The sequence below is a fragment of the Oncorhynchus kisutch genome, linkage group LG5 (genome assembly GCF_002021735.2).
Source record: "Oncorhynchus kisutch isolate 150728-3 linkage group LG5, Okis_V2, whole genome shotgun sequence".
Lineage (NCBI taxonomy): Eukaryota > Metazoa > Chordata > Actinopteri > Salmoniformes > Salmonidae > Oncorhynchus > Oncorhynchus kisutch.
This window is the reverse complement of record NC_034178.2, coordinates 34,822,279-34,966,457: the sequence shown is the minus strand read 5'-3', so window position 1 is coordinate 34,966,457 and position 144,179 is coordinate 34,822,279. Positions and strand designations below refer to the sequence as shown.

Sequence of the window (144,179 nt, the reverse complement as noted above, 5' to 3'; positions counted from 1 at the left end):
TCATTTAGACAGGTTACCTTAGTGTTCTTGGGCACAGGGTGGTCTGCTTGAAACATGTTGGTATTACAGACTTAGTCAGGGACAGGTTGAAAATGTCAGTGAAGACACTTGCCAGTTGGTCAGGGCATTCTCAGAGTACATGTCCTGGTAATCCGTCTGGCCTTGCGGCCTTGTGAATGTTGACCTGTTTAAAGGTCTTACTCACATTGGCTATGGAGAGCGTGATCAGACAGTCATCCGGAACAGCTGATGCTCTCATGCATGCTTCAGTGTTGCTTGCCTCGAAGCGAGCATAGAAGTAATTTAGGCTTGTGTCACTGGGCAGCTCGTGGCTGTGCTTCCCTTTGTAGTCTGTAATATTTTGCAATCCTGCCACATATGACGAGCGTCGGAGCCGGTGTAGTACGATTCAATTCCCCTCTCTTCCCCTTTTCTGTTGGCGAGGAAATTACAAATTCCAATCCCTTACTTTTCCATTCTAGATAACCCAAACCTAATGGCAGAGACACTGAGGTGGCTGTCCATTTTCTACTGTACATTTCATCGCCTGATCATTTTTCTGTAATCGTCCAGTGATTGCCTACAAACGCTGACAGCAACTGTAGAAGCTCAAGTCTAGCCATCAATTATCAGAGAGGAGACACAATGATACGTCACACAGGCCAAAACCTCAATGATTCCTCTGTGAAAGCTCCCTCCATGCCCCCTCCTAGTCAACAGCTATAGCCCACACAGACAATAATATGAGCTAATCAGTCTTTTAGCAACTCGTTTGGATGAGATTGTTCTGACATTACCCCCTGGCTCCAAACAATGGTATGTCTTTCATTGTGCTAAGTCTCGGTTTCTGTCTGTGCGCCTGCCCCTGCCCGGGGTATGGACGCCCTCAGCTGTCTTTCTATTTCCAGAGCATGGAGGCATACCTCAGCCTCGCCGGGCCATCAGAGACAATGGGCATGCTGCCTTATCTAAACACAGCCCCGCAGACAATCTGACGCACTCCAGGATCCCACTGAGTGCCTGTTCCAGCCTCCAGCGCCCCTCCCTCCCATCAAGCACAGAGACTGACTAGAGGGGTTAACAAGGCAACACAAACACAAAAGCTGTTAAGTTATCTGTGGACACTAAACGGTCCAAAACAAGGAGTAGTCCACTGAGCTCAGTTGTCCACAATGTAGTTATTTTCAACTTTTCTTGTGTATTTTGGGCATAAATATGAAAATATCAAAAGATGCTTTTCCATAATATTGGAGATATCTTGATTTATTATTACGCTCCATTTAGTATGATATGTTACGTTTCATATGGTATGTATTAATTTGTGGATGTCCATCACCCATTTCGTAATATATGTTACAAATTGGCTAAACGTACAATATGTTATGAACTTGCAAAGTGTTTGCTATGTTATAAATTCTAGCTAGGTGGCTAACGTTAGCTAGGCTATGAGTTAGGGTTAAGGTTAGGGTTACGTTTAGGAGTTAGGATAAAGGGTTAAGGTTAGTGTTAGGGGAAGGGTTAGCTAAAAGGGTTAAGGTAAGTGTTAGGGGAAGGGTTAAGGTTAGTGTTAGGGGAAGGGTTAGCTAAAGGGGTTAAGGTAAGTGTTAGGGGAAGGGTTAGCTAAAAGGGTTAAGGTAAGTGTTTAGGGGAAGGGTAAAGGTTAGTGTTAGGGGAAGGGTTAGCTAAAAGGGTTAAGGTTAGTGTTAGGTGAAGGGTTAGCTAAATGGTTATGGTTAGGGGAAGGGTTAGCTAACATGCTGAGTAGTTGCAAAGTTGCTAAAATACTGAAGTTGTCCATGATGACATTCGAACTTGCAACTTTTGGGTTGCTAGAAGTTCGCGTTACACATCCACCCATCCACCCTACTTTTGTTTTTGCAATAAGTAACACCTGTCTTATGTAACCATACCAAACGTAACATTTCATACTACCGTCAGTGTCACGGATTTACATTTGCTATGTTACGTCTAGTCTATGAGACCAGGCTGTAAAGAAATGTTCTATACTGTGAGCCTTGTGTTTAGTTGCTCTGCATGGCCTAAAATAGAATTGGAGGTCATTTGTCTGGCTGCTTGTGAGAGCAGCATTATGTGACCCACGACATCTCATTGTCAACGTAGACATATCTTAACCTAATTTACAAGCAGGCAAGCGTACCTCTGGGGACCTTGGGGGTCCTTTTAAAGATGCCCATACGGTACAGGTGGCGACACAGGCTTGAGACAGTGATTTGGTCCCTGTGACATTTTGATATGAGATATGAAAGCTCCGGTGACAATGAGAGGCATGCCCGTGGGCCAGTGTCAGTCCATACACCAACAGGAATGTGTAACTGATGCACAGGTTCTCTTTCACAGTTTACACTACATGTATCAGACTCATTCCACAGATGTCTGAGTGTCTGAGGGTTTTCACTCCTCCCTTGTACTTGATTGATCAATTTAGGTCACTGATTGTTTAGGTCTTAATTGAAAGGAAACAACAAGAACCAGCAGACAGTAGGCCCTCCATGGAATGAGTTTGACACTGGTTTACACAGTCCTCAAGCCCTGACCTATTTCTGCATACACACACACATACCCCACAAGACAACAGCACCTGTCTCCCATGGCAACTGTTTCACTGCCCAGATCCACCATTTATACCTGGTTCTAACATGCATCCTTTGTCCTGATCTTGTCCACATTCTGATTGTGCCCACGTTTTTAGACAGGTGTAAACGATTAAAAGATGCATGATCATGATCAGATCACATTTCTGGAGGCAGTCAGACACACAATGTGTAGATGGATCTGGGCAGTGAAACTATTGAAATGTTCATTATCCTGCCCTCTACAATCATTGACAGGTGTGGGCACCATTGACTTATGGCATTAATATGTGTCTTGGTAATGTTTTCTAGTTGCGTGATTGGCTCAGTGTTCTGTCACTCATGACGACAGTACGTCACCTCCAAATCTAAGGGTAGAGCTTGAAAATTCAAGTCCCTTGGGTGCTGCTATAGAGTTACATTAGAAGTGCCCATCCAAGAAGGCTCAAGGTCATTGGCCACAGATAAAATTACATCAAATCACATTATATCTACAGCAGCTTTGATTGGACTGATCATGTCAACGTCATACTTTCAAAATCTTAGCTAGCAAGCTAGACAAGCAGTCACCATCATGAATCAAGTTGACAATCTACAGGCAAATCCTCTTTAATCCGTGTCATATGAAGAGAAATAATGAAGAGAAATTATTGATAAAACGTATCGGTACTCATCGGCCATTGGACATAAACATTACACAACAAGTTGGAAATCGCAAATTCAACAATGAGTGGTTTGGAAGGAATTAGTGGCTAACTGCAAGCATTGCAAAGCAATGACTAGCTTGCTATTCAGTGGATTGGGTGTGTGGACCCAAGTCTGGGTTTAAGGGTCTCTTTTCCATGCTTAAAATTATAAACATTCAACATTGGCCATGCTGTCAATCCAGCAGGATTTATGCCACGCGCTCAAAACAACTGGAAACTCAGAACTGGGAAATCTGATTTCCGTGAGTTCAAGACAACTGGGAACTCAATCTAGAGGATGCAAGACTTTGATGACAAATGTTGCCCGCTCGTCGTTCCATAGTTTCTACATCTCAACTGTCAGTAGAAACCACATTTATTTAAGCAAGTTAGGCATATTGGCTATGCTTTATTTTTGTTGCAACATCTCTTATCACAATTATGGAATAGATGGAACAGATGAGCTATTTTGGAAGTTGATTGATATGCTACACTTTACAGTAATTAGAATTTGTAAAATTCCCTGGTTTTCCAGAAATCCTGGTTGGAAGATTCCAGGGTTCCCTACTCACAAAAATTATGGGAAACTTCCAGCCAGAATGACACTAAGTGGCAGTGTTTTTACAACTAATGCCGGTTTGCTTGAGGCTGATGCCGTGTAGGTGTTTGTGCACATGCACACACTCTCATTCAAATTAACACATACAAGAACACACACATTGATGTCCTTGATGTCCTTTGTTTTAAATTAATTATTTTGTTTTATTTTATTTTCATTGTTGTTTGCTGTTTTCTTCTGTCTTTTCCTTCTTTCTCTTTAGTTCATTCTCTTGGTTGTTGGTGCATTGGGGGGTTCCTGTGGGTGGGGAATGGAATTAACTGTATTTTTTTTCATATATATTCTGGGGGGGACTGTGGGAGGGATCTCGAATGGTTGAGGGACAGCTATTGGGGAACTGTGGGGGAGATCTTGGAAGGATTGGGTTTCACAAGATTGTGATCATGAAAAAGGAAACTATGACATATATTTTATATCACTATCATGCACATGCACCCTCACACATAAGGATGGCTCTGTTGCAGAAAGACTGATACATGTTTGATAGTGTCTTGATGCTGTATTGTTTGTCCTTCATGTTCTAATACTTTAATGTTACCTCTTCCTTGTGTTTTTTTGTAATAGATAATAATAAAAAATAAAAATAAACTATTTTATTCTGTCAATGATCACAACAATATTCTGCTTCCATGGTTCTGTGAAAGAAGTGATCTTCTACGCTATACCAAAGCTGTACTCTGTTATATATTCTGGCTGTTCTGTGTGTTGTCCTAGTAGCAGGTGAAGTGAGTCTTGGGGGAATGGGAAAGACCCCACATCCCCCTGATGGAATCCTGAGAAGTGCTACTTCCCGGCAGCAGGCCTGACACTTGAACAGCTGAGACCAGTGTGTCTCAATCCCCCCCCCACCCCACACACACACACACTCAATATAGCAAACAATACCACACTATATTATCCTTTATAAAAAGTTAAGGTAAATTGTTTTCTTGATTGACAGTAAAGATTAGTATCCTGCACAAGGAGAACATTGAATTACTTATTTTACCTGTTGAGGTTGAGAGCATGATGCCTTGAAAGGTGAGAGATCCAAAACGTATTCTTTTAATATGCTTTGTCAAACTTATATTTGAATGAAAACCCATACAGTCTAACAGAAGAGTTCTGAATGCAGCCAGCCACATGACAAGTCAGCAGAAAGAAAAGCAGGAAACTGACTTAATACTAATCCTGAGCAATGCTGCCCTCTACTGCAACAGTGGGCTAACCACATAATTATTTTTATACACACCACCCATCCATCCACCCACCCATCCACCCACCTGCTCATCGAACATGTCATCCCAAAATCTCATCCCGAAATATGGAGTTGGTCCCCCCTTTGCTGCTATAACAGCCTCCACTCTTTTGGGAAGGCTTTCCACTAGATGTTGGAACATTGCTGCGGGGACTTGCTTCCATTCATCCACAAGAGCATCAGTGAGGTCGGGTACTGATGTTGGGCGATTAGGCCTGGTTTATCACCCTCTGTAACCACCAATAACTTCAAAACAAAGTTGACTACAAATACAGTTGCCAATGTCTCTCTGCAATTGGTACAAACAGTCAAGTTTAAAAATATAAAAACAGAGGTGACTGCATTCAAATATAAATACAGTAGGCTATAGGCCTATTTAATCATATTGAAATACATTTAAAGTCAATTCAGCGTCATTTATCTCAATACATTTAAGGATGTGTAGCCTAACGTGTGCAATTATGTTAGGGTAAGCATTATAATAAGCCGCCTCAATATTTGCAGCCATAGGTTATAATGTATTTGTAGGAGCTGATCCATCATCAGTACTGTGCAATAATTTGAATGTTAAGGTAAGATTTTAATGAAGAAAGCTGATCCGAGAGCAGCGCTGCCTTTCTTTCGATCCTATCAGAATCGACACATGCCTCAATGACATGGTGTTTTGGGAAACGTATGTCACATCTTTGGACATTGTAGGAAAGATGCATTGTTAAAACACTCGTAAGCCTAAATTCCATCATTATTGGGAAACGGGGCCCAGGAAGCTAATGGCTTCGTTCCCAGAACCAATGGGAAATCAAAAACGTACATTCCCCTAACTTCCAAGGAACCAAATGTGCTAGCTGGGAACCCTGGCCCTAACTAACACTAGCTTCATGTCCACACCCAGGTTCAACCCTAACCTAAACTCTAGCTTCATGTTCAACCCTAACCCTAGCCATAACCCTAACCCTAATCTTGGCTTAACCCTAGCCTTATGTTCAACCCTGGCCCTAGCCCCTTCAATTTTACATTTACATTTTAGTCATTTAGCTGACGTTCTTATCCAGAGCGACTTACAGGAGCCATTAGGGTTAAGTGCCTTGCTCAAGGGCACACCGACAGATTGTTCACCTAGTCCACATAGTCGGCGCTACATTTTGGTTACTGGCCCAACACACTTTTAACAGCTAGGCTACCTGCTGCCCAATCCAAATAGGGTTCACTTACCACTGAATTCTCTGCCTGTAATGATGAAGGGTTGTGGCAGTATGATTGCTTTTGCCAGCAGAGGGATCCACAGGGTGTGTTGCAAACAGCAGTGTTACCAGGTTTCACGTTAATCTATTGATAAACCATATTTACAAAACCCTGCATCTGCTCCTATTACAGAACTTGTGAAAATTGTGTTGTCAATGTGTTCTTATAAAACTACACACATGAACTATACAAATGTATCTGATAAAACTGACCAATTCTAGATAATGGCCACTCATGGAAATAGTAATTCCACTGGTGTTTTCTTTCAATAGGTTTCTGTTGGGCTGTCATTTGAACAGGAAGGGTTTATCTGATAGGAAGTGGAAGTAGGAGCGTCCCCCCCACCACTGTAGTCCTCTAGCTTCCCCATCCTGTAGCTGGGATTCTCTGAGCCAGGAACACCCCCTGCTCTCTAGGGTATGGCTGCCTGCTTTTATTTTGGTAATCGTCATCCTCAATGACCTGCTGCCCTGATCCTGGCGCCAGGAGTCTCTGTGCCTCCCACCCGTTCCCCGCCACCCCTGACCCCCTGGATAATTCCGACCAGCTGTTGCAAGGTGCCTTGACCACCCCCCACCTCTGTCCACTCGCACTTGCCATTTCCATAGCCCTCGGTTCATCAGGAAAATGCTTGCTGTGCTTTTGGAGGCCCTGACTTTGCATGAGGTCTCAGCACTACATACAGGAAATCAGATTAAACCAAAATCCTTATTTCCCATTTTACTATGCACATTATACTATTCTGTACATTTCCCCTCAAAATACGTTTCAGTTGTCTTTGACCTGCACTGCAACCATTTTACGATCTCTGTTCTTAAATTAGTATTATTGTAAAAAAGAATACAGAGCAGAGTTTCTGTACAGTGTTTTTGGAGTCTTCATTGGAGTCACATGAAGAGCATGTGCACCCTCAATAAACAAGTGACCGTAGGAATACTGTGTGGAGAATTACTGCTGTGGAATGTAAAGAGGCGGGCAAAACTGAAAGAGAAGGCTTCAACGTACCGCAGATAACTTTCCTCCCGTAAGGAATTTGTGAAGGGAAACAGGAAGTGTGTGTACGTACACTTTGGTGTATTATTTTCACTGAGTTTTTGGCATTTAGGGTCTCTGTAATGGAGGTGCCTGTCTGTCTCAGTCCTAACCACAGTGGGACTGTGCTGGGAGACATTGGGGAACCCTGAGCTTTTGATCCCCCACCCTACTGCTGTGTGTGTTGGGGGGGGGGGGGGGGGTCTCACGGTGCTGCAATGTTTCGTGTTGGAAGTTGGTTGAGAGACGGGGGCAGGATGGAGGGGGTGGGGGATCACTACAAAGGCTTTCTCTGGTAGAACTATGTAGAAGAAGTTCAGTTTGCAATGGGATTTCCTGTCTTTTCCCTGCCAGCCCCCCCACCTTTCCCTACCCTCAATATCTCTCTTTCTTTCAGAGATGGAAACTAATCACAGAGTATTTCCCCAAACTGTGATGGATGAGGTGACCTATTTCACGTAATAAAAGGTACATCAGGGATTCTCAGTTGACAGTTGTTGGCTACTTACAAACAAACCAGTCCAATCCAGTTTCCATTTATTTATTCAATTTCCATTGAGGATTTCCACCAAAATGTTGAGACTGATTGGTTTGACTGTGACGGGACTGATGCATTTCTCATTTGTCTGGTGCGTCTCTCGCTGACATATTATCTAGTTGAATTACGTTATCTGAGCTGACTTCACATCCAGATGGGAAATAAATCAATACAATCTGAAGGGGGACTTGTCAAGTTGGATCAGTCGACCTACGCTACATTATTACTCATGTTAAACCTAGCGCCAGAGAGGACAGGTGCTTCCACATTTGGTCCCACAGACAGACATATCGTGTTGGTGTCAAAGAGGGGGTGGGGGGGACACTAGAGTGTAAAACACCCCCCTCCTTCACCTTGCCCCTGCCCCATGCTTTGATCTTAGGTGTAAGTGGCGTAGCTGTGGGGCATGTATCACCCATTAGTGTTCCAGTGAGAGTGGCAGTAGCCCAGCCAGGGAGATCAGCCCAGCCAAGCTCTGGGAATATTGCTTAAGCCATGCGGGGAGGGATGCTGTGAAAGGCCTGCCAACTGTGTTCCTGCAAAAACAACAAAAACACAGAGCCATGAGGTAAGGGGGAAACTGGGCCCTGGGCTGTGGGAGGGAGAGGCGGGGAGAGAGCAACACAACGGGAATACACACTGACTATCTAGTGTTTCCTATTCTAATCAAATCAAATTGTATTTGTCACATGCACCACATACAACAGGTGTAGGTAGACCTTACAGTGAAATGCTTACTTAGAAGCCCTTAACCAACAATGCAGTTTTAGAAAAATAAGTGTTAAATAAATAAGTAAAAAATAAAAATAACAAATAGTTGGAGCAGCAACTAAATAACAGTAGTGAGGCTATATACACGGGGTACTAGTACAGAGTCAATGTGAGGGGGCACCGGTTAGTCAAGGTAATTGAGGTAATATGTACATGTACTGTAAATCAAATCAAATCAAATTTTATTTGTCACATACACATGGTTAGCAGATGTTAATGCGAGTGTGCTTCCAGTTCCGACAATGCAGTAATAACCAACAAGTAATCTAACAATTCCCCCAAAAAACTACTGTCTTATACACAGTGTAAGGGGATAAAGAATATGTACATAAAGATATATGAATGAGTGATGGTACAGAGCAGCATAGGCAAGATACAGTAGCTGATATCGAGTACAGTATATACATATGAGATGAGTATGTAAACAAAGTGGCATAGTTAAAGTGGCTAGTGATACATGTATTACATAAGGATGCAGTCGATGATATAGAGTACAGTATATACGTATGCATATGAGATGAATAATGTAGGGTAAGTAACATTATATAAGGTAGCATTGTTTAAAGTGGCTAGTGATATATTTTACATAATTTCCCATCAACTATGCATAGATAATAACCAGAGTAGCAGCAGCATAAGAGGGAGTGAGGCGGAACAATACAAAATGTCTGGGTAGCCATTTGAATAGCTGTTCAGGAGTCTTATGACTCGGGGGTAAAAACTGTCTTAACCTTTTGGACCTAGACTTGACGCTCCGTTACTGCTTGCTGTGAGGTAGCAGAGAGAACAGTCTATGACTAGGGTGGCTGGAGTCTTTGAACATTTTTAGGGCCTTCCTCTGACACCGCCTGGTATAGAGGTCCTGGATGGCAGGAAGCTTGGCCCCAGTGATGTACTGGGCCGCAAGCACGACCCTCTGTAGTGCCTTGCGGTTGGAGGCCGAGTAGTTGCCATACCAGGCAGTGATGCAACCAGTCAGGATGCTCTCGATGGTTCAGCTGTAGAACCTTTTGATGATCTGAGGACCCATGCCAAATCTTTTCAGTCTCCTGAGGGTTTGTCGTGCCCTCTTCACGACTGTCTTGGTGTCTTTGGACCATTCAAGTTTGTTGGTGATGTGGACACCAAGGAAATTGAAGCTCTCAACCTGCTCTACTACAGCCCCTTCGATGAGAATGAGGGCGTGCTCGGTCCTCCTTTTCCTGTAGGGAGAGATTGTTATCCTGGCACCGCACGGCCAGGTCTCTGACCTCCTCACTATAGACTCTCATCGTTGTTGGTGATCAGGCCTACCACTGTGTCGTTGGCAAACTTAAGGATGGTGTTGGAGTCATGCTTGGCCATGCAGTCATGGGTGAACAGGGAGTTCAGGAGGGGACTGAGCATGCACCCCTGAGGGGCCCCCGTGTTGAGGATCAGTGTGGCAGATGTGTTGTTACCTACCCTTTTTTTTTATACTCATGTAAACTATCAGTGATAATACAGTTCAATACAAGAGACACAACCATTTAAAGGTACAACTGCCACCACTCATTGTTTTGAGTGAGGGGAAAATTAAATGTAGAGGATCCACTGTGAACACGTGTCACGTCCTGACCTTAGTTCCTTTTGTATGTCTCTATTTTAGGTTGGTCGGGGCGTGAGTTGGGGTGGGCATTATACGTTTTGTTCTTGTTTGTATTTCTGTGTTTGGCCTGGTATGGTTCCCAATCAGAGGCAGCTGTCAATCGTTGTCTCTGATTGAAAACCATACTTCGGTAGCCTGTTTTCCCAATTTTGTTTGTGGGTGGTTATTTTCCGTTTCAGTGTTTTCACCATACGGGACTGTTTCGGTTTTCCTTTATTCTCGTGTTAGTTTGTTTTCTGTGTTCAGTGTAATAAATATGACAAACACTTAACACGCTGCATATTGGTCCGATATTTCATACTCCTCCTCAGACGAAGAGGAGAACCGTTACAACACGTCAAAGCTCATGGACCGTGTCAGTTCCTCCAAGTCCCTCTGGCTGAGTAAGGCTGTTCTGCACTGTCATCAGTAGACTGTCTGCACGATTGGGTCTTCCCCATGGTCAGCACAGAGCTTTCCGTGATCTACAGACAGTAATCTCAGAACATTAAAGCCAATTTCCCGGAAAGTACATTTTCTATGTTTTCCTAGTTTTCAGGCTTCGACCACATTCTTGGGATTTCAGTGTAACTTCCCATATCCCAAGGCCCAATCGGGTGGCAAATCTCTCAGCGCTCTCTCTGGATAGATTGCTTTCTCTCGGGTTGAGAAATAACAAGCTTCAGAGTAATGACTTAACAAGCTACAGTGTAATGGCTTCAACATGTGCGAGTGCAAGTGTGTGTGCATGTGTGTATGCGCTCGTGTGCATAATGTGAGTGTCTCCTCATTCCTCTGCGTGTGAATTCTATTTGATCCAATTGTACTTTGTTTGACAGCTGTGCCGACACAACCTGTTGAGCGTTATAGCAAAATGTAGATTTCCGCCTAAATAGACATACCCAAAAGTCATTATTTTTCATTAGATGGCCATAAACAATAACTAGAAATGCTGCATGGTTGTACCTTTTCAGGTATTTAAAAAAAAAAATATATATATATATATATAGGAGTTGTTCTCACTTGTGAGGAAACAAGCTCAAGTGCATAGTGAAGATATTATGAAAATCTAGAAAAATCACAAATGTTTTCCTATTCAACAAAGATGGCACTTGAAATGACTGAAATGCTCTCTATATATAGTAACAAAGAGGGTTGGGGAGAAACTGTTTTTTAACCTTTATTTAACTAGGCAAGTCCGTTAAGAACAAATCCTTATTTTACAATGACAGACGGTAGTCTGTTCAGGCAGCAGAATTACAGATTTTTACCTTGTCAGAGCAGGGATTTGATCCCACAACCTTCTGGTTACTGGCCCAACACTCTAACCACTAGGTTACCTGCCGCCCAGGGATGCATGTAATGGATTACAAGAAAACTATAACTAATCTGATACATTTCCAGAAAGAATGTAATTGGATTACAGATACTTTTGAAAAACTAGATGATCACTTCCAGGATTACTGTTAAATTTAGAAGGGATGTTTGGGAGAAAATAAATCTTTCTGTTTTCCCAATAAAAAAAGGTGAAAGTTTAAGTTTGTTTTACCTGAGTGAGTCTGACCACAAGTCAGAAACCACCCAAAAACTATTTTGGCATTTGTTTCATTAGTCCATTGTTGAAGTAGTAGTGCCAAAATGTTTTGCATGTCAGCAATCAAGTTTTCAAGCTAAATATAACTTTCAAAATACAGAAATACTCCTGGTATCATACAGGCTTTATCTCTGTTTTTTGAAAGTTCTATATCTAGAAAATGGATCGCTGACATCCGCTCTGAATAGAGTGGATCCCAGTAATAAAAGATCGAGAAAGTTAATCCCTTATAAACTCCTCTGTGGTATTATGCTCCACATACTTTTAAGCAAAATTATATTTAAAAAGACCATGAGTAGGGCTTTTATTTGTGATGATAAAAAAATTATCAAGATATCAAAGTGTTACCAACATAAACGTAAACAAACAGGCCTATAGCAAATTCAACATAAGGCATACATTTTTCACATGCAAATAGCAGTTTTTGTTAGTGCTCAAAGCACGCCATTCAGTCCTCCATGACAAAAAAATCATAAACAACAGAGTAGGCTAATAAGCCCTTCGTTTTTAGGTTATGCTCAGGTAAAATCATTTCAGGTAAGCTATATTTCCAAGTCCTGTTCTTGAAGATCAAGGGGTATTAGATGAATTGGTTTGACTGGAAATCTGACATTCAGTTTGGGTAATCCAAAAGGCTCGAGTTTGGGTAGTCCAAAAGTTACTTTACTGATACAAATGTTTGACAGGTAACTAGTAATTGTAACGGATTACGTTTAGAAATTAACCTACAGAACACTGCATTTTCTGCCAAGTCTCCTCTGAGCGACGTAGAGACACCATTCAAATGTCTACTGACTTGTTACAACTTCTGATTCACGCACAAAGTATTTTGATTTCGCCCCTTTGTCATCAAGAGAAAGTGGTCGTGTTTCAATTCACAAAAAAATATTTTATGTTGAGAGCTCTAAATCCGCCTGGGAATATCACAGCTAGATGAGGCCACAATTGCTGAAATCACTAGACTGTCCCCTTTCATATGCCATCTTTCAGGCTGGGCTTCGTTGATCAGAGGGAGAGCAAATCGATTATTTGACTGAATAAGCCAGAAAATGTGACATCTCACTCCCTATGCAATGATGGGGTGTGAAACCTGACACATTCAACCAGACAGATGGGGCTTTCTGGCACTATAAGGCACTGGATCCTGCAACGTTCACAGAGCGTTTTGTGTGTCTTGGGGGGAGTGTTTGATGGCTTGTGATGAAATATGACAGCTGTGGATTGGTCAGCGTTTGTTTGACTATCTGTAAAAAGCGTTTTGAATTGATGCATCTGTTCCAGCCCTTCAGCTGTTGCCAGTCTTAACTCTCTTTGATCTCTTCTGATTCTCCAGTTGGGAGGAGGTGCTCCGGCAACTTACAGTTAAGTGGAACAGTGACAAACTGTGCACATGTTCCCACCGAACTCATCTCTCTATGTGTGTCATACTGGGGTGGGCTCTGGATCTGAGCAAGTGCTTCATGCACCTGTGGGGCTGTTCATGGGACAGAGGCAGTGGTGCAAGATGGACAGCTTCCTATCACTTCCACTCCATCAATAAAATGCTCATTCAGAAAATAACTTTTGGCAAGTTATTACTTCCACCCATGTTTGTCATGAAGTCAAATTCTAGGTCAAATAAGTTTCACGTGGGTCAGTAATAATGTTCCAAAACTGTATATTTCTCAACACACTCTCTGGTTGCTTACGCTCAATCTGACAAGTCCTGACAAGAGGACAAACATTTACATTGTTCTTTCACAATAATCTCCCATTGCCTCCAGCAACTGTTCAACATCCCCTTGCACCTACTCTGGGACAAAGCACTCAGGTGCATTCCTCACATGGATCGAGACCTTGGAATTAGAAGGTTCAATCTGACATTTTGGTCAACATTCAGTTATTTACATAGTTGCTCTTTAGATGGTCTTTCCCATATGAGATATGTCAGATGATTCTCAACATTGCTGGGTTTCCAATCAAAAAATAAATGCATGTGTACTTGAGTCATGAAAGACATTCAAAAATAGTTCTGAGATCTGGGAATTGAATAACCCTCTATCTCAACTATATTTTGCAGTGAGAACATTAAAATGCCAAGTCTTTGATTATGCATATCATAGGATATCTTTTGCAATTATTTCAATTTTTTTTCACCACTTTTGCAGACGCATGCCCATAACCTCTGTTCTTTCTGTCCAAGAAATTTATAAATAAAGGTACCTTGGAGCATCTTTAAGGCCCATTGGAGAGGCATCTCTGTTTTTGTCTTGTTCTATGTCAAAACCGAAAACCTCCGTGGAAGGAGTATTTCACCAAAAATACAGACTTAACACATGGATAACTACCAAGTCGTTGTGCTTACTGTGGGAATCGGAGACCAGAATAATATATCAGTTTACTCCAGTGACAGTCAGTGCCGTTTAAGAGGAGGATTCTTTTTTTGTTCATGTGCATGGCCTTATTTCTATTACAGCATATTGGATGATTCTCATTCATATTCCATTCACCCAGTTCAATGTAACAGCGACAAGTTTAGGCATGATACTTACATTTTCCCTCTACCCATCATCAGGTTCCTACAACCTAGCCTATGAATGAATGTTTACAATGTAGGTGAACACAGGTCAAGAGACAAATCTGAGGGGACAGACAGTGACACATGGACAGACAATGACATTCAGTACTCCCTTGCACGCTCTTGCCTGCATCTAGTTAAGGACTAGGGGAAGAGTTGCAGGGGGAGAAGAAAAGAAGGATGTGCCTATTTGAAAGTTAGAAACAAAATGAGTAGCTCACAACATTTCATTAGCTCTCATGCTAGAGAAGGTTGGTGTAACGTGGGTTAGAACAACAGAAGCGGCACTCCTAGTGGCCGGTGATTTTAATGCATGAAAACTGAAATCCGTTTTAATTCATATCCACCAGCATGTCACCTGTGAAAATTGAGATGAAAAAATGTTAGATCACCTTTACTCCACACATAGAGAAACATACAAAGCTTTCCCTTTCCTCCATTTGGCAAATCTGACCATAACTCTATCTTCCTGATTCCTGCTTACAAGCAAAACCTCAGACAGGAAATGGTCTGATGTAGAGGACGCTGAGCTACAGGACTATTTCGCCATTACAGACTGGAATATGTTCCGGTGCTCATCCAATGGCATTTAGGAGTTCACATCAGTCATCAGCTTCATTAATAAGTGCATTGACGACGCCATCCCCACAGTGAACGTACGTACATATCCCAACCAAAACCCAAAACTATGGATTACAGGCAACATCTGCACTGAGCTAAAGGCTAGAGCTTCTGCATTCAATGGAGCAGGACACTAACCTGAACCCTTTTAAGAAATCCTGCTATGCTCTCCAACGAACCATCAAACAGACAAAACATAGGACTAAGATCGAATCCTACTACACCATCTCTGACACTCATAAGATGTGGCAGGGCTTGCAAACAATCACGGATTACAAAGGGAAACCCAGCCGCGAGCTTCCCAGTGACAGAAGCCTACCAGACAAGCTAAATGCCTTCTATGCTCGCTTCAAGGCAAGCAACACTGAACCATGCATGAAAGCACCAGAGGTTCTGGATGACTGTGTGATCAGGCTCTCTGTAGCCGATGTGAGTAAGACCTTTTAAACAGGTTAACATTCACAAGGTCGCAGGGCCAGACAGATTACCAGGGCGTGGACTCAGAGCATGCGCTGACCAGCCGACAAGTGTCTTCACTGACATTTTCAACCTCTCCCTGACCCAGTCTGTAATACTTACATGTTTCAAGCAGACCACCATAGTTCATGTGCCCAAAAACGCCAAGGTAACCTCACATCTGTAGCCATGAAATGCTTTGAAAGGCTGGTCATGACTCACAACACCATCATCCCCAACCTAGACTCAGAGCATTTTGTATTATTCTGTACATAAATCTGAGACACTCCATTTAGTATGATAGGTTTTATGTTTCGTATCGTATGTATCCATATGTGGATGTCCATCGCCTACTAAGTTTTATATGACACGAATTACAATTTCTACTATACTTTACGAATTTGCAAAATGTACAATATGTTACGTATTTGCAAAATGTACTATATGTTACGAATTTGCTCAATGTATGATATATTACAAATTCTAGCTAGGTGGCTAGCTGGCTAACTTAACTAGGCTATGGGTTAGGGATTAGGGTTAAATTCAGGAGTTAGGTTAAAGGGTTATGGTTAGGGGAAGGGTTAGCTAAAAAGATCAGTGTTAGGTGAAGGGTTAGGTAAAAGGGCTATGGTTAGGGGATATGTTAGCTAACATGCTAAGTAGTTGCAAAGTAGCTAAAAAGTAGTAAGTAGTTGAAAAGTTGCTAAAATACTAAAGTTGTCCATGATGAGATTCAAGCTCGCAACCTTTGGGTTGCTAGACATCGACCAGAGTTGGGTAGGTTGCTTTCTAAATGCAATCCATTACAGTTAGTAGTTAACTGTCCAAAATTGTATTCAGTAACATATCTTTTGGATTACCCAAACTCAGTAAAGTAATCTGATTACATTCAGTTACTTTTAGATGACTTTCCCCTTAAGAAGCATTAGAAGAAGACAATAATGTATGTTACCAATTGAACGACATCTACAGCAGGATAAATCAATGTTAAAGTTTACATAGCTGGCCATATATGGATGTTACATTTTACCATATGGGTTGGTTATGTAGGCTTCTTCTAACCTATCGCTTTCTACTACATATAATAATAACATTCAATTATATCTTTACATTAAAAACCCAAAGTGTATCAGAATTCCAGTCTTTCCAATAAATGTTATCCCCCTTGATCTTCAAGAATAGGACTTGGAAATATGGGAGTATAGATTAACCAACATTTTTTCCTGAGCATATCCCCAAAACTAAGGGTTTATTAGCCAGCCCTACTCTGTTGTTTATGATTTTGTTGTCATGGAGGACTGATTGGGCTCATTGATTGGAGTATAAAATAAATGCTGCGCTCATGGAATGGCAGGCTTTGAGCACTACTGAAAAGGGCTATTTACATGTGAAAAATGAATGCCATATGCTGCATTTGCTATAGGCCTATTGTTGACCTTTTTGTTGTTGACACTGTGATATCTTGATAATATGCAGCTGTTTAAAGGGCAAATCCACAGATGAAACAAAAACAAAATGGACACCCCGCCTCTGTTTTGGTAAAAAGCTGAGGGATGGGCCTGGAAAAATGTAACCACTCTCAGATTAATAGACAGAGCTATGGATGGAAGGACTGACCATCCATGATATCAACATTATTATTTTAACCATGTTATGAGGCTAAACAGCGTTTGTTTACATTTACAATGTTTACACACATTGGAGAAAAACAAGTTTATATTTTGGGATCTCATGGAGTGTGACAGTTGAACTAAGCTCATGAGGCATGTAATAAGTTACATTCTTCAAGAATCAATGGATATACACGATTGTTCAAAAATTTGGGCTCACTTAGAAATGTCCTTGTTTTTTAAAGAAAAACATCAAATTGATCAGAAATACAGTGTAGGCATTGTTAATATTGTAAATGAATATTGTAGCTGGAAACGGCAGATTTGTCATGGAATATCTACATAGGCGTACAAAAGTCCCATTATCAGCAACCATCAAACCTGTGTTCCAACTGCACGTTGTGTTAGCTAATCCAAGTTTATCATTTCAAAAGGCTAATTTATCATTAGAAAACTCTCTAATGTACTTGTCCTCTTGTTCAGTTGTGCACTGGGGTCTCCCACTCCTCTTTCTATTCTGGTTAGACTCTAGCCACCCAAGTCATAGACTGTTCTCTCTGCTACTCTACGGCAAGCGGTACCGATGCACCAAGTCTGAAACCAACAGGACCCTGAACAGCTTCTACCCCCAAGTCATAAGACTGCTAAATAGTTAGTCCAGGTAACTATAATGATTCAGGTGGCTACTATCTTGAACGAAAATATAAACAAGCAACCATTTCAAATATTTTACTGAGTTAAGAGTTCACATAAGGAAATCAGTCAATTTAAATAAATTAATTAGGCCCTAATCTATGGATTTCACAATAATGGGCAGAGGTGTAGCCATAGGTGGGCCTTGGAGGTCATAGGCCCACACACTTGGCAGCCAGGCCCAACCACTGGGGAGCCAGGCCCACTCAATCAGGAGTTTTTCCCCCACAAAAGGGCTTTATTACAGACAGGAATACTCCTCAGCAGCCCCCTCCCCCACTCCCCCTCAGACGATCCCACAGGTGTAGAAGCCGGATGAGGAAGTCCTGACTGGCGTGGTCTGCGGTTGTGAGGCCGGTTGGATGTACTGACAAATTCTCTAAAACGACGTTGGAGGTAGCTTATGGTAGAGAAATTAACTGTAATTCTCTGGCAACAGCTCTGGTGGACGTTCCTGCAGTCAGCATGCCAATTGCACACTTCCTCAGAACTTGAGACATCTGTGGAATTGTGTTGTGTGACAAAAATTCTTCCCAGTACAAGGTACACCTGTGCAATGTTCATGCTATTTAATCGGCTGCTTGGCAAAGAAGAAATGTTCACTAACAGGGAGGTAAACATATTTTTGCACAAAATTTGGGAAAAATATGTTTTATGTGCATATGGAACATTTCTGGGAATTTTATTTCAGCTCATGAAACATGGGACCAACACTGCATGTTTATATTTTTGTTTTGTGTATTGACCCTTTATTCACTAACTTTTTTGACTCATCACATATGCTGCTGATACTGTTTACTATCTGTCACTTTATTCCTAGTTACAGTATATGTACACTTAACAAAAATGAACTGTAACTTAGTCAAATCTTTGAAATTGTTGCATGTTGCGTTTATATTTTTGTTCAGCGTACATATATACCTCAATTACATTGTACCCCTGCACATGGACTCGGTACTGGCACCACATGTACATAGCCAAGTTATCGTTACTCATTGTGTATTTATTATTACTTCTATTATTATGTGTTTTACTTTTTCTATTATTTCTGTATTTTCTTTCCATCTGCATTTTTGGGAAGTGCTTGGTTTGAGTAAAGCGTTTCACTGTTAGTCCACGCCTGTTTACGCCTTAGTCCACGCCTGTTTACGCCTTAGTCCACGCCTGTTTACGAGTTAGTCCACGCCTGTTTACGCCTTAGTCCACGCCTGTTTACGCCTTAGTCCACGCCTGTTTACGCCTTAGTCCACGCCTGTTTACGCCTTAGTCCACGCCTGTTTACGCCTTAGTCCACGCCTGTTTACGAAGCATGTGACAAATAACATTTGATTTCATACGGTCTGTGTAGTAGATGTGAAACTCGCTTGTAGCATGTTGGCTGGAGTACATCAGGGGCATCGCCCTGAGATCTAATGCCAACTGTTGATCAAGGAGTTGAATCATCCGAATCAGGAGACCGAATCATCTCTTCAAATCAAATCAAATCTTGCTCTGTTACCTAAGGCAGTTGGCTTTGAGTTACAAGTGTTGCTATATAGAATGTAACTAGTTCGATCCCTGTTCGAGGCAGAACCAAACGCACGCTGTTACATCTGCACTGTTCAGAGCATAGCCCTTTCTATGACTATGCAGTCAGGATTTCATCATTCTTGATTCTTCATAGAGAGTACAGTCAGAGTATCCTGACCCCTTAGTGAAATCTGACATGAGATGGGTTGTCAATTTCCCCTGTCAAACCAAGCATTTTTCCTGTAACTAAAATCTTAATTTAAAGCTCACATGGGGAGAAGCAAACAGTCAGCGGATGTTACCTTTTTTCTACAGTAGTCATTATTTTGTCCATTTTTCTCAATATCCTTTCTCTTTTCAATCCCCAAAGTCACTTTCTCTCTCACCCGTGGATCACATTTCTTTGGTTGCCTTCCACTGAAATTCTGGAAAAACATATAATTTTTGGAACTGAATAAAGTGACTATTGATATGGGATAATGGGTCCATTTATTGCAAAAGTTAAGGGTTAAGTCTTTGGACATGGAAAAGGGGAGAAATTACAAATGTTATATTTTTTTTACTGGTTCAAGTGAGGCTGAACAGGCAATGAATACTTCCCTTTTGGATATAATTCAGTAATTGTTCGGCAATATTAGTTATGTACACAAACTCTCTCACCCTCAATCTCCCTGAGTGTGTTTGGAGAAGAGGATGGTAAAGGAATTGATGGAGTTAGGTCAAGATGCTCACTGAAGATCTCTTGTTTCCTGTCCTGGCCTAAAAGGCTGGGTTTATTTTTCCCAGAGTGGGACGGGACAACCCTCCTCCCCAATCTCACAAGCATCAGTGTGAGGCAATGCCCAGGAGGGAGAGAAAGAGAGAGGGCTTAGGCGCCATCCGTCCTTCCACCTCTCCCCCTCTCCTTGCTTCTCACTGGCACAGAGTCCACAGCAACACATGTCTCTGATCAAGTGTAGCCTGCGTCATCAGTTAGTAAACTCCAGACTCCAGGAAAACAGAGAGCACATTCATCCACGGCGACCCTGTGACTGAGTGTGTGATTCATTACTCTTTAATATGCAACCCCCCCCCCTCCCCCAACCACTCAACCACCTCTCCAATCCTGGCCTCAGGCAGACTCCAGACCCTGATGAAATCCATCATTAGGCATACTTGTGGTGTTACTGTTGTTGGGTTCTTTATTTACCAGATGCAGTGGTTGTCCTTGGCCTATTTGCAGACAGAGGAGACTTAACAGGCTAGATTTTCACATCTGGGTGAGTTCGTTGGTCTGAGCTTCCTCTCCACAGGCAACAGGCAGAGAGGAGACTATTATGAAGACTTTATATAGGATACGAGGGTGAGGGAGTATACATGGGACGAGAGGTGCTTAGAGAGCTACTCAGGAGGAGATTATAACTTCATTGCAAGTACAACACACCCTAGTTCATTTTAAAAAGACAATCAACAGAAAATATTTCAATTATACTTTACATTTCTCCTGAGAACTACTACTTTTAGTCCGTTCCCTCTGCTGTTGAGTTTATATTTCTCAGCACGGCACCACATTGAGAAAACAGCGTCACGGCCCCCCGAAATCAGCGTACTTCACTGCTGTGTAGGAAAACATGCAGAGAAGATAACCACAGATGGGGACCGGCGCCTGAAGGAAAGCCCCGTAGGAATCCACAAGTCTGGAACTTAGCAGCACACAGTGTAAAACTGTGGGTTGGCAGCGGGGTGGCCGGGGAGCGCTACCCCCAAGCCCTCTGTGTCATCTGCGCAGGATGAGTCGTGTTTATGGGAGGCTGACAGCTCCTTCCTGTATCCCAGGCCCTGAGCCCACTGTGAGCCCTGGCTGCTGCTGCACTGAAGGCCGCTGTCTCTCTCTCCCCCTGACTGGGACTGGGCCTGGGAGCAGGCGTGGGTGGGACCAGTGGAGAACAGTGGGGGGATGGGATATGGTGCAGTGGCAGTAAGCAGTGAGGGTTAGCACTTGAGCTCCTCGGCTCCTAGCCTGTCTTTTTTGGGTGAAGTAGGCCAAAGTAAACTCCCATTTCCTGCCGGCCTGTCTCTGAGGAGGAGAGCTGAGCCTCCTGTGAAGAGAGAGAGCTGCTTCTCTGCAGGGACACTTCACGCTCAACACATATACGTACATAAATAGATATACAGCCAGAGGCAGGGAGAGAGAGAGAAGAATACACAAACCCAGTGGGGCTCTGGAATGTTAAACACTTAATGGCATAAATAGCAGCCCCTTTGGTAAATTACAATGAGTGTTCTGGCACTGGGAAGCGTGCAGCAGGAAAACGTTCTCACATTTCAGAACCAGGCATTCTAATCTCCCAAATGAGTGAGTGAGGGAGCAAGTACTGTTTTAATTTCCAAAAAAAAGATTAATATATACACTAACTTGGAGTGTGGTGAGGATTATGATATGTTGGGGGTTCAACTGGTGGCTGGATTTCAAAATGGTAGGCCTACTATATAAGCTTTGTGGCAAGAAAGAAGTTCAACTGCCGAGACATTATTCATACAGCAGAATGAGTGATTCCAATGTAGTATTAATAAGTTAACTAGAGAGCATAATCTGACTAAAACCGTTACTCACTTCAACTTGCAATGCTGTGTGATTTTATTAGTCGAGCCGCCACCCTCGCCTGAGGACACGCTAACAATTTACATCCTAAAACCACTGAATTAATTCCAAGCAGTTGGAACTTAATAGGCCTGCTGTATAAGAACATCCATGTCAAAGGTGCAATGGTAACAACCAAATGATGGAACTATTAATCCACCTCTCAGACCTCTCACTCCATATCGGACTCGTTGTTAGCTCACAGCAGTATGACCAAATGTCTAGAGCTCGCCACAGAAGTCTTATCTCCTGCTCAGTGAATATTTCCCTGACTGAGAAGAAAATTTTGAGTTTAAGAACCGTGCAACTAGAAGCTCCAGCAGACAGAGAGGCTGAGTGGAACAGCTCATCTCACCCTCGGCAACAGCCCACGCACCCTCGCTGCTCTGTGACCAGACCTGGGATACGTTTCCCAAAAGCATCATAGCACTAAGGTCTTAATTCCATTTAAACTAAAATGGACGAAAGATGATCTTTGTGCTACGATGCTTTTGGGAAACCCACCCCTGAGCACCATGGGAACTTAGACTCTCCTGGCTACACAGACTCTGACTCACTGTCTGGGCTACATAGTAGGATCTTCAACTCCCTCAACTAAGGAAATACAGACCTAGAACAAGTTTAAATCAGATGAATGTTGGCCAACAAATCTACTCTCTCTTTCACACGCACACACACACACACTGTTTGCACAGTGGCTGCAGGAGGCGATGGCAGGTGGAGAGATGGAGACATTGAGCCGGTGTACGCAGTTGTCCTTGTCCATCACTCAGTGTGTTCACCTGCACACCTGCCTCCCACTAAACGTCACAATGGGCAATTCAAACTGCTCATTCACTCCCAACAGACTACATATCCAGTTGTTGAAAGAGAGCCCTATTCCAATTAACAGTCTCCAACCAAACATGCATATACGGTTGTTGTATTAAGTAGTGCTAGACTCTCCTTCAAAAAGAAAGAAGGTAAAACAATACTTTTTAGAAACATAAATTATTTTATTGAATGCAAATCCATCAGCTATGAAATAATTGAAATAGAAGTGAAAAACACAAACACAGTCAAAAATAAGACTACATACAATCTGGACACCGCACTGCAAACCATAAAAGGTTTAAGAAATGTCAAATTCACCTCTTTACAACCAGGGCTGTGAAACCGTGCCTCTATGACGTAAACATTTTAGACAAGGCATTTGGTCCCTTCCTTCCCCACAGTTCTGACTGTTTGATGCATAATGGTAAAACTACCAGCTGAGGCAAGAAGGCACATCTTTGGTTTCGAAAGAATACATTTCACAAAACAAGTTTATATCTTACAAAAATGGCATGGGAAAGACTGTTCTCTCTATCATTGCAGAGAACAATGGCAATAATTAACACTGTGGTAACCTGGAGTGCATGGATTAGATTATCATTCAGGAATTAAAACGACATTGAAAGCTGAGAGCTTCCATAAGGAATAACAACAGAAACAAATGGCTTTATCCTGTCTTTGAAACACATCAGATTACATCTGGGCTTGATGTAGTCAAAGTAAAAGCTTAAGATGCACCCACTAGAGACATGCACACAAAGGGACTAACGGACCCCATCCTCTTTGTGATGATGACATACTTCCTCTTTCTGGGGGAGTTGGAAGTCACCTGTTATCAGCCCAGTGAAGGTCAGGGCCAGAGCACCTGTTAGCACCTTGTCTATCTACACCACTCTACCAGGGACAGCTGTGTGTGTGTGTGTGATGCTGAGAGATGTATCTCACACACGCACCCCTACCTCTCTCAGCAGCTGTGTCTAGGCCACGATGATCCTGAACTTGTCTGGCCAGGACAAAGGCCGGGATAGACAAAAACAATGGCACAACTAACTCTCATGAATCCACTACTGTATATGAGGAAAAAACTAAGTTGGGACTGGGAGAATGGCAGGAGTACAGAGTTACTTACAGTCCAAAACATCTACCAGACATGAAATGGGAGGAGTTCGAAAAATGTTCTTCTTCTTCTTTAAATGAGATTGAAACTGAGATGGCTGTGGAAGTTCCATCCAAAGAGATACGAGTCAGGGTCAACTTCCTCTCCTACCAGTTAACGGTGAGTTCATGGTCTCTGTTGGCAGATTGGTTCAGGCTCCTCTGATCTTGCTGGTGATATGAGTCTGTAGACTCCCCTACCGCCCTGAGGTCTCTGTGGGGAAAACTCCATGGCCCCTTCCTGCTCATGCTGTGGAAGAGGTGGAGCAGCTGACTGCGCTGTGTTTCTGGAGGAGGGACATACGGCTGAAGGTACGGGAACACACGCCACACTGGTACTTCTTCACCTCAGCGTGGGTCTGCAGGTGCGCCCGCAGGTTGGAGCGGTCGGCGAAGGCACGGTTACAGTGTTGGCAGGAGAACGGCCGCTCACCTGAGAAGGAGGAGATGGTTGGAGGAGCATTGGATTGAGATGCATGACACTGTGTGATGTTTCAGGGTGGCAGGTAGCCTAGTGGTTAGAGCGTTGGGCCAGTAACCCGAAAGGTTGCTGGATTGAATCACCAAGCTGACAAGGTAAAAAGCTGTCGTTCTGCCCCCTGAACAAGACAGTTAACACACTGCTCCCCGGTAGGCCGTCATTGTAAATCAAGAATTTGCTCTTAACTGACTTGCCTAGTTAAATAAAGGAACACATTTAAAAATTGTAAGCCTGTGTGTGAGACGGGTTCTGTGACCCTTCGCTTTGATTAGCAATACACACAACTACATCAATTTGGCTGTCTCAGAGCTCACCAGAGGGGTTAATTAACACCTCAGTGAATACAGCTCATTTAAAGGGTAATATGAATCTGGTGTCAGGATCAGGACCACACTTGAATTAACATGATTAAATCAGTGCCAAATTAGATTACTACTTTCAAGTTGCTGCTGGTAGTAAGTGGGCCGTTTGAAAGCTGAAAGATTCCTTATGTTCTTTGTCCCCTTCATCACAATGTTATCATGCATTCTGTTGTCTCACAGAGTAGCCAATGATAAGATCATTCTCAGGGAGTCATTGTTACAGTGTGGTAGAACACAATGAGTGATCAATACAAAGCCCTTTGGGCTTGTTGGTCAAACTGCAGGTGTTGATCTAATTAACTGAATAATTGCCCCTGCCTTCTACCAAAGTAATATCCAATGGAAAGTGTAGGAGTTCTTACCTGTGTGTGTGCGAATGTGGCCGCGCAGCAGCCAGGGCCTGGAGAAGGCTTTCCCGCAGGTGGGGCAGACACAGGGTAGTGTGTGCGAGCGGATATGCATCTTCAGCGCCCCCAGGCTGGTGTACTCTTTAGGGCAGTGCTTGCAGAAGAAGGCTGGCCTTGCTGCAGTGACTGGGGCCACTCTCTCGTCCTCGGTCAGGGCCCCATGGCTCTTGATGCCTGTGCGTTTGGGGCGCTGGGGGGGGTGGTAGGTGTCTGTGGGCTCGGGGCTGGGTGGGTCAGAGGTGCGCCCCTCATCCTCCTCCCCACTGCTACTGGCACTGCTGCTGAGGCTGGATGGGGAGCTGAGGTCCAGGGGACCGGGGGTGGGAGAGGCATCAGTGGGGGATGTGGGGACGTAGAGGGCTGGAAGGAAGCTCACGTCCCATACCAGTCCTGTTGTGTAACAGGTGGCAGCTAAGTTATTGTCCCCTGCTGGAAGCTCAGCTAGTGGGTACCTCTCCAGTGAGGTGGCTGAGGGATGAAGAAGAGGGTTAGGTTATAGAGATACATTTACAGCACAGCTGACAGATACTGAGACGTTTTCATCATGGACATATAATTAATGTAACTGGAACACAACATAATGAATAGAAAACATGAAGTTTGGATAGGCCATATATTTTCAACTTGTAAAGCAACAACTGCCTGTCAGGTTTCTGTGATATCTTTATAAAATTCCAGAGCATTTTACACCAGAAACATTAGAGATTCAACCAAGCTGAGATTTCATGGGCCATTTCCTCCCACGTATTCACATGGGGTAGAAAAAAATGTATTGCAGCTCTGTGCAGTTTAGGGGGAACTACCTTTTTTTTTTTTTTTTTTTTACAACGAGCCTACTTGAAAAAAATCGAATATGATTTGTACAGTTTGCCAACGTGGAGACAGTTTATGTTTGGGCAACACAAGTAAAAGTGGATCAAGTCAAACATATCCCCAGAGGTTTATTGTAAGGAAGAATAATAGAGAAAACAGATGGTTACCTATTCTGTAATGTTTTATGTATTTATGTAATGCATTCTACTTCCTACAATTAATAAAGTAAAGCTACTCACCATTTTGACACTCCAGTTCACTATAGTTGGGTTTTTTATTGGCGAAATACTTTTTGACCAAGAAAGACCGAGGCATTTTTCCACTTTGCGAAATATGTTCGGAAAAATACTGGAAATAGACAGACGTCTACGACCTAGACCCACATGAGAATAGCGGTATATAAAGAATAATATATCGTTGAAACTTATAGTCTACCCGTTTGTCTCAACCTGCTCAACTGTGGACCACTGTGTGACTGTCTAAATAACGGACTGTCTCCAAAATGCTGCTCTGTCCTCTGCTGAAATACTATGACGCCCTGAGGGCACACCCCACCTCCGCATGAGCGCAGGATGAGACCACTCGCTTACCCATTCCTAAACAAAAACATGTCCCCCAAAGCGTTCACCCGGCCTTGATCGCATTGACCTGCAGATAACACACATCACGCAATAGTATTGGCTATTCCAATTATACAAATTAAACACTCGTGCATGAACACGTTGCCCTATTTGCTCCCGAATGGCGCAGTGGTGTAAGGCACTGCATCTCAGTGCTAGAAGGGGCCACTACAGACCCTGGTTCGCTCCCGTGCTGTGTCACACCCGGTCGTGATCGTTCTTAACTGACTTGCCAGGTTAAATAAAATTACATTTTTTTAAATTGAACCATCTATGGAGACTTGCGCAACCTTGTCATATCACTACACAGACAAGCATTATTGTCTTATTCGACTTCAAGACAATAATGCTTGTTCTTTAAGACGTCAGTATGTCTAAAACAAAATAATGATGGTTTGGTGTGTGCCGATTCTATCAATGCTAGCCTACATAGGCGCTATAGGCCAGGTCACATAGGGTGCGACTGGCCTTTTTAATGGTTTTGTTCAGCATTTTCAACATGCAACATTTGGATAACAGACCCCTTATTCAGATACGAAAATTGTTTTAGTATTGTGTGAATACTAACACTTGGCAAGAATGCATTACGTCAAGAAAATACACCCGATTTACAGGTACCAGTGCCTCATTTGCTGCTGGTAGTTTCATGACGCCACCTTTTGGGTGGAAATGGTATCTGAATCAAGTTCAATATCAGCAGGTTTCAGTTCTACAAGTTCACACAAGATGTCCTACCTGTCCCAGACCTGCTGTTTTCAACTCTCTAGAGACAGCAGGAGCGGGAGAGATACTCTGAATGGTCGGCTATGAAAAGCCAACTGACATTTACTCCCGAGGTGCTGACATGTTGCACCCTTGACAACCACTGTGATTATTATTATTTGACCCTGCTGGTCATCTATGAACATTTGAACATCTCGGCCATGTTCTGTTATAATCTCCACCCAGCACAGCCAAAAGTGGACTGGCCACACCTCATAGCCTGGTTCCTCTCTAGGTTCTGTCCTTTCTAGGGAGTTTTTCCTAGCCACCGTGCTTCTACACCTGCATTGCTTGCTGTTTGGGGTTTTAGGCTGGGTTTCTGTTCAGCACTTTGAGATATTAGCTGATGTAAGAAGGTCTTTATAAATTGATTTGATTTGATGTGATGTCCTACATCTGCATTGAGCTTGCAGGTGTTTCAAAAAACAAGTGTTTCAGCCTAGCTCAGTGCTTTCTGTTGGGGCAGCCAGTGTAAATTACAGAGCCTAAGGGTTGGTAATGTTCTCTAGTTGCACCATGATTGGCTCAGTGCTCTGTCACTCATGGGGACAATACGTCACTGCAAAATCTACAGGGAGAGCTCGAAAATGTAAGCCCCTTGGGTGCTGCCATAGACTTACATTAGAAGTACCCATCCAAGAAAGCTCAAGGACATTGGCCACAGATAAAAGGATGTCAAATCACGTTATCTAACGTAGCTTTGATTGAACTGATCCTGACAACATCATACTTTCAATATCTTAGCTACCAAGAGCTAGAGCTCCTACCTGAAGATCCTTGACATCATATTTCAATCTTGTTTTTTTCAGAGTTCGCAGTTGTCTTGAAAGCACCATAAATCCAGAGAATGCCAGACTTCGATGAAAGTTTAATGACAAAATGTGTCCACAAGAAGGACTGCCGCGACATCCAAAAATGTCTTGTATGCTGCTGCATAAATGTAATATGCCAGGGAGATATGTATACTGTAGCTAAAAAAGTAATACTAAGTGTTTGTTGTGTAGTAAGATGTTAGTAGCCCATGTGCCTCACCCTAACAATTTGGTGCCTTTCCCTCTCATAGCTTAGCATACTGTTCTGACTTGGTGGTGCACATGTAGCCTATAGCCTGTTTTAGAGAAATCTAATTGTCAAATATTAGAAGAGCTTTCATTGTCTGCTTATATGCCCCTTTTATTTATCCTATGGTTCTGACTTGGTGTACAGGGAGAATACTGTAAGAATGGCCCATGTTCTGAATTCTGTCGCTATACATTTCAAAAGTGTAAAATTAAACAAAGCCAGAACCCATACAGCCATTTCTTGTGGCTCAGATCAGGGACAAAATGTTGTGTTGTGTACAGATGATCTTAGTTTGAGGTTAGGGTTAGGCATAAGGTTAGCAGTGAGGTTAAGGTTAGGGTTAGGTTTAAAATCAGATTTTAAGAATTGAAATTGTAGAAATAGGCAGGGTTTTGCCATAATTATGACTTTGTGGCTGTGGTTTAAGATACTTAAGTAAAAATACTTTAAAGTACTATTTAAGTAGTTTTGGGGGTTCTGTACTTTACACATTTTTTTTTACCTCACTACATTCCTAAAGAAAATAATTTACTTTTTACTCCATACTTTTTCCCTGACACCAAAAAGTACTCGTTACATTTGGAATGCTTAGCAAGACAGGAAAAGGGTCCAATGGACTCACTAAACACACATGCTTCATTTGTAAATTATGTCTGAGTGTTGGAATGTGCCCCTGGCTTTCTGTAAGTAAATAAAACATACAAGAAAATGGTGCTGTCTTTGAAATTATTTGTACTTTTGATACCTAAGTATATTTAAAACCAAATACTTTTAGACATTTACTCAAGTAGTATTTTACTGGGTGACTCACTTTTACTTGAGTAATCTTCTATTAAGGTGTCTTTACTTTTACTCAAGTTTGACAATTGGGTACTTTTCCCACCACTGGTGGTCAGTAGTGTCAACCCCTTCCACCGCGGATGTGGAATGCCGATTTCAAAAGATACAATTTCCCTAACAGAAGGATTTTGGTGGGGATTTTATTATTACTATTTATTTATTATGCCTTAAGCGGAGCTTGGGGGGAGGGGGGCCTCAAGCGGATATTTTTCATTATTATTATGTCCAACTCACGAGGCCCCTTGATGATGTAAGACCTGAGGCAATTGCCTCTTCTGCTGCCAGTGTGTGTGTGTGTGGAGTATAGAGGCAAATGGAGTATAGAGGAGTGTGTGGGGTATAGAGGCAAGCTGTCATCAAGGAGAACGGTGGCTACTTTGAATATTCTCAAATATAAAATATATTTGTTTAACACTTTTTTGGTTACTACATGATTCCATGTGTTATTTCATAGTTTTGATGTCTTCACTATTATTCTAAAATGTAGAAAATATATATTTTTAATAAAGAGAAACCCTTGAATGAATAGGTGTGTCCAAACTTTTGACTGGTACTGTATGTTTCCGTAAAATTAGATTTTTAGCATTTCTGGCAATGGCTATCAACTGTATTGCAGGGATGGATCGAAAGTCGCAGAAAATTGAGATTGTGATGGCAGCTGCAGAGAGGTATTTGGGTGTGTGAGACTTGATGTCAAAAGAGTTGCAGGGTGTGTTAAGGGGTGGTGTCCCATCCTTTCAGGTTGTTGGCCTGAGGTAGGACTAAATAGTGGAGTGGGGTGGTGTAACTTGTAGTGTTAAATGGTAGGGTATTTGTTTATTTATAATTTTTTTCAAGCAAAGTATAAGGGAGTTATACTCCAGTCTAGTAGATGGCGGTAATGCAACATTTATTGGATGCTAACCGCCGTTAAACTCATCGAATAATTAAGATGGGCGGGGGAAGAGGTGGTGCTACGGTTACTGCGATACATTTCTAAAGAAACCGTTGCAAAGACCAGCCAGGGAATCAAGAACCGATGCAGATCTTTTGGAGAAAAAAAATAGTGCAGGGTTGCAGTTCTAAACCGATGCCTCGTAGGAAAATGCATTGATCAAGGAATCGGTTATAAAACCTCATTCAAAGGACATTTTGGGGTTAACATAAAATTAATGTCCTACCCAAACAGAAATATTCTCCGAATAAAGGTAAACTACGTTTTATTTGCCTCTAGTCTATTTCTATTTAGCTTTAACCTGTCGTATTTGATTCGGCATGTATCCAAATCGGTCCCTTATCAATACAGCTTGCGTAAGTTGTTTACAGGTCTGCTGCAAACTGTTTTGTATTTTTGTATTGTCCGTAAAAATAGCTTATTGAGCCCAGCCCTAACATTCATTCACAAGATGCATCTTTAAAAAAAAAAATCCCGTCTTTTCTATAGCTGACCTACTGCTGGCTGTCATTACAGACGCCTCCATTTCATATCAGACTGAGTTTGTCACCTTCACCACACCAGTACGCTTTCATATCCAGTTATTCATTTCAACGTTATTTCTCTGTTGATATAAAGCTAACGTTCAGGTTTTATTTTGTAGTCATCGTGAAATTGTCTCGTTTAGTCTTGCAGTGGTACCCCAACCTTGTTCTCTGCTCAAGCTGTTTAGGTTTTGAATAGTGACGCCAGTTGCTTACACAAGCGACGCTTTCGGGGATGTCGTTTTGTTTTTGGAAGCCACTCCCATAGACCACATCTTTGCTCAATTGAGTCGATGCCATCATCAAGTTCATAGGTAGAACGCCTGAACATCACATGGGTCGTTCCATTTCATTTCAGCAAGCCATGACACTCACCATCTCGGATAGTTCTGAAATAGTTTTTGTAGTTAGAAACATAAGATACGCATTCAAGCAACATTATTTTGTTGAAAGACAATTTGAACTCCAATCAATTAGCTTAATTTCTTAAACCCAAATTGGCAATTTCAATGTATAGGATTCATATAATATTCAATAAGTATAGTACTCAACATCCGATTTGTACCAAATATCTTAAATGATTAAGAAGTGAGGAATCCAAAGAAATGGTCAAAAGCCACTGGCGTTCCCCCCATAAATGAGTGTGAAAGTACCAGGTTTTGGCCAGTAGATGCCGCTGTTCCTGTTTCTGCCACATACCTTTATCAATTCTGCTGGTCTCTTGTGTTTATCAAATGGATTACACTATTTACTTTGCAACTTTGGGTAGAAAGCCAATAGCTTTTGCTCATGATGAAAATCAATTGTGTTCTTAATCTCACATGTCTAGTGGTCTGAATATTGACGTTGATCTCATCACCCAAAAAATACTCCAAGCCGCAGATTCATACTACTTGTCAAACAGTGAACTGATACCGTATTTTTTTTTTTTTGGGGGGGGGGGGGTCAATGGTTTATGACAATTTATTTTGAATCCAGACAATTTCAGACTAATCACAGATGGTGGGTGTCATTCTTCTTTCTTGTGCTTTTTGCAGTGGAATGCCTTGCTCAAGGGAACATTGACAGATTTTTCACCCTGTTGGCTCTGGAATTAGAACCAACGACCTAACCTCGAGCCTAATACCACACTGGACTCTGCAGCCATGGGCCTCGTGCCACTAGATCTGCTCGCTTATTATCTATCCCAAAACTGTTCTCATAAGCTGAATGTGGGACCTTGTGCATGATAAGCCCCAGTCACATTGATCAAGGTTTACCATAAGAAACCATGCTTTCTCTGCTTGGGGTGGAGGGGGATTCCCTGCGTGCATGAAAAAAATGGCATAAGTGTGACTTTCGGAGACCAACAATTATAGCCGTTTGCCAACAAACAGCAATATCAGAAAAAGAACACCTGAAAAATGTGGCCTATAATTTTATTAAAGCTGAAAGCATCTCCACTATATTTGGAGGATTCTATGGGGATGCTACTATACTGTTGCAGAGTATAGACTGGCCCCTCCCCAATAAGTTTAATAGCAGATGGACTCTGACAATGGAGCTCTGCAGGGGGTGCTGATTATTTAGGCCCTGTATATTCATAAAGGGCTCATTGGCCAATCAATGACCGCCATGGTCAGTTGACCTGAGGTTGCATTAATTACCATGGGCCAGTATGGATGTGTGGGGTCTAGACATCACTCCTAATTCATCACTGGGGGGGTTGTTTTCAAAAGAGGATGCAAAATTATAAGAAGAGAATTTTGTTATAGCAGGTTTGAGTTATAGGAACCACACTTGATTTTTTTCTAATCTCTTGATCAACCAGGTCTTTGTGAGAAGTATTTCCACAACCAAAGTCTCTGCTGCTACGTCTGAGCCTCCTGCCAAATACTGGAAAGGACAAGCGAGAGAGAACACAGCTAACGACCTCACAACACCAAATCACAACCAATTCTGAGACTCAGAATCTAAGGTAACACTTTGAACAGAACCCAGTCATGTTCCGAAAGCTCACCAGTCTGTTTTTTGGACGAGATGAGGACATCCCTACAGACCAGAGGACATCCAAGCCTGCGGAAATGCTTGAGGAAGGGTGGTTTCTGGTCAACCATCAAGGTCTGTTTCTCACAAGAAGTAGTGTTTGGACTATACATAGTAGGGATCGGTTTGCTCTGCTGGACATAATATGGGTAACCCTAGCTCTCTTGTTCCTTTACAGAAGCTATCAATGAAGTGAGCTCAGTGGATGAGCCGGTGGTGGAGTGTGCCAATACGTCTATCTACAGATGTCCCTCCAACCTAACTGTCACTGGGGAGAGTGAACCCATCTCAGAAACTGACGTCAGGTGAGAGAAACAGTCTGTTGTGGGTTTGACACGGGAAGTTGTCAAAAGCATTTTACAATATCAATGTTCTAACACTGATTCCACATTTTGATTGTCCGCTTGTTTGTGAACAATTGTGGGTGTGCATTTGTAGGCTTACAATTGTGTCTTTCTCTGCAGCATGTCAGAACCAGAGCTCCCAGTCCAAAGAAGCGCCACCAGCCCCAGCCGAATCATTCGTGAATCAGTGTCCATGGCTGGACAGCTGGCTAAGGTGACGCAGGTTGCCCGTGTCCAGAGGGCTCAGACCCGGGTGGACCGCCGCCACCTCACACGGAGCTGCATCCAGCGGCAGAACAGTGTCTGCCTGAGAGCTCAGCGCCACTCTTCCCGCACAACCTACCTCCAACAGCCAGGACACCGCAACTTCAGCCACTGAACACCCAACAGCAGTTAACACAAGAACAACAGGAACCTTCAATCTGCTCGCACCACACACACACACATATATATGCTTAGACACACTCACAAATGCACCATAAATTTATTGACAGCATGCTTCAGCACAGCGAAATACAGTCATAACTAGTGTAGATTAAGCTATTCCCCCAAATGAATCCTAATCTACCCCATTTGATACAAAACACTAGGCTTGTTAGTCAGAATTGTAACCTGTTCACTGGCAGCTAAAATGACTTTTGAACCTGCACTATATACTGTATGACAAGAAATACGTTTGTAGGCTTGATAGTGTGTGGCCAGAGAAAACCACTGTCAGTAGCTAGGTTTCCATCCAAATGGCAACAAATGTAAATGCGAATATTCTAAAAACCGCATTTTCCACATTTTCTCACCAGAGATGTTTCCATCAAATTGACTTGTTGCAGATAAGTCTGTGCGTGATGACATAGTGCACATAAAGATACCTTTTGCGGTTCAATTTCCATGTACCAAATAAAAAAATACAAATTAAATGGTTTCCATCGCATTTAACTCTACTGATGGTTTTCTCACAAAAGATATTACGATATATGCGCAGAACTCAGATTGCGGGCTTTTGGCTAGAGCGCATGAGGACAACCGATCGAGATTCTTTTTATTTTTTAAAACGTTAGACAAGCATCGATCATCATGTCACCAGAATAAGATCCTCGATATTTATCGGAAAGGAGCATAAAGCTCATCACCTTGCACTTTCACCAGCCTGTGAAGTTCATCACAATTTATTTCATCTGTAGCCTAATAAACTGTCGTAGTGATATGACGGTTAGGCTTTTATCAATATTTAAGCATAAAAGCATTTCCACTGACATTTCTTGCATACTTAATTTTACCGACACAAAAAGATGCCATCTTGTCTGGCGTATTTTGTTTAGTCAACATTTGGAAAGTTTACCGAACAATGTTTATGCTCCTTTACTGGCAAGTCGTTGGTGTTCAGCTAACCACGGTTTGTGGTCATCGGCTATCCTTTGGCTCGAAAGTCTATCGCCAGTTCTGTACGGCGCAGCGCGGCTCGGAGCGGAGCATACCGGACCAATTTTTCTCTCCATGTCCCTGGATTTCGACTGCTCTCTGGACATTCATGCCCGGATCTCACAGCTAGCTAGCTGCTATCCGTGTGACTATCGGCCTTCGTCGATTCCGGAGCAAACATCAATTGTTCCGGAGCTAGCAAGCTCCGTCAATCACTCCTGAGTTCCATCAATCGCACCTGGGCTGCAGTCGCCTATCCGGACCCGGTTTGCTGCCTTCGCGGAGCCCCACCGGGCCTTCACAACTGGACTGCCGACGTTATCTACCCGAAGGAGTTATTCGGCTGGCTCCTCCGTCGCGACGTTACCTGAACGCCCATCTGCGGCCTGCTAACCGTTAGCTGTCTTACCGGCTGCTATCTGAATAGACAATCGGACATTTTTATTTTTATTATTTTTTTTTTATTATTATTATTATGTTTTCTTCTTGGGCCTCTATAACTATATCTATTGTTTTTATTTTTGTTGTTGTGTGATTTGGATTGATCCCCTCTACCACACGGAACCCCACTAATCTACTGACGGAGCGCAGGAGGTGGCTAACAACAGACCTCCATCCTATGCTAGCTTGCTACCGATGCCCTGGCTAGCTGTCTAAATCACCAACCAACCTCTCCACTCACCGGACCCTTTTGATCACTCGACTAAGCATGCCTCTCCTTAATGTCAATATGTCTTGTCCATTTCTGTTCTGGTTAGTGTTTATTGGCTTATTTCACTGTAGAGCCTCTAGTCCTGCTCACTATACCTTATCCAACCTATTAGTTCCACCACCCACACATGCAATGACATCTCCTGGTTTCAACGATGTTTCTAGAGACAATATCTCTCTCTTCATCACTCAATACCTAGGTTTACCTCCACTGTATTCACATCCTACCATACATTTGTCTGTACATTATACCTTGATGCTATTTTATCGCCCCCAGAAACCTCCTTTTACTCTATGTTCCAGACGTTCTAGACGACCAATTCTCATAGCTTTTAGCCGTACCCTTATTCTACTCCTCCTATGTTCCTCTGGCGATGTAGAGGTGAATCCAGGCCCTGCAGTGCCTAGCTCCACTCCTATTCCCCAGGCGCTCTCTTTTGACGACTTCTGTAACCGTAATAGCCTTGGTTTCATGCATGTTAACATTAGAAGCCTCCTCCCTAAGTTTGTTCTATTCACTGCTTTAGCACACTCTGCCAACCCGGATGTTCTAGCTGTGTCTGAATCCTGGCTTAGGAAGACCACCAAAAATTCAGACATTTTAATTCCAAACTACAACATTTTCAGACAAGATAGAACTGCCAAAGGGGGCGGTGTTGCAATCTACTGCAAAGATAGCCTGCAGAGTTCTGTCCTACTATCCAGGTCTGTACCCAAACAATTTGAACTTCTACTTTTAAAAATCCACCTCTCTAAAAACAAGTCTCTCACCGTTGCGGCCTGCTATAGACCACCCTCTGCCCCCAGCTGTGCTCTGGACACCATATGTGAACTGATTGCCCCCCATCTATCTTCAGAGTTCGTGCTGCTAGGCGACCTAAACTGGAACATGCTTAACACCCCAGCCATCCTACAATCTAAACTTGATGCCCTCAATCTCACACAAATAATCAATGAACCTACCAGGTACCTCCCCAAAACCTTAAACACGGGCACCCTCATAGATATCATCCTAACCAACTTCCCCTCTAAATACACCTCTGCTGTCTTCAACCAAGATCTCAGCGATCACTGCCTCATTGCCTGCATCCGTAATGAGTCAGCGGTCAAACGACCTCCACTCATCACTGTAAAACGCTCCCTGAAACACTTCTGCGAGCAGGCCTTTCTAATCGACCTGGCCGGGGTATCCTGGAAGGATATTGATCTCATCCCGTCAGTAGAGGATGCCTGGATATTTTTTTTAAATGCCTTCCTAACCATCTTAAATAAACATGCCCCATTTAAGAAATTTAGAACCAGGAACAGATATAGCCCTTGGTTCTCCCCAGACCTGACTGTCCTTAACCAACACAAAAACATCCTATGGCGTTCTGCACTAGCATCGAACAGCCCCCGTGATATGCAGCTGTTCAGGGAAGCTAGAAATCATTATACACAGGCAGTTAGAAAAGCCAAGGCTAGCTTTTTCAAGCAGAAATTTGCTTCCTGCAACACTAACTCAAAAAAGTTCTGGGACACTGTAAAGTCCATGGAGAATAAGAACACCTCCTCCCAGCTGCCCACTGCACTGAAGATAGGAAACACTGTCACCACTGATAAATCCACCATAATTGAGAATTTCAATAAGCATTTTTCTACGGCTGGCCATGCTTTCCACCTGGCTACTCCTACCCCGGACAACAGCACTGCACCCCCAACAGCAACTCGCCCAAGCCTTCCCCATTTCTCCTTCTCCCAAATCCATTCAGCTGATGTTCTGAAAGAGCTGCAAAATCTGGACCCCTACAAATCAGCCGGGCTAGACAATCTGGACCCTTTCTTTCTAAAATTATCTGCCGAAATTGTTGCCACCCCTATTACTAGCCTGTTCAACCTCTCTTTCGTGTCGTCTGAGATTCCCAAAGATTGGAAAGCAGCTGCGGTCATCCCCCTCTTCAAAGGGTGGGACACTCTTGACCCAAACTGCTACAGACCTATATCTATCCTACCATGCCTTTCTAAGGTCTTCGAAAGCCAAGTCAACAAACAGATTACCGACCATTTCGAATCTCACCATACCTTCTCTGCTATGCAATCCGGTTTCAGAGCTGGTCATGGGTGCACCTCAGCCACGCTCAAGGTCCTAAACGATATCTTAACCGCCATCAATAAGAAACATTACTGTGCAGCCGTATTCATTGATCTGGCCAAGGCTTTCGACTCTTTCAATCACCATATCCTCATCGGCAGACTCGACAGCCTTGGTTTCTCAAATGATTGCCTCGCCTGGTTCACCAACTACTTCTCTGATAGAGTTCAGTGTGTCAAATCGGAGGGTCTGCTGTCCGGACCTCTGGCAGTCTCTATGGGGGTGCCACAGGGTTCAATTATTGGACCGACTCTCTTCTCTGTATACATCAATGAGGTCGCTCTTGCTGCTGGTGAGTCCCTGATCCACCTCTACGCAGACGACACCATTCTGTATACTTCCGGCCCTTCTTTGGACACTGTGTTAACAACCCTCCAGGCAAGCTTCAATGCCATACAACTCTCCTTCCGTGGCCTCCAATTGCTCTTAAATACAAGTAAAACTAAATGCATGCTCTTCAACCGATCGCTACCTGCACCTACCCGCCTGTCCAACATCACTACTCTGGACGGCTCTGACTTAGAATACGTGGACAACTACAAATACTTAGGTGTCTGGTTAGACCGTAAACTCTCCTTCCAGACCCATATCAAACATCTCCAATCCAAAGTTAAATCTAGAATTGGCTTCCTATTTCGCAACAAAGCATCCTTCACTCATGCTGCCAAACATACCCTTGTAAAACTGACCATCCTACCAATCCTCGACTTTGGCGATGTCATTTACAAAATAGCCTCCAATACCCTACTCAACAAATTGGATGCAGTCTATCACAGTGCAATCCGTTTTATCACCAAAGCCCCATATACTACCCACCATTGCGACCTGTACGCTCTCGTTGGCTGGCCCTCGCTTCATACTCGTCGCCAAACCCACTGGCTCCATGTCATCTACAAGACCCTGCTAGGTAAAGTCCCCCCTTATCTCAGCTCGCTGGTCACCATAGCATCTCCCACCTGTAGCACACGCTCCAGCAGGTATATCTCTCTAGTCACCCCCAAAACCAATTCTTTCTTTGGCCGCCTCTCCTTCCAGTTCTCTGCTGCCAATGACTGGAACGAACTACAAAAATCTCTGAAACTGGAAACACTTATCTCCCTCACTAGCTTTAAGCACCAACTGTCAGAGCAGCTCACAGATTACTGCACCTGTACATAGCCCACCTATAATTTAGCCCAAACAACTACCTCTTTCCCAACTGTATTTAATTTTTATTTATTTATTTATTTTGCTCCTTTGCACCCCATTATTTTTTATTTCTACTTTGCACATTCTTCCATTGCAAAACTACCATTCCAGTATTTTACTTGCTATATTGTATTTACTTTGCCATCATGGCCCTTTTTGCCTTTACCTCCCTTCTCACCTCATTTGCTCACATTGTATATAGACTTGTTTATACTGCATTATTGACTGTATGTTTGTTTTTACTCCATGTGTAACTCTGTGTCGTTTTATCTGTCGAACTGCTTTGCTTTATCTTGGCCAGGTCGCAATTGTAAATGAGAACTTGTTCTCAACTTGCCTACCTGGTTAAATAAAGGTAAAATAAATAAATAAAATAAATAAAAATGTTCTGTTTCCATCGGGCCTGTCATGACATTTTTTAACCGACAAACATTTTACTCGCATAAAAAGTTTGGCTGGAAACCTGGCTAGTGACACGCACATTTCTGTGCAAAGCCTATGCAAAAAAATATCTAACATATGTTGAGGGAAATGAAAAGGTATTGTATCATTACATGTACAGGATGTATTTTGTCAGATTGTCGTGTGGGGGTTAAAACATTTCATATAGCAATAAAAACAATGATGACCTACCTACATGATTGCACCATTGTTCCTTTATTCGATTATAATGCCAAAGCTGAGGTAGAAATGCAAGCTCTGGGCTATTTGGTGACCAAATAGTAATGTTATCCAATTTTTTAAATGTTGTGTGAAAGACGGTTATAAAAACAGCTGGGTATAGTAAAAAAAAAAAGAAGGCTGATCATTTTGGATAATGAATGACCAATCTGATTGGCTGAGTAATTATTAGCCCGTTTGTCATTATTGAGGTGTTGTAAATTCAAGGAAGTGTATGGAACGCCGTTTAGAAGTGCAGGTAAGAGTGATGCTAGTAATGGAGAGCTCATTAAAGGGTTATACTTTCTGTTCCACTAGATTAGTAACATAGTGGAACTGTTTTTGTGCATCTAAATGATCCCTGTCTGAATATAGACAAGATGTATCTGAGTCATAGGAGGCTGGTGGGAGGAGCTATAGGAGGAGAGGCTCGTTGTAATGGAATAAATTGAACAATATCACACACAAACACATGGAAACCATATGTTTGATTTCATTCCATTCCTTCCATTACAATGAGCTCGTCCCACCAACCTCTGATGTGAGTCCTGAGCCTTAAACCTAGCAGTGGTCAATCACAAGAGCTTTGATGGCTTACCTCAGTTGACCATGGATGACACATTGACCAAAGCCTAAAATGGAAACTTGCCGAAAGAGCATAACAAAAACACAGGTAGTTGGTTTGGAAGCAACTCAATGCCACTTACCTGATGTGAAGAAAATCTTGCTTGTGTCAACCACAAATTGCCACATGTACAGTTGCTTTTTATCCCACCTTCACTCTGTTACCTTCACAATAAGGCCAGGGTCTAACACCCCTAGCTGGAATCCAGCTAGCTAACTAGCACTCCGGTAACGTTACACAGGCGGGAGGCATGGGCAGCAGCTAGCAAGCTAGGACACCGGTAGACAGTGTCCTTTGACCCTGCCTGCTGAGCACTGCTTTCCAGCGGTTCTGTTAACGTTACGGCGAGGGCAGGTGTTCGGAGGGCGAAGGATACTGTGTACTAGCTAGCTAGTACGCCAGTAATGTTACACAGGAGGGAGGCATGGGCGACACAGGCTTGTTTTCGAGTTGCTGTGCGTTTTGTTGCCAACCTGTTTTGCTACCTGACAACTTTACGGTTTTCACTTTTTAATTACCGTTCATATATTTATTTATTTTTTCCTCAACTTTTTCACTCCGGGCGCTTTATCTGGACACGATTCGTCAGGACCTCCAACAGCCGAAGCTAAGTAGTAACATTAACATGTTGCCTTCTAATTGCAGCCGCTGTACTCGCCTTACGGCGAGGATAGCTGTGCTGCAAGCCCAGCTTCAGACGCAATCGTTAGGCAAGGGTAATTTCAGTGTAGGAAAGGATGAAACAGCGTCTGTGGCACCAGTAAGTACAGATAGTAGTGTAAATCCCCTGGCACAGTCCCCGCAGCCGGACAACTTTCTCACGGTTTCTGGAAGGAAATGCTGTAGGAACGCTCAACCGGTGTCGCTCATTCAGCCGACAGAAACTTTCAACCGGTTTTCCCCATTAAGCAGCGGGTCGGAGTCAGAGGCCGATTCTTCTCTGGTCTCTACTCCTCCCGTTACGGGGTCTGAGACGCCGAAGCTTCCCACCATTAGCTCTGACAAATTGAAAACTCTAGTCATTGGCGACTCCATTACCCGCAGTATTAGACTTAAAGCGAATCATCCAGCGATCATACACTGTTTACCCGGGGGCAGGGCTACCGACGTTAAGGCTAATCTGAAGATGGTGCTGGCTAAAGCTAAAACTGGCGAGTATAGAGATATTGTTATCCACGTCGGCACCAACGATGTTAGGATAAAACAGTCAGAAATCACCAAGCGCAACATAGCTTCTGCGTGCATATCAGCTAGAAAGATGTGTCGGCATCGAGTAATTGTCTCTGGCCCCCTCCCAGTTAGGGGGAGTGATGAGCTCTACAGCAGAGTCTCACAACTCAATCGCTGGTTGAAAACTGTTTTCTGCCCCTCCCAAAAGTTAGAATTTGTAGATAATTGGCCCTCTTTCTGGGACTCACCCACAAACAGGACCAAGCCTGACCTGCTGAGGAGTGACGGACTCCATCCTAGCTGGAGGGGTGCTCTCATCTTATCTACCAACATAGACAGGGCTCTAACTCCTCTAGCTCCACAATGAAATAGGGTGCAGGCCAGGCAGCAGGCTGTTAGCCAGCCTGACAGCATAGTGGAGTCTGCCATTAGCACAGTCAGTGTAGTCAGCTCAGCTATCACCATTGAGACCGTGTCTGTGCCTCGACCTAGGTTGGGCAAAACTAAACATGGCGGTGTTCGCCTTAGCAATCTCACTAGGATAAAGACCACCTCCATTCCTGTCATTACTGAAAGAGATCATGATACCTCACATCTCAAAATAGGGCTACTTAATGTTAGATCCCTTACTTCAAAGGCAATTATAGTCAATGAACTAATCACTGATCATAATCTTGATGTGATTGGCCTGACTGAAACATGGCTTAAGCCTGATGAATTTACTGTTTTAAATGAGGCCTCACATCCTGGCTACACTAGTGACCATATCCCCCGTGCATCCCGCAAAGGTGGAGGTGTTGCTAACATTTACGATAGCAAATTTCAATTTACAAAAAAAAAAAAGACATTTTTGTCTTTTGAGCTTCTAGTCATGAAATCTATGCAGCCTACTCAATCACTTTTTATAGCTACTGTTTACAGGCCTCCTGGGCCATATACAGCGTTTCTCACTGAGTTCCCTGAATTCCTATCGGACCTTGTAGTCATAGCAGATAATATTCTAATCTTTGGTGTCTTTAATATTCACATGGAAAAGTCCACAGACCCACTCCAAAAGGCTTTCGGAGCCATCATCGACTCAGTGGGTTTTGTCCAACATGTCTCTGGACCCACTCACTGTCACAGTCATACGCTGGACCTAGTTTTGTCCCATGGAATAAATGTGGTGGATCTTAATGTTTTTCCTCATAATCCTGGACTATCGGACCACCATTTTATTACGTTTGCAATTGCAACAAATAATCTGCTTAGACCCCAACCAAGGAACATCAAAAGTCGTGCTATAAATTCACAGACAACACAAAGATTCCTTGATGCCCTTCCAGACTCCCTCTGCCTACCCAAGGACGCCAGAGGACAAAAATCAGTTAACCACCTAACTGAGGATCTCAATTTAACCTTGCGAAATACCCTAGATGCAGTTGCACCCCTAAAAACTAAAAAAATGTCTCATAAGAAACTAGCTCCCTGGTACACAGAAAATACCTGAGCTCTGAAGCAAGCTTCCAGAAAATTGGAACGGAAATGGCGCCACACCAAACTGGAAGTCTTCCGACTAGCTTGGAAGGACGGTACCGTGCAGTACCGTAGAGCCCTTACTGCTGCTCGATCATCCTATTTTTCTAACTTAATTGAGGAAAATAAGAACAATCCGAAATTCCTTTTTAATACTGTCGCAAAGCTAACTAAAAAGCAGCATTCCCCAAGAGAGGATGACTTTCACTTTAGCAGTGATAAATTCATGAACTTCTTTGAGGAAAAGATTATGATTATTAGAAAGCAAATTACGGACTCCTCTTTAAACCTGCGTATTCCTCCAAACCTCAGTTGTCCTGAGTCTGCACAACTCTGCCAGGACCTAGGATCAAGAGAGACGCTCAAGTGTTTTAGTACTATATCTCTTGACACAATGATGAAAATAATCATGGCCTCTAAACCTTCAAGCTGCATACTGGACCCTATTCCAACTAAACTACTGAAAGAGCTGCTTCCTGTGCTTGGCCCTCCTATGTTGAACATAATAAACGGCTCTCTATCCACCGGATGTGTACCAAACTCACTAAAAGTGGCAGTAATAAAGCCTCTCTTGAAAAAGCCAAACCTTGACCCAGAAAATATATAAAACTATCGGCCTATATCGAATCTTCCATTCCTCTCAAAAATTTTAGAGAAGGCTGTTGCGCAGCAACTCACTGCCTTCCTGAAGACAAACAATGTATACGAAATGCTTCAGTCTGGTTTTAGACCCCATCATAGCACTGAGACGGCACTTGTGAAGGTGGTAAATGACATTTTAATGGCATCGGACCGAGGCTCTGCATCTGTCCTCGTGCTCCTAGACCTTAGTGCTGCTTTTGATACCATCGATCACCACATTCTTTTGGAGAGATTGGAAACCCAAATTGGTCTACACGGACATGTTCTGGCCTGGTTTAGATCTTATCTGTCGGAAAGATATCAGTTTGTCTCTGTGAATGGTTTGTCCTCTGACAAATCAACTGTAAATTTCGGTGTTCCTCAAGGTTCCGTTTTAGGACCACTATTGTTTTCACTATATATTTTACCTCTTGGGGATGTTATTCGAAAACATAATGTAAACTTTCACTGCTATGCGGATGACACACAGCTGTACATTTCAATGAAACATGGTGAAGCCCCAAAATTGCCCTCGCTAGAAGCATGTGTTTCAGACATAAGGAAGTGGATGGCTGCAAACTTTCTACTATTAAACTCGGACAAAACAGAGATGCTTGTGAGGTCCTGTGAAGGACCTCGGCATTACTCTGGACCCTGATCTCTCTTTTGAAGAACATATCAAGACCATTTCAAGGACAGCTTTTTTCCATCTACGTAACATTGCAAAAATCAGAAACTTTCTGTCCAAAAATGATGCAGAAAAATTTATCCATGCTTTTGTCACTTCTAGGTTAGACTACTGCAATGCTCTATTTTCCGGCTACCCGGATAAAGCACTAAATAAACTTCAGTTAGTGCTAAATACGGCTGCTAGAATCCTGACTAGAACCAAAAAATGTGATCATATTACTCCAGTGCTAGCCTCTCTACACTGGCTTCCTGTCAAAGCAAGGGCTGATTTCAAGGTTTTACTGCTAACCTACAAAGCATTACATGGGCTTGCTCCTACCTATCTCTCTGATTTGGTCCTGCCGTACATACCTACACGTACGCTGCGGTCACAAGACGCAGGCCTCCTAATTGTCCCTAGAATTTCTAAGCAAACAGCTGGAGGCAGGGCTTTCTCCTATAGAGCTCCATTTTTATGGAACGGTCTGCCTACCCATGTCAGAGACGCAAACTCGGTCTCAACCTTTAAGTCTTTACTGAAGACTCATCTCTTCAGTGGGTCATATGATTGAGTGTAGTCTGGCCCAGGAGTGGGAAGGTGAACGGAAAGGCTCTGGAGCAACGAACCGCCCTTGCTGTCTCTGCCTGGCCGGTTCCCCTCTTTCCACTGGGATTCTCTGCCTCTAACCCTATTACAGGGGCTGAGTCACTGGCTTGCTGGGGCTCTCTCATGCCGTCCCTGGAGGGGGTGCGTCACCTGAGTGGGTTGATTCACTGTTGTGGTCATCCTGTCTGGGTTGGCGCCCCCCCCTTGGGTTGTGCCGTGGCGGAGATCTTTGTGGGCTATACTCAGCCTTGTCTCAGGATGGTAAGTTGGTGGTTGAAGATATCCCTCTAGTGGTGTGGGGGCTGTGCTTTGGCAAAGTGGGTGGGGTTATATCCTTCCTGTTTGGCCCTGTCCGGGGGTGTCCTCGGATGGGGCCACAGTGTCTCCTGACCCCTCCTGTCTCAGCCTCCAGTATTTATGCTGCAGTAGTTTGTGTCGGGGGGCTGGGGTCAGTTTGTTATATCTGGAGTACTTCTCCTGTCCTATTCGGTGTCCTGTGTGAATCTAAGTGTGCGTTCTCTAATTCTCTCCTTCTCTCTTTCTTTCTCTCTCTCGGAGGACCTGAGCCCTAGGACCATGCCCCAGGACTACCTGACATGATGACTCCTTGCTGTCCCCAGTCCACCTGGCCATGCTGCTGCTCCAGTTTCAACTTCCACCTGACTGTGCTGCTGCTCCAGTTTCAACTGTTCTGCCTTATTATTATTCGACCATGCTGGTCATTTATGAACATTTGAACATCTTGGCCATGTTCTGTTATAATCTCCACCCGGCACAGCCAGAAGAGGACTGGCCACCCCACATAGCCTGGTTCCTCTCTAGGTTTCTTCCTAGGTATTGGCCTTTCTAGGGAGTTTTTCCTAGCCACCGTGCTTCTACACCTGCATTGCTTGCTGTTTGGGGTTTTAGGCTGGGTTTCTGTACAGCACTTTGAGATATCAGCTGATGTACGAAGGGCTATATAAATAAATTTGATTTGATTTGATTTGACACCGCTAGCTAGCTAGAACATCAGTAGACAGTGTCCTTCACTCATGCCTACCGAGCACTGCTATCCTGCAGTTCTGTTAACGTTAAAGGCGAGGGCAGGTGCTCGGTAGGCGGGGCCAAAGGACAGTGTACTAGCTAGCTAGGACTCCGGTACACAGGTGGGAGCGACACCGGTAGCTAGCTACCTAGGACAACAGTAGACAGTGTCCTTTGCCCCCGACTGCCGAACGCTGCTTTCCCGCAGTTCTGTTAACGTTACAGCGAGGGAGTCTGTTTATTTATTACATCACTTTCTCACAGCTTTGGTAAAAAGAGGGGTGGGGTGGGAGCATTCCTGCAGATGTAGGAATTCCCACATGCAGAAACGCCCCAAATTGCTGGCCACAATCACACACTATTATCTGTTGGTGCTGCTCTGATCTCAGCCCTCGACATTTGAGGACTTCCAACTCGTTGGGAATAGCACAATATATAGCACCAACCATTGACTGCTGAGGTACTGCATCTCAAGCTCTGAAGTGAGACCCATGTACAGTATGTAGTTTACAGCGTACAGAAAAGGTTCCCCTAAAAAAATGTGGGTAACACTTTATTTGGATAGTCCATCTATAGATGCTCTACAAACTATTAGTAACATTTCAACTAACTATCTACTAACCCTAACCTTTATCCTAACCCTAAACTTAACCCTTACCCCAACCTTAACCCTAACCCTTATTCTAACCCCAATCGTAACCTTGCTTATCAACAGATAGTTTGTTGACGGTATGACCATCTGTAGAGCATCTATAGATGGACTGTCTGGACCATTCACATTCAGTCACTGAAAGCGGCGCTGGCTATGGCCAGTGGGCTAGGATATCCCGCGTATACCCCATCAGTCTCCGAGCTCATCTCCAAGGTCCAGAGGTAAAACTTTAACAAGGGTGCATTCACTTCCTCACTATGTTCTAAGTAAATTAGCCAGGCAATTTAAGTCCTTGTGAAATGCAATGTCATGAATATCTGTGAACAATTGTTGTGTATGTATTCAAATCAAATCAAATGTATTTATATAGCCCTTCGTACATCAGCTGATATCTCAAAGTGCTGTACAGAAACCCAGCCTAAAACCCCAAACGGCAAGCAATGCAGGTGTAACCCAAGGGGGGGTGCCGGAAAGGCCGTCCAGGAAGGAAGAAGCCACTGCTCCAAAACCGCCATAAAAAAGCCAGACTACAGTTTGCAACTACACATGGGGACAAAAATCATACTTTTTGGAGAAATGTCCTCTGGTCTGATGAAACAAAAATAGAACTGTTTGGCCATAATGACCATTGTTATGTTTGGAGGAAAAAGGGGGAGGCTTGCAAGCCGAAGAACACCATCCCAACCATAAAGCACGGGGGTGGCACCATCATGTTGTGGGGGTGCTTTGCTGCAGGAGGGACTGGTACACTTCACAAAATAGATGGCATCATGAGGTAGGAAAAGTATGTAGATATATTGAAGCAACATCTCAAGACATCAGTCAGAAGTTAAAGCTTGGTTGCAAATGGGTCTTCCAAATGGACAATGACCCCAAGCATACTTCCAAAGTTGTGGCAAAATGGCCTAAGGACCACAAAGTCAAGGTATTGGAGTGGCCATCACAAAGCCCTGACCTCAATCCTATAGAAAATTTGTGGGCAGAACTGAAAAAGCGTGTGCGAGCAAAGAGGCCTATAAACCTGACTCAGTTACACCAGCTCTGTCTGGAGGAATGGGCCAGAATTCACCCAACGTATTGTGAGAAGCTTGTGGAAGGCTACACAAATCATTTGACCCAAGTTAAAAATTTAAAGTCAATGCTACCAAATTCTAATTGAGTGTATGTAAACTTCTGACCCACTGGGAATGTGAAGAAATAAAAGCTGAAATAAATAATTATTCTGTCATTTCACATTCTTAAAATAAAGTGGTGATCCTAACTGACCTAATACAGGGAATTTTTACTGGGATTAAATGTCAGGAATTGTGAAAAACTGAGTTTAAATGTATTTTGCTAAGGTGTATGTAAACTTCCGACTTCAACTAATTCATTTGACCGGATCCCACCACGTCGAACAAACAAATAATCTGTTGGCATTTATAAAATTGTTGTGAAACGTCCTGTTTTCATCGCAGCTGTCATTATGTTTTTTTTATATGCTATGACTTTACTCGCATAAAAACTGTCGATGGAAATGTGGTTACTCAACAACAACAACAACAACAACAAAAATCACTGGACAAGAACATATGATGCATCTTGCCATAGACATCCCGCATTTAAAAAATGATACTTATTGGCCCAAGGCAGGAGCTAGAGTAATTAACAAGCCACCAGGGTCTGACAACCTGGATGGAAAATTACTGAAGATAATAGTGGACGATTTTGCGCTCTCTTCAATTTAAGCCTACTATAAAGTGTGTGCCCTCAGGCCTGGAGAGAAGCAAAAGTCATTCTGCTTCCCAATAATAGTAAAGCCCCCTTTACTGGCTCAAATAGCCAACCAATTAGCCTGTTCCCAACCAGTAGTAAAAAATGATGTTTGACCAGATACAATGCTATTTTACAGTAAACAAATTGACAACAGACTTTCAGCACGCTTATAGGGAAGGACATTCAACAAGCACAGCACTTACACCAATGACTGATGATTGGCTGAGAGGAATTGATGATGAAAAGATTGTGGGGGCAGTTTTTTCTTTTACTTCAGTGCTGCTTTTGACATTATCGATCATAGTCTGCTGCTGGAAAAACGTATGTGTTATGGCTTTACACCCCCTGCTATATTGTGGATAATGACTTACCTGTCTAGCAGAACACAGAGGGTGTTCATTAATGGAAGCTACTACAACATAATCCAGGTAGAATCAGGAATTTCCTAGGGCAGCTGTTTAGGCCCCTTACTTTTTTCAATCTTTACTAACAACATGTAACTGGCTTTCAGTTAAGCCGGTGTGTCTATGTATGCAGATGACTCAACACTACACGTCAGCTACTACAGCGAGTGAAATGACTGCAACACTTAACAAAGATCTGCAGTTAGTTTCAGAATGGGTGGCAATAGTTCAAAAACTGAAATCATTGTATTTGGGACAAATCATTCACTAAACCCTAAACATCAACTAAATCTTGTAAAGAATAATGTTGAGGTTACTGTCATGGTCAAAACATATTGACCATGGAGCTAAGATGTGGAGAAGTACTGTATGTCCATAATAAAGCACTGCTCTGCCTTTTTAACAACACTATCATCAAGGCAGGTCCTACAGGCCCTAGTTTTGTCACACCTGGACTACTGTTCAGTAGTGTGGTCAGGTGCCACGAAGAGGGACTTAGGAAAATGACAATTGGCTCAGAACAGGGCAGCACGGCCGGCCCTTGAAAGTACACGGGGAGCTAACAATGTCAATCTCTCATGGCTCAAAGTGGAAGAGAGATTGACTTCACCACTACTTGCTTTTTGTAAGAAGGGTTGACAAGCTGAATGTACCCGAGCTTTCTGTTTAAACTGCTAGCACACAGCTCAGACACCCATTCATACCCCACAAGACATGCCATCAGAGGTCTCTTCACAATCCCCAAGTCCAGAACAGCCTATGGGAGGCGCACAGTACTACATAGAGCCATGACTACATGGAACTCTATTACACATCAGGTAACTGACGCAAGCAATTTTTTATTTGTATTTTTTTAATACACTGTATGGAACAGCAGGGACTGTGAAGGGACACACACATGTACAGACACACGCATACAAGCGCTAGCACACTCACTCTACACACATGTACATTGTAATAGTGTTACATTACATATAAAGCAAAAGATAAAACATACCTTTCTATACCTTTTGTATTGTAAATATGTTGTGGTGTAATAATGTTATATGATGCACTGTTTTATCTTTAGTTTTATATGTAATATAAGTGCCTTAATGTGTTTGGACCAAAGGAAGAGTAGTTGCTGCCTTGGCAGCAGCGAATGTGGATCCCTAATAAATACAAAACACTGTACAAATTGAAATGTGTTAGTCACATGCGATGTCTCAATTGGGCAGAGGGGGGCGCTGAATCATTCATGGTGGACGACAAGTTTACTATTCCCTTTCTCTGTCACAATTCTCTTGAAGAACAATCGCAATCTTCATTCTGAAGTGTCACTTTCAGAGAGGAGAGGACAGTATGAAATGGGCGTGTTCGGTCACAGTGCTACAGTATACCAGTTAGGCTATCTACGTTGGAATACTTCCTTATTCTGAGCTACAGTCACCGAGGATTCAGTTGTACCTTCCAGTCATCTGAAGAATGTGTAGTACTTTGGAGTAACTACTCTTCAGATACTTGTATAAACGGTCGGTAAGATTGACTCAATTTAAATGGAGTAATTTCGTATGCAACTACTGTAGGCGACTCGATATTGGTTTACACTAGACTGTGGACAGTGTAATACTATACAATTGTGAGAGATATTGTTGCCAGTTGCTATGTGATTTTGGTTCCAGACAGATACAAATCTTATTTTTTAAAAAGTTGTATTTGTCACATGCGCCGAATACAACGGGTGTAGACGTTACCGTGAAATGCTTGTCATGAGCCCTTCCCAACGATGCACAGTTAAAATATAATAACACAAAATTAAATAGTAACACGAGTAATAAAATTCACAAAAATATAGCTATGGAGTACCAGTTGGTACGAGGTGATTGAGGCAGGGTCAAGTAACCAGGCATCAGCATAGATAACAATATGAATAAAAATATATAGTGTGTGTGTGTGTCAGTGGAGTCTGTATATTGTGTGTGTATAGAGTCAGTGCAAGATAGGGTCAATGCAGATAGTCAGGGTAACTCTTGAATGAAATGTTTAACGTTAGCAGTCTGACCGAAGTCGGACCTAAAAAAAGACAATTATATTTACAAATACTTTACCGGTTGTACATGAGGTAGGAGGTGGAGATAGGTTATCCACAGAAAAGTGTTTACTTGACTTTTTGCGGCGCCGGTACTGGCAGACCATGGTTGACCAAAATGGTTTACCTTTTATCCCATTATAAGAAGGTCCATTCCAGTATTCTATATCCCAAAACTATGGTGATATCACTGAGCTGGATATTGAATTATCGTTAAAAACTGCATAAAAAATATCCCAACGTTTTTTTTTAATGATTCCATGTTTTAGGGTGGTTTCACAAGACAACACAAACATCCTAAAATGAATTGATTTCAAAATCTGTGTGCACCTCTACCCAGAGATATGCCTCTGCCACTACCTATCTGTCACTTATTTATACATTAGAACCTTTAAAGCCATGCTTTGAGTGTGACAGCACAATGGAATGACTGTGACCTCACATTCTCATAATACAAGTGAATAATCACAAGGATAGAATAATACCTTCTTTACTTCTTTCCCTGACAGGGTGCCTGCTAGTCACACAACAAGGACCATTGTTCACTTTAGAAGAGGAATGGAATTTAAAGGAGATGGGAAGGAAAAGTTCTTCATAGTGACACGGGGGAAGGTGAGAAAAGGCTTCTCCAGAGGATGCATCGGCCGTGTGGAAGCAGTGATGCATAAGGGAGAGCTGATGGGACTGTTGTACGGAGGTGGCAGCAGTGGGAATCCTAAGAGCGGGGACATGGTGAAGAGGGAGGACACGTACCCCCTCACCCGACACCAGGCCCAGCTGCTGCTCTTCGTGTCCCCCTCCAGCAAACGCCTGGAGCTCCTGTGTAACCCCCAGCTCTTTTCAGCCATCTGTGTACTGTCTCAGGATGACTTGGTAGTGGTTAAGCACAAGAAAGGTCACCAGCCAGGCCTGGTTCGGAACCTGATGCTGATCGGTAAGAAGGAGAACCAAGGGGACCTGCTGATGCTGGGCTTTGAGGTTGAGTTTGTGGTAAGTATGCAACTTCTACAAATATGGTAGGGAATGGATTCCAGCATTTTGTCCAAAGTATAAGCATATAATCAGGAATTTCAACTGTCTGTTTGATCCTCTCATCAATAAGAGAAACCTTTTAGCCTATTGATGTCACAGTATGGCAGACACTGTGAGTTGTAACTGTCAAGTACACCTGAACCTCTCATTGATTTACAGTACATGAGTGACAGCAGGAGACAAGAATGTTCCTCTCAGGGGAAGATCCAAAATGTTATCTGATTAGTTACAGCACCTAACTTTTACGTAACATCTGAAACTTGATAACATTATCTGAGCAATTGGCAGTTGCTCGAAAGCAGTTTGTTGTATTTCCAGCTCGCCAGTAAAAATTCTCAGCACAGCTACTGTATGGGATTGAGTGTACTTGATTTACTGATTTAGCGTAATTGTCCTGTTTCCTTTCCATTTCAGCAGGACTCTGATCAAACAGTGTCCCCTAAGAAGCCAGCTCATCTCCCCCTGTTTAGTGCAGCAGACATTGTCCAGGTTGTCCCAGCATACTCTGTAGGCATTGGCCCTCGCTGGAAAGACAGTTATTCAGAGGGTTAGTACTGTATGTTTACCTTCTGGTGTTCAATGCCCATGTATTCTCATGGATTAGTATGCAAGCACATAGGCCTACATGTATTTGTTTACCAAATATGACACATTTACCTGGTTTTTCTAGTTATACAACCCACTAGCCTACATCAGGGATGCAACTGGCAGCCCCCCTCTTGTAGGACCGTCGGCCAATTTATTTTGGGGAGGGGGGGGACTCAGTCAGGTTCTCAACTTACTGTTGAGAGTTAGAATAGTAAAATACACAAGGTACAGTTTTGAAATGTGGTTGTGCATCAGCAGTCACTCAATTAGTCCATGTCAGCTCATTTATTTTAGATTGGTAAATTAGTCTAGCGAACAGCTATCTAAACTTGTAGTAAGCATGGTCGAATTACCAACTGTGGTGGGGCCCATTGATCATCAGTTATCATATTAAAAATGGCAAACATTTGCCTCCACCCTATAGCAAAATGTGTAGAATTCCAGGAAATTTGCTGTAAAACTGCACAGTTTTCTCTCAGCCCCATGGCAAAATGTGTAGAATTGCAGGAAATTAACTTTAAATCTTAAAATGTTTCTCTTTGCTGTCACGAGGGGGGCTGCTAAAATGTTTTGCTCGCAAGGTGGGGGTATGTAGACCCACAAGCCAAAGTTGCCCATCCCTGGCCTACATACTGTAAATATTTTCTTGAAAGAAAGCAGAGCAATGGTACCAGGAAAATAATATCAGCTTTCAGAATCCTGTGGCTTGGTCTCATGTTAAACATGCTTTGCAAAGACCCATGTGGCTCAGTTTGTAAAGCATGGCACTTGAAACTCCAGGGTTGTTGGTTTGATTCCCACCGGGGGCCAGTACAAAGAAGAATGAAAATATAAGTTGCTCTGGATAAGAGCGCCTGCTAAATGACTAAAATGTAAGAAGACAGAATTCTTTGAATGGTTATCATCACTTTCAAAGTTAATCTGTAGGACTTGCTGTGAATTGGTGCCCCTACACGCAAAAGATCCCACCCTCCCTCCCCCTTAGAAATATTGAATGGCAATGAGCAGCACCTGTGGCTAGACAGTGGGGCATAGAGCAGTTCTTATACAGAACTGGTAAAACTGGCCGAGGTGCTCTGGAATGTAGCAGCAGAGCGCCATCACATGCTCTGAGCTCTCTGCATACCTCGTGGAGATAAACAGACATGTTTACCACAGGTCAGTCTCATGACAAGGAGAGAAACCATGTGATGTGTAATTTTTACCCCTCTTCAACTTCTTCTCCCCCAGGTCTAAACAGAAAGGCGGTGCCACCTATCAACTCCATGTCTAATATGGGATCTCGTGGACGACAAGTGAGAGATATAAACCATTTAGACCAGAATGTCACCCAAACCCCAACCCAAAGCCCGTCACACCACCCTTTTGAGGTGGGATCCATGGTGGAGGTAACATCCAACACTGGGATAACTGTATACGGGGTGATCCGTTGGATGGGCGTCCTTTCAGAAAATAAAAATGACTGGGCCGGAATTGAGCTGGTGAGTGTAAGATGTGAACTGTGTAAGCAATGTTCTTGAGCTGGCCTCTTATTCTCCCCTGAGATGTAAATATCTCAATCAGTTTTGATTCCTCAGCAACTCTTTTGTGGTTTTGCCATCAGGATTATGAGGTGAATAATTGCTCAGATGGGACGTATGGAGGCCAGCAGTATTTCACTTGTAAAGGGGGCAGGGCCTTGTTTGTGCCCCTCACAAAGTGCAGTCCAGATGGAAGGTTCTTATGCTGTCCCCCCTCTGAAAAGGAGACCCTCAAAGCAACAGATATCCCCCCAGGTTAGACACCAATTATATAGGTCCTAATCCCACTAACACACACATAAACAGTGTAGATAGGCTATTATTACAATGCCATGACCTAATAAGCATTAGTTTGCAGCTCCCACCCTAACCCAAACACACATTGAATCAAACACCAACCAACAGCAGATATAAAACATGTACCAGTTGTATTTCTATTATAAGTAGTACTTCATGATATTTTTTGTATGGTTTGTATAAGTCATTCCATTGGAGGAAACAGATGAGAATGTCCCTCCTATCCCTGAGTCGGAAGCCCTGTCTTTGCTCGTGGGCAAGATGAAGGGGATCCAGGGGCACTATAACTCCTGCTACCTCGACGCCACTCTCTTCAGGTAAACTTAACTCAATCCCCTCTGGTCAAATGGTTTTTCTGTAGGTCACTGTTCCTAACTCTCATAATTGTATGAAAATGTGACTCTATTTATTGGGCATGTTTTTCATTGAGTCCAGTTTATTGTAGTAAAGGACTACTTCTCTCCACAGTCTGTTCTGCTCATCTATGACCCTGGACAGTGTTTGCCACAAACCAGATGACACAGAAAAGAGCATATCTCGCTCTCTGAAGAAAGACATTGTCAACCGTTTGCGCAGGTATAAACATTGTCTGTGCTTGCAGTTTTCTAGATCCTCTTGATCCTCATGCAGGCCTGTATTATCAGCTGGTCTTCAAATAAGGGCGTTATGACATTGTAATTCAACCTAGACTGAAACACAATAGCCTTTTTGTGGTTGTAATGCATGTCTGATATTACTCTGTCACATTGGTAGTGTATGTTCAGGTATATGCACTTCATATGAATGTGCATCTCTGTGTGTTTGTATTATGTGAAAGTGTGCATTTTTGTGTGTAGCCACCAAGAGTGACAATAGTGTGTGTGTTATCCACAGACAAGGTTTTGTGCCTGCTGAGAGCGTAATGAACTTCCGCAAGCAGCTCGGGTGTGACACCTTTGTAACAGAAGAGAAAGGTACGCACACACACTTCTCAGAGTGCTGATTCTATGGGTCTGAATTAGGATTTTTAAAATGGCTGCAGTGTCTCTAAATTCACCTAATTGGTGTTATCCTGCCTCCATGCAGACCCTGAAGAGTTCATCACAATCCTTCTACAGCGGGTGCTTTGCATGAAGTCATTGCTTAAACTCAGGTTTGAACCAGTTCACCTTTCTCTGGTTGACCTGAACAATATATGTTCTCTTCCTTGCATGTTATGCTGTAGGCCACTTGTTTCTCCTTGCTTCCTCACACTTTTTATCTCCATTCTCTGGGATTCTGAGTGTCTGTTAGACCTTATTTGACACTGCCATGACTGAGTTGCTTAGCTTGATTGTTCTCTGGGCCTCAGGTCGAATGACGACACATCTCAGGATGCCTACACATTCCAGATTATTCTGGATAAGGAGCAGGTGACACAGACTCCCACTGTCCAGCAACTCCTGGATATCTCCTTGCTGTCTTGTGGCCTCAAGTTTGAGGAGGTGGGTGATACTGGGCAAGGTTATCTAAGGAGCAATATTTACAAGGCCTTGTAGTCAGCCTTCTTTGTTTAGAAGGCAATCACTTTGTTTTAATATTTAGGCCTTGTGCTGTCAAAAACATGATTTTCCTGTGTTTTATATATATTTCCACACTATGAAGTTGGAATGATACTGTGAAATTGTCAAAATTATGATAATGCCCTTTCAGTGTAAGAGCTGTTTGAGATGACTGCCTGAAAATTCTGCCTGTTTTGATGGGATGGAGTTTTATCTTAGTAAATTGACTTAATAGACCAATAGGAAATAGAGTTCCAAACCTCTCTACCAATAACAACTCGTTTTCTGTTTTCCCCTCCCCACTCAATCCACCCCCAGATAGTCCTAGCAAAATTATTGCTTGAGGAATTGCTCTTAACAATTTTAATTGAAAACAATCACAGTAAGGCAGAGTACTTATTTGTTACCCAGAAATTATTTGATATTCAGATACAAAAGGCTCCATTGGACCTTTAATGTCTCTAATATGTCCCTCAGATCCCATCCTGCCTCATGGTCCACATGCCAAGGTTTGGGAAGAAGTACAAGATGTTCCCCTACATTATCCCCTCAACAGAATTTGACATCACAGATCTTCTATACAACTGTGAGTTTCAGCACAATCGCATAATCACACATCTGCCACGTATACCTATGAATAAAAGTAAGGCCATGCAGTAACTCGCTAAACTGTCTTCAGGTTGAGTGACACCTTTCCACCTTCTTCTCCCATCAGCCCCCCGAGAATGCTTCCTCTGTGGGCGTTTGGCAGAGTACGAGTGCCCCCAGTGCCTACAAGACCGCAAGCTCCAGCCAGGAAGAATCAAACAGTATTGCACTACCTGCAAGACACAGGTATACAGTAGGGTCAGAAAGTACTGCCACCCCTTGATAAAGATGAGCAAAAATGGCTGTATAATATAAATAAATACTGAGCTATATTGTATGGAGAGAAAAAAATGAAATTATATTATTTTATACAGATACAATTGCTCAGAGAAATGTTGTTTAACAAGTAATACTTTTTTCTCTCAAAAAATGTAGGGGTCAAAATGATTGACACCCCTGTTTTCCATACCTTGCGAGGATAACAGCATTGAGCCTTTTTCTAGAATGTTTTATGAGTTGGAGAACACATTGGGAGGGATCTTAGACCCTTCCTCCATATAAAATCTTTACAGATCCTTGATATCCTTAATCTGCGCTTACGGACTGCCCTAAACAAGGGCCCCAGGACCAGTGGAAACAAAATAGCCCCATAACATCAAAGATCCACCACCATATTTTACAGTATGTACGAGGTTCTTTTCTGCTCATGCATTCTCATTTCGATGCTGAACCCACCACTGGTGTGTGTGGCCTAAGAGCTTTACTTTCATGTCATCCAACAAATGTAAACTCCAGGAGTTTGCTAAACGGCATTGGCACTTGGATTGTAACCGGTGCTATGGTCAGATGACATGAAATTAGAGCTCTTTGGCCACGTACACCAGTGGTGGGTTCAGCATCGAAATGAGAATGCATAATCAGAAAATAACCCCACACCTACTGTAAAATACGGTGGTGGATATTTGACATTATGGGGCTATTTGGCTATTTTTAGCATACAATATAACTCAGTATTTGAAATATTTTTTTAATGCAGTCATTTTTGCTCATCTTTATCAAGGGTGTCAATCATTTCAGACCCCACTCTACACAGATAAGCAGCATGACTGAGCTACAGCTTTTCTACCTGCAAGTATATTGATTTAGTCTCGTTTATCTAACTGAATCTCCCTTTCTACTTTCCCTCTTCCCAATCCTCCATCTCCACTTCTCCCTTTGTGACAGGTGCACATTCATCCCTCTCGGCAGAGCCACTGCCCTAAAGCCCTGGCAGTGCCAGCAGAGGTGCCAGCAGATGCCCCTGTACCCAGGCACAAAATGCAGTTGTTCGCTGTGCTCTGTATCCACACCAGCCACTATGTGTCCTTTGTAAAGTATGGCCCTGGCCCTCGCTCCTGGCTCTTCTTCGACAGCATGGCAGACAGATGTGGTGAGATTAACCTCAAAGAACACAGTTACAATGTATTACCAAAAGTATGTGGACACCTGCTCTTCGAACATCTCATTCCAAAATCATGGGCATCAATATGGAGTTGGTCCCCCCTTTGCTGGTATAACAGCCTCCACTCCTCTGAGAAGGCTTTCCACTAGATGTTGGAACATTGCTGCGGGGACTTGCTTCCATTCAGCCACAGGAGGGCGATTAGGCCTGGCTCACAGTCAACGTTCCAATTCATCACAAAGGTGTTCGATGGAGTTGAGGTCAGGGCTCTGTGCAGGCCAGTCAAGTTCTTCCACACAGATCAACAAATAAGTTATGTATGGACCTCGCTGTCTGCACGGGGGGATTGTTATGCTGAAACAGGAAAAGGCCTTCCCCAAACTGTTGCCACAAAGTTGGAAGCACAGAATCGTCTAGAATGTCATTAAATGCTGTAGCGTTAAGATTTCCCTTCACGGTAACTAAGGGGGCCAGCCCGAACCATGAAAAACAGCCCCAGACCATTATTCCTCCTCCACCAAACTTTACAGTTGGCACTATGCATTTGGGCAGGTAGCGTTCTCCTGGCATCTGCCAAATACATATTTGTCTGTCAGACTGCCAGATGGCGAAGCGTGATTCATCAATTCAGAGAACGCATTTCCACTGCTCCAGAGTCTAATGGCAGAGAGCTTTACACCACTCCAGCCGATGCTTGGCATCAAGCGTGGGGATGTTAGGCTTGTGTGCGGCTGCTCGGCCATGGAAATCCATTTCATGAAGCACCCGATGAGCAGTTCCTATGACGGTCCCACGTTGAAAGTCCCTTAGCTCTTCAGTACAGCCATTCTACTGAAAATATTTGTCTATGGAGATTGCATGGCTGTGTGCTCGATTTTATACACCTGTCAACAACGGGTGTAGCTGAAATAGTCGAATCCACTCATTTGAAGGGGTGTCCACATACTTTTGTATCTTTGTCTAAGAATCTTGTCTGTTGCCATCAAAAGTTTATTTCAAAACCTATTGAGTGGATGTCGGGTTGGTACAACATTATTCTAAAAGGAAGAACAGACCGCTAAATCTATTTCTTCTGAGGTGCGGAACAAATAATACTTCTGTTCAATTGCAGACTGTTCCTTGCCTTGTAAAGTTATTTATTTGTCTTACTTGTCACTAGATACCCAGTGACTTACTTTGTCTTTGAACCTGATGTAGAGAACACTGCAACCTGACGTAAATGTCTAGTCTTATCTGTCTTTCACTTGTCAGATCCCTAATCTTCAGTCCCCTCAGGTGATGACCAGAGTGGCTACAACATTCCAGAGATCAGGGCTTGTCCTGAGGTGGGTGACTTCCTGTCTCAGTCAGAGGAGGAGCTAGCGCGGGCTGACCCCTCCCAGGCTGGAGAGCCTGTCCGCAGGCTGCTGAGTGACTCCTACATGTGTTTGTATCAGAGTGCCTCCATGGCACTCTACAGATAAAGTCAGCACAAGGCTGAGATGTACTGGGGAGAACACAGCATTCTCACAACAATGCTACAATAACCCTGGTTTCAGAGTCGCCATGGCGTCAATTCATTTTCACAGAAATAAAACTGATGATTAGCTGAAGACCTTGAACTTTATAGGCTTTTATGAAAACAGAAATATTCACCAAGGTCTTCTCAAATCTTTTTCTTTGTCAATGTAGAGGTACTTCACCTTTGTTTCAATAAAGATTGATTGATGAGGTTGGGGTTAGGAAGGGCAAGTTAACTATATTATTTTTTTCCCCCCTCATTGCCTACACCAACCATTTCCCACTCACTGCTTGTATTTTGGCAATGTTTTATTGCTGCCAATGTTATGTAAACATACAGTATTGTATACTCTAGATCAGTGGTTCCCAAACTTTTTATATTCCATACCCCTTCAAACATTCAACCTCTAACTGCGTACCCCCTCTAGCACCAGGGTCAGCACACTCTCAAATGTTTTTTTTTTGTTGCCATCATTGTAAGCCTGCCACACACACTATACAATACATTATTTAAACATAAGAATGAGTGTGAGTTTGTGACACAACCCGGCTCATGGGAAGTGACAAAGAGCTCTTATAGGACCAGGGCACAAATAATAATAAATCATTTTGCACTTTATTTATCCATCTTAAATATAAAACTTGATTTGTTCATCGAAAATTGTGAATAACTTACCACAGGTTAATGAGAAGGGTGTGCTTGAAAGGATGCACATAACAATGCAATGGTGGGTTGTATTGGAGAGAGTCTCAAGTCTTAAATAACTTTCCATACACAGTCTGTGTCTGTATTTCTTTTTCATGCTAGTGAGGGCCGAGAATCCACTCTCACATAGGTACGTGGTTGCAAAGAGCATCAGTGTCTTAACAGTGCGATTTGCTAAGGCAGGATACTCAGCGCAGCCCAATCCAGAAATCTGGCAGTGGCTTCTGATTAAATTAAATTTTCACATAACCGCTTGTTGCAATTTCGATGAGACCCTCTTGTTCAGATATCGGTAAGTGGACTGGAGGCATGAAAGGGATGACGAATCCAGTTGCTTGTGTCATCCGTTTTGGGAAAGTACCTGCATAATTGCGCACCCAACTCCGGTGCTTTGCTATATCACATTTTACTTTGTCCGTAAGCTTGAGTTCATTTCCACACAACAAAAATCATACGATGAAGGAAAGACCTGTGTGTTGTCCTTGTTAATGCAGACATAGAAGAGCTCCAACTTCTTAATCATAGCCTCAATTTTGTCCCGCAAATTGAATATAGTTGAGGAGAGTCCCTGTAATCCTAGATTCAGATCATTCAGGCGAGATGGGCCAGTCGTGAGAGAAACTCGACATCATGCAAGCGGTCAGACAAGTGAAAATTATGGTCAGTAAAGAAAACTTTAAGCTCATCTCTCAATTCCAAAAAACATGTTAATACTTTGCCCCTTGATAACCACAGCATTTCTGTATGTTGTAAAAGCGTTACATGGTCGCTGTCCATATCATTGCATAGTGCAGAAAATACACGAGAGTTCAGGGGCCTTGCTTTAACAAAGTTAACCATTTTCACTGTAGTGTCCAAAACGTCTTTCAAGCTGCCAGGCATTCCTTTGGCTCGGTGATTGCTGCAGTGTACCCAAGTGGCGTCGGGAGCAACTGCTTGCATGCGCGTTACCACTCCACTATGTCTCCCTGTCATGGCTTTTGCGCCATCAGTACAAAATACCAACACATCTTGACCCCCAAAGTCCATTTGATGTCACAAAGCTGTCCAGTACTTTACAAATATAACCTCCTGTTGTCCTGGTTTCCAGTGGTTTGCAGAAGAGGATGTCTTCTGTAATTGACCCCCCATAAATGTCACGGACAAATACCAGGAGCTGTGCCAGGCCCGCCATGTCTGTTGACTCATTCAGCTGTAATGCATAGAATTCACTGGCTTGTATGCAAAGTAGTAATTGTTTGAAAACATCTCCTGCCATGTCCATGATGTGTCGTGAAACAATGTTGATTGATGAAGTAATTGTCTGTATAGCTTTTTTGGCCTTTTCCCCCAGCATTGTCCCAGCCATATCTGCGGCAGCTGTCCTAGCCACTCGGTAGCTCACCATATAAGACGCTTCTAGCGCCTTCTTCTTAACCTCTCTAGGGTATGCTTCCCACCTGGCCAACATCCAGTGAGATTGCAGAGCGCCAAATTCAAATACAGAAATAAAAATTCAGAAAAGATACAACTATTTTACATAGGTTTAAAGATGAACTTCTTGTGAATCCAACCACGGTGTCAGATTTAAAAAATGCTTTAAGGCAAAAGCATACCTTACGATTATTTGAGAACATCGCCCAGCAGACAAATCATTACAAACAGTAACCAGCCAAGTAGAAGAGTTACACAAGTCAGAAATAGAGATAAAATGAATCACTTACCTTTGATGATCTTCATATGGTTGCACTCAGAAGACATTCATTTATTCAGTGAATGTTCCTTTTGTTCGATAAAGTCTCTCTTTATTTCCAAAAACCTCTGTTTTGTTCACGCGTTTTCTTCAGTAATCCACAGGCTCAAACGCAGTCACAACAGGCAGATGAAAAATCCAAATTGTATCTGTAAAGTTCATAAAAACATGTCAAACGATGTTTATATTCAAGCCTCAGGTTGTTTTTAGTGGGTGGGTTGTATTGGAGAGTCTCAAGTCTTAAATAACTTTCCACACACAGTCTGTGTCTGTATTTCTAAATAATCGTTAATATTTCAACCGGACAATAAAGTTGTCAATATAAAAGGCAAACAAGAAAAGCACTCTCTCGGTTGTGCACTTGAAAAAGCTCTGTGACACGGCAGGGTAAACTCATTCAGACTGCTCTTACTCCCTCATTTTTCAGAATACAAGCCTGAAACAATTTCTAAAGACTATTGACATCTAGTGGAAGGCATAGGAACTGCAATTTGAGTCCTAAGTCAAAGGATACTGTAATGGCATTGAATAGAAAAAAGGGGGAAAATCCTACTTCCTGAATGGATTTTTCTCAGGTTTTCACCTGCCAAATCAGTTCTGTTATACTCACAGACACTATTGTAACAGTTTTGGAATCTTTAGAGTGTTTTCTATTCAAATCTACCAATTATATGCAAATCCTATCTTCTGGGCCTGAGTATAAGGCAGTTTTAATTTGGGCACGCTTTTCATCCAAAATTCCAAATGCTGCCCCCTACCCTAGAGAGGTTAATGGTATCTGTTGCTGTTATACATGTCTTACTACTCGAAAGTCTGCTTAATTCTCGTTCCAAAAACTCCCGTGGCTTATTTTTTAAATTGGCATGTTTTGTTTCTAATTGTCTGCACAAGAGTGAAGGTTTCATCGAGTTGTGAGATATAACTTTTGCACATATAACACACTGTGGCTGAGGAAAAGCACTACTCCCAATATACGTGAACCCCAAATCAATGTTGTGCTCATGGAAGCAGAACAACTTGTGTCGTCGACAGCTGCAGGTGTAGTACTGCTGGTAGTAGTAGTACTACCAGTAGAGCTGGTATGTGTCTCTATGGACGCGAGCCTTACTTTTTTAACCATTTGTCAATTTTCGAGCAAACGGAATGAGCAGCAGCTACATTTGGCTGCATACGGACCGTTAGTGGAATTCCCGTGAGAGAGTAACGGTGAATGTGATTGGATGTTAATTATTTAACTAGGCTACTTGTATTTGACATTGTGTTGTTATTTCGCTGAACACGAGATGGTTTAGTTTTATTTTTGGCAGTGAAACGTGGCTACTCAGGCGAGGGAAAAAAAACTCACCCAAATGTATAGCCCCGTTGGAAAATATAAATGGACTGTTTGAAAATGTGAATAAAATACATTTTTATTATAAAAAAATGTAAAAAGTTAATCACATTTTCATTTGGCGTACCCCGGATGGCATTCCCAGTTAGGGAATACCTTCTCTAGATTTATGGAATTGGATCTATGATTAGGACTTGTGGAATTCTATTGAATGTCAGTGTTTTTCAGCTTTTTTACATTGAAGGAATTAAATAATTAATTATATACTCTGGTACCTTAGTCTAAGACAGTGACATAGATTCCAAAAACAATTTAGTCCAATCAATGTAAGCTAAATATAATTTGGCTGTCCATGCTACTGATTTCTCTGTCTGTCTCTATGTGTGTATGTGTGTGTCTCTGTGTGTGTGTTAGTAGAAAAAGCATGTTGACTCACCCTAATTGTAGAGAAACGCCAATGTCAACCTCCAATATTTCCTGTTGCCAAAATGGTCTATGACTATTATACAGCACACGCTTTTAGTTGTTGTTGTCCTATACTACCTAGCTAAAATGCTTGCTCGCTAGCCAAACTTCCTTTCATAGGCAACAATTAGCCAGTTTGGTAACATTAGCCTACTGTCACTAACAAATTTTAAAAAATCTTCAACATAGAAATGCTACCAAAAGGGGCCTCCCGAGTGGCGCAGTGGTCTAAAGTACTGCATCGCAGTGCTAGCTGTGCCACTAAAGATTCTGAGTTTGAGTCCAAGCTCTGTGGCAGCGGGCCGTGAACTGGAGACTCAAGGGGTGGCGCACAATTGACCCAGCGTCGTCCGTTTTAGGGGAGGGTTTGGCCGGAGGGGTGTCTGCGCGCACTACTGACTCCTGTGGCAGGCCGGGCGCAGTGCACGCTGACACGATTGGCAGGTGTACGGTGTTTCCTCCGAAACATTGGTGCTGGTGGCTTCCGGGTTTAAGTGGGCATTGTGTCAACAAGCAGTGCGGCTTGGTTGGGTTGTGTTTCGGAGGACGCACGGCTCTCGACCTTTGCCTCTTCCGAGTCCGTACAGGAGTTGCAGCGATGAGACAAGACTGTAACATTGAGGAGAAAAAGTTTTTTTTTTAAATCAATAAATAGAAATGCTACCAAAAATAATTTACTGAAACTTGTTGCAGATGAGGTGAACCATTATTCACCAAACAATATTTTGAAAGAGGAAGCAAAGTACTTTAAGCATATGTTTTCGTTTCAGTCTCCTCCATCTCCACTAACCGAAGATAATTGTAAGGATTTTTCCCCCTATTAATAATGTAAAATGAACAAATGTACATAAAGACTCATGTGAAGGCCAAATTACAGAGGAGGAACTTCTTGATCCAATTAAAGCCTTTAAGTCTGGGATAACTCTAGGGCTTGATGGCATACCTGTTTAGGTATATCAAACCTTTTTTAATGTACTCAAGAGGACCGTTATTAGCATGTTTTAACCATTTCTATAAAAATGGTAGATACTCAACAAGGTCTGATTTCATTATTACTGAAACAGGACCCAAGTGGTAAATATAAAGATCCAGTCCAATGAAAAAATTGGAGGCCCCTTACACTTCAGTGTTGTGATGAAAAATTGAAATCAAAGTGCATAGCATATAGAATTTAAAAGGGATTGTCGGATATTATTCATCCTATTCAGACAGGTTTTTTATATGGACAAAACATTGAAGATAATATCATATAGATAATATAAGACAAGTACTGGAAACAATAGAACACTGAAAAATCTGGGGTAGAATCTGTTAGACTTGGCGCTGCAGTACCACTTCCCTTGCGGTAGCAGAGAGAACAGTCTATGACTAGGGTGGCTGGAGTCTTTAGAAATGTTTTGGGCCTTCCTCTGACACTGCCTGGTATAGAGGTCCTGGATGGCAGGAAGCTTGGCCCCAGTGATGTACTGGGCCATACGCATTACCCTCTGTAGTGCCTTGCGGTTGGAGGCTGAGCAGTTGCCATATCAGGTGGTGATGCAACCAGTCAGGGTGCTCTCGATGGTGTAGCTGTAGAACTTTGGGGATGTGAGGACCCATGCCAAATCTATTCAGTCTCCTGAGGGGGATTAGGTGTTATCGTGCCCTCTTCACGACTGTCTTGATGTGTTTGGACCATGATAGTTTGTTGGTGATGTGGACACCAAGGAACTTGAAGCTCTCAACCTGTTCCACTACAGCCCTGTCGATGACAATGGGGGCGTGCTCGGCCCTCCTTTTCCTGTTGTTCACAATCATCTCCTTTGTCTTGGTTACGTTGAGGGAGAGATTTAAATCCTGGTACCACACTGCCAGGTCTCTGACCTCCTCCCTATAGGCTGTCTCATCGTAGTTGGTGATCAGGCCTACCACTGTCGTGTCGTCGGCAAACTTAATGATGGTGTTGGAGTCATGCTTGGCCATGCAGTCATGGGTGAACAGGGAGTACAGGAGGGGACTGAGCACGCACCCCGGAGGGGCCCATGTGTTGAGGATCAGCGAGGCAGATGTGTTGTTACCTACCCTTACCACAAGCGGATGGCCCATCAGAAAGTCCAGGATCCAATTGCCGAGGGAGGTGTTTAGTCCCAGGGTCCTTAGCTTAGTTAAGCGCTTTGAAGGCACGATGGTCATGAACGCTGAGCTGTAGTCAGTTAATAGCATTCTCACGTAGGTGTTCCTTTTGTCCAGGTGGAAAAGGGCAGTGTGGAGTGCAATAGAGATTGCATCATCTGTGGATTTGTTGGGGCGGTATGCAAATTGGAGTGGATCTAGGGTTTCTAGGATAATGGTATTGATGTGAGAGATGACCAGCCTTTCAAAGTAAATAATGGCTACTTTTAAAATAGTAAATAATGGCTACTTTTAAAATAGTAAATAATGGCTACTTTTAAAATAGTAAATAATGGCTACTTCTCAGAAAGTATTACACTGTCAAGAGGAGTAAAACAAGGTAGTCCACTATTGGCATATCTATTTATTATGGCCATCGAAATGTTAGCTATTAAAATCAGATCCAACAATAATATCAAGGGCCTAGAAAACCAGGGCTTAAAAACAAACGTCTTCGTACACTGATGATTCATGTTTTCTTTTATTAATCCACAACTTGGTTCCCTCCACAGCCTCAGGTGATCTAGATACTTTTTCTAACCTCTCTGGACTTCAACCAAATTATGATAAGTGAACTATATTACGCATTGGCTCACAAAAAAATATTTTTACATTACCGTGTAGTTTACCAATAAACTGATCTGATGGTGAAGTGGACATACTCAGTATTCATATCCCGAAAGAAAGAAATCATCTCACTACAATACATTTTAATAGAAAGTTGGCAAAAATAGACAAGATCTTGCTACCGTGGAAAGGAAAATACCTGTCTATTTGTGGGAAAAAATCACCCTGATTAACTTTTTAGTCATATCCCAGTTTACCTTTGCTTATGGCCTAGCCTAGATGTAGCGACTTATTTTTTTAATTATATAAGCAAAAAATAATACAATATTTTATTTGGAATGGCAAGCCAGAAAATTAAACGGGCCAATCTATATAATGAATATGAATTCGGAGTGCAGAAATGACTAAATATTAAAGTATTAGACCTCTCACTAAAGGCTTTAGTTATACAAAAGTTATTCTTAAATCCGAACTGGTTCTCTAGCAGATTAGTAAGAATGTCTGCTATGGGCGGTAGCAATACCATGCTCTTTTTGACCAGACAGCATCAGATAGATGGGCTACACCTACAGAGAAAGAGGGGCGCTGTTTCGCTCGCTCTATGCTTTCTCCGGTGAGATACATTCAGGCTCTTGTGAATTGAAGTAAATTTATGAAACACAGAGAAACAAAAGACATTATTTTGTCTGTTTTATTTTTTTCTAGGTAAAGTTTTTGAGGAAGCCTGGCTTCCCTTGGCATCCATGAATACACGCCACTGTTAGGACATGAATGTTACCTGGGCTAGTTGAAATCGTGGTATGCTGGCCATTGCCCAAAATCCTTATGTTCCATCCCTTCATGTCAGTGCCTTTCAGACAATTAGAATCAGATGTACAGTTGTATAGCTCATGGCTGCTTTGAGCAAAACATGTACAGTACCAGTCAAAACTCATTCAAGGGTTTTCATTTATTTGTACTATTTTCTACATTGTAGAATAATAGAGAAGACATCACACCTATGAAATAACACATATGGAATCATGTAGGAACCTAAAAAGTGTTAAACAAATCAAAATATATTTTAGATTTTCCAAAGTAAAGTTTTGATTGCCTTCAGTACAGCTTTGCACACCCTTGACATTCTCTCAACCAGCTTCACCTGGAATGCATTTCTAACAGTCTTGAAGGAGTTCCCACGTATGCTGAGCACTTGTTGGCTACTTTTCCTTCACTCTGCGGTCCAACTCATCCTAAACCATCTCAATTGGGTTGAGGTTGGGTGATTGTGGAGGCCAGGTCATCTGATGCAGTACTCCATCACTCTCCTTCTTGGTAAAATAGCCCTTACACTGCCTGAGGTGTGTTGGGTCATTGCCCTGTTGAAAAACAAATGATAGTCCCACTAAGCGCAAACCAGATGGGATGGTGTATCACTGCAGAATGCTGTGGTAGCCATGCTGGTTAAGTGTGCCTTGAATCACTGACAGTGTCACCAGCAAAGCAACATCACACCTTCTCCATGCTTCACGGTGGGAACCACAGATGTGGATATCATCCGTTCAACTACTCTGCGTCTCACAAAGACACGGAAGTTGGAACCAATAATCTCGCATTTGGACAGATTTCCCCCAGTCTAATATCCATTGCTCGTGTTTCTTGGCCCAGGCAAGTCTCTTCTTCTTATTGGTGTCCTTTAGTAGTGGTTTCTTTGCAGCAATTCGACCAAGAATGCCTGATTCATGCATTCTCCTCTGAACAGTTGATGTTGAGATGTGTCTGTTCTTTGAACTCTATGAAGCATTTATTTGGGCTGCAATTTAGGCTAGTGGCTAGTGATTCTAATGAACTTATCCTCTGCAGCAGAGGTAACTCTGAGTCCTCCTTTCTTGTGGTGGTACACATGAGAGCCAGTTTCATCATAGCGCTTGATGGTTTTTGTGACTGCACTTGAAGAAACTTTCAAAGTTCTTGAAATTTTATAGATTGACTGACCCATAATATGGACTTGGTCTTTTACCAAATAGGGCTGTCTTCTGCATACTACCCCTACCTTGTCACAACACAACTGATTGGCTCAAATGCATTAAGAAGGAAAGAAATTCCTCAAATTAACTTTTAACATGGCACACCTGTTTATTAAAACGCTTTCCAGGTAACTACCTCATGAAGCTTGTTTTGAGAATGCCTTGATGACAGCTTTGCACACTCTTGGCAAAGGGTGGCTACTTTGAAGAATCTCATATATAAAATATATTTGGATTTGTTTAACACTTGTTTGATGACTACATGATTCCCATATGTGTTATTTCATAGTTTTGATGTCTTCACTATTATTCTACAATGTAGAAAATAGTAAAAATAATGAACAACCCTCGAATGAGTAGGTGCGTAGGTACTGTATGTAATATAACATATTCTGGGAGCCTAGTGTGTGTATGAACTATATATTTTGGACCATTGGCTTCCCTGAAAACAGGTACTGGCAGGAGGAGCAATATGGGTCTGTCAGAGGTCGTCACGCTGGATGGAGATGGTGATGGAGGCTTTTGTGGTCCACACAATGAAGAAGCAGGTGTCCATTCCAGTGATGTGAAGCTGGCCTTGGACCTGGTGCCAGTAAGGATGGTCTTCACAGAGGCGGTAAGACCATCCCTCCTTGATATAGATATCCTTCAACTTCAATGCCTCTTCAATGGTAAAGTCCCTTGCACCATAGGGACATTTGGCCTCCCCCACTGCTGTGGTTCACACCAGACCATCTGGTGAGGCACCCAGGATCCCAGACACCGTGACCCAAAGCACTGACTCTTGTACATAAATCAAATCAAATTGATTTATATAGCCCTTCGTACATCAGCTGATATTTCAAAGTGCTGTACAGAACCCAGCCTAAAACCCCAAACAGCAAGCAATGCAGGTGTAGAAGCACGTTGGCTAGGAAAAACTCCCTAGAAAGGCCAAAACCTAGGAAGAAACCTAGAGAGGAACCAGGCTATGTGGGGTGGCCAGTCCTCTTCTGGCTGTGCCGTGTGGAGATTATAACAGAACACGGCCAAGATGTTCAAATGTTCATAAATGACCAGCATGGTCCAATAATAATAAGGCAGAACAGTTGAAACTGGAGCAGCAGCACGGCCAGGTGGACTGGGGACAGCAAGGAGTCATCATGTCAGGTAGTCCTGAGGCATGGTCCTAGGGCTCAGGTCCTCCGAGAGAGAGAAAGAAAGAGAGAAAGAGAGAATTAGAGAGAGCACACTTAAATTCACACAGGACACCGAATAGGACAGGAGAGGTACTCCAGATATAACAAACTGACCCTAGCCCCCCGACATAAACTACTGCAGCATAAATACTGGAGGCTGAGACAGGAGGGGTCAGGAGACACTGTGGCCCCATCCGAGGACACCCCCGGACAGGGCCAAACAGGAAGGATATAACCCCACCCACTTTGCAAAAGCACAGCCCCCACACCACTAGAGGGATATCTTCAATCACCAACTTACCATCCTGAGACAAGGCCGAGTATAGCCCACAAAGATCTCCGCCAAGGCACAACCCAAGGGGGGGCGCCAACCCAGACAGGAAGATCACATCAGTGACTCAACCCACTCAAGTGACGCACCCCTCCTAGGGACGGTATGAAAGAGCCCTAATAGGCCAGTGACTCAGCCCCTGTAATAGGGTTAGAGGCAGAGAATCCCAGTGGAAAGAGGGGAACCAGCCAGTCAGAGACAGCAAGGGCGGTTAGTTGCTCCAGAGCCTTTCCGTTCACCTTCACACTCCTGGGCCAGACTACACTCAATCATATGACCCACTGAAGAGATTAGTCTTCAGTAAAGACTTAAAGGTTGAGACCGAGTCTGCGTCTCTCACATGGGTAGGCAGACCATTCCATAAAAATGGAGCTCTATAGGAGAAAGCCCTGCCTCCAGCTGTTTGCTTAGGAATTCTAGGGACAATTAGGAGGCCTGCGTCTTGTGACCGTAGCGTACGTGTAGGTGGGATCACACCATGGGATCACGCAGCTGTCATACCGCTCAGGAAGGAGACGCGTTCTGTCTCCTAGAGATGAATGTACTTTGGTGCGAAAAGTGCAAATCAATCCCAGAACAACATCAAAGGACCTTGTGAAGATGCTGGAGGAAATAGGTACAAAAGTATCTATATCCACAGTAAAACGAGTCCTATATCGACATAACCGGAAAGGCCGTCCAGCAAGGAAGAAGCCACTGCGTCTTGTGACCGTAGCGTACGTGTAGGTATGTACAGCAGGACCAAATCAGAGAGATAGGTAGGAGCAAGCCCATGTAATGCTTTGTAGGTTAGTAGTAAAACCTTGAAATCAGCCCTTGCCTTGACAGGAAGCCAGTGTAGGAAGGCTAGCACTGGAGTAATATTATCAAATATTTGGGTGCTAGTCAGGATTCTAGCAGCTGTATTTAGCACTAACAGAAGTTTATTTAGTGCTTTATCCGGGTAGCCGGAAAGTAGAGCATTGCAGTAGTCTAACCTAGAAGTGACAAAACATGGATTAATTTTTCTGCATCATTTTTGGACAGAAAGTTTCAGATTTTTGCAATGTTACGTAAATGGAAAAAAGCTGTCCTTGAAACAGTCTTGATATGTTCTTCAAAAGAGAGGTCCTTCACAGTTTTATTTGACACGACTGTAAAACCATTAAGATGAATTGTCAGATTCAACAGAAGATCTCTTTGTTTCTTGGGACCTAGAACAAGCATCTCTGTTTAGTCCGAGTTTAAAAGTAGAAAGTTTGCTGCCATCCACTTCTTTATGTCTGAAACACATGCTTCTAGCGAGGGCAATTTTGGGGCTTCACCATGTTTCATTGAAATGTACAGCTGTGTGTCATCTGTGTGTACAGCTGTGTGTCAACTCCCCACCAACTACCGGCTCTCACCCTATTTTTATGTTTCCCTCCTCAGGCCGGTGGTTCCTGGTGTCCTTGCTGATGCCTTCCCTCACGACACCCCTCCGCCTCCCCTGGACATTGATGGGACCCCTGCCTATGCCGTCAGGAGTGGAGGAGTGCTGTTGGGTTCCAGCGGCCGACATCCTGGACCCCAACATTGACCCGGGATTTCCATCTCCGCCATCCAGACCGGCCCGCTCCTCGCCCTCGACGCCGTCCTCCTGGCCGGTGTCATCCTGCGGCTGGAGCCGTGCATCGTGGTGGGGTAGTGTCACGCCTACTCCAGTTCCCTCTCTCCAGTGCTCGACATCACAGGTCTACTAACCACCGGTCTACAGTCCTGGCAACCCACATTATGCACAGCTGGCAACAATCATTACGCACACTTGCTCCCCATCATTATGCACACCAGGACTTCATCATTTCCTTGATTACCTCCCCTTAATTTAGCCCTCGGTAGCCTCAGTCTTCAGGCAGTATTGGTTTAATTTACGCTCAGTACGCTACTCCTGTTTTGTTTATCTTCCTACTATTAAACTCTACCTGCTTCCTGACTCCCTGCATATACGTCACAAATGCGTTGCCATCCCTACTGCTTCTGATCTGGCGGACTCACTAAACACAAATACTGTGTTTGTAAATGATGTCCGTGTGTTGGAGTGTGCCCCTGTCTGTCTATAAAAATAAAAGGAAATCGTGCAGTCTGGTTTGCTTAATATAAGGAATTTGATGTATAGCATTTTAGAAATGTATTTAGTCACATGCACAGGGTTGCAGGTGTAGTTGCAGTGTACATTTAAATATGTGAGCTCCAACAGTGAAGGTGTTAACTTTTAATTACAGTGGTGGAAAACATACTCAATTGTCAAACTTGAGTAAAAGCTAAGTACATTTAAAACCAGATACTTTTAATCAAGTAGCGTTTTACTGCGACTTTAACTGGTCATTTTCTATTAAGGTATTGATACTTTTACTCAAGTATGACAATTGAGTACTTTTTCCACCACTGTTCATTTCTATCAATCAGGTGGGCTTTTGTTTTGCAAACTCTGTCATGATATATGCAGCTGCCAAAACATTACCAGACCATCACATTCCTCTCTCGCAAAATGCTCTATTAAAGGGGTATTACACTCATAAATGTGTTTAGTTTTTTTGCCCTAAAAAAAAGTATTCTGCTGTGATTTAAGCATTGAAATGTGTTTATCTATGAATAATTGTAATTTTGAAAGTGACATTCTTTTTGAAGTGCCTGTACTCAGCTCCTTGGTTATGCTTGAATTCTGGCATGGGCATAGCTAGTGATGAGGCCAGGGAAGTTGAAAGGGCTGAGGCCCTCTTGTGGAGAAAATGTATATCAAGAGAATTCAACTTCTCACACAGTAAAAAAAGTAGTTATATATGGAAGTGATTGTTCTTTCAAATGTACAATGACCTATGGACAGGTAACTTCCAATCTTGATCTTAATGTTTGTGTGTGTGTTACTTTTTAAATAATTACATACCACTGAAACTGAATTAATTAAAACATGAGAGTAAGACATTCAGCATTTTAATTTTCACCTTGGTACAGCATGTCTGAAGATTTGAACAAGAATGTCCTCTCTAATGAGAGGAAGAGTTGCTGGTACCTCATGTTCCTCCATCAACCAACATAAGCCCCCACCTCATAATTGTTATTATTATCAACCTTGATAATCCTCTTAATGACATTTAGCCACACTGAACTGAGTGTAAAATGATCCACACACAGAGCAGAATGCTCTACTGGTCACTCTGAGAACAGGGGAAATATAGAGGACAAGTACATTAGAGTGTCTAGATTGAGAAACAGAATCGCGGATGTCGCTTCTTCACTATTGACGTTGAGACGGGTGTTTTGCGGGTATGATTTAATGAAGCTGCCAGTTGAGGACTTGTGAGGCGTCTGTTTCTCAAACTAGACACTCTAATGTACTTGTCCTCTTGCTCACTTGTGCACCGATGCCTCCCATTCCTCTTTCTATTCTGGTTAGTGCCAGTTTGCTCTGTTCTGTGAAGGGAGAAGTACACAGCGTTGTACGTGAACTTCAGTTTCTTGGCAATTTATCGCATGGAATAGCCTTCATTTCTCATAACAAGAATAGACTGACGAGTTTCAGAAGAAAGGTCTTTGTTTCTGGCCATTTTGAGCCTGTAATCGAACCCACAAATGCTGACACTCCAGATACTCAGCTAGTCTCAAGAAGATCAGTTTTATTGCTTCTTTAATAAGGACAACAGTTTTCAGCTGTGCTAACATAATTGCAAAAGGGTTTTATAATTGTCAATTAGCCTTTTAAAATGATCAACTTGGATTAGCTAACACAATGTGCTATTGGAACACAGGAGTGATGGTTGCTGATAATGGGCCTCTGTATGTCTATGTAGATATTCCATTTAAAAAATCTGCCGTTTCCAGCTACAATAGTCATTTACAAAATTAACAATGTCTACACTGTATTTCTGAACAAAAAAAAAAGAGCTTTCTTTCAAAAACAATGACATTTCTAAGTGACCCCAAACTTTTGAACGGTAGTGTAGGTAATGCATTGATCTACCATGAAACTTCAATTAACTCTCAAATAGGCACCTGTCCCTTTTAATAGCCGGGCAAAGGCATGTATTTCAGCAAATAAACACTTGTTTCAAATAAATGGATAGTTTACAAGGTTAACATGGACACAGCTCTGATATTCCCAAAGTCATGTGCATGCAAAATATATTTTTTATTCTGTCATCGTTGCTATCCATGGCACCACCAAAAAGAAAACCGGACATCACCGACCGGTACCGCTCTCCATGGTGCTTAAGTGCAAAAATCGGAGGTATTTGATTGACAGCCTATTCTTTGCAAGTCTGGTCTGCAATGGATGTGTTATTCTAATGTTTATACTGATCACAAACAGCATGGTAGTCTTTTCAACATTTTATTAAGAAATAGCTGAATGTGCGGGGGTACAGGTTAGTCGAGGTAATTTGTACATGTAGGTAGAGGTAAAGTGGGGGTACAGTGACTATACATAGATAATAAACAGCGAGTAGTAGCAGTGTCAAAACAAAGGGAGGGGATGGTCAATGAAAATAGTCCGGGTGGCCATTGATTCATTGTTCAGCAGTCTTATGGCTTGGGGATAGAAGCTGTTAAGGAGCCTTTTGGATGAAGACTTGGCGCTCCGGGTACCGCTTGTCGTATGGTAGGAAGGAGAACAGTCTATGGCTTGGGTGATTGGAGTCTTTGACCATTTTTTGTGCCTTCCTCTGACACCGCCTAGTATATAGGTCCTGGATGGCAGGAAGCTTGGCCCCAGTGATGTACTGGGCCGTACACATTACCCTCTGTAGCGCCTTACGGTCAGATGCCGAGCAATAGCCATACCAGGTGGTGATGCAACCGGTCATGCTCTCAATGATGCAACTGTAGAACTTTTTGAAGATCTGGGGACCCATGACAAGTCTTTTTATTCTCCTGAGTGGGATAAGGTGTTGTTGTGCTCTCTTCACGACTGTCTTGGTGTTTTTGGACCATGATAGTTTGTTGGTGATGTGGACACCAAGGAACTTGAAACTCTTGACCCGCTCCACTACAGCCCCGTCGATGTGAATGGGGGCGTGTTCGGGCCTCCTTTTCCTGTAGTCCACAATCAGCTGTTTTGTCTTGCTCACGTTGAGGGAGAGGTTGTTGTCCTGGCACCACACTGCCAGGTCTCTGACCTCCCCCCAATTGGCTGTATCATTGTTGTCAGTGATCAGGCTACCACTGTTGTGTCTTCAGCAAACTTAATGATGGTGTTGGAGTTGTGCCTGGCCATGCAGTTGTGGGTGAACAGGGAGTACAGGAGGGGACTAAGCACGCACCCCTAAGGGGCCCCCGTGTTGAGAATCAGTGTGGCAGATGTGTTGTTACCTACCCTTACCACCTGGGGGCGTCCCTTAAGAAAGTCCAGGATCCAGTTGCAGAGGGAGGTGTTTAGTCCCAGTGCCCATCGCTTAGTGATGAGCTTTGTGGGCACTTTGGTGTTAAACGCTGAGCTGTAGTCAATGAACAGCATTCTCACATAGGTGTTCCGTACAGGTGGGAAGGGCAGTGTGGAGTGCAGTAGAGATTGCATCATCTGTTGAGGCGGTATGCGAATTGCAGTGGGTCTAGGCTTTCAGGGATGATGGTGTTGATGTGAGCCATGACCTAATGATAGTGGCATCTAGTGGCTAAAAGGCCAGAGCTTTCAAAATGTAACATGTACTTTTGGTGTCAGGGAAAATGTATGGGAGTAAAAAGTACATACTTTCTTTAGAAATGCAGTGGAGTAAAAGTAAAAGTTGTCAAAAATATAAAATTGTAAGTTAATGTACAGATACCCCCAAAAATGACTTTAGTAGTTTACACCACTGGATATTCTGTTTTAATGCACAAAGGAACCTGTATCTGATAACATGGCCCTTTGGTGTGTGCAGTGGGAATTTTAGCATGTAAATCTTGGTGAGGCAAACTCAACAACAACAAAAATGTAGATGCATTCTATTAAAGACTGGGCTCCTGAGTGGCGCAGCTGTCTAAGGCACTGCATCTCAGTGCTAGGGGCATCATTACAGACCCTGGTTCAATTCCAGGCTGTATCACAACTGGCTGTGATTGGGAGTCCCATAGGGTGGTGCACAATTGGCCCAGCATAATCTGGGTTAGAGTTTGGCTGGGGTAAGCCAACATTGTAATGTGCTCACTTAAACATGAAGGTGGCGCGGCGGTTTTGTCATCGAAGTCTGGCATTCTATGGATTTATGGTGGGAACTCGGAAAAGAAACACACAGCCACTCCATTGAATAGCAGTCTACTGATACTGATTGCTTTGCACTGCTTGCAGTTAGCCACTGATTCCTTCCAAACGACTCATTGTTGAATTTGCCATTTCCAACTTGTTGTGTAATCTTTATGTCCAATGGCCGATGAGCACCGATACGTTTCATCTATAAATTTTCTTCATTATTTCTCTTCATATGACAAGGATTAAAAAGGATTTGACAGTAGATTGTCGACTTGTTTTATTATGATGACTGCTAGCTAAGACTTTGAAAGTAAGATGTTGACATGATCAGTCCAATCAAAGCTACTGTAGATATAACATGATTTGATGTCATTCTATCTGTGGCCAATGACATTGAGCCTTCTTGGATGGGCACTTCAAATATAACTCTATGGCAGAAAACAAGGGGCTAAAATGTTCGAGCTCTAACCTTAGACTTGGGGGTGACATACTGTCCCATGAATGACAGAAAACTGAGCTAATCATGTGCAAAGCTCTGCATTTTCTGCTGGCTTGCCCCACCACCACAGAAAGCACTGAGCTAGGCTGAAACACCTGCATTTTGGAGCTGCTTTACTCAAGAAAGCAAAACAGAGACCATGTTTTATTAACTCAATCCATTTTTTCTTGTTATATTGTTTGCAAACTGATATGTGACACGTATTAATGCCAAAATAACAAGCAAAACAGGCAAGCCCCCCAAAAATATAATTATTACTTTGTTAATTTACCTAAAAATGTGAGGTTCAAAACACCTTCCCTGAATGACGGCTCGCCACTGGGTGTGTGCTGTGTGGCACCTTACTTCTAGCTGGTTTACAGTAGTATGCATGTTCTGTGGAAACCAGAGGAAACGACATGGACCGAAGAACACTGTTAGAGGGAGGGGCTACAATTGGCCAACGCGTTTCCCCGCCCATTTAAAAGACATGAGCATGCGCAATTTCATAGAACTCGGACTTAAATCTTTTGCACAACTGTTCCTTTCTTCATACTGTCCGTGTCAATTCGCCGGCGTTTTCTTCCCGTAGGTTTCACACATTGTTTTTAACAGATCAAGAATTGGAAATGAGTGGAGATCATTCTCACAACGATAGCCAGGTAATATTTGGAATATTTTGCGGTGTCAGTTGTGTAGGATATTAAAACCGCTTGCTGTTTTATTTGCCTCAGCTACACTAACTTAGCTAGCTAACGTTAGCAAGTGACCTAGCTAGATAACTTGGCTAGCTAATCGCTGTGAACTGTATATAATTGGCTGCTACAAACGTGACAGTAATATTTACGTGTTGTCGTACTTTTTAATCCTGTTATGTGATTTTCACAATGTCGTTAACGTTATGTCCACACAATTGTAAACTAACTTTAGCTAACTAAGCTAATGCAGCTAATTGCTGTTGAAAGCCATATAAGACCAGTCACTGGCCAGCCATCACATCAGGGTTGCTAGATAGCTGACGGTAGGCTAGCTAGCTGTTAGACAAAGTTCAAAGTTAAATATCTAGCTAGAAAGCCATCAACTAAGATGCCTAATCAATCTTTGTTTTAAAATTTGCAGATCGACTCCGGCTCTCGGGTCAATGGTAAGTGTGATGTGTCAACCTGAAATGTCAATGATTTTTCTCCTTCGAATTCTGACCTGTCCGCAGTCTCCGCACAGTTAGCTAGCGATCTATTTTGCATTTTAATATGTGATCTTGCCTGTATGTACTTTGACTATTGCTAAATGAATGGCATCTTGAGGACATTTTTAAAGTTGTCTGAATCTATTTACTAGCTAGCTAGCATGTGCTAGTTCGCTAGCCAGACAGATAGTTTAGCAAAGGACAGAAATGGCGTCCAGAGACTAAGTCCTCTGCCTCACTCACAAGCGCCTATTGTTCAAATGGGTGGCTCTTTAATAGTTTTTAGACATTTTATAATCTCGATCTGAACATAGATTCCTAAAGACCTGGATGTGTTTTATTGGTTTGTCAAATTAGATTTTGTTGTTGGCCTTCGTAAAATGCCACATTCCGGGTCTGAAAGTAAGTGTTTGGGGGTTGAGGACTTAGTCTCTGCGCCATTTTCTTTTTTCTGACTGTAGAAAACATAGCTGAAGTGCAGATGGCGGTGATATGGAGGCGAAACACGCAGGAGCGTTTGGATCAGACATGATTCACAGTGCTGAAAGTAGTACAATCATCTGATAGCCCAATTTAGCTTAAACAGCATTCTGGTACAGTCTTACCTGAATTTATTATGGATAGCTACTGTTTCTTCATAAAAAGGCACTTTACTTTAGCTAGTTGTAAACCTATGAAGTATTTAACACCCTTGCCAGACTTCTTGTACAACATATTATAGCAGTACATATGTTACTACCATATGTCTGTTATATATTTTTTTTTCCGGACTGAATTCATTGATAGCTTTGTTGCCATGCCCTGACCCACATGGCTACTGAGATCTACCTAAAACAAGTAAAAACCCGGCAGTGGTATTTAACAAGTATGAATGACCTTTCGGGGGTTTTCACAAGCTACATGCTTCCCCTTGCCACTAAGTAAAAACCTTTTCTGAAAGGTTCTCTACCTGAACAATGTCAAACAAGTCATGTCAATACAAGCAAATGTATTTCCTATGAACAAGGGTTCCACTACTAGGCCTTGGGACATCATGGTTGGCTGCCACAACATCCTACAGCTTTTGACCGACCAAAAATCTTTCCCAATGAGTCTTAAGTGTCAGCTTCTATGTCCAGATAGAGAGTGGGTTTTGACATGCAAAGAAGCCATCGCTCTCAATTCGGATGTAAAGTTGTTAGAACAGTGCATTGACTCTATTTTCTAATGTGGCATGTCTCATAACAGCCTTTCCTGTTACATTACAGCCTTTTTTTTTTTACGTTTCTCAATCTACACGCTACCCAATAATGACAAAACGAAAACAGCTTTTTAGAAATTTTAGGGACGAGAAATTCAAAAAATTAGACATGATTTGGAAAGGCACGCCTGTCTAGAGAAGGTCCCGGAGTTGACAGTGCGTGTCAGAGCAAAAAACCATGCCATGAGGTCGAAGGCATTGTATGTAGAGCTCCGAGACAGGATTAGGTCGAGTCACAGATCTCGAAAAGGCTACAAAAACATGTAGGCAGTATTGAAGGTCCCCAATAAAACAATGGCCTTCATTCTTAAATGGAAGGAGTTTGGAACCACCAAGACTCTTCCTGGAGCTTGCCTCCTGGCCAAACTTAGCAATCGGGGAGAAAGGCCTTGGTCAGGGAGGTGACCAAGAATCTGATGGTCACTCTGAAAGAGGTCCTCTGTGGAGATGGTGGTTCGAAGGTTCTCCCATCTCTGCAATACCCCACCAATCAGGCCTTTGTGACCAAATGGAAGCCACTCCTCAGTAAAAGGCACATGACAGCCTGCTTTGAGTTTGCCAAAAGGCACCTAAAGACAGACCATGAGACAAGATTCTCTGGCACCATCCCTACGGTGAAGCATGGTGGTGGCAGCATGTCGTGGGAGTATTTTTTTTTTTTTGTGGCAGGGACTAGGAGACTAGTCAGGATCGTGGCAAATACGAACAGAGCAAAGTACAGAGCTCCTTGATGAATACCTGCTCAAGACCTCAGACTTGGGAAAAGGTTCACCTTCCAACAGGACAACCACCCTAAGCACACAGCCAAGACAACACAGGAGTGGCTTCGGGACAGGTCTCTGAATGTCCTTGGGTGGCCCAGCCAGAGCCCGGACTTGAACCCGATCGAATATCTCTGGAGAACCCTAAAATTAGCTGTGCAGCAACGTGACAGCTTGAGAGAATGGGAGAAACTCTCCAAATACAGGTGTGCCACACTTGTGACATCATACCCAGCAAGACTCTAGGCTATAATCGCTGCCTCAACAAAGTACTGGGTAAAACGTCCGACTACTTATGTAAATGTGATATTTTTTAATACAAATGTGGAGGAAGTCCAGGTCTAAATACTTTCCAAATGTAGATTCATTCCTTGATTTGCACTGATGTATTGCATTTAAGATCTACATGAAAAGCTGTAATGTACCCACATCCTATTACTAGATATTTGTAAACGGTGCAAGCCACTGCAAGTGCTTGCCCCAATACTGTGATAGAATTTGATCATTTTATAGCTTGTAAGAACTATAGCCTACATTCATTCTGCAATCCCTAACTATTTTTGCCTCTAGGGTAACTTTGTATCCTATTTGGTTGTAAATACAATATTGTTCTCATGATCTGACGATCAGAGATGTTTAGTTATTGGTGTCTGAACCAGGAGCTTGCTGTAGGGTATAGAACCTTGTTACTGAGTCACTTATTTTTAAGCCTCACACCTTTTCAAAACATGCCTTGATGGCAATACATGAAAGTAATTTAATGTATTAAGTTTCTTTGGCTGTCAGCTCGTTTGACTCAAGTGTCTGTCTGTCAACTAGAGAAGATTGGAATTAAGGATAATAAAATATGGACAAGCATTATCAGAGCGGCATAGACTAAGATACAGTAGAAGAGTATAGAATGCAGTATATACATATGAGATGAGTATTGAAGCTAGACTAGGCCTGTTAACTTGTCTTGCTCCCCTTTTTCTTCCATGTTGAAACTGTGTCCCAGTAAAAATGTACCTTAGCTGTCACTGTGCACTAGGAGGAGCTGTCTTACCATGTAAGGCATATCCTCTCCCACAGCACAAATTCATAACTTCATCTGCCCACAGTACTCCCAATCCTCAGTCTGACCTGAATTTGTGAAGGGAGTTCTATTGATAGTGTTTGGTCTGTCATAAGCAAAGGTACCTCAAGTTAACGGGATAAGATGGCCCTAATCCAAATGCTACCAGTACCAACCAGTCATTTTATTCCGGTTGACACATGCCCACACAATCTGACAGGCAGTATTCAGATTCCCACCTGGGTGGTGGATGAGGGCTCTGAGCTTAGTGGGATCGTGCCTATCTAGTCATGCATTCAGACATTACAACACTAGTATCTTCCCATGTCTTTTTATGCACTTGTGTATTTATTTTCTCACTCCGCCTGTTGGACTTTATTTTGAACTACCTGTTTAGTTTTCACCATGGAAATCTTGTCTGAACTTGTTTTGAGTGGTATCGTTTACCCGTTGTTCCTGGTGCGGTAGATGTCTTTTTGTTTAGTTTTGGCCTGCTTTCACCTGCCGGGTTTAGAGATGGGTTGGAGAAGGTGGGTATTTTTCCTTTGGCAATAGAGATCACCAGCTCGTAGTCCTAAAACCCGGAAATTACTTACCTCTGGTTTGTTCGGCCATTCATTTGGGGAAAATTAATGGGGGAAGGATATGGTTTGGGATAACCTCTGCTCTTATTTCAGGGTTTAACATGGGCTAGAGAGACCTTAGTCAAAGACCTTTATGAATTATGAAGCTTTTGTTGTTTTTTTAATTATACAAATGCTTCAAAATTCAGTGACATTTGGGGATTCTCATAAAACAAAACTAAGGTCTCCTAAGCCTGTAGCTTTTATCCCAAAACTCTGTTTATTTCCCCATATGCTTTATGTAATGAACCATAGTGGAGTTGGTGCCTACAAAAAGACACCATTGCTATTGCTCTCTATGGTCATCATTATTTAGCTATTTTTCTCTTTATATTTTGCAGATTCTCACAAGCATAAAGATAAGTACAAGGATAAAGAACACAAACACAAGGACCATAAGGAGCGTGAGAATTCAAAATATGGAAACAGGTATGAGTCACCACTCTTAAGCAGGGTTGCATAGGTAAATGAGTGTGTAGTAATGGAAGGGGAAACCTAGTGCGCTGGGGCAGTAATTTGACACCCAAACATTTGCTTTGACGAGCTCTTTAACGTTGGTGTTTGTATGGTCATGTGTCTAAGCAGGTTGTGCATGAATGAGCATAGGGCAAGAGTCACTTTTTGTTGCTCTAGTCTAGTAAATCCTAAACATTCTCTAGTTAGTCAATTTCCCTATTGGTATTTAGGTCTAGTAACTGATCCTGATGGAATGTTTTTGTAATCTGTCAAATTCCAGTGACCATAAGGAATTCTCTGAAAAGAAGCACGGGGAAAAGGAGAGAACTAAGCACAAAGATGGCAGCACAGACAGACATAGGGAAAAAGACAAGAGGAAGGAGGTGAGGGTGCTAATTGTCCCATAGAGATGGCTGCATTGCTACCATTTTGGTTTAGATGTGCCAATCAGTATGTCAATTTTTGTTTATTTTTTATCCAGTCTCACTTTCAGTGCAAACCGTAATTTATAGCGAATAATAATATGCATGTTTTAATTCTTCGTTTGTCATCTTGCAGATCAAGCCGAAGAAGGAAAAAGAGAATGGCTTTTCCAGGTACGTTTTTAGTTTGTATTGTACATTTCTGCTGTATACAATTGCTGGTTACATATCTGACTTCAAAATGCACAATGAAACTAAATGTTTGATTTCTATCACCAGCCCTCCTCGGATTAAGTCTGAGCTGAACAATGATGACGTCTACCACTCTCCCAAGTCCCTGAAGAGAGAGCGTGACCATGATGAGTAAGTAGATCTGGACTGACTTCTGTCAGCTGGCCCATTTTATTCCTTTGGCCCTGTTGTATTTGTACAATGAAGATTTTTAGTTTTAGTTGCCATGTTTTGACCAACCACATCTGGTTTGTCCTAATTATGTTGGGAAATCTAATGTTTGGTCATTGTTGGCTTTGCAAGAACTCCCCAGGTTCCTTTTGGTGTAGAGAAGACCAAGATCGTTGTTGAATCTACCATTGCATTCCGGCCTCATCATAAGGTGTTTTTTGTGTTTTTTTTCAGAACTGAATTCAAACCCAAAAAAATTAAACTTGAAAATGACAAAGTGGACAAGAAGGCAAAGAAGAGGAAACAAGATGAGGTATGGGAAATGTACAGATTAATATTGGCTCTATTTCAATGATTCCTTGAGAGAAAGACTCAAGTGTTTCTTCTGTTTATTGTAAAGGATATCAAGCCCAAAAAGACACAGAAAAACAAGAAAGGGGAAGTTGCTGATGGGAAAAAGAAAGCAAAGAAGGAGCCTGAGGAGAAGTGGAAGTGGTGCGTTTCATAGTTGCCCGCCAGCTGTGTTGCTACAGACTTGTTGTGAAGGCACACTGACTGAGTGGTGCTTTGTTATGGAATGCTCAAATATGGATGTTCTGTTTATCTTTGTTGGACAAAGTAATTTGTGCATCAATCATTTCCTTCTCACCAATCTACATTGTACCCGGTTGGACTACAGGTGGGAAGAGGAGAGGGCAACAGATGGTTCCAAATGGAGTTTTCTGGAACATAAAGGCCCAGTCATGGCAGCACCTTATGAACCTCTTCCCAGCAATGTCAGATTTTTCTATGATGGTAAGATTAATACTCAAGTGCTGCTAATTTTATGACACTTGGTCTATCTATGTGGTTAAGTTGCTCAGAGGAAATCGTGGGATTGGCTGATTTTAACAAGTCCATTGAAATCTATATAGGGAAGCAGATGAAGCTCAGCCCCGAAGCTGAGGAGGTAGCCACCTTCTTTGCCAAAATGCTGGACCATGAGTACACTACCAAGGACACCTTCCGGAAAAACTTCTTCAAAGATTGGAGAAAGGTAGGGGATGTTCAAGGCTGTATACTTTGGGTTTGCAAATGACCTGCTTATTAAAAATCTCATTGGTTTTAATTGTATAGTAATTCATGACTTGTCTAACTTCGTCCCCTCTCCTACAGGAAATGGCCTCTGAGGAGAAGTCTAAGATTACAGACCTGAAGAAGTGTAACTTCAATGAGATGGGGGAATACTTCAAGGCTCAGTCTGAGGCCAGAAAGGCCATGACTAAAGATGATAAACTGGTGAGCTAGAACAATACTTTATTTTTTAAACACGACTGTCTAATAGTTCTACCCAAGGTGGCAGAGAATGGTAATACATAGTATCTTCAGGCTGGTCCTGGGTGCTACTGACTGTACCAGATCTAACTGGTTTGACTCTGGTTCTCTGCTTATTGTAGAAAATCAAAGTGGAGAACGAGCGCCTCCTCCAGGAGTATGGCTTCTGCATCATGGATAACCACAAGGAGCGCATCGCTAACTTTCGCATTGAGCCCCCGGGTCTATTCCGTGGCCGAGGAGACCACCCCAAGATGGGCATGCTGAAGCGCCGCATCCGCCCTGAGGACATCATCATCAACTGCAGCAAGTGAGTGAGAGGGTCCTGGTTGCAGGTGGCAATATGAACATATTGATAGAAAGGGCTTTGTTTTCTACAAGTGTGTTCTGGATTACTGTGACACATGGACTACTTGTTTGGACCTGATTTGTGCATCTGAAGACTTGCTCTCACTCACCCACTTTGTCTCTCTTCCACAGGGGCTCCAAGCACCCCAAGTCTCCCCCTGGCACCAAATGGAAGGAGGTGCGTCATGACAACAAGGTGACCTGGCTGGTGTCGTGGACCGAGAACATTCAAGGTGCTATCAAGTACATCATGCTGAACCCCAGCTCCAGAATCAAGGTAAGTTGACTAGTAGTGGCATCTTCATTATGGCTCATAGTGGATGCAGAGATATCGGGGTACTTTAGTCGTTTAATATACTCTCACTTGAGATGCCAATGGCCAGGGCTTGACTGCAACCAAAACACTTGCATTTGCGTCTAGGGATGTGACAAATGGAAACATTTTAACGTTTAACCCTTTAGACCAAATAATTCTAGAATGCTGCTGTAGATTACTGAGAATTTAAGAACAAATTTTCTCACATTTCAAATAGGCATAACTTGTAAACTAGAGGTCGACTGATTAATCGGCATGACTGATTAGACTAACAGGCTGACCACCTGTTACGCGAGTGCAGCAAGGAGCCAAAGTAGGTTGCTAGCTAGCATTAAACTTATTAAAAAAAATCTTAACATAGTCACTAGTTAACTACACATGGTTGATATTACTAGTTTATCTAGCTAGTCCTGCGTTGCATATAATCAATGCGGTGCCTGTTAATTTATCATCGACTCACAGCCTACTTTGCCAAACGGGTGACGACTTAACAAAAGCACAATCGTAGCACAAATGTACCTAACCATAAACATCAATGCTTTTCTTAAAATCAATGCACAAGTATATATTAACCTGCATATTTAGTTAAAAGAAATTCATGTTAGCGGGCAATATTAACTAGGGAAATTGTGTCACTTCTCTTGCGTTCAGTGTAAGCCGAGTCAGGGTATATGCAGCAGTTTGGCCAGCCTGGCTCGTTGTGAACTGTGATGACATTTTCTTCCTAACAAAGACAGTAATTAATTTGCCTGAATTTTACATAATAATGACATTGGAGGTTGTGCAATGTAACAGTAATATTTAGACTTGGGGTTGCCACCCATTCAATAAAATACGTAACGGTTCCGTATTTCACTGAAAGAATAAACGTTTAGTCATTATTATAAATCGGCCAATAAATTGGTATGGGCTTTCTTTGGCCCTCCAATCGGTATCGGTGTTAAAATGATAATCTGTCGACCTCTATTGTAAAGTCATGTTTTTTAGCTAACTTTTAAAGAGTACATCTTTAATGACGCCACATGTCAATACGAATAACACTGTCTTCCATTGTCTAGACACTCACAAAACCACTGAGTATTTAAATTGTAAATTTGACTAAATGACTCAATGTACCAATTATAATATTATACTTAAATATTATTTACATAATACAATTATCCAATGTGGCCAAAGAACAATATTCAGAAAGTATTTCAAAACCCACACAAAGTAGGCTGATTGACAACGATTCTTACTTCTGTAACAATGCAAACAACTACTTCAATGTAGGTCACCTTTTCCAGATTTAGTACAGACCAGGCCTGACGATGTTGAAATAGTGGCCTACTTCACAATTCAGTGAAATGTAACAAGTATTAGATGGAGCCAGATGACGATACAAAACAACTGTTCAGAGACAAGATTTTGTAGTCCCAATTTCATATTTCAGTCACTTTTAGTGTTTGCATTTAGCCTACATGTCATGGAACTTCTGGAAGCACGCCCCCATCCTACAACGTGGCACAGAACACCCAGAGCACCCAGAGGAGGTTTCTACACATCTCACTCTTTGCCCTGTGTTCACACTGGATTAGAGGTCGAGTGATTTTTCAACGACGATACCGATTATTGGAGGACCCAAAAAGCCGATACCGATTAATTGGACAATTTTTTTAAACATTTATTTTATTTGTAATAATGACAATTACAACAATACTGAATGAACACTTATTTTAACTTAATATAATACATCAATAAAATCAATTTAGCCTCATAAATAATGAAACCTGTTCAATTTGGTTTAAATAATGCAAAAACAAAGTGTTGAAGAAAGTAAAAGTGCAGTATGTGCTATGTAAGAAAGCTAACGTTTTAGTTCCTTGCTCAGAACATATGAAAGCTGGTGGTTCCTTTTTAACATGAGTCTTCAATATTCCCAGGTAAGAAGTTGTAGTTATTATAGGACTATTTCCCTCTATACCACTTGTATATCATTAACCTTTGACTATTGGATGTTCTTATAGGCACTTTAGTATTGCCAGTGTAACAGTATAGCTTGAAGTCATAAACAGCGCAATGCTTGACACACAATGAAGAGCTGCTGGCAAAGCGCACACAAGTGCTGTTTGACTGTTTATGCGCCTGCTTCTGCCTACCACCGCTAAGTCAGATACTTAGATACTTGTATGCTCAGTCAGATTATATGCAACGCAGGACACTAGATAATATCTAGTAATATCATCAACCATGTGTAAATAACTAATGATTATGATTTTTTTAAACAAGTTTAACTAGCTAGCAACTTTGCCTGTTACGCGAATGCAGTAAGCCGTCTCCTTGTGGAGTGCAACGAGAGGCAGGTCGTTATTGCGTTGGACTAGTTAACTGTAAGGTTGCAAGATTGGATCCCCGAGCTGACAAGGTGAAAGAATCTGTTCTGCCCCTGAACGAGGCAGTTAACCCACCGTTCCTAGGCCGTCATTGAAAATAAGAATGTGTTCTTAACCGACTTGCCTAGTTAAATAAATAAAGATTTAAAAAATAATTGGTGTCCAAATATACCGATTTTCGATTGTTATGAAAACTTGAAATCGGCCCTAATTAATCGCTCGACCTCTACTCTGGATACACACCCCAAACACCCTTTCTTGCGCCCTTCAAACTTCACCTGCTTTCAAATTGAGTTACAACTCTGTACACACCCTGGTGCCAGTCTTGGCTCTCCTTTTCCTGCCACTGTAGCCATATCAAACTGAATGCACAAGCTGCATTTTGTAGGCCTTCAGGGACCGGCACCTGCGGCTTCTGGGAAGGGGCCTTTTCAGGGTCCCCCACAATGTATGCATTGTTGATCATCCCCAAAAACACAATTCCAATTTCTGCCTGTGCTTCAAACATTGTTTGCTCAAGATGGTCAACCTGGAGCCTCCCAGGTGGCAGAGTGGTCTAGGGCACTGCATCGCAGCGCTAGCTGTGCCACCAGAGACTCTGGGTTCACACCCGACTGTGACTGGGAGGTCTGTGGGGACGACGCACAATTGGCCTAGCGTTGTCCAGGTTAGGGAGGGTTTGGCCGGTAGGGATATCCTTGTCTCATCGCGCACCAGCGACTCCTGTGGCGAGCCGGGCGCAGTGCGCGCTAGCCAAGGTCGCCAGCTGCACGGTGTTTCCTCCTACACATTGGTGCGCTGGCTTCCAGGTTTGATGCCCACTGTGTTAAGAATCAGTGCGGTTGTGTTTCGGAGGACGCGTGACTTTCGACCTTCGTCTCTCCCGAGCCCGAACGGGAGTTGTAGCGATGAGACAAGATAGTAACTACCCCTACGAAAAAGGGGGTAAAATATAGTCAACCATTTCTTGTTGTAATCATTACAAGCTCGAACAGGTTCTTACCACCTTTTTTTTTTTAAACTCCAAAGCCACTGTCACTTTAGGTCCATACTGGGTGAATGGGGAGACTTCATCCTCTTGTTCCTCACTCCCTCTTCCTTGCTTCACTTCTCCCTCCTTGCGCCACATCTCTATCCCTCCCACCAATTATCTCTAACTCCCTGCCTTTTGCTGTTGAGCCCTGACTCTCCACATCACTTCCCTCACTTTCACTTAACTTGAGGAACAGAGGGAGAGGAGCAACAAATAGGATACAATTGTGGTCAGGAAGGTAATCTCTTGTCACACTCGCTCTTTCTTCCTTCCTTTTTCTCAACCATACTGTCCTTCCTAATAAGGGGTTTCCATAATAAATTGTGATAGTGACACTCCTCCCATTCTCCTCTCTCGCACACATCAACTCTTGCCTGACAGACTAACTACAGAGTTGACCAATGTTAGCTGATTAGTTATGAAACTGGGACCGTTTCCTAATGACTTGCATCAGTAGAAACGACACACTCAAACTGGACAATTCTCAATTTCTTCAAAGACCCAAACATGTACACAGTTGTGGCTGCTTTGTGTGATTGTCTCTACCTATTTGCCCTTTGTGCTGTTGTCTTTGCCCAATGTTTGTACCATGTTTTGGGCTGCTACCATGTTGTGTTGCTGCCTTGCTGGGTTGTCTTAAGTCTCTATGTAGTGTTGTCTCGTCATGTGTCCTATATTTTATTTTTAATCCCAGCCCCGTCCCCGCAGGAGGTCTTTTGGTAGGCCATCATTGTAAATAAGTGTGTTTTCTTAACTGACTTGCCTAGTTTAAAAAAGAGACCAAACAAGCAACTTGTTAGCTGGCTAATGTAAAAAAAAATAACCAACTCATGAACTCCACTGTGCTGACATCCACTACCCTAACATGAGTTAAACTGTCAGATAATAGGAAAACGAGGCAAAGTACAGCCTATGAATATCTGCACCAAGCAAACATGACAAATCATAACCTAAACCCAACTGATAACTGACTCTAGCCTTCATTTCGGTGGCTAGTTAACTGGTTCAAATCAAATTTTATTTGTCACATACACATGGTTAGCAGATGTTAATGCGAGTGTAGCGAAATGCTTGTGCTTCTAGTTCCGACAATGCAGTAATAACCAAGTAATCTAACTAACAATTCCAAAACTACTGTCTTATACACAGTGTAAGGGGATAAGAATATGTACATAAGGATATATGAATGAGTGATGGTACTGAGCAGCATAGGCAAGATGCAGTAGATGGTATCGAGTACAGTATATACACATATGAGTATGTAAACAAAGTGGCATAGTTAAAGTGGCTAGTGATACATGTATTACATAAGGATGCAGTAGATGATATAGAGTACAGTATATACGTATGCATATGAGATTAATAATGTAGGGTAAGTAACATTTATATAAGGTAGCATTGTTTAAAGTGGCTAGTGATATATTTTACATTTCCCATCAATTCCCATTATTAAAGTGGCTGGAGTTGAGTCAGTGTGTTGGCAGCAGCCACTCAATGTTAGTGATGGCTATTTAACAGTCTGATGGCCTTGAGAGAAGCTGTTTTTCAGTCTCTCGGTCCCAGCTTTGATGCACCTGTACTGACCTCTCCTTCTGGATGATAGCGGGGTGAACAGGCAGTGGCTCGGGTGGTTGTTGTCCTTGATGATCTTTATGGCCTTCCTGTAACATCGGGTGGTGTAGGTGTCCTGGAGGGCAGGTAGTTTGCCCCCGGTGATGCGTTGTGCAGACCTCACTACCCTCTGGAGAGCCTTACGGTTGAGGGCGGAGCAGTTGCCGTACCAGGCGGTGATACAGCCCGCCAGGATGCTCTCGATTGTGCATCTGTAGAAGTTTGAGTGCTTTTGGTGACAAGCCGAATTTCTTCAGCCACCTGAGGTTGAAGAGGCGCTGCTGCGCCTTCTTCACGATGCTCTCTGTGTGAGTGGACCAATTCAGTTTGTCTGTGATGTGTATGCCGAGGAACTTAACTTGCTACCCTCTCCACTACTGTTCCATCGATGTGGATAGGGGGGTGTTCCCTCTGCTGTTTCCTGAAGTCCACAATCATCTCCCATCAGCAAGAGCATTGAAGATGAAACGTGGCTGGGTCTTTCAGCATGACAATGATCCCAAACACACCGCCCGGGCAACGAAGGAGTGGCTTCGTAAGAAGCATTTCAAGGTCCTGGAGTGGCCTAGCCAGTCTCCAGATCTCAACCCCATAGAAAATCTACGGACATTGCAGGGAGTTGAAAGTCCGTGTTGCCCAGCAACAGCCCCAAAACATCACTGCTCTAGAGGAGATCTGCATGGAGGAATGGGCCAAAATACCAGCTACAGTGTGAAAACCTTGTGAAGACTTACAGAAAATGTTTGACCTCTGTCATTGCCAACAAAGGGTATATAACAAAGTATTGAGAAACTTTTATTGACCAAATACTTATTTTTCACCATAATTTGCAAATAAATTCATTAAACCTACAATGTGATTTTTCTGGAGGGAAAAAAAATCTCATTTTGTCTGTCATAGTTGAAGTGTACCTATGATACATTACAGGCCTCATCTTTTTAAGTGGGAAAATTTGCACAATTGGTGGCTGACTAAATACTTTTTTGCCCCACTGTACATTAATTTTGTCCCCCTACACCAAACGCGATCACGACACGCAGGTTAAAATATCAAAACAAACTCTGAACCAAATATGTTAATTTGGGGACAGGTCGAAAAGCATTAAACATTTTTGCCACTTTAGCTAGTTTTAGCTTGCACTTGCTAGCTAATTTGTCCTATTTATAATGGAATAACATGTATTCCTACATTTATTTTGCAGCGCACGAGACGTGAGCGGTGTGGTCAGCCTATTAGACTAGCATTTTGTTTATCGGTTTTCATTAACTCCCTAACATGCTGACCAGACTGGACACGTTGCGGGAGCGAGCATCACAAAATACATTTCGAAATCCATGTTCAATTATTGCACCCAACGAGCGTCTGCGATGCCAAAGGTGAAGATAGAACTCCTTTTTCTGACCCAGATTGCGCTGCAAGTCCTGCCTCTCCTCATTGGTTTATAGAAACAGGTACCCACATGGGTGATTAAAAGACGAACCGTTTTGCCGGTTGTCGTGGTAATACTATGAAAGTGTAGATGGATCACCATATAAATTCAAAGATAAATGCCTGGAAGGAGGAGAGATGACTAGAAACGATTCGGTTGGCTGTTTTTGTGTGGATTAATTGTCGGAGTAGAGGGCATTTCAGGTAAAATAACTTTTCGACCTGTCCCCAAATGAGTGTCATTGGTTCAATTTGTTTTGATATTTTAACCTGCGTGTGGTGATCGTGTTTGGTGTAGGGGGACAAAATACATTTATGCACGATGGCACACGTGTGCAGCCGGTTTGGGTTCAATGTAAGGGCGAGTTCCGTGCCCCCCAGTGAATCTAATAGCATAATCAAATCTGCAAAATAATCTGTTTAAGCAGTTCTTTTTTTTTGCATTAGATGAGTCTTCCATCGCATCCGCCTATGTCGCACTTCTTCATCTGCGATGAAAGCAACAGCGGCGTTGGTCAGACCATGTGACATCCCAAAAATCGGCCTAATCACAATTGTCTGTAGCGTCTGAACAGTTTGGCCTACAAACTATTATGACCCCTCTATAGAAAGATGACTCTCACAATGGTATTCTCAGTCTGTATTTTACTCATCTGAAGTCAGTACAGCTGATCAGCCAACTTCTGTCTAACATCCAAACATTTTGGCTACACCATAATATTCACCTCTGTGGAAAGGTGAATCTCACAGACACGTACATGTCGGTTGTTTTGCTCTGTGATGCCCACAGACTTGTCTGAAGGTACCTGTTGAAACATTTTATGGAAGTATATATGGACACTGCTTAGTGCCAAAAATAAGGGGTTAAATTATTTCTATTTTTTACAAATGCTTGTATCTCTGATACACTACATGGAACAGATCCACCCCAACATTTTTTGGGAAGTTCTTAAGTGTATGTTAATCAATGCATTTATGGACTAATAGTTTTAAGGCCAAACACATTTTCATCAAATCATATTTTTATATTGTTTTATACTTCTAGGTGCCTTAATTCCAAATCAAATAGCCAAATTGTCCTTGGTATGACTTTAAAACAATTCCATGGTTTTGGGTTTCACGGTGTGTCCCTAACCAGATGGCTAAGCATCATCTCTACCACCATTACTGTACCTCAATTCCAAAGTTTTAAAATTTCCTTAACTTTCTACAAGTATTGCCATACAGGACTTTACTGCTATCGCTTACCTTTCTCTGCCACTTTTCCGAAGTTAAAGACGATGACGTAATTGGTCTACTCCAAAATAATTGATTCCTCGGCTCCTTGCAAGTCGACTCCCTTTCCTGAGTGTCAAGAGTGTGTGTGTGTGTGAACTCAGCAAAAAAAACTCCCCTTTTTCAGGACCCCGTCTTTCAAAGATTATTTGTAAAAATCCAAATAACTTCCCAGATCTTCATTATAAAGGGTTTAGACACTGTTTCCCATGCTTGTTCAATGAACCATAACAACCTTTCCACAGGTGCATGTTCATTAAGACACTAACAGCTTACAGACAGTAGGCAATTAAGGTCAGTTATGAAAACTTAGGACACTAAAGAGGCCATTCTACTGACTCTGAAACACCAAGAAAGATGCCCAGGGTACATGCTCATCTGCGTGAACGTGCCTTAAGAATGCTGCAAGGAGGCATAAGGACTGCAGATGTGGCCAGGGCAATAAATTGCAATGTCCGTACTGTGAAACGCCTAAGCCAGCGCTACAGGGAGACTGGACAGATGGCTGAACATCCTCGGTGGCAGACCACGTGTAACACCCGCACAGGATCGGTACATCCGAACATCACACCTGCGGGACAGGTACGGGATGGCAACAATTGCCCGAGTTACACCAGGAATGCACAATCCCTCCAGTGTTCAGAATGTCCCCAATAGGCTGAGTGAGGCTGCACTGGGGGCTTGTAGGCCTGTTGTAAGGTTCTCACCAGACATCACCGGCAACGACGTTGCCGATATCGGCACACACCCACCATTGCTGGACCAGACAGGACTGGCAAGAAATTTTCTTCACTGTCGAGTTGCGGTTTTGTCTCACTAGGGGTGAAGGTCGGATTCGTGTTTATTGTCGAAGGAATGAGCGTTTCACCGAGGCCTGTACTTTGGAGCGGGATCGAGGTGGAGGGTCCGTCATGGTCTGGGGTATTGTGTCGCATCATCTGCCTGCAATGACATCAAGCTCAGTCCATCTCAACGCTGTGCGTTACAGGGAAGACATCCTTCTCATGTGGTACCCTTCCTGCAGGCTCATCTTGAAATGACCCTCCAGCATGACAATGCCACCACACAGAATGAGCAGTATGGCTTATTTCCTGCAAGACTGAAATGTCAGTGTTCTGCCATGGCAGTGCGCGAGCGGAGTGTGCCATTTGCGGTGAATAGATCTAAGTAGCCTGTATAGGCCTAACGCTGGAATGTGTTTTTGTTTTTTGCGTAGGACATTGCATTTACTGATGGCCATGTAGGCCAATTTGATTAATCAATCTAGCAACAATTCATGGTTTGTTGGTTCGCAGGGAGAAAAGGATTGGCAGAAGTATGAGACGGCCCGAAATCTGAAGAAGTGTGTGGAACGGCTGAGGAACCAGTACCGTGAGGACTGGAAGTCCAAGGAGATGAGAATCCGACAGAGAGCCGTGGCACTCTACTTCATCGACAAGGTTAGACTGCTGCTCTTCTCACTCACTCACACAGAGTTCCAAGTTTGGTTGTAACATGTTCCCTGTGGTGCTGTGCCCCAGTTGGCTCTGAGAGCAGGTAACGAGAAGGAGGAAGGAGAGTCGGCGGACACAGTGGGCTGCTGCTCCCTCAGGGTGGAACACATCAACCTGTACCCCGAGAAGGATGGCCAGGATTTTGTGGTAGAGTTTGACTTTCTGGGTAAAGACTCCATCCGCTACTACAACAAAGTCCCAGTGGAGAAGCGGGTAAGGCTTTTAGTTCAGAACATTTTCTGTCTTTTTTTCCCTGTAGTTGAACTACAATGGTTTCCAGATTCCTGTCCAGAGAATGCTTGCTCCCTGTTATTGTTACGAGTTGTAAATATTCTGTCCTTTTATTTAATTATTAGGTTTTCAAGAACCTGCAGCTGTTCATGGAGAACAAGCAGCCAGAGGATGACCTCTTTGACCGGCTCAATGTAAGAACGAAACAAGAATTTTGTGAGGAAGGACTTTTAATACACATTATTTGTGAATTGCATTGTATTTATTTGACGTCGCTGGAGTGTGAATGCACTAAGATGCGTGTGGGAATTGGATGTTGTCTCGTAATTCTGCCCCTCTTGTAATCTGTCATATTTTCTCATGGTTGTGTTCTCTCCATCTCTCCAGACCTCCATTCTGAACAAGCACCTCCAGGAGCTGATGGATGGTCTGACGGCCAAAGTGTTCCGTACCTACAACGCCTCCATCACCCTTCAGCAGCAGCTGAAGGAGCTCACCAGCCGTAAGTCATCAAGGCCGTGAGCATACCCGTGGCAGAGGGTCTGAGAATGCACAACCTGCCCAAAACACACTTTTTTTTGGTATGACCCGAGGTGGGACCTGCGAGCTTCATGGAAGACATGAGAGCTCTGGAATGTTGTAGATATGTGTGCAGATGGTCACTTGTAATACGGTGTAAAGTTTATAGCAACTGTTGGAACAATGTCAATTTTCTCCTCTACTTGTAGCTGATGAGAACCTTCCAGCCAAGATCCTATCGTACAACCGGGCCAACAGAGCCGTGGCCATTCTGTGTAACCATCAGAGGGCCCAACCCAAGACCTTTGAGAAGTCTATGCAGAACCTCCAGACTAAAGTGAGGCACTGGGGGGGAGGGACACGGCTATTCTAATGGCGCTTTGCCAAAGACTGGCTTTTGTTTAGGATGTTTGATTTGTTTTTAGGTGTTTGTCAGCTGGATGCATACTCTTCCCTTGGTTATTTTGGGAGTACTTGTCTCTGGAATATCAGTCTTATATGCACATAATAATAATCCAGTTGTACATGGCGTTTACTTCAAGATTGTTAACGTTGATGATAATTCTATCAGATTGATGCAAAGAAGGACCAGCTCTCGGACGCAAAGAGGGACGTGAAGAGCGCCAAGGCTGACCTCAAAGTACGGCGAGATGAGAAGTTCAAAAAGTAAGTATGAAGATATGATTGGCCTCAGGCATCCACGGGTACTTTTGTGCTGGAATGGAGATGTAGCCGGTTCCCTCCCTTGCTCCCCCAGAGCCGTGGAGACCAAGAAGAAGGCTGTGGAGAGGCTAGAGGAGCAGCTGATGAAGCTAGAGGTGCAGGCGACGGACCGCGAGGAGAACAAGCAGATCGCTCTAGGCACCTCCAAACTCAACTACTTGGACCCGCGTATCTCTGTGGCCTGGTGAGACACGACCGCAAACTTGTTGACAAACATGCACAACGTCTTACACTCACTGTTCTGCGAGTAAATGTTGACGCATGTGGCTGTGTCTTAGATTAGTTAAAAGTAGTGAGTTGAGGGGTTTGGTGTTGAGGGAGTGAACTCCTGCAGTGTTGATCGCTCTAATATCCTTCTGCCATCTTCCTAGGTGTAAGAAGTGGGGTATCCCTATCGAGAAGATCTACAACAAAACTCAGCGTGAGAAGTTTGCCTGGGCTATCGACATGGCGGAGGATGACTATGAATTTTAAATCCTGTTTGCGGTTTTAATTATGCGATTTGTATTTTATTTTATTGGATACTTGTTTTAATCTTAACTGATTACACCTGATGGCCAGCCTGACAAGGGAAAAGGTGTGCACTCAACAAGCATGGTGAGGAAGGACTGAGCAGGGGTCAGGATGTATAGGCCATTACAGATGGGAGGACGAGGTGGGATTGTCTTTGAAGGTCCGAGTCGATGGCTGAACTATACCCACACCCAAAGGTGAAACGGTAATCCCAATGATTGGATGAGAACCAGTGGATGAGCTTTTTTGCCTTTTTGGTTCTCTTCGTCTTCAGCCACATGCACGACCTGAAGATGTCTGAACTTTGAACTCTGGGGTCCTATCTACTGTATTCAACAAAAAAACGACTGCTTCGTGTATTCCATAGTTTTTTTTCTTTTTAATTTGGTCTGTATTTTTAGCCCTCCCATATTAATGGATTCTATATTTTAATAGAAGAGGAAAGGAAAATCATGAAATGAATTCCTTGTGTACACCCATGCGCCTTTTGAGAAAATGAAATGTGAGCTCTAGGTATGAGAGTTGTGGGGGGGGGGGGGACCATGAAAGTGTTTGGGTGAGTCCAGTTTAAAAACATCAATGTCGATTGTGTACCATGAATGAGAATGCTTTGACAAGCAAGGGGGGAAATGCTAAACCCATGTCAATATTTACCTAAGCAAAGCTGAATGTGAATCATTTGTTTTACAGTATCTATCAGGGACTTATTTTCAATGTGAACCTTTTTTTCATTTTTTTTTTTTTTTCTCCCCTTGTGTTGCCAGCATTCTCTGAATCTTTCTGCATAGCCCTGTCTCGCTCTGGTTTTAATTTAATAATTTCTGATTGTTTCCGAGAGGGGGAACAACTCCCTTATCTGTTACTTGAAAAAATAATATTTTAATGTATTTTAAGTTAATGGAAAATGTATTTTATTTTGTTAAAGGGTGTGAGGGATATCAACTTTGCCAAAAATGTTGTTACAATTTTAGGCAGTCATTTTTGTTTTGTTTAAAGACTGAGAACAAAGAACGTTAACAGGAGTTTCAATGTGAATTATCCATTCATTTTATTCCACTCATGTCTCAGAGGAAAGTTGGTGTTTGTAGCAGGTAACTGCCTTTTCTGTCATAGCCTCCAATCATGTTTTATGCTCATTGTATATTGAAAATAAAACTCCAACTCTACACACTGGGTCTATTTTGTGTTATTGTGACACTTGTTATTATTGTGGCTTTGCACCAAAGGGCTTTTGTTTTTTTTGTCTCAAACGTCCTTGACTTAAGTTGTATCCGTCACTATGTTCACCCTGCTGACAGTCACTTTTCAACATACATTTTTCATTTAGGTGTACTGTGGTAATGTTTCAAGAGGCTTCCTGTGTTCCCAGAACCCAGTGTAATAACAAGCTCTGTCTACCCTGAGAACAGGAGGCCCCAGGAAGCATCCCCACTGCCTGTTGATTTTGGACAAGTCGCTATAGGAGGGATCAGGCAGGGTTTGGCACAAGCCTGGCTGTCGTGTTTGGGTTTAACGCCATGAATCTATCAATTTCTTGACATCTTTAATTTGTAATGAATAGATTTAGCTTGCAAATTGAGCCTCTGACAGACTGTGTAGTGACCATGGCTAAATTGCGAGACCAGTTAAGTGCAGATGTCAAGCACCGTACAAGTGCCGTGTAAGTTTTAGTATAGCATAACATGAGTGCAGGTGTCTAAGATGGTCCATTTCCGATGGAGTGCTTCCCAGCTGGGATCCATTCAACATGAGCAGTAACTGGCTGACTGGACTGATGATGAACTTGGAAATCCTTTGTAGCCATTCTGACGCATGCTGTTCTTTGCATTATTCAATAAATGTCAAATCAGTGAGGCAAACCTCTGCCGATATTAGGATTGTGTTATTAATCGCAACAGAAAGGTATCTAAATGTGTCAATCTTTAAACACACATTTCATGTCCCTAGCCTTGAGTATGGAAAATGATTCAAAGGTGAAATGCCATATTGAGAGTAAGCTAGTGATTATCATTAGATCAAGCTGTTCATATTGACAGGCATACACAAGCATTTTTGTACATAATGGCTCTGATCACAACTTGCCAATGCAGTACACTGGAAAGAATGATTTTTTTAAAAATCTGCCATCGAAGCAAGAGCTCAGTTTCTGACACCAATTGATATTTCTTGTAAAGGTGTTGGCGTCTTTAACTTTGAGAAAGTGTATCAACTGTCCTCTACCAGTAGATGACACTGTTTAAAAGGAAAACTTGCCCATTCTTACTTGATCTAGATTAATACGCCCCTACAAATATCGAATTAACTCTTTAATTCAATCCCACTTCTGACACCAGTGTAATGAAACCCGGCAAGGAGCTCATCTCGAACCCTGAACCCGGACTGTGCCACAAGAGCATGCTCGAGTGGCAGAGTCGATATCCGCGCTCATAAACACGGGGTCGCTACAAACATGTCATGTTTGTTCTATAATCAATCTACAGGTGTGACAGCTTTTCATGTGGCAGTAAAAACAAGTAAGCAGTCTTCCTCAGTGAGAATTTATTCTGGAAAGTGTAGAAAGGATGATACAACAGTGCTTTATGATCAAACTATTTCATAAAAGTTAAAGTGATCATAACACCGTAAGTCCAGATTTCTTTTCATCTTTATTTTTCAAACCAAAACAAATTGGTAACATTCAACACAAGTGCATACACTGCTGGTAGGAGATCACCTCCAATTTCACTTTGGATGGTATAGCACCGTTCTTAGCTATTTAGCAGCTTATCAGACGCATGTAGTGACCATGTTTGTTAATATGAAAAATTCAGAAGAATGAAAAGATCTCCTCATTTGGCTCTCTAGCTAGCACAAGATCTACCTCTGTGTCCTCCAAGGCATTTGATCAAATTGACATTTATTTTATAGCATTTGCCAGTATATTTCATATTACAGCTGAATGTTAAGCTTTTACAAGAATACAGAAGCAGCATCTTTTTTTAAAATTTATTCACAGATATAAACCAGCACAGCAGTAACTTTAATGCACTGGCACCTTTTTTTGATCTCAACATCACAGTAGCTGGAAAGCTATAGGTGATGGGCGGACCGGTCATATCAATGCATTGGGACAGACTTAGTAAGGCAACGTTCGCGTGACAGGCTTCTCTTATGATTGGGTTTGTAGATTCAGCCAGGGCAGTATTGATTTTGACAGAGCTCTGTCAATATCTTTATTCTGGGGCAGTGTGATTTTAGCATTGCTGTCTGCTAGTGCATTGTATTGTCTCTTGCGTGTAGCTCAGGGTTTCTCAAACTCAGTCCTCAGGACCCCAAGGGGTGCACGTTTAGGTTTTTTGCCCAAACACTACACAGCTGATTCAAATAATCATCAAGCTCAGATCATTTGAATCAGCTGTGTAGTGTTTGTGCAAAAAAATAAATGTGCTCCCGAGGACCAAGTTTGGGAAACGCTGCTGTAGCTGAACTGTTGAGTGATCACCAACATTTATACAGAGATAAATAAAACTAGAGGCTCAATTATTTCTGGACTTACAGTGACTATAGAAGAAGAGTAAGTAAAATTGAAAAACCAATTAACGGAGGAAAGTAAAAATTCAAGGCAGTGCTGAAGTACTGGTTGCTAAAAAAAAAAAGTTACAAATATCAAAGCCAACAATAACATCTCCTAGACACTGCTCATTTTGTCCAGTCAACAAAACCCCTCTTTAGTGCAGTTTCAATCATATACATCTCCCTTTCCCTAAACAGTATCTCTTTATCCCGCTCCCATCTTCCCTCATTCAAGTCAGTTGTCCAGTCAGTGTTAGTCTTCTCTCTGTCTCATCCGGCTTACCACCCTCTATGCGCACCATCCCATTCCCCACACGACCACAAAGAAGAATGAAGAAAGGCTTGAACATCACAGGACTCAAAAGGTGAGAAGTTCTTTCTTTAGAGGATGGCAGGAAGTGATGGGGGTATTCACAGTTACAGTCCAACGGTCCAGCTACAATCACATCTGCTGTCATAATGAACACACCAGACCATGGCCATCTGTAAAGCCAGCCAGCCAACCCATCCTTTACCCCCGGTAGGTTTGGGCCACTCCGTCACACTTCAAGCAGCTCTATTATCAGACGGTCCCTGAAAACACACACAGGACTCACACATTAGTACAATACTGTTCTGATGAAAATACATTTTCCATGAATAAATGTTATATATGTATTTTTTGAATAAGCACTGTTAAAAGATATAGAAGTTAGTCTCTGATTTCCTCGTAACAGCCAACTCACAAAAGACAATAGACATGATTTATTCACATATATTAGCACGCTCTCTTAATCTATAATTCAATGGCCCAGACTCCAACTCTTCTAAAAATAGCTTCTTAAAACACAGACCTTTGATTGTCTGAACAAGCCACTCTGTATGAATACCCACACTCTCTCTCCCGGTTAATTTCTTTATTCTTCACACAGTAACAACTACAAACACATAACTGACATTTTTTTCTTCAACTTCAATTTTACAGTTTACAAAGCCATAAATAAATAATATCCAATATCAGAGCAATATATAGCTACTGTAAATATCAACAGTATAGTTTTTGACATTCTGTGATGACGAAGGAGCAATTATCTTCCTCATCGAGGCTGGCAGGTAAACAACTGACCTAACACATAGAAATTCCATGAAGGTATGCATATGCAGGGCAGAGACAACAATAATGCCACCGGCAAAACTAGAATAGTCCCTGTAAGAAAAATGACGTTGAAAAGATGTCAAAAATACGTATGTCCAAGACGTTGAAGTTAGAGGTTCATTTTAGGTTCTGAATGAAAGGTGAAAATACTTATTTTCCGGACGTTGAAATCAGGTTCATTTCAGTTCTGAATGAAAGTTGAAAATATACATTTTTCAGACGTTAAAAAGATGTAAAACAGGCTGTTGCATTGGCATTATTAGTCCCGATTCCTTTGACTAATCATTTTGGCTATTTAAGCTCTGAATTATTTTTATTTAACTAGGAAAGAACAAATTCTTATTTACAATGACGGCCTACCCTGGCCAAACCTGGACGACGCTGGGCCAATTGTGCACCGCCCTATGGGACTCCCAATTACAGCCGAATGTGATGCAGCCTGTATACCCAACTTCATCAGGAGGAGTTATCCTGAGCATATTTGCAATGTGTTTACACAGCGGGAAATGCAGAAGTATTTTATTTTTCGCTATGATCAACTCGTCAAATTTACGGATACAGACTTGAAACCACTGATCATGACACGTGGTGAAACTCCTGGACAGCAGCTGTGAGTAGCCAGATTATCCATTCCATATTGTCCATTATACTTTGACCTGTCCTGTGTTAGGATACAGTTGAAGTCGGAAGTTTACATACACCTTAGCCAAATACATTTAAACTCTCAGTTTTCACAATTCCTAACATTTAATCCTAGTAAAAAGTCCCTGTTTTAGGTCAGTTAGGATCACCACTTTATTTTAAGAATGTGAAATGTCAAAATAATAGTAGAGAGAATGATTTACTTCAGCTTTTATTTCTTTCATCACATTCCCAGTGGGTCAGAAGTTTACATACACTCAATTAGTATTTGGTAGCATTGCCTTTAAATTGTTTAACTTGGGTCAAACGCTTCAGGTAGCCTTCTACAAGCTTCCCATAAGTTGGTTGAGTTTTGGCCCATTCCTCCTGACAGAGCTGGTGTAACTGAGTCAGGTTTGTAGGCCTCCTTGCTCACACACGCTTTTTCAGTTCTGCCCACACATTTTCTATAGGATTGAGGTCAGGGCTTTGTGATGGCCACTCCAATACCTAGACTTTGTTGGCCTTAAGCCATTTTGCCACAACTTTGGAAATATGCTTGGGGTCATTGTTCTTGGAAGACCCATTTTCGACCAAGCTTTAACTTCCTGACTGATGTCTTCAGATGTTGCTTCAACATGTCCACATAATTTTCCTTCCTCATGTAGCCATCTATTTATTTTGTGAAGTGTGCCAGTCCCTCCTACAACAAAGCACCCCCACAACATGATGCTGCCACCTCCGTGCTTTACAGTTGGGATGGTGTTCTTCGGCTTGCAAGCCTCCCTTTTTCCCCCTCCAAACATAACTATGGTCATTATGGCCAAACAGTTCTGTTTTTGTTTCATCAGACCAGAGGACATTTCTCCAAAAAGTACAATCTTTGTCCCCATGTGCAGTTGCAAACCGTAGTCTGGCTTTCTTACAGTGCCTTGCGAAAGTATTCGGCCCCCTTGAACTTTGCAACCTTTTGCCACATTTCAGGCTTCAAACATAAAGATATAAAACTGTATTTTTTTGTGAAGAATCAACAACAAGTGGGACACAATCATGAAGTGGAACGACATTTATTGGATATTTCAAACTTTTTTAACAAATCAAAAACTGAAAAATTGGGCGTGCAAAATTATTCAGCCCCTTTACTTTCAGTGCAGCAAACTCTCTCCAGAAGTTCAGTGAGGATCTCTGAATGATCCAATGTTGACCTAAATGACTAATGATGATAAACTCCAACATAAGTGTATGTAAACTTCAGACTTCAACTGTATATTGTTTCTTAACATATCAGCACATTTTGTATTTGATTGGGTGCCATTTAGATTAGGCTATTTGTTCGGAGAAAACTACATGATGTAAAAAGTGTCTGTCTCATTACATTGTCATACATTTTATCTCCAGCCTGTAGGCTACAGAAAAGGCCACCCGTATACTATGTCTGCTACATTATTTATGTTAGATCATTTTTGGGGGGCGGAGCATTGGTGGAGAGCAGCAGCGATGAGTCTCTCCAACAGCACTCTGGAGAGGCATGCTGGGAAAGGACAAAGGAAATATTTTGCACCCCTGCATTTTGACAAAGTGGGCACTGATTATCACAGGATGGCATCAGCGCTCACCTAAAAAGCCCATATGCCACTGGTTGAGAGAAATAGTTATTGTTTTTGGGCAGAAATATACGAGGTTTGGCCTCCCAGTGGTCCAAGGCACATTGCAGTGCTAGAGGCGTCACAACAGACCCCGGTTCAATCCCATGGCCGCGACCGAGAGACCCATGAGGCGGCTTACATTGGCCGTTTGGGTTTGGGGAGGATTTGGCCAGCCCAGGATATCCTTGTCCCACTGCGCTCTAGCGAGTCCTTGTGGCGGGCCGGGTGCAGTGCACACTGACTTTGGTCGCCAGTTGTACAGTGTTTCCTCCGACACATTGATGCGGCTGGCTTCTGGGTTAAGTGAGCATTGTGTCAAGAAGCAGTGTGGCTTGGCAGGGTCGTGTTTCAGAGGACGCATTGCTCTCGACCTTCGCCTCGCACGAGTCCGTAGGGGAGTTGCAGCGATGGGACAAGACTGTAGCTACGAATTCGATATTATGACGAAGGGGTACGTGTTTTTTGACATTTCTATTTTTTAAACATCAAAATGATTATGTGAGGTTTTATGTGTTGTTGGAGGTGCGTCTTGACCAGTTTAGCTCAAATGCCGCCCTCTTCAATCTGCCTCAATAGGCCGCGGCCTAATCCTACCTAATGAGCGGTCCGGCCTTGGGTATATGAGGTGATCACAGATTCAGTACTTTTCATTAGACAACGGTAACTGATAGAACTCACCTGGGCTCTGTCTGCTGCTCACCAAAGGCCTGGATGGTAACTGGCTGCTGGTGGTCATCCTCCCTCTCTGCCCAGTGACCATGTAGTCCTTCGGCATTCCCTGTATCCACAGCTCTTTCTCTCTCCCCAGTCTCCTCTGGCCCTGCTGGACTCAACAGCGGCCTCTGTGTGTCTGCACCCCACCAGAATCCCTGCTGCCCTGAGCTCAGCCCCTCAGGTCCTCCATCAAGCTGCTTGTTCACCTCCTGCTCCACCAGTTTCCTATGAACCTCCTGAGGGTTGATCAGTGCCCCTGCGTTGTAGTCTCTGGGGCCTTTTCCTTCCTCCCCCTCTGCTGGTAGGCACTGGTAGCCCTCCAGCCATTTCAGCTGGCTGTTCTTGTGAATATAGCGGCTGTCACTGAACCAGCGGACCACCTCTGGCTTGGGCAGACCCGTCATGATACTCAGCTCCTCGGACTGCTGGCTGCTGGGCCAGCGTGTGCTGGTGAATGCCTGTCTCAGAAGGTGCACCTGCCTGGGTGTTTTCTTGCCCCAGGGGGCAGAGAAGGACGGTTGTGACAGGTCTGAGATGTGCGTCTCTGACTTGAGCTCTGGAGGGAAGGCCTCTGAACCAGGTTTTGAAGCTGGATCGCTCACCATGGACCTCTGCAGGTTGATCTTTATGGGGTCAACTTTTAGTTCAGGGCAGGTCCTGTCATCCCCAAAATGGTCTTCCTCCTTGATAAGCTGCCGCAGGACTGACATAGCTTTCATAGGAACCTCCTTCGTGCATTTGCCATCCTCTACAATAGATATGCCGCTGCCGCTGCTTTTGGCAATGACACTGGTGCTGGTGTTTTCATTTTGGGCTTTGCTGGCATGGTTCAGGTTGTTGACATTATCATTATTGCTAGTGCTGGAGTAGCCACTACTCATACTGCCGTTGTTGGACTTGTGGATATTATTGTCATTACGGTCATCATCACCCATTGTTGATGGGTAATGATCCTGATTAGCTGTGTTGCCGTTGCTATGGATGTTATAGGCGATAACGTTAGATTTGCCGGTATTACTCATGACCACTTTACTTTTGCTGCTGCTGCTGAAGCCTTCCAGGACAGATGGTATGCTATAATGTCTGCTGCTTTGATTGTTTGGTTTGTCATGGCTGTCAGTGAGACAATCATCATTATTGCCAATGCTGGAGGTGCAACTGATGATGCTGATTGGTTTCCTAGTGCCATGGTCCCCGGCGTCAGTACTAATGGAGGAGTAACTACTGATGCTGCTGCTGCTACTGCAACTACTACTGCTACTGCTGCTTCTGCTGATGGTGCTAATGACACAACCATTGTTTCCCGCCAATCCCAACCTTTGCGCAACACTCTTGTCAGACTCCAGGCTGGGCACAGTAGTGGGGATAGTGTTCCTGGCTACTACCTGCGTTGTTCCGCTGACCACTGTCTGATATTTCGGGGGGATCATGGTTGGGGCGACATAAGAGACCCTAGTGGTGACCGGGTGACCAGAGGCTGAAATGCTAGCCGAAGTGGCTATGACTCCAGCATGCCTGCTCACTACACTACCATGGGACACCCTGGCAGCCTGGTGGCTGGGGCCCACTGGAGCAGGCTGGGCATGGACAGTGTGTTGGTTTACAACATGATTGTTGTGCCGTTGCTTAGGGGGCTGTTTTGGGGGTGCTGTTCCTTGGAAGACAGTGCTGAACATCTTTCTCCTGGCCTCCTCTATCTCCTCGGGGGACCAGCTGATGCCCTGTTTGAGTCTATGGGCGGTAAACCAGAGTTTGATCAGCTCCTCTGGCCAATCAGAGACCACGGTCAGGTAGCAAAGCTCAGCTTTGGTCGGGTAGGGGAACTTTCCAAAGGAAGTCTTGAGAAAACTGCTGGTGTCCATGGCAGCATCATAGGTGGGGATGCTGCTCAGGGGAATCATCACCTTTGGGAGGTTTTTGATGGAATCGGAGGATGAGGAGGAGAATGAGAAAGTGGGAGGGCTGTGCTGGTGATAGGCTTGATTGGGCACCGTTGTCGTTATCACATGAGTGTGAGGTTTCCTCAACATAGCAGGGCCACTGGTCCCACTGAGAGACCCATTCTGTAGTTTAGGCACATTCGTCAACATGGTGGGGTCTGTCTGCTTCATCTCCTTCCCAGTGTCTATCCTCCGCACCTCTACTGTGTGGGAGACTACAATCTTCTTGTGCTGTCCCTTGGCCTTCATCATTCTCACTATAGGAGTTTTAGTGAAAGAGATTGCAGGATCCTCCCCATTTGTTGTGAACAGGCTCTGCTCCACGATAGTCGCCCCATCGCTCTTCCTGACATGCAGGGACACGATGACAGAGCCCCCCGACACCCCAGGGTGGGCTTTAGAGTTGTGCAGGGCTAGGGCCTCAAACCTGACCACTGACACACCACAGATCAGGCAGTAGAAACTGGGCTGGGCCCTGAAGTCTACGTGGCAGCTGTGCAGGTGGTCCAAAAAGTAGTTCAGATCTCTGGACTCAAAGTGGCAAGGTGGGCAGCTGTATGTGCCCCCTTTCTGCCATCTGTCACCCCCTTCAGGTCTAAAGGAATCCTGGAAGAAATGGCGTCCGTCTTCTCCAGATATGCTGAGGATACTGTCCTCTGGGATTGTGGGTAGGAGATCAGGGAGGCAGCCAAGTATGATCTCCTCACGCATGTGTTTGTTTTTGGATGGGATCATGCATGGCACTGTTGACTTCCTCTTGCTGGCCATTGTATTGTAGTGGTGTGTAGATGATGGGTGACTGACTGATTGTCCCGTATGGTAACGGAGGGCGAGTGGTATGTGGAGAGGACTGATGGGGTTTAAATGTCATGGGCCAGCCGCGATGACATTACAGTGTTGCTTCATGTTTGTCCTCAGCTTCTGGGACTCCTCTCACACGACAACAGGCTGTTTTGGCAGCTCACTGGAAACCTATGGGAGAGAAAACAGAAAAAGACGTGATAAGTTAAATAATTCCTAATAAGAATGCATCCACACACAATCAGGGAAACTCCCAGTCATTTTTACATTGTCATGTGCCTCACTCTTCTGCCAACCTTGGATAAGAGCCAGGCTACATTTTACCGGCAATAATGTTCCAACCCTTTACATTGGGGTGTACACAACTTTTGGGAGCCATCTGGTGACATCAGTGCTCCCCGATGTGCTCTCAACAATGACTTTAATGACACATACAACATTACATTATGTTGAGCAATCAAATTGACAGACTGCATCAAAGGGCCTCCAACTATTTGTCACCCTTTATTTAGGATGACGTACGCTATTCGTTTTGGTAAACATGCACATCCATGAATACACACACACACACATCCACTCTCTGTAAATATACCCCCATTTGTACTTTAACACACTCAGACATGGAGGTTCCTCACAATTGCTTCAAATTTCATATATGCATGCACGCACACACACCAGTGTTTCCCTTATATTCATTTAGCTGCTAAATCGTTGCCATCACTCCAAAATATATGATACAAAAATATATATATATATATAATTTGGAAAATAATTTCATGGTAAAAATGTTTTCAGTGTAAACCAGATATAAAGCATGTAGAGAAGATAGTGGAACTATATATTTTTAAACAAGATCATCTTTGAGAACCAACAATCATCAAAATAAAAACTAGACAGAGAATCTAAAACTGTTATGTTTGAGTCACTCAGATAGCATAAGAACACGGCATTAGCCATTAGCCATGACAATTGCAGGACACTAGCTTTAAAACAGATTTTTTTTCTCTCAACCTCATGACAAAATGTGTAGAATTGCATGACACTAAGGCAAAATGTGTAGGGTTGAAGAAAATTAGCTTTAGGACAGCAAAATGATGTCTCTGCGGCCAAGAGGATGGTTTAAGACTGCACCATTAGCCACGCCCACTCCCCCCAAAGCTAACTTTGACGCCGATGCTGAAAAGAATCCTTAACTCAGTTTGAAGCCTTTTCAGGACAAAGGTCAACTCAGGTCAGTGTTCTGCTTATTCTGTTTTTACAGTTATGTAGCTAAATATATAGATAACAACATTTTTTGTACAACAACGTAGAATATGAAGCGAGGACACAATCTGCTTCAATTCCTCACTGCCCTCTCTTTAAATACAACCCTCCCCACACATATTTTCTCTCTCCCTCCGCCTCTCTTGCTGTGAATTGAAAAACTGCTCTTGATCTTATCTAGTTCTCACAGAGATGTCATGATGCTTCGGCAGATAGCTTGAGATATGTCTCTCTTTGGCAGATGTTCATCATCTTCATCATCAGTCCACATCTCAGTGTCCACCTCAGTACTTAAAACTATTTATTACAAGGTGTGTCAATATAGCACGCCGAATGAGCGCACTATTGCATTCTTGAAATATCTATAGCCACATTTTTAAGAGTCAGGTCATTATTCTCTTGAACGTGGCCATACTCCTGAAAAAACTGTACGTCTTCAGCCAGTCAGACTGAGTGAAGTTATGTGTATGCATTCACCATGGCCTGCTGGTTGATAAATAAAAGATGAACCTGTTCCGGAATTTAAAATCCCAAATGACTACCCACAGTACATGCTGATCCCGGAAGGGCCGCGATGTCCTTTTTGTAACTGCCTCTTTTATTTCTAATGACGGCTCCCTTCCGACAAAAAAAAAAAAAAAAAACACACACAAAAAAAACTAGGTCACCAGCATCTTATGTATTAATCCCGGTTTGCTGCATCCAGACGTGGGCATTTGCTGTATGTTTAGCTGGCGGGGAGGTCATGATACTTTCTGACGGCACACAGTTAACCCCTGATGAGGACAGTGGGGTTTAGTGAGTGCATTCCATTGAGACGTTGGCTACAGCTCTCATGCCAGCGAGTCTGATCTTCTCATGCTCAACGAATAACATGTGAAGGTATGGTTTTAGTACTGTGTGGACAGGGGAAAGGCAGTGGACTTACTAGTTAGTTCCCAGTTACAGTACATTTGGAAAGTATTCAAACTCCTTGACTTTTTCCACATTTTGTTACGTTAGTCTTATTTTTTTTTTAAATGGATTCAATTAAATGTTTTCCCTCATCAATCTACAAACAAAACCACATAATGACAAAGTGAAAACAGGTTTTTAGAATTTTTTTTTCCACATTCATTAAAAATTAAAAACAGAAATACCTTATACCTCAAAATTGAGCTCAGGTTCATCCTGTTCTCATTGATCATCCTTGTGATGTTTCTACAACTTGATTTGAGTCCACCTGTGGTAAATTTAATTGATAGGACTTGATTTGGAAAGGCACACATCTGTTTATATAAGGTCCCACAGTTGACAGTGCATGTCAGAGCAGAATCCAAGCCATGAGGTCAAAGAAATTGTCTGTAGAGCTCTGAGACAGGATTGTGTCGAAGCACAGATTTGGGGAAGGGTACCAAAACATTTCTTCAGCATTGAAGGTCCCCAAGAACAAGTTGAGTAAAAGCAGTACGGTTCCCTACGGTGAAGCATGGTGGTGGCAGCATCATGCCGTGGGGATGTTTTTCAGCGACAGGGACTGGGAGACTAGTCAGGAGTGAAGGAAAGATGAACGGTGCAAAGTACAGAGAGACCCTTGATGAAAACCTGCTCAAGACCTCAGACTGGGGCGAAGGTCCAGCTTCCAGCAGGACAACGACCCTAAGCACACAGCAAAGACAACGCAGGAGTGGCTTCGGGACATGTCTTTGAGTGGCCCAGCCAGAGCCCGATTGAACATCTCTGGGGAGACCTGAAAGTAGCTGTGCAGCGGCGCTCTGCATCCAACCTGACAGCGCTTGAGAGGATCTGCAGAGAAGAATGGGGAAAAACTCCCAAAATACAGGTGTGTCAAGCTTGTAGCGTCATACCCAAGAAGAATCAAGGCTGTAATCGCTGTCAAAGGTGCTTCAACAAAGTAGTGAGTAAAGGGTCTAAATACTTATGTAAATGTGATATTACATTTTCTTTAATTTGCAAAAATGTCTAAACCTGTTTTTGCTTTGTCATTATGGGTTACTGTGTGTAGATTAATGATAAGATGTTTTTTTTTAATCCATTTTAGAATAAGGCTGTAACGTAACAAAATGCAAAAAACGTCAAGAGGTCTGAATACTTTCCGAATGCACCAGGAGGTGATGCAGTTAATTGTAATGTATAACTATAATCATTACTGCCTCATCCTAACTGATAGTTTTTCACAAATGTGGCTCAAATTTGGTTTCCCCAATCTCCCCAATCACATGTTGAAATACTAATGCATCAAGGAGATTACAAAAAATGTGGCCTACAAAATGTGCATGTCAATTTTTTTTATCGGTCTTCATCACAATGATACAAAGGCCATGCCATTTAAAAAATACCATGTGATGGAAAATGTCATCTGAGCACTAATAGGTTGAAGTTATTTGTGTCCCGCGTACTGCACTGAGATATAGCACAGTGTCGTTGCCCTGGTACCTCTCCCCCTAAAACATCCAATTCCATGCATGACAAACCCAAGACAGGCACAAAGTTGAGCAAGGGTACATGAAGAACCAGGTCACCATTCAAAAGAATGGGGTGCATTATCTCACGAGCGAGATGTGCGATCAGACAAGACTAGGGCTTCTCAGACAGGGAGCCATTGAATGGTGCACTCTGAAAAGAGGGGCCTCGTGTTTCATCGCTAAAGTAGACGACTCAGACGGGAACTGTCTCCCGGTGTGTCGTATGTCCCGATACTGGCACTGGCTCTATGGCTGAGATGAAAAGAGTTTAATCTCCATAGACCTGGAGAGTACTGATCTGAACTGAGGCAAAGTAACAGAGCTTTCAGACAAGCTCTCAGAACACCCCCGCTCACTCTTCATAAGCAAAGTCCTCATGTTACCTTGTGTGCTCAACTCAGTCGAAATGATTTCATTTCAAGTAACTATTTAATATTAGGTTTATAAGAATAAAACACTTATTTAAAAAAAAGGTGGTTTCATAGCTGAAGGGGTATGAAGTGGTACATCTGCAATAAAATAGCCCACAGGCACGCGTAAATTGTAGGGTCACCAACAGTTGATATTTGCAAACAGAGATTGGCGTTTGCAATGCCATGTTGCTGGTCACATGACTGAGGAGTAAAGAGGACAGAGAAAAAGGAATGACATAGGGAGAGCAGACCCAGACAGACAGCTGGAGTAAGAGAAGATGACAGAGAAAGCAATGAAGTACACATCCACATCGTTTTACACCAAAGCTTTCAGAAATATTTATCTTTTAACTCAACTGCCAGTAAACAGTTGGTGATGCTGCAGTCACACAAGGGCTGAGGAGATCTTGGCTGTTTTATGACAACATTTGTTTTTCCATATATTAGCGTGTCAGTGATCCACAGCTGTCTTGAATGCCTGCTTAGCTGGTATTGAGTTGAAGATCAACAGAAACAGAAACAGAAACAGCTCCTGGCATAAGTGGGTGTGGGACAGACAGAACAACTCCTGACAGACACATCTAAACGACAGGAAAAATCTGTTTATGAGTACATCTTCCGCCAAATGTCCATTAAATAGATTCAAGTCATGTGAGTGGGTTAGCTGGAAACCCAAATATAAGTCAGAGACGGACAGCAATTACTGCCCCTAAACAGGGAAGACGTTGAGAACAATGCCGCCTCATTTATAAGAGAAACGTGATCCAGCGCTGGGAGCCTTATTCAGAAGAATGACCATCGGCTTGTCATTGTTCCATTTCCTGCATGTCTGGATGTCTCCTGTGTCTATCATGCTTTCTGTGTCTGTTATTGACTGAATGGCTGGAATTTAGTGGGCACATAATAATTTAAGTGTATAGCTATGTAATGGATTAGTGATTGCATTCATAAAATCCACATTTACTGTAATGAAAAACACACCTGTAGCCAAGGATGTGAGTGGTTAACCTAGTGTTAATATAGTGGGATCGGTCTTCAGTATGTTCCCAATTGTATGCCTGTAAATTCTGTATCGGAGTGTGTCTTCAGGGTGTGTGTGTGTGTTATGTATTTCTACGTGTACCAGTATATGTGTGTGTGTGTGAACGTATGAATGTCTGCTGAGACGCAGGTGTTGTCAGACGTCAACCCCCCCCCCCCCCCCCCCCCTCCTTACATCCGTGACTGCAGCCGGTCCGCTGAGAGACCAGTCTGCGATGCCACTCATGTGTTAACATTGTCATGGCAACCCCTCTCTTCTCCTTGCCCACCACACCCCACACAGAGGTGTCAATCGTCTACACCCACCACGCATCCAGACAGACGTACACACACACACACACAACAACCTTATATGGCAGGCAAAGGACAATGTTAATCCTCCTGCAGTGCCATCTCTGAAAATGCCAGCCTTGGCTTAGCTGTTCTGGACTATTGGGGTGGGGTCAGTTGTAAAGACACCTTCCCACAATGACAATACCTGCTCAACTACACAGTCCACCCTACTGATTAAGTGTTTGTGGCACCATCTAATAAAAAACAAATGAGGTCTACATACATTGCAAAGGGTTAGGGTTAGGGCTAATGCCAAAGCATCTCTTGTTCTGTTCAAATAGATTGTCATGTCCTCCATCGCAATCTTATATTTTTCACCAGAGCCTTCCTCAACGGCTTGGCTGAATGACGGACTAAATTTGTGTAAAGAAATCCTGAGTCACGGGAGCCTATTTCTGCGTTTTTGATGAATAACTCCTTCAGTTCTGTATCTGGGACTCCAGGCCATTGATTTGGCAACTTAAAAAGAAAAAGGAAGAAAAATGGCGGCGTATTGCGCATTGTACTGTCCAACCTAAAATGGCTGACATCACAGCCTCTTGTAACTGCCAGAGTTTGGCAAATGCCAACTCCTGCTGACCAAACCTTTCTTGCACGAGACAGAGAAAGTGGCAGGGGCTCTCTCCTCTCTAGCCCCTAGTTTTTGTGCAGAGAAGTTTATTTTGGTTGGAACAGAGCAAACATGCTGTCTCAAGGAGGCTTTCGATCGCATTGTACCTCGATACTCCTAAGAAAAAAGCGATACCATACGATGAAAAGGAGAGAATAAGAGTGAACCCATACAGAGTGGTGTAGACTTTCAGACTAACAAAACAAAGCTCTCTAAGTAGTATGCTTATGGGACTGTTTTTGTGAGGAGGGGGAAGTATGCTGTTATCATGAATATGGTTGTTTGTACAGAACTGCTGGGAAATAGATCTGGTTGGCATTAGATAGCTGATTTTCCTCTCTGAACTTGAGGAATGTTATACACTCGATGTCAGCTAAAACTGCAAATCATGACCATATGACCTGCTTGAGTGTGCTCTGGCAATGGCTACACAGCACAGTGAAACCTAGGGCACAGAAATGAAAATATTGTTTGACTGGTGTCGATAGACATCAAAACATATAATCCGCAAAGCGGTATATTTGTACAGTAACTAAGGAGTGTCATCCGAGGACGTTTCTTTTTTAGAGTGGGGTGGGCACTCTCGGTCCATTACGCTGTGTCTGTGTATACAAACACTCTCTGTTATGGCCATAGCCAAAACTGTGAGCCATCCCTAATTGCAGGGAATAAGGATAAAAGGCAATATGCCTGGCCTCATTAGAACAGTTCCGAGAAGGAGCGATGGAAGAACGTTCCCAGGGATCCACAATGGGAATTGACATTCCCCCAGTGTAACCTCCTAGAAGAGTGCAACCCTCTACACATACACACTCACTGGACCAGGCTGAATCTAGCCAGGCTGTGGGAGCTAGCGTGTCTAGCTTTGTATTAGTCAGTAATGAGAGACGTCTGCCAAGCATTGGAGCAAGGGAATAATCCTTTTTTACATATGTCATGCATCTACGAATTTTGAGGGGGCGCTAATGGTAAAATTAGGTGTCTGCATATTTATTCTAATTGAATAACCTTACATTATATTTCATATACCTTGGTAGCATGACATGCTTCTTCCGTTCCAATTGGTATGATGCCTCTGACTCATTGCATGTGCATGAATCACTCACACATTTCCCTGATTACAGGGTTGAATATTTAACCGATAGTTACCGGATGAATATTTTCTGCTGCTCATTCAAGAGGTAGGATACCACCTTATTGTCCTATATAATGTGTATGAACATCAGACACACACAGAGCAGTGGATAAGGTCATATTAGTCAGCACTGGGATCCATGCTGAATGCCTGCTGTGTCACAGGCATGTTGGACAGCTAACAGAAAACGCATTGATTATACAGGGTCACCTCATTGGCTAGACACCTAAAGAAATGTGGATGTCCTGTCTGTTTTAGAGATGGGAGTCATGAGGAAGACTTTACAGCTTGCAATATTCTGACAGTTTGACACACATGAAAAAAAGGCAGATCAAAAGATGACAGCTCCCAAAATGCAGTTGACTGCTGAGCTATCAGCATCAGCAAATCAGTATCGAGGACTGAGGGAAATGAAATTAAAACAATTGTGCAATACATATAACCAATAATGTGTTAAATGAAACATTACTTAAGAGTTGAAATGAACGATTAATGTCGCCATAAAATTCATAGATTAAAAAGGTATACATTTTTTTGCAGAAGATCCAGCTGGACGTCTGGGTTGTCCAAGTTAGGCTACCAGTCATCAAATCCAATAAGATTATTTATTCGTTACATAAAAAGTCCTTCAAACTTAAATACGGGAATAGTCAACACTGACTCACTCAAAAAAGAAGAGGGAAATATTCAGCGTTGTGCAATAAATTCATCAGAAACGTCACATTGTAACGTGCGAGAGAGGGCAAGTAAACGTTGTAGGCTACATTCTTGAAACTAACAAACTGGCAAGTTAACTCGTTCACTCCAGTAGCCTGTTGGGAAACATTGGCTCTCTTCTTACTTGCGACAATCTTCAGCTCATTCTGTAGAATTAAACATATTCCCCAAAATCCTAACTCGACACCCCCCACCTACTGTCGCCATTTTATATATTTGCGACTTCATATAAACTGCCTAGACTAGACTACAGCGCCAGATAAAATTCTATAGCCAAAATTGGAGTAAACAATCTGGAATTATAACTCTAATAATACGAGTTATTCTATTGTACAAGGAAAAGTGCCATTACCTTGATAGTTGGTCCGGAGTAAAATGGAATCCGACATTAATATAGAAATGAATTATATTAGATTAGCTCCGTTCGTTGCGCTTTGAGAGGAGGGGGTGGGTCCTCGCCTCAGATGAACCCGGTGAACTGGCGTGAACCCGTCAGTCTGTGAACACAGCAAGGTAGGCTACATTACCTCTCCTCGCACACTGTATGGACAGAAAACAACTATGGTCGGCGGCTGGACGACGCAGACAAAAATTATACGTAGTGTAGCCTATTTCCTATGAACACGTGATTCAAAGCGTCACCCAAAATCCTAAACCCTTTCATCTAAATGTTGGAGAGGGGCGGGGGTCGGACGGTGAATGTATACGCGAGAGATGCGCTCTGAACAAAGCAAAAGTATTGGAAACGAACAACGATCGGTCAGTTATGAACAGTAGCCTACTGAAAATGTAAGAGTGTATTTGAGCTTTTGCCAAATGTGTAGCTTAATAATTTTGACATCATTTCCAATCAGAAAATGTCTTACCTGCCACGTAAGCCTAATAAAAACAGTCATAGCCTAATGAATATACATAAGAATTAGGTCACACCGTTTTGCCAATGTAACCCGTGTTAAGGTGTCTGTCTAACCATATAGGTACTTTGGAGAGTGGTTCATACAAGGGGAAAGTATTGAATAATTATTATACTTCAATGAATGAGACATTAGGCCTGAATATCAACAAGGCCAATTCAGCCTAATGAAAAGCGCGCGTAAAGGGGTAAACAGCTAATTTCACAAATGTGTCGCGGCGATGCGCCATATCCTATTTCTATTTGCATTTTCCAGTTATACCGACTAGGTTCACAGAGCGACAATAAACGAACTTTACTGGTCCGTTAAATAAGGTACCTATATAACAAGGACTAGGCTCTTATAGTCTTTGGTTATACTAGTGCGTAAAAAAGAAGGCACATTATGTGGCAATATGGGGACATTGCGTCCATAATTTGCATTTCGAGGTGATTGCCAAAACCACTGTTTCACATTTTGATTTCAATTCAGGAATACATAGACCTTGTCAATCACTTTAAAACATAAATGCTGGGTGTTATTTTAAATATTAAGAATCAATGTCATGATAAGTAAGCCAATTAGACTTGTTCTTGTAGTTTTATCATCATATAGCGTAGCCTGGCCTACAGTGTCACTCATAGGCCACTTGTGTGTGTAAAAAAAGAAGGCTCCATCCAGTATGTGGCATTGAGAGGCACATGAGGCACATTGCATTCATCATTTAAATTTCGAGGTGAATTATTATTTTTACTGTCAACAACACTAGAGTTTCATCTTTTGAATTTTCAGGCATAACCTATACTAATCTCGGTTAACCCATTTGTTCCCACATTTTTCCCAGACATGCCACTGCAAATCTTATACCATTAGTAACCTTAACATGTATTTTCTTATATATATACATATATATATTAAAAAGTATGTTTAAAAAATATATGTTTTATTCTTGATGGGAACATTAAAAAAGAAGGCAGGTAGCCTAGTGATTAGAGCGTTGGACTAGTAACCAAAAGGTTGCAAGATCGAATCCCTGAGCTGACAAGGTAAAAATCTGCCTTTCTGCCCCTGAACAAGGCAGCTAACCCACTGTTCCTAGACCAGTTAACCCACTGTTCCTAGACCAGTTAACCCACTGTTCCTAGACCAGTTAACCCACTGTTCCTAGACCAGCTAACCCACTGTTCCTAGGCTGTCGTTGAAAATAAGAATTTCTTGTTAACTGACTTTCCTAGTTAAATAAAGGTCAAATGAAGTGCTCTGCTTATAATAACATTAACAGACTTGTTTTCCTATTCCTCAGCCCCAATATCTATATACCTCAGCCCACTTACCCACACACCTAAACCCAATTAATTACCTACACACCCCAGCCCTGTTACCCCCATGCCCTAACACCCACATTCCAATACCCTAATATTGATACAATCAAGTAGCCTACCAATACACCCATCGCCTAGCCCTAAATGTAGCGTGTCCACCCGGTGAAAACTTTAGTGATGACATTTACATGTTATAAAATACATTTTACCAAGACAAATATGATTATTCATGTTCTGAATCGTTCAGTGGGGTCTTTCTCTGACATATCATTAACATTATATCCAAAAAGTCAGATTTCGTAACCTAATACATCTGATAATAGCCAAAGCACCAAACTTTGTTGACAGCGCTTAGCAGCTTTATCACAGAAACTTTTGAGGATTTTACATTTTGTGGTTGTCGCCTTCCAAGTTGTGGCAAATAGCAAAATTAGCATGGCACGAGCTGAATTAAATGTAAAAGGCTTTGAAAATGAAAAGCTTGAGGTAAGCTCAGTGCTCCGTTGACATTTCACTGAGATACACTTGTTTTTGGTGAGAAGTCTTCGAAAAAGAACAGGAACTTAGCATTAATATGAACAACGTATACTAAAATATGAAAATACTACAGGTCATGTCTCAATCAATATCTATCTTACCTCTATATTGTTTTATGTCCTCTGGATTTGAGAATAAAAATTACATGTTCAATAGTAAGTCTGTCTGGAAGCCTTAATTCTCGCTCAGCATCCAGCCTAGCTGACACGATGCTATTTTCCTGATTTATGACCACATTTTTTCCTCTGGCCTCCATTGATTTAGTCGCCCTGATTTTGAATATGCTACACGGGTAACAATTCCAATAAATTTGGAACGTATTATGATAGAGACATGAGATTTTACCCATTGGTCAAAATATGCTTTTTTTATTGGATAATCTACCAAATGCCCTATTTGTTACTCATAGACCCCAGTTCCTTTGCCAATATACCTCATCCCTGTTACTTGCCTATCTCATCCATGTTACCCACTTTCCTTATGGCTGTATTCCCCAAGTCACCAACAGTAGCCTATATCCAGCTATACACTGCACACACCAACCCTGTTATTTACATATCTTAGTCTTGCAACCTCTGACTCGTATACAGTAATACTTTCATAGATAAACTCATAGTACAGTGCTATAACACATGTGCCCCTGCCCCATTCAATTTTTTTGTACCAGAGATTTGAATGGGCAATAGAGGTTCATCCAGACCCATTACCCGTATGAACCTTGTGTATCCCCACACCCCATTACTCATGTAAACCAGGTAAATCCATGGGCATACTCACATTAAACAGGTCTACCCCAGTGTCCAAGTCTCAACATTCATACAAACCAGGTCTACTCTTGTGACTATTCTGCAAAACTCACTTAAACCGGGTCTATCATTGTGCAACAAACAAACCTATTGACATAAAATGTTTGTTAAGTTATTACACTAATTCAGTGTATGGGTCTATACATGGCCGATTCCCACTGAAATAACAAAATATGATGTTTAACAGTCAAAATCACTGATTTAAACATATGTAAAGACTAATGAATAATGGTAAAATCCTCTAAGATGATATTGATCAAGTATATTCATAACCCAACTCAACTTCAATCTACTGAAAAAAGAAATCATCTGCTGATGAAATATATATAATAAGTTAGAGCCAATGCATTTTCCCATTGGTCAAAAATGTGACTTCTAGGATATAGTCCTACCACAAGCATCATGGATTCAATGTATTGAAAATTAAAGGCACATACAGTACCAGTCAAATGTTTGGACACACCTACTTTCTTTATGTGTACTATTTTCTACATTGTATAATAATAATAAAGATATCAAAACTATGAAATAACGCATATGGAATCATGTAGTAACCATACATATACAAAATACTTATTTTCCACCATAATTTGCAAATAAATTCATAGAAAATCCTACAATGTGATTTTCTGGATTTTTTTTCTCATTTAGACTGTCATAGTTGAAGTGTACCTATGATGAAAATTACAGGCCTCTCTCATCTTTTTAAGGGGGAGAACTTGCACAATTGGTGGCTGACTAAATACTTTTTTGCCCCAACGTATTTTATATTTGAGATTCTTCAAAATAGCCACCCTTTGCCTTGATGACAGATTTTCACACTCTTGGCATTCTCTCAACCAGCTTCATGAGGTAGTCACCTAGAATGCCTGGTAGCCTGGTTCCTCTCTAGGTTTCTTCCTAGGTTTTGGCCTTTCTAGGGAGTTTTTCCTAGCCACCGTGCTTCTACACCTGCATTGCTTGCTGTTTGGGGTTTTAGGCTGGGTTTCTGTACAGCACTTTGAGATATCAGCTGATGTACGAAGAGTTATATAAATACATTTGATTTGAATGCATTTCAATTAACAGGTGTGCCTTGTTAAAAGTTATTTTGTGGAATTTCTTTCCTTAATGCATTTGAACCAATCAGTTGTGTTGTGACAAGGTAGGAGTGGTATACAGAAGATATCCCTATTTGGTAAAATACCAAGTCCATATTATGGCAAGAACAGCTCAAATAAATAAAGAGAAACGAAAGTGCATCATTACTTTAAGACATGAACGTTAGTCAATCCGGAAAAGTTTCTTCAAGTGCAGTAGCAAAAACCATCACGCGCTATGATGAAACTGGCTCTCATGTGGACCGCCACAGGAAAGGAAGACCCAGAGTTACCTCTGCTGCAGAGGGTAAGTTCATTAGAGTTACCAGCCTCAGAAATTGCAGCCCAAAGAAATGCTTCACAGAGTTAAAGTAACAGACACATCTCAACATCAACTGTTCAGAGACTGCGTGAATCAGGCCTTCATGGTCAAATTTCTGCAAAGAAACCACTACTAAAGGACACCAATAAGAAGAAGAGACTTGCTTGGGCCAAGAAACACGAGTAATGGACATTAGACCGGTGGAAATCTGTCCTTTGGTCCAAATTTGACATTTTTGGTTTAACCGCCGTGTCTTTGTGAGACGCAGAGTAGGTGAACAGATGATCTCCGCATGTGTGGTTCCCACCGTGAATCATGGAGAAGGAGGTGTGATGGTGTGGGGGTCCTTTGCTGGTGACACTGTCTATGATTTATTTAGAATTCAAGGCACACTTAACCAGCATAGCTACCACAGCATTTTGCAACGATATGCCATTCCATGTGGTTTGCGCTTAGTGGAACTATAATTTGTTTTCAATAGGACTTTGACCCTAAACACACCTCCGGGCTGTGTAAGGGCTATATGACCAAGGAGAGTGATGGAGTGCTGCATTAGATGACCTGGCCCCCACAATCCCCCAACCTCAACCCATTTGAGATGGTTGGGGATGAATTGGAGTGAAGGAAAAGCAGCCAACTAGTCTAGTGCTCAGCATATGTGGGAACTCCTTCAAGACTATTGGAAAATAATTCCTCATGAAGCTGGTTGAGAGAATTTCAAGACTGTGCAAAACTGTCATCAAGGCAAAGGGTGGCTAATTTGAAGAATGTCAAATATAAAATATATTTGGATTTGTTTAAAACTTTTTGGGTTATTACATGATTCCATATGTGTTATTTCATAGTTTTGATGTCTTCACTATTCTACAATGTAGAAAATTGTAAAAATAAAGAAAAACCCTTGAATGAGTAGGTGTGTCCAAACTTTTGACTGGTACTGTATGTTAACTAGACCCTTTAAACATTATATTTACAAAGAAAATATTTTAACATTTCAACAATGTATTACGTTCAATATAGACCTCTGGTGCCAAATTCGTCTGTAAAAGTACACCTTGGAGGATATGCTTGTGGCCTTGTGACCATTTTGAGAAATCATATGCAACTTCTCTGAAACATACTAGGCACCTTAATAATGCATAATAAAGTACTTATAAGTACAACTTAACTTCTCTAGAACCTGTAAAGTACAACAACAAAAATATTTCACTATTGTGACCGATGGGATTAAATGGGTAAACCCAAATCAAGTCACACGTTGGCCTAATTTGTCAGATGCTTTACGTATAGTCTGTCCACAAGAGATTAAGGCTACACGGTCATGATCAGGGTGACCACATGTCCCAGATTTTATCAACACATTTTTTTTTTATGGTTGATTTGCCCTGTATTTCAGTCAGACATTCCAACCTGTCTCGTTGCGCTTATGGAAAGAAATCATAAGGATGTGGTAGCCTAAATTGACTGGTGATAAACACTTCTCCGATCATTGTGGAGATCTGATATTATGCGCAATGCAAGACAAGATGTAGGCCAATGTCATAGGCCTATCATCAACCAATCATATTTCTGAAATCCTTTTGGGCTAAATTCCAGCTAAACTTGGAGAGGACAGTTAGGCCCCACTAACAAAATGCATGCTTCGGACTAAGAGCTACAAAAGAAAGTAAATAGTGACTGAGGCTCTCCATGCTCATTACTTGCTTTATTCAACATGTTTTCTGCTACTTCGCTCAATCCCATTTTAAGTCTCCCTTCCTAGCAGTGGTGTTATAAAGTAGGCTACTTAAGTAAAAAATATGTTAAAGTAACCTGCTACACTGAACAAAAATATAAACGTAACATGTAAAGTATTGGTCCCATGTTTAATGAGTTCAAATAAAAAAAACAGAAATGTTCCATATGCACAAAAAGCTTATTTCTCAAAAATGTTGTGCACACAAGTTTATATCCCTGTTAGTGAGCATTTCTCCTTTGCCAAGATAATCCATCCACCTGTCAGGCATGGTATATCAAGAAGGGGATTAAACAGCATGATCATTACACAGGTGCACCTTATGCTGGGGACAATAAAAGGCCACTTTAAAATGTGTAGTTTTGTCACACAACACAATGCCACAGTTTTGAGGGAGTGTGCAATTGGCATAATGACTGCAGGAATGCCCACCAGAGCTGTTGGCAGGGAATTGAATGTTAATTTCTCTACCATAAGCTACCAATGTCCTTTTAGAGAATTTGGCAGTACGTCCAACCGGCATCACAACCGCATCATAACACGCCAGCCCTGGACCTCCACATCTGGCTTCTTTACCTGTGGGATCATCTGAGAGGGGAGTATGGGTGGTGTTGAGGAGTATTTCTGTCTGTAAAAAACAAACACTTTTATGGGGAAAAACTCATTCTGATTGGTTGGGCCTGGCTGCCAAATGGGTGTGCCTATGCCCTCCCAGCCCACCCATGGCTGCATCCCTGCCCAGTCATGTGAAATCTGTAGATTAGGACCTAATAAATTCATTTCAATTGGCTGACTTCCTTATCTGTACTTTACTTTAATACTTATATTTGATTGATTACTTTTACTCCATTACATTCCTAAAGCGAATATTTACATTTTACTCCAAAATGGTCAGGCAGGACAGTAAATTGGTCCAATTCACACACCTAACAATATTCTGTATACATCTGGCCCTTCTTTGGACTCTGTGTTAACAAACCTCCAAACAAGCTTCAATGCCATACACCACTCCTTCTGTGGCCTACAACTGCTTTTAAATGCTAGTAAAACTAAATGCATGCTCTTAAACCGATTGCTGCCCGCACCCGCCCGCCCGACTAGCATCACTACTCTGGACAGTTCTGACTTAGAATATGTGGACAACTACAAATACCTAGGTGTCTGGTTAGACTGTAAACTCACATTAAGCATCTCCAATCCAAAATTAATTCTAAAATTGGCTTCCTATTTCGCAACAATGCCTCCTTCACTCATGCTGCCAAACATACCCTCGTAAAACTGACTATCCTACCGATCATTGACTTCGGCAATGTCATTTACAAAATAGCCTCCAACACTCTACTCAGCAAATTGGATGTAGTCTATAACAGTGCCATCCGTTTTGTCACCAAAGCCCCATATACTACCCACCACTGCGACCTATATGCTCTTGTTGGCTGGCCCTCGCTTCATATCCGTTGCCAAACCCACTGGCTCCAGGTCATCTATAAGTCTTTGCTAGGAAAAGCCCTGCCTTATCTCAGCTCACTGTTCACCATAGCAACACCCACCTGTAGCACACGCTCCAGCAGGTATATTTCACTGGTCATCCCAAAGCCAAAACCTGCTTTGACCGCCTTTCCTTCCAGTTCTCTGCTGCCAATGACTGGAACGGATTGCAATAGTCACTGAAGCTGGAGACTTATATCTCCCTCTCTAACTTTAAGCATCAGCTGTCCCTGTACACAGCCCATCTTTAAATAGCACACCCAACATCCCCATATTGTTATTTTTTTGTTGTTGCTCTTTTGCACCCCAGTATCTCTACTTGCACATCTATCACTCCAGTGTTAACACTAAAATGTTATTTTTTTCGCCTCTATGGCCTATTTACTGCCTTACCTCCCTAATCTTACTACATTTGCACACACTGTACATAGATTTTTTGTATTGTGGTATTGACTGTATGTTTGTTTATCCCATGTGTAACTCTGTTGTTGTTTTTGTCGCACTGCTTTGCTTTATCTTGGCCAGGTCACAGTTGTAAATGAGAACTTGTTCTCAACTGGGCCTACCTGGTTAAATAAAGGTGAAATAAAATAAATAAAAAATAATGCATCCTAAAACATTATTCATGTAGACTACACTGTCCCGCGAATATCCCGCCTAAATCGCCCTGTTGTCCTGCATTTGGGTATTTTAAATGTGGTCACCCTAGACATTATCAATTACAGCCAAATAGGCTTTTGCTTACTTTTTTTTATCACCATATGATATACAGTACTTTTAGGGCAGGCCTACCTATAGGCCATCGTTGTGTCAAAATATAGCCTGCAATATACTACGGTAGTCCGGGAATTTGGGGTCGTGATTTGAAAGTGGATACTGGATACTGGGGTTTGTTTGGCTTCAAATTCAAACTGCTGGCCAATGAGCGAGCGCGTTTAGCAGAGCGCTCTAAAGCGCAGGCCTGTGTACACAAATCTGGTTGCACAACTTTCGAGTAACCAATGCCCTACTACGGATGGGCTGGAACTGAGTTCAACGCAAAATACAAATGTGCTTTTTCTGGCTACATTGTTCCACACGCATAGGAGGATCCCTTAATTTAATGGTTACCGTATATTCTAAGTAGTAACATTATGGCTCAATCGCAGTGTTTGGACGATTCACCTGGAAGGTGGCCGTCAACAAGACAGGGAAATTATTTGAATGTACAGGAGTTGTACAACGAAAAGCACCGATTAGCGTTAGAGGAACTTATTTCAGGTGGAGTTGATTCCTTTCTGGATTTTCTAAAAAAAGAACAAATTCCGAACTTTCTCTCAGATGACGAGATCAAACAGATTGGCCGTGCTGCGGCGGTCCCACGCTGTGCGTCCCTTCAGGGTGAAGACGTGATCATTGAGCAGTCGGTAAGTAGCTCCATGGACTGCTCCTCGGTGACTTACTTCCCAGAGGTCTCAGACGTGGAGCCACCGCTGTTGGAAATCGGCTGGCCCGCCTTTACATCCGGCTCTTACCGAGGAGTCACTCGCGCTGTCGCACACTTCCAACCCAGCTATGGGGAATGCATCTATAGTTGTAAGGAAGCCGCGAGAAGAATGATAAAAAGTGCCAAGGAGGTAATAAATGAACAAAATATTTAAATGGTCACCAATAGGCATACCACGTGTTGAGTTTTATGTGTGTTGTTTAGTGATACATATTAATGTTATAGGCATGTATGGAAGGACCCATTTTGTATTTGCCTGAATTTGGCACACCTCCAATGTAAAATTCAAACCAGCCATGCAGGGCCGGCTCTAGTCTTTTATGGGCCCTCCTAAGCGAGATTTGGTTTAGATAGCTGGCTAGTCTTATTTACCAATCTAAACATTGTTAGCTGACATGGCTAATTGAGTGACTGACATAACAATCGAGAAATTGCTGAGAAACAAAATCAAATTTCTAACTTTCACATTGTGTGTTCAACTATTATGACTCACAACAGTAAGTTGAGACCCTGACTGGATTTCTCAGTTTTAAAGCAAGTTTTTTGCAGTTCTACACATTTTACAATGGGGCAGAGAGAACATTTTTAAATATTCTACTCATTTTGGGGTGGAGAAACATTTATGTTTTAAAGCTGTTGGCAATTCTACACATTTTGCATTGGCTTATGCTATGTTAATGATATCTTAGTAAGAGTGACTAACAAAATCAATGCCATGCACCCTGGAGGTCAGGGCACCTTGGCACGTGACCGGTGGTATTCGGCCATGTTTACTACAAGGTTAGATAGTAGGCTAGACTAATTTACCAATCTAAAAATTGCCTATGTTTGGTTTGGGCTAAATCGAGTCCGGTCCAAAAAAAATCTGTGGTCATTGAAATCAAGGCCAGAACGGACGGACCAAATTTGTATGTCTTTTCAATTGCCCTGGACGTTGGAGTCGGACGGTGCTCCCTGGGGGATTGACAAGGTCTGGTATATAAATATTTGTGAGGTCTGGATGAACCTTTATACGGTTTGATGTTCAGCTTCTCAAAAGCATTGTTTTTTTCCTCTATAATTCACAGATTCTTATATTACCCATTTTGAAGAGCAGTAGATACTTGCTCATAAAGGTCAGACAAAAGAAAGAACCCCAATAATGTTAGTCACATGTTCAAACCAAATACATTTCTGGACATGTTGGAACTGTCAGTTTGATGCAGTTATCTTACCATCCTGATGAGTTGACGTTCCAGAAAAGAGAATGAGGAAAAGGCTCCAAACTACCAAGTCTGTGGTTCAGAGGAGCACCTACAGTAATAGTACATCAATGAATGTGTCTGAACATGCTTTTCACAATGTTTGTGTGCTCTTTTTTTAATGCTTAGCCTTGGGTGTTGATCTGCCTATGCGTGCAGGTGCGCTGTAGGTAGGTTTACAGCTAAAGTGGAGAAATCAGGTTTGAGTTGCAGTAAATTGAATTTCTCTCTGCTTCAGGCCTTATAGTTGCGTAGCATCAGTTTGAGAATAACAATTTAGAAAATGCCCCAAAGGGCTCTTGATCTGTACGCTATTGAGTTATTATCCTTGAGAGGGCACTAGAAAATACCATTTTTATCAAGAAATGCAAACATCGTTGCAACAAATTTCTAACCTGCTTCTGGAGAACATGAGGTCAGACATCAGCAGGAGTTCTAAAAGCACCTCACAATGAGCTTGATTGTCCCTGTCAGAGAAACTCATTTGTTTGCTGACCAAGCATTTACATATGATTGCAATGGCAACAGACCACAGTTGACTGCAAGCGAGGATCATTTAAGTACACATGACAGAGAAAGTGTGGCCAATAGAGAAGTTGGCTCAGTGTTTTTTTTCCTTCTTAATGTTTGATTTAAGACCTGGTTTTTGGGCACCAGCAGGTATAAGAGCCCATTCAGAATGACCCTGCCTCACAAATAGTAAGTCTGAAGAGCAGCCTCTTTAAAATTGTAAACCGGACCTGAATGGTGCTTTGACTAACCAATGATTGATGTACCATTACAGGTGATTGCTATAGTGACAGACTCTCTGACAGACCTGGACATATTCAAGGATCTTCAAGAGGCGTGCACGCGGCACAGAGTTCCAGTCTACATCCTGCTGGAACACTCCTGTGTGCCCGCATTCCTCAAAATGTGCAACAACATCAATGTGCGCCTGGACGAGCTTCTGGTATGTGGGTGTGATGACTCCACCTTTGTGTCGTATCTCCGATAAGCCATGATTACAGTTTCAATGCATACCTAGTTAAGTAAAGGTTAAATAAAATGAAACTGATGGTCATATATATAATGCATTGTTTTCATGATCAATGGAAACATTGCTTGTTTATGACTTACTTAGTAGCATGATCATGCTGTCTGCATGTTTTATAAGTGACCAGTGACTGGCTTGTATTTCATACTGTTTTTGTTTCATTCCTCATTAAAGCAAATGCGAGTGAGGACCATTACTGGTGGTACGTACTTCATGAGATCAGGGGCCAAGATTACTGGAAAGGTACATGAACGGTTCATGTTGATTGATGGGAACCGAGTGGCTACAGGCTCCTACAGGTAAAGACTTCCTGCTTTACTAACAAGGCATTATACAGTATAGCATTGAAAAACGTCCCAAGCAATAAAACATTACTAAATACTTTCCCCTTGTATGAATCAAGCTACTGTAAGTGATGTAGCCATCCTTATTTGACTGAAATGGGGTATACAACTGTAAAGCATTTTGGTTCATTCTTAGGTTCAATTGGACTGATGGTAAACTAAACAGCAGCAACCTGATTGAGTTGTCTGGCCAGATCACTGAGAACTTTGATGAGGAGTTCCGCATCCTGTATGCCCAGTCCATGCCTGTTATTACCAGGGGCCCAGCCAATGCCCGACTCAGTGGCATCTACGACCAACTGCTCAAACTCCCCGTCACGTCATCCCCTCAGCCGGCCAGAGAAAGGCCCCCAGTCGAGTCTGTCTGTCTGGAAGTATTGGACAAAATTGTCTGTCTGACCAGCACACCCAGCCGGGCACAGGCTGTGGCAGTGCTGCCCCCCAGAGAGGACACTGGGGCGAGGGGCCGTAAGAGCAGCCCGGTCTCGGACTCCTCCACCATAGGGGAAGACTGGATGGAGCAGCAGCACATGCAGGAGATCCTGTCTGGAAGTGCTGCCCAGTGCCTGCCTACAGGTGACCCTGCCACTGTTACAGCAGCAGTGGATGTGCTGGTCACACCCCTCGTCACTCCTTGTCATGTCTCCACGCAGACCAGCTTCACCACGGTGGACAGTGGAGTGCAGACAGATCTGACTCAGTACACTAACCGCCTCTCCCCCAACAAGGCTACAGTTACCCACTTTGCCACCACCAATAACCAGACCGACAACATCCAGAATGAAGCTGCCTCCTCAGATTCCATCTCTACCTCCCCCAGGCAGCACCTCGCCCCCCATGGGGTGGACAGTCGCCCTGCAATCCGTCACTGTACCTCGCCCCCCGATGGGAACCTGAGGGAGTGCTTCCACAAGCTGACCAAAGAGCGTCAGTATCACTACTCCAACATCCGCTCCAAGCTGGAGCACATGGGGACCATGCTGTCCCACCGCCGTGAGCTAGTAGACCTCACCAACATGGCCCTGGGGCCCGGGCTGCATAGAGCATGCAAGTCCCAGAAAGAGTGGGAACAGAGGCAGGGGCATGACCCTGGCCTGCTGATGGACAGTGTGGGCATGGACACTTGGCCAAGGGCCAGATGTTTACAATAAAATAACTTATTGAGCTGCAGGGCCTTGGAGATGATGGGTGTTATGGAAAGGGTTCTGTGTTTCGTAGATATACACTACCTGAAACAAATGGGTTTAAAGGGCAATATGAAATATTTGAGGATTATTCTTCCTTAGTCTTAAGATTTTGAAAGTACACTACATGGCCAGAAGGATGTGGACACCCCTTCAAATTGGTGGATTCGGCTATTTCAGCCACACCCGTTGCTGACAGGTTAATGAAATCTAGCACACAGCCAAGCAACCTCCATAGACAAACATTGGCAGTAGAATGGCCCATCCTGAAGAGATCAGTGACTTTCACCACCTTCGCCACCTTTCCAACAAGTAATTTCATTACATTTCTGCCCTGCTAAAGCTGCTCCAGTCAATTGTAAGTGCTGTTATTGTGAAGTGGAAACGTCTAGAAACAACAACGGCTCAGCCGTAAAAGTGGTTGGCCACACAAGCTCACAGAACGGGACCGTAGAGTGCTGAAGCCCGTAGCATGTAAAAATCTGTTGCAACACTCACTACCGAGTTCCAAACTGCCTCTGGAAGCAACGCCAGCACAAGAACTGTTCATTGGGAGCTTTATGAAATGGGTTTCCATGGCCGAGCAGTCACACACAAGATCACCATGCACAATTCCAAGCATCGTCTGGGTTTGGAGTACACTACCTGCATGAGTGCATAGTGCCAACTGTAAAGTTTGGTGGATGAGGAATAATGGTCTGGGGCTGTTTTTCATGGTTTGGGCTCAGCCCCTTAGTTCAAGTGAAGGGAAATCTTACGCTACAGCATACAATGACATTCTAGATGATTCTGTGCTTCCAACTTTGTGGCAACAGTTTGGGGAAGGCCCTTTCCTGTTTCAGCATGACATGCACAAGGGGTGGTCCATACAGAAATGGTTTGATAAGATCCGTGTGGACGAACTTGACTGGCCTGCACAGAGTCCTGACCTCAACCCCATTGAACACCTTTGTGATGAATTGGAATGCCGACTGCGAGCCAGGCCTAGCTGCCCAACGTCAGTGCCCGACCTCACTAATGCTCTTGTGGCTGGATGGAAGCAAGTCCCCGCAGTAATGTTCCAACATCTAATGAAAAGCCTTCCCAGAAGAGTGGAGGCTGTTATAGCAGTAAAGGGGGACCAACACCATATTGATGCCCATGATTTTGGAATGAGAGAGTCTACGAGCATGTATCCACATACTCCTGGCTATGTAGTGTATGTGTTATTGTGATGCAGCCTTCTTCCTCTTGTTATTGTCAACCTGTCCCCTTTCTTTCAACCCTGTTTGAACATGACTACTAGAAATTGACGTGAAATGGCAAGAGATCGGCCACAGATAGACATTTGCATTGACAGGTACGTTTTTAAGCATGGACATTGTGCAATAAGACACAATCTGTATAGTTTTTATGAAAATATTTTATTGAACCAAGATTGTCCAATGATTTATTTGAGAAACACTAAGTACAATTCATAAATTGATATTTTATGACAATTTTAAGTGAGCCATTTTGTCTGCTGTAACTAAACTTAATTATGCTGGATTCTAACATGCAGTCTAACTTAACCTGAGTACTGAGAAAGTATAGGTTTTATGATATCGATTGATGTACTTCATTGCTGACACAATGGAAATAAAGGAGTGCTTGATTTATATGATCTGTTTTCAGTCATCACTTTTCTTAATACTTTTACACTGTCCCATCCTCATAATGAGTACTTCAAACCAGTGACCATGTGTCCTTAAACCCAATTCTTAATGCTGCTTTTCATGAAATTGCTGATCGTTATATTATGCGACGTGATCACTATGGAAATGAACCAACAAGTGACAGTGGAATCACTTACATTTTTATGAATAATCATGTTGAGGGCAAAAGCACTTTAAGTCTCGTTCATCAGAATATTGTGTTTATGTAGTTATTTTATTGATTGATTGCTATACAATATCTATTAGCCATTGTGTGGTGGTTGGGTGTATTGGCACCCTCTGCCACTGGTCTCAATTTAACAGCTGGGTGTGGTGTGGGCCACTTTGCATGTGGTAGACATTCATCCAGCAAATATTTTCAGATTATATGTCAAGGGAAGCTAAGCAACAGCACAAATGAAGTAATGACGCAATAACAATACAGGTATTACACTAGTGTATGTCCAATATTACATCATATGTAAGGCCTTGTACTATACTGCCATAGTTCAGAGTGCCATTTGGGTTTGGCAGGAACATGTTGTTTTTTCTCATCTGACCACAAAGGTCCTGAGATGATCGAGCCAAGATCTTGGCTCCTTTAAAAAAATGCCGCCCTCAAATGTGTTACTCAGAGTTTTTGTGTGAGTAATATTTTGCCACATTCAGGATGGACACCGTGACGGTTACTATGGGTTAAACTGTGTCCCAAGATTGAAGTCTGAAGTTATAAACCAGTTTATTGTTTGGGATTTCCCATTCATTTGTAGATACTTTGGATATAGTTTAGGCAATTTTACAAAAGGAATACATTGGATGGTGTAGAGTTACCTACAAGTATGATAACACCCCTTCATTATTTTGCGAACTGTGGCGAACATTATCACTGTAGGCCTATTGCCTCATAACTAGAATCTCCTTAAAATATGACTGTATTATTGCGGTAATAACAATGAAAAAGACATTAACAGCAAAAAATCAGTCTGTATTTTGTTTGTTTAGAAGCCAGCAGGCTCAATTTACTTTCCCAAAATAAGGCAGCCATTTTACCAACTCACTTTCAGGCTTGTATATTCATCCCCCACAGGGCAGCATGTCAGAACCCACTCTATTAATTTATGCAAATGGTCCCAACCTAAGGGATTTGATCTGTGAGTAAATGCACCGGTTGTATTGTGAGAGAAATAAATGAGATTCTAATTGGGTGCTGTAAGACAACCAATGTGTTTGTAATGAAAAAAAGTGGCAGGGGCTCCATAGCATAGTGCTCATTGCCTTTTAGGTTTTTACTCATTTGTAAATAGCATCTTCATGGCAAGATGGCGCCGATAGACATGGTCGCCCTGTTCATGGCTCCTAAGCAACTTTGCAGTATTTGTTTTAGCGTGTGTGTGTTATTTCTCACATTATTAGCTCATAAGTCTTTTCCATTAATACATACAGCCGGAAATAACATTTTAAGAAACATTTCTCTACATTTCTCTAACATCTGCTAAATATGTATATGGTACCAATAACATTTGATTTGATTTGCATATCCTGCTACACAGTGACAGTGTGAATGAAATGTATATCATTTAGTCTATAATTGAATTACTTGTTTTCAATTGCAAGTATATCCTATTTTCAAAGACTGATAGGCTGCTATTATAATAATTTGTTTGTTTTAGTACTTTGACAGGAAAGACAGGCATTCAAAGATTGAAATTAACAGTAGGGTGTGAACTGGCTCTTGATAAGCAATTCAGGTAGTGAAAGCCAGTCTCTTCACAGTTCAAATCAAAATTGATTTGTCACATGTACCGAATACAACAGGTAGACTTTACTGTGGAATGCTAGCTTACGAGCCCTTCCCAACAATGCAGTTCTAAAATGGAATAATAAAAAAAATTGTAACACAAGGAATTTTTTTGAGCTATATACAGAGAATTCCAGTCGCAGATCAATGTGCAGGGGTACAAGGTGTTTGAGGGACATGCAGTATGTCCATGAAGGCAGGGTAAAGTGACTAGGCATCAGGATAGATAATAATAAGAGTAAAATAGAGAACAAAGTAGCAGCATATGATTGATGAGTGTAAAAGTGTGTATGTGTATTTGTGTTGTCGGTGTGTGTGTGCAGTGTCTGTGTGTATATATAGTGTGCTGTATGTGCCATTCAGAAGGTGAATGGGCAAGACAAAATATTTAAGTTACTTTGAACGAGGTAGGTGCCAGATGCACTGGTTTGTGTCAAGAACTGCAACGTTGCTGGGTTTTTCATGCTCCACATTTTCCTGTGCGTATCAAGAATGGTCCGCCACCCAAAAGACATCCAGCCAACTTGACACAACTGCAGGAAGCATTCCTGTGGAACGCCTTTGACACCTAGTAGAGTCCATGCCCTGACAAATTGAGGCTGTTCTGAGGGCAAAAGGGGGTGCAACTCAATATTAGGAAGCTGTTTGTAATGTTTTGTACACACTGTGTATAGTCTTGTGAGTGTGCATAAAGTCAGTGCAAGATAGAGTTAGTGCAGCTAGTTTTGGTAACCATTTCATGAACTATTTTACAGTCTAATTAATATTTTGCAGTCTTATGGCTTGGGGGTAGAAGTTGTGACTGTCTCAAAGTTTGACCATGTTCAATCAAAGCATTCATTATGAACTACTATAATGATCTACTGTAATTTCTAAGTTACTAATGACTAAAACCAAGAGTGAGTGCTGTCTGAAACAGGTATCGTGTGGTGTTAAAGGGATCTTCCTAATGGTTCATTTAATCAACGGTTCATTTCATCAACAGTACCGTGTCTCTGCCACCAGAGAGAGCTCTAGCCTTGTTTATATCAACATTACATACTGTATGTTGTGGTCTATTGTGTCTGTCTCCAATTTGTCTAAAAACTCGAGGACCGTTTCTTTTGTCTGGTTACCACAACAGTCCATTGATACATGTATTTTCAGAATGACCAGCTACTGTAGTAATTAATTCCGATGGAGAAAAACACTGCAATTTGTACACAATCATTGGATCTTAACTTCTTTCTAAATTGACAGATTTGTCAAATCTCAGTCTCGATCAGTCTCAAATCTCAATGTCCTCTTTAGGTCATTTCTCTAATCCCAGGAGGGCAGACTATTTCCTGGTGCATGCTGGGTAATGTCATTTTGGCTGTCATAGTGTCTGACAGAAGGTGTAACGTTGTGTCCCGACACAAATTGAATTAAAATATAATCCGATTTGTAACTAAGAGTATAACATTGTCTATTAACTTGAATCACAATTATGTAAATGAGAATTAACATTGTGCTGGTCTTTTTTTTTTAAAGCAACATCTCTATCTCCTGTATAATCACTGTTTTCAATCTATAACTGAGGCAGACATGATGCATGCATGCCAGGCATACTAATGCTTTGTGAATGAACCTTTTTCTGTCCGATAGGTCACAATTCTTCATTTCTGGTTTCATTGGTCAGATAAGGTGCACAGTGTTTGCGCGTGTGTGCTAGGGAATTCCTCTCACTCATAACATCAACAGTGTAAGTTCACACACTCTTTTGCAGGAATCTTTAGGAATAAGAAAAGTTCACTTGTCTTTTACTTTGTCAAGTATCTCAGTACCAACCCCACCCTGTCCACCCCCCACTGATCTCTTATTGAACAGCAATGATGGGGGTGAGACAGACAGTAACAGCCATCCCCATTGATTATTGGATTGGTTTCCATCTCCCTGTAGATGTATATACGCTCCCTTGGTGCCTGGGTGCTGAGGTATTAGCTGCTCTTCTCTGTCGTCTAAGTCACACATTTGCAATGACATTCATTAGAGGGGGATTTGAAGAGCGCACAGCAAGGTATGTACACTCATCCTCTGTGCAATTTTACTCAAACTGTTTTAATACCCATTTCAAATTTGGGGTTTATACTGCAAACCTAAATTAAGGCAGTTTCTGGTCGCCACAACTATCTGGTTTACCCTGCTTCCATAATGTTTATTTAATTTGACAGACATAAAATGGCTCTCCTGATGGCCAAAGTAAACCTCTCAATTACCCTGAACACTTTTGATGAGATTAGCTGTTGATTGCTTGACCTCTAGTTGGTCAGACTGTGAGCTACAGTATGGACATTCCCACAGGCATCACTCTGTGTATTTTGCAATTGCCACTAAATTTCATATGTATTTTTACTGCATGTTTAACCAATTATCCCTCCCTCTCTCTCTACACACACACACACTCTTTCTCTCTCTCTCTTTCTTTCTTTCTTATCTGGTATCAGCCTGAATAACTTGGTCTAAGCATTTCATTTCAGAAGGCTACTAACTGTTAAAACACCCTGACATATAAACACTGATAACCTGCTCAGTTGGCTGAATCCTGCTTTGTTTAACTGTCCCCTGTCACGATTAATCCTGTTTGTAATGCCATCTCTGCTTTGTTTTCCATGAGGGAGTGCAAGGGCGAGTCATTGCCCTGGAGAGGGAGTGTTCTGCCTTGGGCTCCAAAACATAGATAATAAATGTTCAAGTCATTGTAAAATGAAGCGAGCCTAAAGCATGTAGTCAGGTTTAATGTTGTCGTTCTATGGTTGTTTGCGATGGGTGAGTAAGATAGAGTGGCATGTATTGTGGTTCAGATGCATGAAATGTTGTCACTTCCTGGTCTCAAATGCTGATGACACACTATAGTAACGCAGGCGGATGGTATTGTTGATAGACTCTCTGTGCTAACTGCATGCTCTGCATTTACACACTGTCCAACAACAGCATGACTGCTATTTTTAGACCAGCTGCTCCTCTGCAGCACCCTTTAATCAGCTATTCACCAATGATTTATAGTAAGAGCCTATGTGAAACAGCTGTAGTGTTGGGAAAACCATGCGTAGGCTTATATTTTACATATTTTGAAGTTACTACATTTTTATTTGTAATAGGTACAGTAAGCACCAGGAGAATGCCCGCTAAAGTGGCAACGGTTGTAATGTTTCTGTTGTCCTTGCTGTCGTGGAAGTGCTGGCTCTGGTTCTGCAGATACACACTTGCTGACAGGGAACAACCATGTTTGAGACCTCTAAAACCTGGCATAGGATGTCACACAGTCAGAGTAATGGTGAGTCAACCTGGCCAACAGTACCTTGACCCAATCCGAGTCACACACTTCTGGTCATTCCATGGAATCCCACAGACAAGGCCTTGCACAAAGAGACATGAGTCAGTTAGTTGGTAACACTCACTAGGACAGCACGTTTTATTGTAACAAAGATGAACTAGAACAATATTTAAACATGCCATCTGTTTGTGTCAACCTCCACACTGGGCAAAACTAGCTGAATCAATGTTGTTTACACATCATTTAAACCCATAAATGTATTATGATGATGTTGAACCAACCATTTTTGGACCTGCAAAAATTCATCAATGTAAGGGAATATTGTATTTCATCCAACTTTTAACCTAAATCCAATGACTGGGGGTCATTTCTGATTGATTTCATGTTAAATTCACGTTAGTTGACAAGTCAACCTAATGTTAATCCAAACTAGACTTTGAACTGACGTCTGTGCCCAGTGGGCTCCTTCGCTCAGTGAGACCAGGATACTTGGATCACATTGGTTGGCAAGAAACACTAGATCATTCAGTTACTATCACACACACACACACAATACAGTACATGCATGTACTTTAATTTTGTAATGACTCAAAGTGCAGGAAATCCAGCCATCGTTTCAGCCAAAGCAACTAGACAGCGTATTCCGTGTGTGTTCTGTGTGACACCTCCTCTGGTGTCTATTTCAACAGCTCTATCCATGTATCGATCCATGTCTTCCATTGATCCAGGCATTGATTTGCCTTGCAATCCATAGCCCGTCTGTTTGTTTCAGCAGGCTTTTAAATGATCAGCTATTAAGGTAAGTCCAAAGGTTAGTGATAGCCTTTATATGTATACAGAGGCATGGTGGATAGTGCAGGGATAAAGGGATTGAGAAGAGAGTGGATTAAATGGACATCTCAATATCAATGAGAAAAGTGGGGTTTTCAAATAAGGTGTGTGATATGTTGTCACCAGTAATGTGAAATAACAAATTCAGAGGTACGCAATAATTGCTTTTATGTTGTCTAGTTTTCTTGGGCTGTGTTTGCACAGGCAGCGCAAGTCTGATATTTTGCAACTAATTGGTCTATTGACCAATCAGATCAGATCTTTTGCCAATAATAGAGAGTCCAGTTAACAGAGGATAAACTCTGACCCTGTTACTGAGGCCAGTCCATCCACGGGGGGGGGGGGGGACTGAGGATGTGCCCCGTCGGATGGATTCATGGGTAATGGGATTGCTATCATTACTCCTTAGATGGTCGATTATATGTTTAATTAACTGATGGACCTTGGATAATTGAACTATTGACAGGCTTTTAATAACATTTGTTTTATAATAACGAGTAGGTGCCGATAAAGCTACATATTATGGGGTCCTATATGTGTGGTTCAGAACAGTATGGGGTTGTTAGAGAAGCGTGAGATAATACTGAAATGTGATTCTTTTGAATGATCTGGTGCACTCATAATTGAATCAGGACCCAATTTTTCAGTGGTTTTATTTTCCTTGTTACAGTTGAAGTCACCTGTACCTGTGGATGTATTTTAAGGCCTACCTCCAAACTCAGTGCCTCTTTGCTTGACATCATTGGAAAATCAAAAGAAATCAGCCAAGACCTCAGAAAAAAATTGTAGACCTCCACAAGTTTGGTTCATCCTTGGGAGCAATTTCCAAACGCCTGAAGGTACCACGTTCATCTGTACAAACATTAGTACTCAAGTATAAACACCATGGGACCACGCAGCCGTCATAACTCTCAGGAAGGAGACGCATTCTGTCTCCTAGAGATGAACGTACTTTGGTGTGAAAAGTGCAAAACATTCCCAGAACAACAGCAAAGGACCTTGTGAAGATGCTGGAGGAAACCGGTACAAATGTATCAATATCCACAGTAAAACGAGTCCTATATCGACATAACCTGAAAGGCCGCTCAGCAATGAAGAAGCCACTGCTCCAAAACCGTCATAAAAAAGCAAGACTACGGTTTGCAACTGCACATGGGGAATAAGATTGTAGTTTTTGGAGAAATGTCCTCTGGTCTGATGAAACAAAAATAGAACTGTTTGGCCATAATGACCATCGTTATGTTTGGAGGGAAAAGGGGGAGGCTTGCCAAGCTGAAGAACACCATCCCAATCTTGAATCATGGGGGTGGCAGCATCATGTTGTGGGGTTGCTTTGCTGCAGGAGGCAAGCAAGGAATGTGTGAGCAAGGAGGCCTACAAACCTGACTCAGTTACACCAGCTCTGTCAGGAGGAATGGGCCAAAACTCAACCAACTTATGGGAAGCTTGTGGAAGGATACCCGAAACATTTGACCCAAGTTAAACAATTGCAAGGCAATGCTACCAAATACTAATTGAGTGTATGTAAAATTCTGACCCACTGGGAATGTGATGAAATAAATAAAAGCTGAAATAAATCATTCTCTCTACTCTTATTCTGACGTTTCAGATTCTCAAAATAAAGTGGTGATCCAAACTGACCTAAGACAGGGAATTTTTACTAGGATTAAATGTCAGGAATTGTGAAAAACTGAGTTTAAATGTATTTGGCAAAGGTGTATGTAAACTTCCGACTTCAACTGTATATACTGCTACATCCCCACATTTTATTATGTTGGAGTTCCAAAAACAACAATGAAACAACCATTTCTAACCATTAATCATGTTCTGCTGGTTACATGTCTGCAGCTGTCTCAATAATTCTGACAATGGAGCCCGTTTCTGCCCAACAGCTCACTGCCTCTGTGTGTGAACTTGGATTTAGCTCAAGGGTATATCCACCCAGCTAATGTGACGTTGCTGGAAAAAGGAAAACAAATTGGGCTGACATCTCATACAGTAGCTTGTCTTGATTGTGTGATGGCTGCTGCTGCTAATGTGTTAGGATGGGTAGACCTGCGCAGGGAGAGGGGGGTGCAGGGATGGGGGAAGGGGCACAGACTGCAAGATCAGCACAACTGGAATTGCATTGATTCAGTCAACTGCAGAGTTGGTGCTTGATGTGGAATTCTGTTTATTGGAGTGAGGTTTACACGCTGGTCTCCATTTTGTTCTCATTTCTTACAATATAACCATAATCATCTTATCCTCTATTACGGTAAGCAGTAGTGTTATACAGTGTGGTGTAGCTGCAGCATACGTGATTGACAGGATTAGTGTAATACAATGATGTGTGGATGATGTTGATTAAATGTTTTTGGCATGTAATGCATTTTCCCAGGGTCTTTATTTCCTAGCAAGCACATAATTAATACATTGATTGGTTAAAGGCCTTAATCTACTGCAAATGTGCCTCTCGGTCAACAATATTTAGCATAAAGACTGTGGGCTATCCTTTATGGTGGAAGGTCTGATACTAGTATTCTATTTCAGTTTGTCTAAAGGAGACAGAGACATTTTCAGCCTGGTCTCATAGACTACACTTAACATAGTAAACATGAATCCGGGACACTCAAATTGATACGTTTGGAATGGTTACAAAAGACAGATGGTTACTTAAGGCAAAAACGAAAGTAGGGGGGCTGTTCGGGGTGGATGGGTAGGCTTAATGAGAATGTCTAGTAACCAAAAGGTTGCGAGTTTGAATCTCACCACGGACAATTTTAGCTAGTTAGCAACTTTTGAATTACTTACCACTTTTTTGCTAGTTTTAAACTACTTAGCATGTTAGCTAACCCTTCCCATAACCCTAGCCTTAACCCTTTAACCTAACTCCTAAACTTAACCCTAACCCCTAGCCTAGCTAACGTTAGCTAGCTAGCTAACATTAGCCACCTACCTAGAATTTGTAACAAATCATGGGTTTTGAAAATTCGTAACATATTGTATGTTACAAAAATGTGCAACATATTGTACGTTTTGCGAATTCGTAACATATAATATAAATTGTAGTTCGTAACATATCATACGAAATGGGTGATAGGCAACCACAAAATAATACTTAATATACGAACTGTAACATATCATGCTAAAAGGTGTGTCTCAGATTTACGTACAGAATATGAGACCAGATTGACTTTTTATGAAAACCTTTCCCAACAAGCCCCCACCCCCAGCCTCCATCTACCTGCAGGGATGTTTGTTTACGCCTGAAGGTTTATTCTGATTGCCTCGTATTTTCCTTGCAGTTTGTCGTCTTGCTGATCCAAACATTTCTCGTATTTCAATATTCTTATCATCCACCAGCAGTAAAATGATCAATTTTACGTCTATCTAATAAGTGTGACTATGAGTCAATATTAATTCCAGGAATCCAGCAAAATAGAGAGGTAGCAGAGGAGGGACAGGCAATAGGAGTAGTCGTAGTGCCTGACTCTGATTTTATACAGAGTCAGCAAGGGTGCAATATCAACCATCTCCATAGGCTTCTATTGGACGCTTTAATCTTAATTGAGAGCATCACATATTGATATTCCTAAGGCCTTGCTGCCCTTCCCCTTTCAGCTACTTTCATTTAGAGGACAGCCACACTGCACTAGAGCATGGGGAATGCTTTGTCAGGCAGCCAAGAGGCCAAAGGCAAGGTCAACTCTTCTTTATAATGGCAGGTGACTAGGAAAGTTGGAATTGCTGCTTTGATGATGCTGCTGCTTTCTCTATTGGAATGTTCTGAACTTAGTGCAAAACAGAGTTAAATGTTACTCTTCTCCTTTCTCTTATCCATTATTTTCCTGTTGTTGGAATGCAATGATGCATTTAGCTGGAATCAAATATTAGAGACTGTGAGCGTGTTTGTGTGTAATGTCTGTAGTTGCTTGAGTTATAAACGAACAGCTTTTCCCCACAACTCAAGCCAAGGCCAAGGAGAATGGTGATGTAATGCAGTGCCAGTAAAAACAAAATAATAATTTGCATCCATTTGTAAATCAAACCTAGTTCATTATAGCCGCTGGTATGATCTGATGCTAAGTGTCTGCTTTCTGTCTTTGTCTGTCACAGCTCCCTGTAGCGTATTGTCACATGCACACAGTAGGCTAATATCCCAAATATCAGTTTTGTTGTTGCACTGAATAATGCATTACTTTTGAGGCTGCACAATTTCAGTGTCTGTACTGTGGGGAAGTACTTGAGCATGAGGTTTTAGCAGTGATACCAGCATTTAGGAGACAACTGACTGTCTTGGGTCACAAGCAGAAAGCCCTAACAGGCCCTTTAACTGTAATAAACACCACAAGGGTGCAGTTTCTGCTCTTTAATCCCCAAACGCCTCTGTGGAGTGGCTAAACAGACCCAGATCTGCCCTGTAGATCGAGGTAGTGATAAGTCACCTGTCAGACTGGGGAGTGAGGAGAGGAAGGTGTGGGACTGTAGCTCTCTCTCCACTCCTGTGGGAAGGCTCCTCCTGCCACCTTTCCAGTGACAAAAACAAACAAACACACACACAGTGTTAATAACACAGCCAAGGGTGGCAGCTGAGTTGACAGCCCCTATCTGTGAGACTGAGGACTGAGTGCTCCAATGTTTCTCAGGCGTCACAACTACTTGTGGGGGGAGTCTCTGGGTTGATTTTGACAGGTTTATCAACTGATCAGTGCCAGATAAAAGTTCAGCGGCTGCTCCTACTTCAAAGTATCTCCCCTGATCCTGTGGGAAAGCCCAATGTCCCTGCTTTCCACAAGAAACCACAACTCACAGATCCAGTCATCATATTTTTTTTACAGAGTCAGCCATTGCCGTACAGCACCCTTGGTGCAAATTAGAGTTAAGCGCCTTGCTCAAGGACACATGGACAGATTTTTCACCTTGTCCACTTGGGTATTCGAAACCAATGACCTTTCGGTAACTGGCCCAACGCTCTAAATGCCGCCCTATATGCATTTTTTTAATCTTCATGTCGTAAACATATAAAGTAGCTAAAGGAGCCTCAAGTATGGACTGTAAACAAAGACGGAACTTTCCATAGCTTAAATGTTATGTCCCATTGCAAATGATTTTCACACTATATGTTGTGTTAAGTAAAAGTAGCATACTTTTTGTTTTAGAGGCTGACACCAAACAAATTGAGCCATTCATGATCTTTGTCACACATGCAAATAAACACTAACGTCGTTTAACTTTGTGTGGGTTGGTGAAGTTTATATCAAGCATCTCAGTCAGCAGAGATGTTGCGTTATTGTGACTGGAAAGGGGATGCTGTACACATGTAAGTTAGAGCCATTTCTTTCTCTGTGGACACCTGCTCGTCAAACATCTCATTCCAAAATCATGAGCATTAATATGGAGTTGGTCCCCCCTTTGCTGCTATAACAGCCTCCACTCTTCTGTCAAGGCTTTCCACTAGATGTTGAAACATTGTTAGGGGGACTTGCTTCCATTCAGCCACAAGAGCATTAGTGAGGTTCGGGCACCAATGTTAGGCGATTAGGCCTGCCTCGCAGTTGGCATTCCAATTCATCCCAAAGATGTTAGATGGGGTTGAGGTCAAGGCTCTGTGCAGGCCAGTCAATTTCTTCCACACTGATCTCAACAAACCATTTCTGTATGGACCTCGCTTTGTGCACGGGAGCATTGTCATGCTGAAACAGGAAAGGGCCTTCCCCCAAACTGTTGCCACAAAGTTGGAAGCACATATTTGTCTAGAATGTAATTGTATTCTGTAGCATTAAGATTTCCCTTCACTGGAACTAAGGGGCCTAGCCCAAACCATTATTCGCCCGCCACCAAACTTTACAGTTGGCACTATGCATTTGGTCAGATAGCGATCTCCTGACATCCGCCAAACCCAGATTCATACGTCAGACTGCCAGATGGTGAAGCGTGATTCATCACTCCAGAGAATGTGTTTCCACTGCTCCAGAGTCCAATGGTGGCGAGCGTTACACCACTGCAGCCAATGCTTGGCATTGCGCATGGTGATCTTAGGCTTGTGTGCGGCCATGGAAACCCATTATACTCCCAACGAACAGTTGCAGTTGAAGTCGGAAGTTTACATAAACCTTAGCCAAATAAATTTAAACTCAGTTTTTCACAATTCCTGACATTTAATCCTAGTAAAAATGCCATGTCTTAGGTCAGTTAGGATCACCACTTTATTTTAAGAATGTGACATGTCAGAATAATAGCAGAGAGAATGATTTCAGCTTTTATTTATTTCATCACATTCCCAGTGGGTCAGATGTTTACATACACTCAATTAGTATTTGGTAGCATTGCCTTTAAATTGTTTAACTTGGGTCAAACGTTTCAGGTAGCCTTCCACAAGCTTCCCAAAAGTTGGTTGAGTTTTGGCCCATTCCTCCTGACAGAGCCGGTGTAACTGAGTCAGGTTTGTAGACCTCCTTGTTCACACATGCTATTTCAGTTCTGCCCAAACATTTTCTATAGGATTGAGGTCAGGGCTTTGTGATGGCCACTCCAATACTTTGACTTTGTTGTCCTTAAGCCATTTTGCCACAACTTTAGAAGTATGCTTTGGGTCATTGTCCATTTGGAAGACCCATTCGCGACCAAGCTTTAACTTCCTGACTGAAGTCTTCAGATGTTGCTTCAATATATCCACATAATTTTCCTGCCTCATGATGCCATCTATTTTGTGAAGTGCACCATTCCCTCCTGCAGCAAAGCACCCCCACAACATGATGCTGCCACCCCCGTGCTTCACGGTTGGGATGGTGTTCTTCGGCTTGCACGCCCTTTTTCCTCCAAACATAACAATGGTCTTTATGGCTATTTTGGAGCAGTGGCTTCTTCCTTGTTGAGCGGCTTTTCAGGTTATGTCGATATAGGACTCGTTTTACTGTGGATATAGATATCTTTGTACGTGTTTCCTCCGGCATCTTCACAAGGTTATTTTCTGTTGTTCTGGGATTGATTTGCACTTTTTGCACCAAAGAACGTTCATCTCTAGGAGACAGAATGCGTCTCCTTCCTGAGCGGTATGACGGCTGTGTGGTCCCATGGTGTTTATACTTGCGTACTATTGTTTGTACAGATGAACTCAGGCGTTTGGAAATTGCTCCTAAGGATGAACCAGACTGGCTGATTTCTTTTGATTTTCCCATGATGTGAGAGGCAGAGAGGCACTGAGTTTGAAGGTAGGCCTTGAAATACATCCACAGGTACACCTCCAATTGACTCAAATGATGTCAATTAGCCTATCAGAAGCTTCTAAAGCCATGACATCATGTTCTGGAATTTTCTGAGTTGTTTAAAGGCACAGTCAACTTAGTGTATGTAAACATCTGACCCACTGCAATTGTGATACAGTGAATTATAAGTGAAATAATCTGTCTGTTAACAATTGTTGTAAAGATTACTTGTGTCATGCACAAAGTAGATGTCCTAACCAACTTGCCAAAACTATAGTTTGTTAACAAGAAATTTGTATAGTGGTTCAAAAACGACTTTTAATGACACCTAAGTGTATGTAAACTTCCGACTTCAACTGTATTGTGCTGACGTTGCTTACAGAGGCAGATTTGAACTCAGTAGTGAGTGTTGCAACCGAGGACAGATGATTTTTAAGCGCTATGCACTTCAGCACTCAGCGGTCCTGTTCTGTGAGCTTGAGTGGCCTACCACTTCACGGCTGAGCCTTTGTTGCTCCCAGACGTTTACACTTCACAATAAAAAACACTTACAGTTGACAGGGGCAGCTCTAGTAGGGTAGAATGTTGATTAACTGACTTGTTTGAAAGGTGGCATCCTAGGACGATGCTACTAAGCTCTTCCGTAAGGCCATTCAACTGCCAATGTTTGTCTATGGGGATTGCATGGCTGTGTTCTCGATTTTATACACCTGTCAGCAATGGGTGTGGCTTAAAAAGCTGAATCCACTAATATGAAGGGGCGTCCACATGCTTTTGTGTGTATATAGCCCTCACCACAACGTCCCTTGTCAGAGAGTGTTATCATGACTTTTTGACCTTTACGCAACTGCACAATGGAGACTTTGAACAGATAACTACCCAGGATGTTTTCACCAACATAGTACAACACAGCAAGCGCATTTGGTTTCTTGGAAGTTATGGGAACGTATTTTTTTCGTTGCCAATTGGTTCCGAGGAAGAAGCCATACATTTCCTGACCGGAAAAAAATGAATGTTTTTTAAACGTTCTGAGAACGGAAGTGAAAATGTTGCCTGTTTTGGGAACATACATTTTTAGGTTGCAGGGAAGTTCTGAGAACATTTTATTATGGTTCCCTAAACGTTTTCCTGGGATATTTAATTAATGTTCTGAGAACATATAGGACACATTAATTTGCTTAAGCAATCATGCAAACACATTTAGTTTTTGTTGTGGCACGGCATCAGTGAGATTCGAACCTATGATCTTCCGTACTCTATCCATGGAATTAGTCCACTGCACCACTTCAACTCATACTAAGCTGTTAATTTTTGTCTATTCAAACAGACACCATTTCAAAGGAAAAAATCACTCATTAAAATCAGGTATAGCCAAGTAGTGGGCGTCGCCAACACACTTAACAAAATAGAAGATAGAGAGAGTTTGTCTGACACTGACAGAATTTATATGATTTTAAATAACTTTCTTAGAACATTCTTTGAACGTTACTGTTTTCTTGTGGTTTTTATGGAAACTTTTCTTAAACCTGCAGAAAACATTGATGTACTGAAATTGCCACAAAAGAACATTGTTTCATGACTTGAAATAGAACCATGAAGAAACCTGTAGAAAACATTATGCTGAAGTACTGAATTTCCCACAGAAGAACATTGTTTCTTTAGGTTCTTAGAGCAATTTGAGAACATGACTATAAATACAACCATAAGAAAATGTTATGCTGTACTGAAATATAGTATTGTGCAAACATTTTAGGCAGGTGTGAAAAAATTCTGTAAAGTAAGAATGTTTTCAAAAATAGAAATGTTAATAGTTTATATTTATCAATTAACAAAATCCAACGTGAGTGAACAGAAGATAAATCTACATCAAATCCATATTTGGTGTGACCACCCTTTGCCTTCAAAACAGCATAGTTTCTTCAAGGTACACTTGCACACAGTTTTTGAAGGAACTTGGCAGGTAGGTTGGCCCAAACATCTTGGAGAACTAACCACAGTTCTTCTGTGAATTAGGAAGCCTTGGGTGCTTCTCTCTCTTCATGTAATCCCAGACAGACTCGATGATCAGGGCTCTGTGGGGGCCATACCATCACTTCCAGGACTCCTTGTTCTTTTTTACCCTGAAGATAGTTCTTAATGACTTTCGCTGTATGTTTGGGTTGTTGTCATGCTGCAGAATAAATTTGGGGCCAATCAGATGCCTCCCTGACAGTATTGCATGATGGATAATTATCTGCCTGTACTTGTCAGCATGGAGGAGACCATT

General features: G+C 42.5%; 5 protein-coding genes across 9 annotated transcripts; 3 read left to right on the top strand and 2 right to left on the bottom strand.

Moving 5' to 3' along the window:
* Nucleotides 1–22,953: 22,953 nt before the first annotated feature.
* Nucleotides 22,954–40,312, bottom strand: LOC109890962 (protein snail homolog Sna-like). 2 transcript variants are annotated; one of them, XM_031824941.1, is made up of 3 exons: nt 39,938–40,312; nt 25,156–25,668; nt 22,954–24,383 (listed from the first exon to the last, which is right to left on the bottom strand). In XM_031824941.1, the coding sequence occupies exons 1-3, from the start codon at nt 39,981–39,983 to the stop codon at nt 24,196–24,198; spliced, it is 747 nt and encodes a 248-aa protein (XP_031680801.1). In that variant the 5' UTR covers nt 39,984–40,312; the 3' UTR covers nt 22,954–24,195. The 2 variants fall into 2 exon arrangements, with proteins under 2 accessions (XP_031680801.1, XP_020338738.1); XM_020483149.2 differs by lacking the exon at nt 39,938–40,312 and adding an exon at nt 26,253–26,612.
* A 9,274-nt stretch (nt 40,313–49,586) lies between these two features.
* LOC109890182 (ubiquitin carboxyl-terminal hydrolase CYLD) lies at nt 49,587–59,606 on the top strand. Of its 3 annotated transcripts, none has more exons than XM_020482161.2 (14): nt 49,587–49,785; nt 50,852–51,332; nt 51,792–51,921; nt 53,193–53,443; nt 53,566–53,737; nt 53,964–54,096; nt 54,248–54,355; nt 54,653–54,732; nt 54,845–54,911; nt 55,110–55,242; nt 55,777–55,885; nt 56,015–56,133; nt 57,112–57,316; nt 58,604–59,606. In XM_020482161.2, the coding sequence occupies exons 2-14, from the start codon at nt 50,901–50,903 to the stop codon at nt 58,789–58,791; spliced, it is 2,127 nt and encodes a 708-aa protein (XP_020337750.1). In that variant the 5' UTR covers nt 49,587–49,785; nt 50,852–50,900; the 3' UTR covers nt 58,792–59,606. The 3 variants fall into 3 exon arrangements, with proteins under 3 accessions (XP_020337750.1, XP_020337748.1, XP_031680800.1); XM_020482159.2 differs by having other exon boundaries at nt 49,600–49,785; nt 51,789–51,921; XM_031824940.1 differs by having other exon boundaries at nt 49,600–49,785; nt 51,789–51,921; nt 58,580–59,606.
* Nucleotides 59,607–76,290: 16,684 nt separating this feature from the next.
* On the top strand, nt 76,291–96,440 carry LOC109890961 (DNA topoisomerase 1-like). Its single transcript, XM_020483148.2, has 21 exons — nt 76,291–76,612; nt 77,070–77,094; nt 81,156–81,243; nt 81,551–81,653; nt 81,829–81,866; nt 81,972–82,055; nt 82,329–82,407; nt 82,495–82,589; nt 82,774–82,889; nt 83,009–83,130; nt 83,250–83,372; nt 83,531–83,718; nt 83,889–84,033; nt 93,087–93,230; nt 93,312–93,497; nt 93,641–93,709; nt 93,903–94,017; nt 94,244–94,371; nt 94,606–94,700; nt 94,792–94,941; nt 95,129–96,440. Exons 1-21 carry the CDS (start codon nt 76,580–76,582, stop codon nt 95,229–95,231), a joined length of 2,229 nt encoding a protein of 742 aa, XP_020338737.1. The 5' UTR covers nt 76,291–76,579; the 3' UTR covers nt 95,232–96,440.
* Nucleotides 96,441–97,793: 1,353 nt separating this feature from the next.
* LOC109890959 (zinc fingers and homeoboxes protein 3-like) lies at nt 97,794–114,274 on the bottom strand. Its single transcript, XM_020483145.2, has 3 exons — nt 114,009–114,274; nt 102,903–105,850; nt 97,794–99,395 (listed from the first exon to the last, which is right to left on the bottom strand). Exons 2-3 carry the CDS (start codon nt 105,644–105,646, stop codon nt 99,362–99,364), a joined length of 2,778 nt encoding a protein of 925 aa, XP_020338734.1. The 5' UTR covers nt 105,647–105,850; nt 114,009–114,274; the 3' UTR covers nt 97,794–99,361.
* Nucleotides 114,275–122,771: 8,497 nt separating this feature from the next.
* On the top strand, nt 122,772–128,771 carry LOC109890960 (protein FAM83D-like). 2 transcript variants are annotated; one of them, XM_020483147.2, is made up of 4 exons: nt 122,772–123,244; nt 125,350–125,517; nt 125,776–125,900; nt 126,082–128,771. In XM_020483147.2, exons 1-4 carry the CDS (start codon nt 122,972–122,974, stop codon nt 127,094–127,096), a joined length of 1,581 nt encoding a protein of 526 aa, XP_020338736.1. In that variant the 5' UTR covers nt 122,772–122,971; the 3' UTR covers nt 127,097–128,771. The 2 variants fall into 2 exon arrangements, with proteins under 2 accessions (XP_020338736.1, XP_020338735.1); XM_020483146.2 differs by having other exon boundaries at nt 122,772–123,454.
* The last annotated feature ends 15,408 nt before the right edge of the window (nt 128,772–144,179 follow it).

Bases quoted from the DNA above. Each gene is read 5' to 3' on its own strand.
- LOC109890962 (XM_020483149.2), bottom strand. From the start codon at position 26,328: ATGCCTCGGTCTTTCTTGGTCAAAAAGTATTTCGCCAATAAAAAACCC. The intron at 25,669-26,252 runs GTGAGTAGCTTT...TTCATCCCTCAG, and splicing joins TGAACTGGAGTGTCAAAATG to CCACCTCACTGGAGAGGTAC. The intron at 24,384-25,155 runs GTAAGAACTCCT...CCTCCTTCTCAG, and splicing joins CCACATTCGCACACACACAG to GTGAGCGGCCGTTCTCCTGC.
- LOC109890182 (XM_020482159.2), top strand. From the start codon at position 50,901: ATGGAATTTAAAGGAGATGGGAAGGAAAAGTTCTTCATAGTGACACGG. The intron at 54,356-54,652 runs GTATAAACATTG...TGTTATCCACAG, and splicing joins ATTGTCAACCGTTTGCGCAG to ACAAGGTTTTGTGCCTGCTG. The intron at 54,912-55,109 runs GTTTGAACCAGT...TCTGGGCCTCAG, and splicing joins AAGTCATTGCTTAAACTCAG to GTCGAATGACGACACATCTC.
- LOC109890961 (XM_020483148.2), top strand. From the start codon at position 76,580: ATGAGTGGAGATCATTCTCACAACGATAGCCAG. The intron at 76,613-77,069 runs GTAATATTTGGA...TAAAATTTGCAG, and splicing joins ATTCTCACAACGATAGCCAG to ATCGACTCCGGCTCTCGGGT. The intron at 83,131-83,249 runs GTAGGGGATGTT...CCTCTCCTACAG, and splicing joins TCTTCAAAGATTGGAGAAAG to GAAATGGCCTCTGAGGAGAA.
- LOC109890959 (XM_020483145.2), bottom strand. From the start codon at position 105,646: ATGGCCAGCAAGAGGAAGTCAACAGTGCCATGCATGATCCCATCCAAA. The intron at 99,396-102,902 runs GTGAGTTCTATC...GTGTGTTTTCAG, and splicing joins GAGCAGCAGACAGAGCCCAG to GGACCGTCTGATAATAGAGC.
- LOC109890960 (XM_020483146.2), top strand. From the start codon at position 122,972: ATGGCTCAATCGCAGTGTTTGGACGATTCACCTGGAAGGTGGCCGTCA. The intron at 123,455-125,349 runs GTAATAAATGAA...GTACCATTACAG, and splicing joins TGATAAAAAGTGCCAAGGAG to GTGATTGCTATAGTGACAGA. The intron at 125,901-126,081 runs GTAAAGACTTCC...GTTCATTCTTAG, and splicing joins GTGGCTACAGGCTCCTACAG to GTTCAATTGGACTGATGGTA.